Consider the following 143,206-nt stretch of genomic DNA (forward strand, 5'->3'; position numbering starts at 1 on the left):
TAAATTTGTATGGATGGGCAAAAACCAAGAATAAAATTAAAAATAATGCAGGATACAAGGGAAAGGGGGTCTTAAAATGTCTAATTTAAAATTGTATTATGAAGCAGTTGTCTTATCATTAATTACTGATTGGATTAATTTAACTGAGGAAAGAGTTTTGAATATAGAAGGTTATGGTTTGTTATATGGGTGGCATGCCTATTTATTATATGATAAGAAAGTAGATAAAATATTTAAAAATAATATAATTAGAAATGCATTATTGAGGGTTTGGAGGAAATATCAATATAAATTAGATGGAAAGATTCCAATATGGGCAATCCGAGACACATGATAGAAAATATAAATATATATCAAAAGATGGAGGTAGTTACCTATAAAGAACTTCTTTGTATGGAAAAGGGGGAATTACAATTAAAATCTAGAGAAAAGATGGGGGAAGAAGGGAAAAATTATACATGGTTCCAATATGGACAATTACAAGCTAGATGGAAATTAGATCAAAAAATAGGTGTTAAGCAAATTGAGGATAATTTGTTAAAACAAATGAGAGATCAAGGCCAACAGCATATTAAGAGGTTGTATAATGTATTAGTAGAAATAGACTCAGAGACTGAATTGGTTAAGGATTGTATGATTAAGTGGGCACAAAATTTTCAGCAACCAATAATGTTGGAAACTTGGGAAAGAATTTGGGTGAGGAATGTTAAATTTACACAAGCGCAAAATATGAGAGAAAATTTTTATAAGATGTTTTATAGATGGCATTTAGACCCAAAAAATTTGTCATGTATGTATCCTAATGTACAGGCTAAATGTTGGAGATGCGATTGTGAAGATGCCACTTATTACCATATATGGTGGACTTGTAAAAAAGTTAAAGCATTTTGGATTAAAGTATGGTGGATCATGCAGAATATTTTGAAAAGAAGATTAAGTTTACTCCGCAGTTCTTTTACTAGGAATAATTATGGATTGTACAGCTATAGAGACTAAATTGATTTTGAACTTAATAACAGCCATAAGACTTTTGATTGCTCAATATTGGAAGAAAGAAGAATTACCTACAATTGAAGAATGGACACTTAAAGTATCAAATCTGGCAGAAATGGCAAAAATCTCTGCTTATTTGAAAGACTATACACAAGAAAAATATATTTTAGAATGGAAAATGTGGATTGATTATATTCAAAATAAGTATCAGATAAAAAAATATCGAATAGCATATGAGTAAATTTAGGAAATATTTTGTATTAGATATATTTCTGAAGGAGAGGGGAATTGAGAGTGTGATTAAGTGTGGAGAGACTAGAGATTATAATTTAGGAATTATTTTAGATTATGATTGTTAGTTTTGATACCCTGCATTTTGTTCTGGGAAGTCGGGGTGGGGAGGGGGTATGGGGAGGGAATTGGGGGTTGAGGCTAGAGATGGAGTGATGGTGAATGTACAGGGATTATTGAAGATGTATAAATATAATTAATGTAGGGTCGGGTCTGCCCAGTTACCATTTCAGAACAGTGGGGAGGGAGAAAAGAGAGAGTAGGAGGTAGGAAAGAGGAGAAGAGAAAGGAAGAGGGGTAGAAGAGGGAGAAGGAAGGTGTAGGGTGGAGGGAGGAGAGGATGTAGATAAGAGAAGGAGAGGAAGGTTTGGATAGTAAAAGAAGGTAGAAGAGGGGAGTGTTAAAAAGGGGGATGGTGACTGGGCAGGCCCGACTAAATGTATATAACTGTACATTGAATGAATTGTTTGACATGATTGTAAAAAAAAATGACCAAGTCTAAACCATTAATTCTTGGATACTTATTGGCCCACTGAAGGTTTTATCTGTTGGAGTATACCTGCCATCTCAATTACTCTATTCTTCTCAGGTTGGACAGGGAATTATAAGTGAAGTTTAGAATCCTCAAATCCTATCTGGATGATTTCATTGCTTTATTTGTCAAATTTCATGCTACCATTTTATAGTTCCTACTACACTGATTGCTAATCTTAATCCCTTCTCTCTTTTGCAGCATATTAGAGCACTCTGTTTTTAATATTGTTTCTTTTTGTGCATTTCTCCTAACTATTCTGAAATTGTTGATTCAGCTTCAGATATTTGCATATTGTTTTTCTTTTTGCTGATTAAGGACCAAGTCTTTGTGTGGGGAAAAAAGAGAGCAGGAGGAAACAGGGATGAGAGAAAAGAGAGAAAAACAAGTAATTCAAAAATTACAGAGAGAAAGCGATGGATGGGGCTGGTTAAAAAGCTAATTAAGTAAAATCCACATTTTAGCTTGCTCTCTGCTATACCCAGCTAATCTTTTGTGGTTTCCATTGGCTTTTCAACACAACGTTATCTTCTTCAACACAAATAATAATACATGAGGCAAGAGTCCATCCCAATACATGCATACAAAAGCCAACTTTTTAAGGATGCCTAACAGTTCAGTTCCTAATAGTGACATATTTTTGGACACTTCAGTGGATAGAATGCCACACACAGTGTTTTGAAAGGCTCTGTCTTGTAAAGACTTATTTTCATGTATTAATGTAAAGTCATGATTTTGGTACACTTGGCAAATCTCACAATGTCAGCCATCAAGTAGCCTTAGTGTCAAAACTGGAGGTCAGCCAAGAATCCTTCAGCTGTTTGGAAGTGTACTCCTACCAATTTACAGATATTTTATTCCCAAGCTACCACAAAACAGGGATCAAAATCCAGCTCATATCTTCCCTGTGTGGGCACAGCAGCAGTAGCAACAATAATATGGAATGATTCAGAATATCACTGTGTGTTCTTTATGTAAAGAGGCATTTCATGGAGAGCCAAAGAGGTTTAATTTCATTGGATGCCCCCTTTGTTGGAAGTAATGCCTTTTACAATATTTGAACACTGCATAGACACTTTAACAGCTAAAGGAATAAATAGAATAGTAATGTCTGTAACTTACATAGGCCACACTAGAACGATGGATAATAACTGTCTATTTTTTTCTTGCCTCTTTGTCATATAGTTAACTATATGGCATCTATTTTGGAACTACATCAAAATCATGAGACAAATAATATTTGTCCAACTTTCCAAAATAAACACTGTGCCTGCTGACTACTAGGTAAACAGAGTGTAAACTTGCCATACAGTATTAACACGATATTTAAGTATACATTTTCCACTAAGGAGAACAGTACAGTTACACATTTTATTATCTCAATGAACTTAGTTATGATTGTTCAAAGATAGCCAAGAAATTTCTGAACTAGTTCTTGATTTCAGAAAAATAATAATCCTATCCTCTTATCTTACACTGGCTCTAGAACAACGGAATAGTAACAGAAAACTGTCATAGACAAAAATGGCTGTCTAAAAGAGGGGGTGGGATCCTAAATAATTAAAACTTGGCAAGATTTGCTCTGAGTATATATTTCAATGTCACAGATGTTATTCATGATTTGCCTTTGATAATCAAAGAAATGTTTTAAGAAAATTGAGGTTAAGATAAGTTTGTCAATTATCTAACATCCAAAAACATTTTATACATAAGATACCATTTCCATCTTTATGTTTCTGTAGGAAAACTACATGAAACAATTTCTTGGCAGCAAGCAAATATCTTAGAGTTTAGTTCCAGTTTACTAGCAGAAGGCAGTCTTTCTATATGTAATGAAAACACAATATAAACCATTGCTTACTTTGTCTCTGATCTTTGCATGTTATCTAAATCTCTAAAACAAACTCCCTAGAGTGAAAGCAACCAAAAATGTTTATTTCATGAGGAATGCTGGCAGATTCCATTGTAGAAGGCACCTGACTAAGACTTGGTTTTAGGTCCCTCTTGAATAGCTGGAGACTTATACTATAATGAAGAGGACAGTGGCTTCAGGAATTCAAAGCAAAGGCATAGGTCAACCAAAGAATGTTCCCACATTTTACTACTTATTTTATATGTACAGGGCATCCAGTAATGTGAGAAATATATTCTAGATCATTCATCTGAAATAGGAGAGGAAGTGTTTGTCTGCTAACCCTATCTAATTGGGGTATAATTTCATTTACTTTAGCCCTATTCAAACATTCATCCTCATCATTTAGATGATCACATTTCCCAAATCTAGACCCTCAGTTGCATTCATACTGACTGGACCTACTGTCTTTCATTTCCAGGGTAGAGCAAGGAATTGCAAATATTCACCATCATATGGAAACAACGATATCCCTTCCACCATATGCTATCACTGGGGCTGACCCAGTGGTGGGATTCAGCTAGTTCACACCACTTTGGGAGAACCGCTTGTTAACTTTCTCAGCAATTTGGTGAACTGGTTGTTGGAAGAAATCATTAGGGCAGAGAACCGGTTAAATTATTTGAATCCCAGCACTGGGCTGACCTGCTACCATTTAGGGACTACTCATTCCAAGTCTCTGCCGTGTTATGGTTAAAGTAGAAGTAAAGATAGAAGTAGAGGTAGAGAGAGGTTGAGGTAGAGATAGAGAGAAAGAGAGAGGGAGATGGGGAGAGAGGAGGGAATAGAGAGGCGGTATAAAGAGACAGAGGGAGATTTTGTTGCTTAATGACATTTTAGTTTGTTTCCTCTTTTTATCTCTTAAAAGCATTTTAATGAGGTTATAAATTTGAAAGTAATTAGAATAAACCTGTACTGTAAATATATGTCATCATGATATACTTGCACTGTAAATATATGCCGTCATGATATAATTGACAATATTATTGTCAAGTTCAAACATTTATATAACCTAAATGTAAAAAAGGATACAATTATGAAGTCAAATTAATTTAACTATGTTCTCAACCATGTGCTAAATTCTTCAATTTAAATCAGCTGAGCCTAATCATATTCTGGTTTTTTATGAGACTGAATCCTTAAAAATGAATGTACATATTTATTATTTAAAGCGTTTCCTGTTCTATTTCTTGAAAAGAAGTAAGCACTGGAAATATGTTAAAAAGAAGTTCTGAGCAAGTAGGAAGACAAAGGACAAAAAAAATGTGTATAGCACAGCACAGTTGCATAGACTCCTTTTTAAATTCATTATTTTATTTTGAGAAAAAAAGTTTAAAATAGCATGTTCAGTTGATCTGAAAATGTTGTAAACTGGAGCCTGGGAAACAAGTCCCTAAGGAAATGCTGTGTTTTTAATAACATCTTTGTCAATGGAAAAACTGTAGATTACTTGATTCAATTTAAAATTTAAAATATTTATAATGCAATCTATATTTTTTTTTAAAAAATCAGAGTAGCCCCATAGATATAATGAAAATGAAGGGGAAGGGAGGGGAGGGGAGGGGAGGAGAGGACTACTATTATTTCTCCTTCTCTCCCCTACTGCTCATTCTGCTTTTCCCTCTTTCCTCCCATCCTGCACAAGCTTATTTCTTCCTCTTTCTTACAACTTTCTAAAAAGTGAAAATGGTAGTAGGGATAGTGCTATACAGCACCTTCATTTCTTCAAAGTGTGTCTAGGAGAAGGAACAGGAATGGATATTTTGTGGGGGGCCAAAGGGGGAAATGATGTGACTTGCGTACATGTGTCCACTGTTGTGGTGTAACTATAAAATTGTGCCATTTGCAAGAATGTATCACAACACCTGTGTTTTTCTTTGAAATGATAATGCCTTATTATGAATGCCAAAGAGTACAACACAGGGCTTTTGCTACTATTATTATTATAAATATGGCCATGAACCTGGGAGGACTGGACTGATGCCTGATGGCCAAAATCTAGCATCACTGCTGCACATAGACATATATTTCACATGCTTAAATTCCCAGGATTCAAAAGAAATGACTTGGAATGAAGTAATAGAGAGAAGGTCAATCCTTAGAAGATAGCAAGTTAGCTTGCTTTAAACTCTGTAGACCAAGCCAATAATCCAATACTTATAGCAGCATCAGAAGAGGACAGTATGGGAGACCACCACAACATATCAGAATGATAAATTAGGAAGTTGAAAAAAAGACATCATGGAAGAAATTAATGGCAAGCCAAGAATATATTCATCTAGTCACCAGGATTTGAACTTTCCACATAGATGGAATTCCAATCTCTTTTAAAAATTAACTTTTTGGAAATAATCCAAAAATGACCTGCCTTTTGAAAATTCCAATGTCTTTGCTGTGTCTACCACTGCGTAGTTTGCTTCTCAGGGTTTACCAGGCTCAAATTATTCTACTTTAGATAGAATAGAATAGAATAGAATAGAATAGAATAGAATAGAATAGAATAGAATAGAATAGAATAGAATAGAATAGAATAGAATAGAATAGAATTTTTATTGGCCAAGTGTGATTGGACACACAAGGAATTTGTCTTGGTGCATATGCTCTCAGTGTACATAAAAGAAAAGATACGTTCATCAAGGTACAACATTTACAACACAATTGATGGTCAATATATCAATATAAATCATAAGGATTGCCAGCAACAAGTTATAGTCATACAGTCATAAATGGAAAGAGATTGGTGATGGGAACTATAAGAAGATTAATAGTAGTGCAGATTCAGTAAATAGTTTGACAGTGTTGATGGAATTATTTGTTTAGCAGAGTGATGGCCTTTGGGGAAAAACTGTTCTTGTGTCTAGTTGTTCTGGTGTGCAGTGCTCTATAGCGTCGTTTTGAGGGTAGGAGTTGAAACAGTTTATGTCCAGGATGCGAGGGGTCTGTAAATATTTTCACAGCCCTCTTCTTGATTCGTGCAGTATACAGGTCCTCAATGGAAGGCAGGTTGGTAGCAATTATTTTTTCTGCAGTTCTAATTATCCTCTGAAGTCTGTGTTTTTCTTGTTGGGTTGCAGAACCGAACCAGACAGTTATAGAGGTGCAAATGACAGACTCAATAATTCCTCTGTAGAACTGAATCAGCAGCTCCTTGGGCAGTTTGAGCTTACTGAGTTGGCGCAGAAAGAACATTCTTTGTTGTCCTTTTTTAATGATGTTTTTGATGTTAGCTGTCCATTTTAGATCTTGCGATATGATAGAACCTAGAAATTTGAAGGTTTCTACTGTTGATACTGTGTTGTCTAGTATTGTGAGAGGTGGAAGTATGGAAGGGTTTCTCCTAAAGTCTACCACCATTTCTATGGTTTTGAGTGTGTTCAGTTCCAGATTGTTTTGGTTGCACCACAAGGCTAGTCGTTCGACCTCTCGTCTATATGCGGATTCATCATTGTCTCGAATGAGACCAATCACTGTTGTGTCATCTGTGAACTTCAGTAGCCTAACAGATGGATCATTGGAGATGCACTCATTGGTATACAGAGAGAAGAGAAGTGGGGAGAGCACACAGCCTTGGGGGGCCCCTGTGCTAATTGTACATTATCTGAAGATCCAGCTCCCTAAAGAAGGCTTTAATGTTGAGAAAGGTAGAATAGAATAGAATAGAATTTTTATTGGCCAAGTGTGATTGGACACACAAGGAATTTGTCTTGGTGCATATGCTCTCAGTGCACATAAAAGAAAAGATACGTTCATCAAGGTAAAGATACGATACGAGGTAGAAGGAAAGAGAGAAGATAACCAGCAGCAAAGTGAATAGGTTCAGGTACAGTAGTAATAAGTACACCATTGGAGACCTGAAAGACAAGATTAGGGATAGATGCATTCACTTTCATGGTATAGTTGGAGAAACTGATGGTGATATCAGTTCAAAGCACTGTGAATAGTATAATGGACAGTTTAGCAGACTATGCAGTGCTGATTCAATCCCACGTTTCACCCAAGAAAATATTTGTAAGGGAATGTTGCTATACCTTTCTTCTGATAACAAAGCATTAAGCTTGGGAACAGTAACAGAATCTCCATTCCGAGTGGAGATAATGTTATATAAATACTTAAGAGCAGATAAAGGCCTGTTCCAAAGGCCAAAATTACAGTGATCAGAAATTCTGTTCCTGTTTTTTCTACTAAGATACATTGCTTACTCTCTTGTAAGGCCCTCTCTAGTGTTCCAGTCATTGAACTGAAAATCTACAATAGATCAAGGATGTAGTAATGCTTCTTTTCCTATGAGTCAAATTCATAGACAAGGATTAACTGTGATGGAGATCAATATGAAATAAATAAATTTACTTAATACTTCAATTGGAAAATCCCCATGCAGGTTTCTACTGATATGCAACATAGCTCTAGCCTTAAGCTTACATTTGACATGCAGCAAGGGACATGCAATATTGCTCTTAGAACTTGAATTGAATTACTTCCAATTTTTCACAACTTTATAGGCACAAATTTATGTGACATAAACATTAGGCTTAGTACTTTGGCTCTGAAAAGTATGGTTGCAGTGGGAATATAATTATTCCCATGACGGTTGACAAATCAAGTTTTATTTTGAATAAATTGTGTTACAAAGTGGAAAACATGCAGACCGATCAATTACTGTTCTTTTAAATTTGTTTTGTTTTTCAAAAAGCAGCTAAAAACTGTAAAGGAAAGCTCCTTAAAACTGTTTATTGCAGTTCAGTGAAAAGGTCATGTGTGGATAAACGATGTCCTGGATATACAGCCTGCTCACTATCAACATTCTTTTCTCTGCATAGGTTGCAGAATGGATAGGTTGGAGTGTACATACACTCAGAATATGCTCATACAATGTGGTTGATCAGCACATGTACAGACATCACTAACACGATAAATTTAATGACTGTTATCTATTAGAATAGAATAGAATAGAATAGAATAGAATAGAATAGAATAGAATAGAATAGAATAGAATAGAATAGAATAGAATTTTTATTGGCCAAGTGTGATTGGACACACAAGGAATTTGTCTTGGTGCATATGCTCTCAGTGTACATAAAAGAAAAGATACCTTCATCAAGATACAACATTTACAACACAATTGATGGTCAATATATCAATATAAATCATAAGGATTGCCAGCAACAAGTTATAGTCATACAGTCATAAATGGAAAGAGATTGGTGATGGGAACTATAAGAAGATTAATAGTAGTACAGATTCAGTAAATAGTTTGACAGTGTTGAGGGAATTAATTGTTTAGCAGACTGATGGCCTTCAGGAAAAAACTGTTCTTGTGTCTAGTTGTTCTGGTGTGCAGTGCTCTATAGAGTCGTTTTGAGGGTAGGAGTTGAAACAGTTTATGTTCTGGATGTGAGGGATCTGTAAATATTTTCACGGCCCTCTTCTTGATTCGTGCAGTATACAGGTCCTCAATGGAAGGCAGGTTGGTAGCAATTATTTTTTCTGCAGTTCTAATTATCCTCTGAAGTCTGTGTCTTTCTTGTTGGGTTGCAGAACCGAACCAGACAGTTATAGAGGTGCAAATGACAGACTCAATAATTCCTCTGTAGAACTGAATCAGCAGCTCCTTGGGCAGTTTGAGCTTACTGAGTTGGCGCAGAAAGAACATTCTTTGTTGTCCTTTTTTGATGATGTTTTTGATGTTAGCTGTCCATTTTAGATCTTGCAATATGATAGAACCTAGAAATTTAAAGGTTTCTACAGTTGATACTGTGTTGTCAAGTATTGTGAGAGGTGGAAGTATGGAAGGGTTTCTCCTAAAGTCTACCACCATTTCTACGGTTTTGAGCGTGTTCAGTTCCAGATTGTTTTGGTTGCACCACAAGGCTAGTCATTCGACCTCTCATCTATATGCAGATTCGTCATTATCTTGAATGAGACCAATCACTGTTGTGTCATCTGCGAATTTCAGTAGCTTGACAGATGGATCGTTGGAGATGAAGTCATTGGTATACAGAGAGAAGAGAAGTGGGGAGAGCACACAGCCTTGGGGGGCCCCTGTGCTAATTGTACAGGTATCTGACATGATCCTTAGTTAGAAGAGTGTTTGGAATGATGGTATTGAATGCTGAACTAAAGTCTACATTTATATATATATATATATATATATATGTGTGTGTGTGTGTGTGTGTGTGTGTGTGTGTGTGTGTGTGTGTGTATATATATAGATATAGATATAGATATAGATAGATATAGATAGATAGATAGATAGATAGATAGATAGATAGATAGATAGATAGATAGATAGATAGGTCTTTGGTTGTTCGGGTTTTCTCCCGTGTAAAATTGGAAGTGTCTTGGCGACGTTTCGACGAAGTCTCATTCGTCATCTTCAGGCTTCAGCTTCGTGCTTCTGGGAGCAATGTGTGATCGCAGCTGTTTCTTCCTTTTAACTGCTAGTGGGGGTTTGAACTAGTGGGGGTTTGAACCCGTGAAAACCACAAACAAATATATATATATATATATATATATATATATATATATATATATATATATATATATATATATATATATATATATATATATATATATATATATAGGTCTTTGGTTGTTCGGGTTTTCTCCCGTGTAAAATTGGAAGTGTCTTGGCGACGTTTCGACGAAGTCTCATTCGTCATCTTCAGGCTTCAGCTTCGTGCTTCTGGGAGCAATGTGCGATTGCAGCTGTTTTTTCCTTTTTAACTGCTAGAGGGGGTTTGAACTGATTGGGTGGGAGCTTGGCTGTGCTCTGATTGGATGGGGTTTTTTGTGCTCTGATTGGCTGGGGGTGTGTCCTGTTTGGGTGGGGGCTTGGTTGTGCTCAGATTAGTCTGAGTTGCAGGGGGATTTGAGCTGGTGAGCTGCATTGCTGTTGTTTGGCTTCGTGTTTCTGGTCGTGCTGCATCTTCATAGTGGGTGTCAGTTTGCTGCATGTATGGATTGGAGGGGTTTGAAATGGCTAATGTTGCAGCTGCGGTCTGGCTTCTGGTCCTTGGTCGTGCTTCATGATCAGTGTGGGTCTGGGTGGATGTGTGGTGGTGACATCTTGTGTGGACCTCATGAGTGTGGGTCTGGTGTCATTCCTCGTGTTAGGGACTCGTTTGTCAATAAGGGCGGGTTTCCAAATGGCTGGTAGGTGGGAGGTATCATCTCGTTTGTTCATGCTGTGTGGGCGTTTTTCTATCTCGATGGCTTCTCTGATTATTCTGTTGTTAAAGTGTTCAGTTTTGGCGATAGTTCTGGTCTTTTTAAAGTCAATATCGTGTCCTGTGGCTTTAAGATGTTGGACCAGGGAAGAAGTTGGTTCCTCTTTTTTGACTGAGTTCTTGTGTTCTTCAATGCATGCACTTATTCTTCTGTTGGTTTGTCCAATGTATGTGGTGGGGCAGGCGGTGCATGGGATTTCATATACTCCTTGATTTTCTAACTCAATTTTGTCTTTGGGGTTTCTTAGGATGGTGGATATTTTTCGGTTTGTGCAGAATGCTGTCTTGATTTTGTGTTTGTGGAGGATTCTGATTCTGTCTGTAGTGCCTTTTATATATGGGAGGAGGGCTGTGCCATCTTCTTGTTCTCTGTCTTGGATTTTAGTGGGGGGTTCTTTTTGGATTAGTTTGGTAATCTTATTTCTCTGGAATCCATTGGATGTTAGTACATTAGTGAGAGCATGTAGTTCGGTTTTTAGGTGTTGTTCGTCAGCTAAGCATTTTGTTCTGGAGATGAGTGTCTTGGCTACGGAGTTGATCGGTGCTGGGTGGTGGTGTGAGAGTGCGTGCAGATAGCGGTTTGTGTGTGTTTTCTTCTGGTAGATGGTGTGTCCTAGAGAGCCATTGGGTTTCCTGTAGACTAGGACATCTAGGAAGGGAAGTTGGTTGTTAACTTCTGTTTCCATGGTGAACTGTATTTTGGGGTGTAGGCTATTGAGGTGTATGAGGAAGTTGTCCAGTTTTTCTTTCCCATGTGGCCAGATTATGAAGGTGTCGTCTGAGCCAGAGTCTGGGTTTGTGGTCAGATTTTTCTAGAGCTTGGGTTTCAAAGTGTTCCATGTAGAGGTTTGCAATGACAGGTGAGAGGGGTGATCCCATGGGTGCTCCTTCTGTTTGTTTGTATTTTTTTCCGTTACAGATGAAATATGTGTTGGATAGGCAGTGATTGGTTAGATCTAGGATGTGCTTGGGGGGGTTATATTTGTTTTGGATGGCTGTTAAGGCTTCTTTGATTGGCACTTGGGTGAAGAGGGATATGACATTGAAGCTCATGAGTAGCTCGCTGGGCTGTAAGTTTTGTTTCTTTAAGATCTCTATGAACTGGAATGAGTTTTTTTACATATGAGGTGATGGATTCTGCATAGAGCTGTAGTTGTTTGGCAAAAAAATTGGCTAGGTTTTGGCTAGGTTTTGGTGGGGCGGCTCTCAATTTTATGTGGGAGACAACCCGAATAACCAAAGACCTACATACAACCAAGCCCCCCCAAAATAGAACACATCCCCAGCCAATCAGAGCACAGCCAACCCCACCATCCAATCAGAGCACAACCAAACCCCCAACCAATCAGAACACACCTCCACCCAATCAGAACACAGCCAAGCTCCCAACCAATCAGTTCAAATCCCCACTAGCAGTTAAAAGGAAGAAACAGCTGCGATCACACATTGCTCCTAGAAGCAGGAAGCTGTAAACACCAGCCTGAAGATGACGAATGAGACTTCGTCGAAACGTCGCCAAGACATTTCCAATTTTACACGGGAGAAAACCCGAACAACCAAAGACCTACATATATATATATCCCTGGTCCAACACTTTAAAGTCACAGGACATGATATTGACTTTAAAAAGACCAGAACTATCGCCAAAACTGAACACTTTAACAACAGAATAATCAGAGAAGCCATTGAGATAGAAAAACGCCCACACAGCATGAACAAACGAGATGACACCTCCCACCTACCAGCAATTTGGAAACCCGCCCTTATTGACAAACGAGTCCCTAACATGAGGAATGACACCAGACCTACACTCACAAGGTCCACACAGGATGTCACCACCGCACATCCACCCAGAAAGCAGACCCAAACCCACACTGATCATGAAGCACGACCAAGGACCAGAAGCCAGACCGCAGCTGCAACATTAGCCATTTCAAACCCCTCCAATCCATTCATGCAGCAGACTGACACCCACTATGAAGATGTAGCACGACCACAAAGCCAAACAACAGCTATGCAGCTCACCAGCTCAAATCCCCCTGCAGCACAGACTAGACTGAGCACAACCAAGCCCCCACCAACACAGGACACACCCCCAGCCAATCAGAGCACAGAAAAAACCCCATCCAATCAGAGCACAGCCAAGCTCCCACCCAATTAGTTCAAACCCCACTAGCAGTTAAAAGGAAGAAACAGCTGCGATCACACATTGCTCCCAGAAGCACGGTTGAAGCCTGAAGATGATGAATGAGACTTCGTCAAACGTCGCCAAGACACTTCCAATTTTACGGGAGAAAACCGAACAACCAAAGATATATATATATATATATATATATATATATATATATATATATATATATATATATATATATATATATATATATATATATATATATACATATACACATTACATATGTACATGTGTAAATGTATATACCTGGTACTACATATGCCTATGGTAGTACATATACATACTGTATACACATGGTTTGGTTATGTTTCTGCAAACCAAAACTGTGAATTCATTAGCCATTTGTGTGAACACAATCTCCATCTATTGGTGGGGCGGGGTGTGTGTGTAAATATGTGTGTCCTAGATCCTTTTCTGAGAATTCTCTGTAGAATTTAGTATCAGATAAGCAGCCATTCCACTGGCATTTCCTACCAAAAATTACTGCATGTAATTTTTGCCTTTGCCTCAAGCATGCTAATAAAACAAAATAAAAGGCACACTGAAGTGAAAAAAAAAAAAGAACCCGATAGAAATTTTAATAGAGAAAATAAGTCAGAAGAAGGTCATAAACCTTACTCCTACAAACCACAGCTCTAATCAGTTTTGCTGTCTTAAGCCACAGTTAATTTCTCCAAGAGAAACAAGCCTGAGAAAGAGTGTACAGTAAATCCTGTCAGAAATATTCATTCTCCTGAGGAATAATCATAATAGGAACTTATGCCTCCAGTCCATATGTAAGCAGCTAAGATAAAAAATAAGGCAATAATCGTTATGCTGATTGATAAAGAGTTTTTAAAAAGAGGAACCCTAACATGTAACTTGTTAAGTTCATTTGTTATCGATGGGGAAAGAGATTTTTTTGTATTATTGTCAACAAGTAGATATGGCTACTGGCTACAAAACAGGGTGGTTTTCAGCATATCCTACCTTGAGCGAAGGCAAGATGGGGCTGGGTGTTTTCTTTCAAACAATGCATCTTCATTGGATGGCTCTTAACTGCTTTGTCACCTTTGACAAAGTAGCAAAAACTGATCGCTCTTCAGCTTTCTTTTAACGGGAGGAGGAATGTGAGTGTTGAAGTACTTTGTTTAAGGATCCAAATATATAGCACTAATTTATTTATTGGCATTTAAATGATTCATATAGCTCCTTACCTCACAAAAGCGATTCAGTATTTACTATATTGTTCATGGAAAAATGCAGAAATATCTAACTTCCTTCTCATTGGCTGGTCACAAATCAGCTACTCTGGGTTGCTTATAGGGGGTTAAACAATTTGTTGGAAACCTACATTAAAAACAGCCATGCTTGGAACAAATCAGATGCATTGTAGCATTGCTGGTATATAGTGGGACCCCATAGGAATATCACTTGAAGCCTGCAGGATTGCCCAAGATTGAGCAAGAAAAGACACCTAGCATCCTCTTGAAACATGTGATTAATTTGTAAGGGTACATGACCATAAAATTGTCTTAGCTGGAAACCTGTTTATTTCACTCAGTTAGGCATACCTATTTTTATATAAATCTGGCCTATAATGTACCTAACCATGTGAGTAGGGAAGCATTACTGAAGTCAAGCTTTCATGCATACTCACACAGACACACTACTTCGTTTCCCAATGTAACCTCAGGAATTACCATAACACAATACATAACACAAGTGCTATCACACCATCAGTCAAGCCAAAAGTTCCACATCGATAAAGCTTCCCTGCAACACTGGAACACTGTGGCTTTGCATGTTATTGCAAAGACTTGCTGGGAAGGACAAAAGAAACCATACCCATATGCCACAAAAGCAGGATAGTCAAAGGGAATTTGTAGAGTTATAACACATCTGGACGACATCAACTTGGGGGACTGCATTACATTGTAACATGGCAGGGGGTACAAGTCTAGTCTCCTTCTAGCAATAAAACTAACTCTAGGAGAAATGGTTGTAGCTGTTCCTTCCATGTGGAATAGGAAATAAAACTAATTTTCTATTTTGAATTCAGTTTACCAGTACTGAACAATCCCCTCCACAGAACAAGCTCTCTGAGGAATCATATATCAGTTGCAGATATTACCTAATTTACAGATTTTCTGTAAAGATAAATGGGAAATTCCCTGTCTTCAGCCCCTGATTTAAGTGTAAGACCACACAGAGAGCTGGGAGTGGTGAGATCAGTTTCACATAATGATAAGCTTCTAAAGTTCCCATGGCTATCACAACCAGTTTGTTACACCTGGCCTTTGCAGAAATCCTGGGAGATAGTGATCTGTTTTGCTGATGTTGGCTGATATTGGTTAGTTTGTTTCTTATCTAATGAATAGAATAATTTGTCCACCGCACAAGGAATTGTGTGTGTGGAGGGGGTGTTCCACATCTGAACAGCTGTAAGATGAGTTCAGTGGAGCAAATGGGTAACAGAGATTAGAAATTGGCACATTGGTTCTACACATTTGTGCATAGCTGTGTGATTTTTAAAAATGGTGACTGTTCCTCTTCAGGTTGCTTTTTTCTAAACAATCCTCTTCAGGCACTGAAGTCAGAAAAAGGTGAATATGCTTTAATGAATAACTGAGAGGTGCTATGCTTACATGAAGTGTGAAACCCTTTTTTTAAAAAGAAATCAGAATAGCTTTCTTTCAAAATATAGTCAAGATTATTAACTTAACTATAAGAGACAAATCAGTGGAGGAAATAGTCTTATCAAAGATTACTACTCATGATAAATCTAGCCACAAGTAACTTACACTTTCCCAAGCCCACATTCTGAGCCATTTATGCATCTGGAAATCTCACACTTCTCTAACCAGCATGTAATAACAAATGCTATACATCTTCTTTGTCTCTGGGTGACTGGTATAATAATGTTAGAGGATTAGGAACAGCAATATGCAATGAGAGAAATGAAGCTACTGGTTTACAAGATGCAGTTTTACTTCTTAGCAGTTTTTGTGAAAGAAAAATTCTCTCCCAGTTTTGTAATCCAATCAGTAGAAGGATTTGATTTTTATCCAGAATGCACTTGTAATGAAGAACCTTTATGATATTAAGAGATCACTTTTTTCCTTGTCTTCAATGGTGTCCAATTATCAGACACTGAGTCTTCTTCCTAGGACTGATAGAAAGTGACAGGTCCAAGGTCATGCTGCTGGCTTTGTGTTTAAGGCAGGACTACAACTCATAGCCACCTGGTTTTTAGCCTGATCCCTTAATGTCTACACCAAACTGGCCCTCTAAGAGAAACCACTAGATGGCATCAAAGAAAACAGAACCCTTTCCTTCCATGTAAGGGGTCTACATTTTTTCAATCCAAATATGGTAACACAAGCCAGCTCTTCCTTATTACAGCCATTCTGTAAGAGAAGATTTCAACATTCCAAGTGTTCCTTCTGATGCCCCTCAAAATTGCTTACTGCTTTTTTAATTATAATTATTATTAAATTTCTTCAACAATACAAATGACAACAAATAATACAAAAAGGATACATTTCATTTTAACCATACAAAAGTCAAATATTTTTTAAAATAGGAAAAAGCCAAACATTAAAAACTTTTAAATGAGAATAAAATGGAGAAACAGACACAAAAGAAGAAGAAACAATAAAAGAAACAGATAATACTGGGGAGGGAGAGATGGAATTGTCTATAATAGAGAAAGGTCAACCATCTTTCAAACCTGGGAGTACAGCCAAGTTCTCAACAATTTTCTAAACATCATCAGGACAAGAGCTATATCCTTGAAGAGAATGTTGTTCTAGAGAGCAGCTACTGTAATAGGAAAGGCACATTTTCTTCATCCCAATAATAACACTGTTTAATCTAATGAACCTGATTAAACCTGAAGAGATCCATTGATATATCCAAAGTGTTTCATTGACATTCAGATTTGGGGAATCTAATTTAACACTATGTTAATATTTTAAAGTTTACCTTCCTCCCAAGAATACTGCTGTAATAATAACTAACCATAAAAGAATTCCCAATAGAAATAACTTATAATTTAACAACCGGTTCTCTGCCCTAATGATTTCTTCCAACAACCAGTTCACTAAACTGCTCAGAAAGTTAACAACCGGTTCTCCCAAAGTGGTGCAAACTGGCTGAATCCCACCACTGATTAATGTCCCTTCAGATTTGTTACAACTCCAACTTTAGGAAAGATTCAGCCATTTTTAAATATCTGCAATATACTCAAATAAGTTTTTGTTTATTTGATTAACGTAATTTTTACATCCCCAAAAATGTATTTAATGTTCCTTAAAATTTGAGAACATTGCCATTGTTATATAGATTATAACAATTCACTGTTCTAAATTTCTTGCATATTATCCAGAGAGATAGATAGTACTGAATTGTAAATTTAGCTCCTACAAAAACTTATGTAATACATTCAAAGGTACCAGAGTTTCAGATTCTGCAACAGCATCTGGGCCAAACAAATATTTTATCTGATATATATCTATTCAGCTATTTGGGGGAAATTATATTCTTTTTAATGTTTTTCACAGATTTCCATTGTCTCAATACTTACTAATTAAGAGTAACCATATCCTTTTCACCTCATGTTTTATTTTTGTTTGTTTTGCAACAAACAAAATAGAAGTAAAATAGAAGTAAAGTAAGTTATTTACTTATATTTTTAAATTATTCCAATGTGCCATTTTCTCATAATAATTAATATCAAATTTTAATTTGTTTTCCAATAAAACCCAAATATGTCAAACTGCCTTAAGGTCTGCTGAAAGACCTCTGGAGTTCTTATTAAAAAGTGGAACCAAACACTTGCCAGCATTTCAAGAATGTCAAATGTAATTCTCAAGTTAGTCCCACAGTAGTATATATTTAATATCATTTTCATTCTAATATGTTATTGAAGTTACCAGCCTTGTTCAATGATATACTTCAAAATCAAAAAAACTAATAGCTTATCAATAGCTTATCAATTTACTTAAAATATTTAAGGGAAACCAACATAGGAACAATTCGCAAAATAATGTATCAATTTTGAAGCCTTATTCATTTTCATTATATTTATTCTTCCTCACAAACTCATGGTTCTTTCATCCATCAAGCAAGACCCTTTTTATCAGGGTAATACAGTCTGAAATATTAACTAAACATTTACTTTCTGTTTAATTTTCACTAAACATTTACTTTTACTTTTTATTAAACTTGCCAAATTCTCCAACCCCAAATTAAGTATTAAAGTATTAAAGATCCTCCTTGGTGCAAATTTCAGTAGAAGAGTTGTCATATAATCCAGGGAAGGATAATGTTTTCCTGGTCTTTATTTTGTTTCCAGTCTTAGAGTTTATTTATTTAGTTAGTTAAAACATTTATATAATCGCCCATCTTCTAACCAACTCTGGGCGGCTCCCAATCAATTAGATGTTATATGACCATTTGGATTATTTTGGTTTGCATATTCTGTTCCCTCCACTGAAGGCATAGAGAATATAAATTGTTTTGTAGCTGTAAGTATAAATAGGAGTTACGCTATTTCCATCTTAAATGCTTTTAACTCCATCTTAAATGCTTTTATTGTGAGTTTGGGGAAAAGAGACTACTGAAGAGCAATTCTAATGCTGATTCAACTGTATGGTCTGTACAGTTCCCAGCTCCCTCTTCTGGGTAAATTCTCGCTCCTACAAGCAGCCAAATACCATGTAATTTGTCACAGCACTGAAAACTATGTCATGCATTACAGCATGCCAATATTTTTATTCTCATATTTTTGGTTTAGTCAGCTAGCAAACAGGGAGTTTCATAGTACATAGCAAGTTAACATCAGGGATTATCTTATCTCTAAACATTTTTTCTACTATCGTCTAGAGAAGTAATAGGTGGATGAACAAGGATTTTTTTAAAATCCTCAAAAACTTTTTTTAAAGAAAAATAAAGCAGGAGGCAAAAAAAAAAAAGGCCCAAAGAGACACTGCCATTCATCGCAGCAAATGTTGCACATGAGTGTTACACTGATTCTTCAATGTGCATTTAGAAATAAACCTCACTCAAGGCTTCGAAGTGGGATAGGACAAGTGGAAAAGCTAGACACAATCCATTTCCAGCTACCATCATAATAAATTTTTAAATCTAGCTCATACTAAATCAGACCGACCCTCAAATCCCATTGCAAAGCATTGGTGCATTTCTTTCCAATTAGTTTAATGCACTTCATTGTATAATTTCTCCTTCTTGTCCCAATGCACTGCAAGTATTGTGTATGGGAAAGGTACTCTCCAAATCTGGAGACTTCAAGCTTACAGAAGATCCTGAATAAACTGGGACAAAGGCAGAAATATTGTTGTCAATAATTCCCAGTGTCTGGTTATAGGAAGAAAGATAAATTCACAGAAAGATTATCTTCTGTTATTTTGCTACACTAGTCCTCAGGTCTATAACTTCTAGTTGCAGAGCCACAGTCTGCATGCGGACAAGGATCTCTACATTGTCGGTTGAAGAAACCACAATTAATTCAACATAAGTGTGTGTTGAAATAATTTTGATATATTGAGATGCCTATAACTTTGGGCCATTTTTAGAACTGTCTTTTCAAATACATAAATAAGTACCAGTGGCCAGAGAGAATGGCAACTCCTAACAAATCTTTGCTGATCTTGAAAATGGCTTGTCCGCATGTGCCCTCACTGTGGCACAAACGTGTGTTGCTAACCATTCTTTAAGAACATGTGTTCATGATGTAGTCTTTGTCTCATATCCAGCCCACATATGAGCCTCTTGCCTAATTCTATATGAAGCTGATTAAATGTCAAAGTGGCATTTTCTATCCAGACACATGCTTTGCTGTATGCTCACTTTACAGTGCTTTGGTGGTGTCCATGGTGATGATGTAGTCATGGACTGGGATCTGCCCAGCTTCTGTGGCTGCTTTCAACTGCAGCATAGACAGTGACACTTTTCAGGTCCAGCCTGCAGGGTTTAATCTTAGGAAAGAAAGAATAGGGCCCTGTGCAAAATCATCTCTTCACCCGTGTTAAATGCTTCCGTGAAACAGCTTACTGGTTATAGGCGGCCCACATGAACCTAGAATAATAGAAACCTTCCCACTTTTCAAAATTCTTTTTTTTAAAAAGTGAGTATTGCTGCTGAATGCTATTCTGGCAGCAGAAGTGGTGGAAAAGAAGTTACAATGATGGAGCTAGGGAGATGGCAGAAGTAGCAGGGAGTCTATCTTCCAGTGGCTATTAAGAGTCCACCCATCGGCCATATTTAAAAGAATGAGCAAAAAACAAGCCAATGAGAAGTGTGCAACAGAAGAATCAAGACAGACCAAGTAGGAAACCAAGATCAAGCTAGAAAGAGATAAAAAGCAAAATAGGTAATTTGCAGATAACCTAGACTAGAGGATGAATGTTTGCTGTAGCACTTGATCTGTGTATGAAAGGGAGACTTCCTCAAAAAGCGGGAGAGACCCATGAGCCTAGACTTATGTAAAACTCATATTTTACACCAGCATCTCTACATCTTAGGTAGGAAGACTGACAGATCTTTTCTCTACTGGCGGGAAATCAAGCAAATTACTTTCTTAATGGCCCACATGGATGTTGCAGCACTGTACTGCCTTGTTTCTGAGGGAGCAGTGGCTTCTGGGATGTGGAGTGTTGTGATGCCCCTTTGAACATGCATGCAACATCAGTACATATATAGAAAGTCTACATCATGATGCCACTTCAGCCATCTTACTCATTTTCACACATACACAGATGTCACTGTCAAGCAAATTAGTATTTAGTTGTCAGGACAGAGCAAATTATACTGGCATATTTTAGTTCCCCATCCTTTACAGATGGGAAGGAAGCACATTAAAATGGCTGCCAGTACGAGGCCCTACCTGAATTCACCAGGAAGAAACTGAGCTCAATTATTGACAATAATTAAACTTTTGTGCTGTCAATGGCTGGGTCTTTATCTTATCAAGACGAGATTTTGAAAAGTTTTAAGAGATTGAAGCTCTTCCAAGCACTTCTTCTCAATTAAAACAAAGTGCAAGGACCTCCCTTCAAAAAAAAAGAAAATAATTACTTCATCCTGACTTGCTTTCTTCTGCACTAGTTTTATTAGTATTTTTAAGCAGGGTAGTTTTTAAAAAGCGCATTTCCTCCCAGCACTCCATACCCCATACACATTTGCATCCAGGAATGGTGGAGTTGAAATGTATGAATCTACCACCTTCAGGTTCAGGTGTATACACTTGTCCTTTCTAAAGGATAGAAGACATTTGCCCTCTGCACCTGCTCGAAAGCTCTTGAAGGGCTTTCGAGCAGCCCTCTTCGAAAGCAGGGCTTTCGGGAGAGTGTAGAGAGCCCCGGGGTCCCGAAACCCCTCTCTCGTCCGCCTTTTCCCATACCTGCCCGCCTCTTTGGCTCAGCAGGACAAAGGCGAGTTAGCCGGACAGGCGGGAGCAAAGCCCCGCCCACTTCCCACCTCTCCATCCGAGCGCGCCGCTTCTCCGCGGCAGCTGCAGGTGCGGGAAGGGCGGGGCCGGAGTGACTGTCATTCAGCGGGAGCCGGCTGGTTACCCTCAGCCGTGCGGCAAGCGGGAGGTCCTCGCAGAAGCTCGCATGGGGCGACGGGCTGGAGAGATACACCTGGCGCGCCAAGGAGCTTCCAACCCTTCCACGCCCGCTGCCGTCACCGTCAACAGCACCACCACCACCATCAGCCCCGCCGCTTTTGCTCAGGCACTTTTGAACAGCCGCTGGGCGTTCTCCTCGCGCGGAGCCTCCGCCGGGAGAGAGCTCTGTTCATTCCTGTCATAAAGTCGCTTTAGGCTGCCTCTCTGCACAGCTCCCCCTCGCAGATGCAGATCTTTGCCACCCTGGAAGAGGGCTCCACTTCCCTTCCCAAACCAGGAGTCCGCCTCCCTCCCTCCGTCCGATTCATCCCACAGCGTACAATTCATCACTTCTCCGGAGGATGCCTTCAAACAGCTTAGCGGGGCTGTGGTTTTGGCTTTTCTTTGAAATACAGGTTAAGGTACGTTCGCCCAGAGAGCAACTGGGCTGAAGCCTTTGCCTCCCGCATTTTTTTCACCCTACCCCGACTCGGTTCCCTTACCGCCGCATTAATGACGTCAACGCGAATGGCTCGGGGATGTTCTCTGAAACAATTGTAAAAGTTTTTTGTGGGGTGTTTTTTTTTTTGGTGCTTGTTTGTAAAATGTGACTGCATTCCCTGAGCCTTTGCAAAATATTGAGGGTGGGGAAAAGATTGTTGGTCTCTGCCTCTCTTTGAAATGTGCTTGGTTTCTTGTATTTTTTTTTAATTATTATTTCATAGGGATGCGTGGGTCAAACAGGTGAAGGAAGCCAAGATCTCCGGTTTTCCTCTTTGCATTCAGAGTTGCTGCACTTCACAGATAATAGTGGTAAGTTAACAGAGCTTGGAGTACTTGTCAGGGCACCTGAATTTTACTAATTTCCTAACTGCTCAAATTATGTACCAAATAATTGCATTACTGTATGTAAAGTGAATGATACCTGAAGACAACCTTTTGACTTCCTTTTATAATCTTTTGCCAATGCACCAACTTTTCACTGATAGCACCCATCTCCAGAGTATAAATGCAGTTCATGTTTACTTGGAAGTGAATGCCATAGTGTTCAGTAGTGAGTGTGGTTATAAGGACTGCAGTTTTAATGTGCTGTACTATTTTGTATGAACTTTCAGAGAAGTTAACTGAGATTTTGTACATTAATGTGATCCTATGAACAGTCCAAAAGCTCCTGTTTCAGAGCTAGAAAAACTGTAAAACTGGGGTTGTTTACATTGTTTAATCTTAAGCATGTTTGGAAATATATCCCACTGTAATCACAGAGGGAAGTACACTTTCTTGGAATTTAGCCCCAACAAAATAATGGGACTAGCTGTCAATTAAACTAGTTGTCAATTAAACTTGCATAATGTTGGCTGTATCATTCTGCGGGGATTCAGATAAGAATAAATTAAACATTTAAAGCATAAACAATTAACCTGTTAAATCTAATTTATCCAGTTGTAAACCCACATGGGAGTAAATGATATTGAATTTTGAGAGGCTAATTCCAAATAAAATGCTTACAAGTAGGCTATTAAGAAATCTTGCTGCTTTTTATAGGTGCCAAGTTCTGTGTTTTATTAGTAAGACTGAATTATTTAATTTATCTGCTGATATTTGGCATGGTAATAATTGTGAAATGTGGGCTATATTTGATGTGTTTCATTACTCTGTGTCAAAGGATTGAACATGACTTTCTTAAATTAAACTGATATATTTGTTACTGGCTTTCTTCCAGTCTAGAATTGCTGCCCTGCAACTTAAAACCTAACAATAATAACTTAATGGATGAGGAAATAACACCCACACACATTCAAGCTAATGAATAACTGTTGCTCTCGGTGAGGTCTTATCACATAGCAATAGGAACCTAATAAAGATCAGAACCAATCAGTGGCTTGCTCTGTTTGCCCTGCAAATATTTCAGAATAAGTGAGCAACTGTCCTGTGTGAGAACACAAACATATGCACCCTTTTCTCACAACCAGGTTATCAGGTAGTCCAGCTTTTATTAAAATCATAAAACAACCACACAAATAAAACCCAATGATAAAACTATCCCAATAATAACAGTAAATAACAGTAAATATAGTAACAAATATTAATATTTTTAAATATTTAGTTAATATTAATATTAATGGATAGTAATATTTTGACTACTCATCTAGCCACTTTAAGTGCCAAGGAGTATTAATCCAATGAGTTAACATACTTCCAAAGGGGAGATTGATGCTTGGCCCCTCTTCTACTGAATATGCAAGAGAAGATCTGTGTCGCGTTGGGATGTTCTGTCCTCCTCCAGCAAGTCATTTTTAGAGTAGACAGAGAAGAGTAGAATCTTCGTCTTCCCTGATTGGCGTAAATACCTAAAGCATTTATCTGTTGATGGCACATAATATATCTAATGTTATCTGGCTGTGTTTTTATACTGACCTGCAAAGTTAAAGTCCTGGCAACACACAGTATAAGTATGCATTACATCTGACAATGAAACAATGCTTCAAAAAAGAAAATTCACTCAATCTGTGAACTATGTTTGCCAGTTTGTGGAAGGTCAATAAAGAAGGAGCAAGCAAGTCTCCAGAGTAAGGAGTTCAAGAGTGTGAGGCTAACCACAGAGAGGATTACTTTGGGGCCCATGTGTCTTACCCCTCTTGAACCTTATTCATGCAGGGATGGAAGCCGCAGCAGCCCCTCCCTGCTTCAAGGATGACCTCATCCAGAGCTAACAATGGAATTGTTGTGAACTGGGGTGCCTCTGGACCAATAGCTACAATATATTTTGAGATTTGTTCTGAGCTTATTTCTACCTATCCAGATCCTTACAATTCTAGGCAGAGTTAAGCTGTCACAATTACTAGAGCCTAGCTTGAGGAGATGATGCACAAATGAGGATCATCAGCAAACCAATAATTCCTCAACCAGAGCTGGTGGAAGAGCTTCCCCAACAGTTCCATGTGGATATTAAAATGTAATAGGAAGTATACTAAGCCTGTAGTATCCACATTAGAGCACTCACTGGTTCAGTTGCTTTTCCCCTTCATATGGAACCACCACAGGGTAGCATCTCCAACACCAGTAGCCAATCCAGCAACATAACATGGTCAATGATAATAAAAACCACTGAAAGTTCTAACAGAAAAAAATGGGTCATACTCACATCATCGAGATCTGAATATAGTTTATTTATTTGGTTTGGTTTGGTTTGGTTTTATCCTGCCTTTGTTATTGTTTATCAACAAGTCAAGGCAGCAAACATACCTAATATTCTTTCCCCCTAATGCTTTCCCCACAACAACAATCCTGTGAGGTGGATTGGGCTGAGAGAGTGTGATTATCCAAAGTCACCCAGCTGGTATCCATAAGAGTAATCAATACTGTTTCTATCGTCATCTGAAACCTGGTAAAAGCCCAAATGAATCATTTTCATCTAGAGTCTTCTATAACTAAGGCACTGCAACTTTTTCAGCAACATTCACCAAAGGAGGTATTGGAAACCACATATATCGAGATATGGCTTCTTTGAAAACACACTTTTTTCAAGGCTGATGACATCACATCCCCCCACAGCGCAAAAAAAAAAATCAATTATCTCTTGAATTCAGGCATGCATGTCTTCCAGATGCCTGAAGAGCCAGGAAGATGTGGGTCTAAAAACATGTTGGTTCATGCTGCAGAGGATCCTATCCACTGCTCAGTCTCCACAAACTCAAATGAGTCCTATGAGACAGTGGAAGACATGATTCATATTAGATTCTATCCATGTACCATTTAATTGCCAATGAATATGAGTGATCCTGTTTTCAGAAAACCTTGTCTTCATTTTAATTAATTCATTCATTCATTGCCTTCAAGGCTGTTGCCAATGCCTTCACCAAAGGCAAAGCACCCAATTGGCTTAATCTCAGGCACTCTTGTTCTTCTGTTATGGGAGCCACCAAACATCTGATCCTTCTTTATTAAGCTACCTCAGTGCTTACTAGTGTTATGGTACATATAAATTCCCCTAACTGGGGAGAGTACATCTGTCTGGGCAGACAGTACATAAACACATCTTGAGGACATCAGTCTTAAAAATATAGGACAGGAGGGAAGATCAGAACCATGAATCATGGCATTAGTATGTTACATCAACATAGCAAGAATTGGGGTTCTGCTAAGGATCCTTAATGTGAAACGTCTCCAAGAGGGAAATGTCTCTTTTTCTTGGCTACTTATCTGTTCAGCATTTGTGTTAAATATAAAACAAGGCTTCACAACAACTTTAAGAGGTGAGACTTTAACTCCCAGAATTACCCAGCCTGGGTTGGGAATATAAATGCACTCATCTTAAAGTTGCTGAGATTGAGAAACACTAATGAAAACGTCTTTCATAACTGATGATAAAAGGATAATGCCTTCTGCATCTCTACTCTTCCTGTGTGCTTGGCATGAAAAGCAAATAAGCTGGTGAAAGAGGCAGGAATACTTGATTTTTTGCCTGAAAAAAGAATGTTAACTTGTCACTGCTTTATAAGAGTTTCTGGAAAATAGGATGAAGTCCCTGGTAAAAGGAAAAGGCAGACCAGTGAAAAAAGACTGCAGTCCTTTGGGTGATAATTTACTAGGGTGTGTTAAAGGAAAATATATACAAATGGAGAAGAAATGAACACTAGAGGGTGCTAAGTGTGAATTTGGGTTAATATAAAAGAGAAAAGGGAATGACATTGCCATACATACATACCACTGTCATACTACAGACCACTCAACCAGAGGAAATCGAAGACCTTTTTGCTAATCAGTTAGCTGAGGAGTGCAGGATGCATACTATAATAGCAATGGGGGACTTTAACAATTCTGAGATGTAAACCATGTGGAATTAACCGGGACATCCTCTAACATAACACTGCCTAAGATTATAGCCTAAATATAAATGTCATACTATTTCTTCTATTATTTGTTGTTCAGAATGAGATCTTGGCCTCTTTTGTCTGACATTTTTTGGGTTACAGCATTATACTGATTGGTCAAGTTGTATTTCAGTAAATGGAAGCTGAAATTATTTCAAATACTAAAATAATCTATCAGGAGTAGCATTGTCTATTTGGTAAAAGATCACCTGGGAAACTTATTTGCACTCACTTTATTCATTTCAATCTTTGGATCAAGAGGCATTTGATTAGTCAACAAATTGCTTTCAATTATTAAGTCATTGGGCACAAGTTTGGACATACATTCTCTTCCACCATCTGTGATTCTGTGATTTTTGTTGAACCATACTTTTTTTCATGTTCTTTCATATAGCATGCTACATACCAGTGATGGCTAACCTTTTTGCCATCGCGTGCCAAAAATGGGGGAAGTGAAGGGGGGTCGCGCATGTGCCCACACCCATAATTAAATGTGCCCCACCTGTCCCCACGCATGTGCGTGTGACCCCCCCCCCGTGCTCCCTCCCCTTTTGGCATGCAATGGCACAGTGGGCCCAGTAGGCCTGTTTTTTGCTCTCCCCAGGGTCCAAGGGCCTGGGGAGGGCAAAAACAGCCTTCCCTGCCCCCCCAGAAGCCCTCCGGAGGCAGGAAACAGCCCGTTTCCCGACTTCCAGTGGGCCCAGAATGCCCGAAAATCAGCTGGCCGGTGCGCGCATGTGCACTGGAGCTTAGCTAGGGCAATGCTCGTGTGCCCACAGATATGGCTCTGTGTGCCACCTGTGGCACCTGTGCCATAGGTTCGCCATCACGGCTATATACAATCAGTATAACATACGGTAGAAAATGTTTCACCCATTATGCAGAATTTTGTTTTTCAATTTTTCATCCAAAATGTTCATCCAGTTCTGCTGAAAATGTCTCAGCTGCAGGTAATTGCCTATTTTCTAGATTATAACCTCTGGTTGCACATCTAAGTGAATTTCAACAAAAGTTTAATAAAATCTTTTTGCCTTTGAATTTTGAACCTTGAATATTAGCAAGATAACACACCTCTATTAAGTTCAAACAGCTCCTTTAGGAAAACAGAATATAATTCTGGGAGTTCTGAATTAGAATTATCTCTGTATGAAATGGAATGAATAAATAATGAACCTGAAGATACCCCTATGCACAGTGGTGGGATTCAGCCAGTTTGCACCACTTCGGGAGAACCGGTTGTTAACTTACTGAGCAGTTTGGCAAACTGGTTGTTGGAAGAAATTATTAGGGCAGAGAATCGGTTGTTAAATTACTTGAATTCCACCGCTGCCTATGCACCTAGTGAAAAATAGTTTTTAATATATCGCACACAGTTCTTTTGAAACCCAAGTTAGTATATGATTGATTTTTAATATCTCCTACTTTGGGATGAATGTTTTTCAATATAAATAATATAACACAAGATCCTATTGCCTTTAAATATTTACACTAATGGTATATATTAACTAATATATAACATTATTTAAACCAATTTGTTGTGGGTTAATACTTTTGTCCTCTATATTTCAATATAGGGTACATTCCAAATGAAAATTTTCTTGAAGATCTGCATTGCTGCTTGCAGCTGAATGAAAGAGCTGCATGAAGCACTCAGTTGGCCTCACAGCCTTAAGCAAGTCACTCTTTCATCTTTAGCCCTTACATCTTATTATCACTGTCTTCTCGTGGATATATTAATGATAGTTATCTGGAGTTTAAATTTAGTTTTAATTTAGTTAAGGAGCTTAATTATATTTGTAGATGCTTGGAACTGTGTCTGCATTTTGGGCCTGCCATTTGCAATCTGATTCTATACCTTGACTGATTACAGAATATGACATTGTGACAGCATATGAAGTAGATCAAAATGGAGATTATATAAGCCATGCAATTGCACACCATGAAAGAAGGAAGCGATCAACTTCAGGAAGATCAACTGATTCATTGCATCTCCATCTCCAAGGATTTGGCCATGACTTCCAACTTGATCTTAAGACCTCCAATTTTCTTGTGGCACCTGGATTTACAGTACAAACTCTGGGCAAGGGGAGAACCAAGACAATACAGACATTCCCATCTGAAGACTTTTGTTTTTATCAAGGCATTTTGCGATTGCACAAAAACTCAACTGTAGCACTTTCAACATGTGGAGGCTTGGTAAGTAGAGATGTGCCAAATGCTACAATTTAAGTTATGTGGAAGTCAAATTGGAAATAAAATGTTCCATATAGGTAAAATATTTGTGAGCATTTTGGTAGCAAATCATACATATAATCATTTGTGATAAATTAAGAACTCTGCTGTCTTGGGTGTGCATCCAACTGGACAAAGAAGGATTTGGATTGTGAAATGGAATAGAGTAATATTGAATAGATCTTCATTTACCAAAAATAGTAATGAATCCTCTGTGAAACTCTGCATTTTAGAGTTGGCAACAAGACTGGATCCACTTAGATAAGCTCATCATCATCCACCCAAAAGAAAAAAAAACAACAACCCAAGAATTGAAATTGAAAATTAACTCTGTTTAAAAAGTCATGTTACAAGCCTTCATTTAGGTAGGGTTTTTTTATATCCTTGCCCACCCTAGCAGGTGGACTGTTTGGTGCCATCTTTGAGCAAGCTGGCTCATTTCCATTTTATCTATGTTTTGACAATAATCAGATTTGTTCATCCCTTGCTTTTTACTGACAGTATGAGAACTAGCTCACAACAGCTCTGACTTCCTGTGAAGAATGATCCTGTGATAACCATGGCAATACATTGGGGGCAGGAAGGTTTAACATAACATAACATAACATCAGAGTTGGAAGGGACCTTGGAGGCCTTCTAGTCCAACCCCCTGCCCAGGCAGGAAACCCTACACCATCTCAGTCAGATGGTTATCCAACATTTTCTTAAAAATTTCCAGTGTTGGAGCATTCACAACTTCTGAAGGCAAGTCGTTCCACTTATTAATTGTTCTAACTGTCAGGAAATTTCTCCTTAGTTCTAAGTTGCTTCTTTCTTTGACCAGTTTCCACCCATTGCTTCTTGTTCTATCCTCAGGTGCTTTGGTGAACAGCCTGACTCCGTCTTCTTTGTGGCAGCCCCTAAGATATTGGAACACAGCTATCATGTCTCCCTAGTCCTTCTTTTGTTAAACTAGACATACCCAGTTCCTGCAACCGTTCTTCATATGTTTTATCCTCCAGTCCCCTAATCATCTTTGTTGCTCTTCTCTGCACTCTTTCTAGAGTCTCAACATCTTTTTTACATCGTGGCGACCAAAACTGGATGCAATATTCCAAGTGTGGCCTTACCAAGGCATTATAAAGTGGTACTAACACTTCACGTGATCTTGATTCTATCCTCTGTTTATGCAGCCCAGAACTGTGTTGGCTTTTTTAACAGCTGCTGCACACTGCTGGCTCATATCTAAATGGTTATCCACTAGGACTCCAAGATCCCTCTCACAGGTACTACTATTGAGCAAGGTACCACATATACGGTACTGGTGCATTTTGTTTTTTTGGCCTAAATGTAGAACCTTACTTTTTTCACTGTTGAATTTCATTTTGTTAGATAGCGCCCAATGTTCAAGTCTGTCAAGATCTTTCTGTAACTTGAGCCTATCTTCTGGAGTGTTGGCTATTCCTGCCAGCTTGGTGTCATCTGCAAATTTGATGAGTTCCCCATCTATCCCCTCGTCCAAGTCATTGATGAAGATGTTGAAGAGTACTGGGCCTAAAACAGAGCCTTGGGGTACTCCACTGCATACTTCTCTCCATGTGGATGTAGTTCCGTTGAGGACTACACGTTGAGTGCGGTTGGTCAGCCAGTTACGAATCCATCTGGTGGTGGTGCTGTCTAACCCACATTTTTCTACTTTATCTAGTAGTAGGTTATGGTCTACTTTATCAAATGCTTTACTGAAGTCCAAGTAAATTATATCAACAGCATTCCTCTGGTCTACTAATTTTGTCATTTTGTCAAAGAATGCGATAAGATTAGTCTGGCATGATCTGTTTTTGACAAACCCATGTTGGCTTTTGGTTATTACTTTGTTTGCTTCTAGGTGTTCGGTGATTCGTTGCTTGATTATCTTTTCCAGAATCTTCCCCAGTATTGAGGTCAGGCTGATAGGTCTGTAGTTTCCTGGATTTGTTTTTCCTTTTTGAAGATGGGAACTACATCAGCTCTTTTCCAGTCCTCTGGCAGCTCCCTGTGCTCCAGGATCTTTGAAAGATATAGTTCAGTGGTTCTGAGATCACGCCTGCCACTTCCTTCAGAACCTTGGGGTGTACTCCATCCGGTCCTGGTGATTTGAACTCGTCTAGGGTAGACAGGTGTTCACTTACCATTTTCTTCCCTATTTTAACTTATGTTTCTAATCTGTTTTTTGTAGTGCTGTTTTTGATAGTTTGGATTGTTTTTAGGTTTGTGTAAAGATAGATGCAAAATATGAGTTAAGTAGATCTGCTTTCTCCCTTTTGCTTGTCACCTTCTTGCCACTTTCTCCCAGCAATGGGCCAATTGTTTCCTTGACTTTTTCTTGTTTTTAACATGTTGGAAGAAGCTTTTTTTATTTTTTACTTTTGTCGCTAGCCTTTGTTCATTGTGAGCCTTAGCTTTCCTCACTTCATCTTTACAGGCTCGGGCTATTTGCTGATATTCTGCCTTAGTTATTTGCCCCTCTTTCCACTTTTTATATTTGTCCTTTTTGTCTTTCAATTTGTCAGATAGTTCTTTATGCATCCATGCTGGTTTCTTTTGAGATCTACTATTTTCTTCTTCATTGGTATTGTGTTAGACTGTGCTTTTATAATCTCACTTTTCAAAATTTCCCAAGCTTCTTGAGTTGTTTTCCCCCTGAGGATTCTCATCCATTGAATCCTTCTCAAGCTCTCTCTAAGTTTATTGAAATTAGCTCTCTTAAAGTCCAAGACTCTAGTTTGACTTTGTTCTACTACTTGTATTTGCTTAATGTCGAATTCCAATATTGCGTGGTCACTTGCCCCAAGGTTCCTGTAGCTTCAACACCTTCTATCATTTCATCTCTGTTAGTGAGAATTAAGTCCAATATGGCTGATCCTTGTCGCCTTCTCTATTTTTGGGAAACAAAGTTGTCTGCTAGGTTTGTTAGGAACCTGTTGGATCTTCCACTTGGTGCAGAGTTTGTTTCCCAGTTGATGTCAGGGTAGTTAAAATCCCCATTACTACTGTGATGTGCTTCCTACATACCTTAGTTAGCTGACTAGCAAAAGTTCATCTACTTCCTCTGTTTGGTTGGGTGGCCTATAGTATAGACCTATGGCAATATCGTTTTCACCCTTTTATATTGACCCAAATACATTCAAGATGATTTTCATCATTGTTGTGCTCTATTTCTGTAGAGATGTAGTTATTTCTTATATATAGTGCAACTCCACCTCCTCTTTTATTTGGTCTATTTCTTTTAAATAATTTATATCCTCTAGCTGTATGTTCCATTTGTCAGTTTCATCCCACCAAGTTTCCGTAATGGCAACAATATCATATTTACCCTCATTTACTTGGATTTCTAATTCACCCTGTTTATTCCTCATACTCTGTGCATTGGTGTATAGACATTTGAGTCCATTTGGATTGATCTTGTGTTTACTGTCTACATAACCTGTGTTGACTGCCCTACTTTCTTGCCACCTGTTGGTTTAGTGCACATGGTATGGCACTCACTGTTAAATGCTTGGTTTTGCTTGATAGCATGGTTGATAGTCTTACCCATACAGACATCTATGTTACATGCACTGATAACCCTTTTAGTTTTCGATTGCTGGGGACAGAAATTTTCTATATCAGTTAATTCTCTGTCCCCACTGTTCAGTTTAAATGTTTATCCAGAAAATCTGTGAATGTATTGCTAAGTAACTCAGTCCTTTCTTTGATGGATGCAATCCATCTCTTTGTACAATTTTTCATTGGACCAGTTGCAGACATCATGACTAATAAAACCAAAGCCTTCCTTTTACACCACTCCTTTAGCCACACATTAAACTCCACTACACGCTGGCCTTTACCTTTTGTTCCTTATGTACTGGTAAAACCTCTGAAAAGTTAAGCCTACAACCTATGCTATTAAGTTCATACCCTAAGCTCTGGAAATCATTCTGCACAGAAAGCACATCCTTTTGGGACAGATCATTTGTGCCAAGATGTATAATAGCATCAACATCAGAATCCTTACTGGCATTCTTGACTATCTTAAGAATACGCCTCTTGTCTCTGCTGGCAGTAGCACCAGGTAGACACCTGACGTCTTTCAAAACCTCCATATCCTTTCCTAAATTTACATCCCTTACAATTGAATCACCAATCAGAAGGTGGCTTCTCTTTTTGGATACTGTGCTCTTCTTGTGTGACCGATCTGTAATACTTGATACACACTTTTCCAAAGTAGGTTCACACTTTTCCAAAGTAAGTTCTTCATCTTGAACCATAATCCCTTGATTGTTTGAGTTATCAGTATCACAACTACCTTGATCTGTCACTTTAGTGTTCCTATTTAGGTCAGCAAGGGCACTATATCTGTTATACTGGGACACTGTAAAAGCTTTGTGTTTATGGTTCACAGCTCTCACCCTGCCAGATCCCACGGTTGTCCATACAGCCCTTTTCCTGCAGGATCTTTGTGGTTTGATTAGGTATAACACCATACTAGGAAGTAAAAGAAGGGAAAGTATTGGATTTGTTGCTCAGTGGTGACTCAGATCAGAGCATACTTTGTCATCAGACTATCATTCATTCATTCATTCATTCATTCACCCATTCATTCACCTTATGTGGGAAGGAGAACAAAGATCTTAGAGACTGAAAGAAATACTCAGTTTTATCAGTCATTCCATCTTATTGTTACCCAGTCTCCCATCCTGAGCCCTTCTGTATTGTTAGCCATCTGATGTGACTGATTTGTTTTATGGAAAAGACAAGTGTGTTAAGTTCCTATTCCAGCTTTACTATGGAACCATGAATTTCAGATAATTTCTCATAAAAAATATTTGACCACCCAGAAAACGTATAAATAAACAGAAACGTTCTGTAAACAATCTAGCTTTCATAACTTCTTATTTAGGGTTATTAACTCCCACTGAGACCAGTCCTGGAGATTTTATTCCTCCAATTAAAGTGTGTATATGACATACTTGTATTGAGCTATGCATATACACCCTTACACTTGCCAGAATCCATGGTCCCAAAAAAGACAGGGCCAGTACAAAATATTAAATTACTATGAATTGTACTAATCACTGTCAGTTAAGATTAATTGTAAAATATAGCATTCCATTTATAAAATTAATTTAGCCCCATTTTCATATCTACAATCATTCATTCACAGAAAAGTTATCCCCTCAATGGCAAGTATAAATATTCTCAGAGGGATTGTAGAAATTAGAGTTCAGGAAAGCAAACAAATCTACATATGCTTACTCTTTGTTAAGTTATATTGACTTCAGTGGCCTTTATTCCCATTTAAGTATGGAAAGAGTTCTACTATATTGGCTGCCAATCTCTTTAAGCTAATGAAAACTGGGGGAGAAATCAGGGGTGTTTTGTTACAGTTTACTCCCCCATCCCAAAATAAATAAGGTCAAAAGAGGCATTGTGGTGGGCTTTCCCAATGCTGGATTATGAACAATCTAATTTTAATTTTTCCAGTTCCCACTCTGTATCATGTGTTGAGTTAGAAGGGAATATCTCTAACATAACCTGGGCCAAATATGGCCCACTATTTAGGTTTGGTTAGTCATAGCAATTACTTAGACGAAGTTCTATATTGACTAGTGTGCTAAGAGACTCCTATACACCATGAATGCATAACTCCTTATTTTGCTTTTTTACCCATATCATGTGATACATTCTATCTACAATACTGATTGAAGAACAATACATTCTCATTGAAGATTATGGCTATATTCTTGATCCCAGTATATTGATCCTAAATGGAGCTAATTCTTGAAGTTTCTTTAAGGCAATTTCCATCATTGAGTATCTTAGATACAGGTTACAGAGTTAGAAGGGACCTTGTAGATCATCTAATCCAACCCCCCACCCAAGCAGACCTTACACTGTTTTTAACAGATGGCAGTCAAGTCTCCTCTTGAAAGCTTCCAGTGATGAAGCTCCTACAACTTCTGAAGGCAAGCTGTTCTATTGGTTGATTGCTCTCACTGTCAGAAAATTTATCCTTATTTTCAGGTTGAATCTCTCCTTGTGCAGTTTCTATCCATTATTCCTTGTCTGCCTTCAAGTCCTTCAGAAAATAGCTTGATCCCTTCCTTTCTGTGGCAGCTCCTCAAATATTGGAACACAACTATCATGTCTCCCCTGGTCCTTCTCTTCATTAGACTAGCTATGCCCAGTTCCTGCAACCTTTCATCGTATGTTTTAGCTTCCAGTCCCCTAATCAGCTTGGTTTTTCTGCTCTGCACTCTTTCTAGAGTCTCAACATATTTTTTTATAGAGTGGTGACCAAAACTGGATCGATTGCAGAAAATACGACTTCAGCACAGAGTGGTCAATGCCTGGAATGCACTACCTGACTCTATTGTTACATCCTCAACCCCTCATAACTTTAATCTTAAACTGTCTGCAGTTGACCTCACCCCATTCCTAAGAGGTCTGTAAGGGGCGTGCATAAGCACACCAGCGTTGCTTCCCTCCCTGTCCTACTGTCCCCATTTATTCATACCCATTTCCTGTATTAATATCCACGTTTATACTTATTCCTGTTATCTCGTACATGTTTGACAAACTAAATAAATAAATAAGTATTCTAGGTATAGTCTTACTAAGGCTTTATAGAGTGGTATTAGTACCTCACTTGATCTTGATTGTAAATCCCCTAAATCAATAGTGAAAGAAGTAATTCTTCTATCTGTTTGCAGAATAATCATTCAAATGAGTAAGTAATCAAGTGTGATAAGAAAGATGGCAGGCCTTGCCAGCTTTCTCTTCACTGTGCATAATTTTGTTAGTAGTATTGTTAGGGTTGCACTTGTCTATACAGTGGACTTGTCTATATGGTTACAATTGTCTATACGGTGGATTTCAGACATGCATTTTCATTATTTGATGACCGGAGGCATCCAAGAACCAAGCTGTGGTTATCACTATGCAGTTTAAGGCCTTGATTGATTGCCTGGCACTTTTTAACATCACATGAATATAAAAGGGAGAAGATGTAATCATGGCCACCATCCTACATGTAGATGATGACTAGAGCATCAAACAAATATGATGTAATTTCACAGACTAAGTAAATAGTGCATCCTAGTGGGAACTCAGCTGATACATTTGATTAGCGAGTAATGAAAAATTAACTGAATGATATAATGTTTTGAATATTGTGTTCATATTTTATTTGATACTTTGATATATGGTTATTGAAGATGTTGGGTAAAGTATTCATGCACATCCATTTTTCACTGTATGGCCAGCATACTTAGTAAGCTTCTGTTGATGCGTTTTCAACCTATTTGAAATTTAATTGAAATTCTCCATTTCATAAAAATAATATTCTCATTCTTCTGCGGAGATGGAAATTTCAGAAAAAATATGCGAGTAGGGAAAATCTGCGTGTTCTTTAATAATTATATTATGATAATTATGAATTCATTTTAAAACCAAAAGTGTTGTCCCCTTTCAATCTCCTTGCACTGCATGTGTTTCCTGGAATTCTGGTGGAAAATATAACATCAATTGACTCCATGGCAGCCAAGGAAAAAAGTTACTTCTATTGTAAGTTTAAAAAAAAAACATTAAGCTTTTTTTCTTTGCTAAGTCATCTTATTTTTAGAATGCTCAAGGAATAGCTTTATAAAATGGCCAATGCAAGAAGCATAGATGAGAAGAGATTCTGAAATTATCCACATTGTGTAAAAAACTAACTCTTCATATTAATACATGTCATTCTTCAGTGTATTTATGAACTGCTGTAAGTATCTGTATATTAATATTAAAAACTTGTGAAGTGGATTTAATGTTCTGTAGGGAGATGACTTCACTTAATTACAGATATATTTTGTCATGAGATAACATGATGTCTCTTTATTAGAATGCCAGGATTATGCTATTTATTTTTACCAAAATCCCTTACTCCCACCCATAGGTTCCACCCAGGAAAGAAAGTCTAATTTATATTCAGAAGTGCTTAAGTTTTAGCTTATTATTTATTGAAACATAATGTTCAAGGTGATTTGAGACTTTTTCCACTTTCAAAGTATAAAAACAATGATACGCGATAAAGGGGCAATCAATTAATTAGCCACCCCTTCATACGCTTGGAGATTTGTTTAACAAGTGTTTCCTCTTCTTGGGTGACTATAAAACAGCAAAATAATTTCGTGCTCCCAGGATTTATATTCTCAGTTTGACTACTTATACATCTCAAGTTGTATTAATTATAAAACTAACAACCAAGAACGGACTTATGTTTAGTTGTACATGTTTCACAGCTTAGTAAATGAGTGTCTCCATTTTGGATAGAAAAAAAAATCTGTCTGTAAATCTGTGATGAAACATCCACATAATGTAGTAATCAGTATTTTATCAGTAATAAGGATTTTGTAGCTTATATGAAAAATACAGATAGTGAAGTACATCATTTACAACCATATTTGGAGCTAGAAAAATCATCATTAAGCAGTGTGGTCATCATGTTACCTCACCTGATTTTACAGCCTTTTTTGCAGGGGTGAAATGCTACCGGTTTGGGAGAACCGGTAGTAAAAAAAGCTACCGATTCATCCAAACTGCTATTTCCAAAGATCAGCTGTGCTGCGTGGTTTATATTTGCTAGAAAGCAGGAAATCCTACATTCTAGCGAATCTAAATCATGCGGCACAGTTGTTCTCCCCCTGCTGTTCTACTTACCTTGTCAAGCCTTCTTTTTCTGTGCGAAGCGTGCGTTTGGTGTGCACTGCACATGCACATGCAGCATGCATTTGGTGCACACTGCACATGTGTGTGCAGCGTGCATTTGGCACACACTGCGCATACATGCATAGCATGCATTTGGCTGCACTGTGCATGTGCTTGTACAGCGTGCATTTGGGTGCACTGTGCATGCACAGAGTGTTTTTGATGCTCACTGCGCATGCACACACACAGTGCGCATTTGACACGCACCATGCATGCGTGGCCAGTGAACCAGTGGAAATCCTCAGAGGATTTCCCCACTGCTTTTTTGCCCCAGTTATTAAGCAAATTATCCTGGTCTTTAAGGAAGATATCACATTCCCTGATGACTTTCCAGTGAATAAAGGCAAACATACATGTACCAAGATAATGTTGCAAGATCCAATCTCGGTCGGTCACTGGGACCAGAGGTTTTGTCTTCTGAGTTTTCAGACTCATGCTGGAGCCTCCAGGAACTTCTCTCTCTCTACCAGAGTATAGCGGACAGCTCAGAAGAGCTGTCTAATTCCTCTAATTCCAGTGACCGACTCTGATTGGATCTTACTTCCCAATGACTTTACTTATCAGAAACCAACTGGGAAGGTTACAAATGGCACTCATGTCACGTCATGACACTGCAATTGTCACAAATGCAGAGCCCAAACAATGAGCAAAACATGTCATTATAAGGAATTACAAGTGAGACATATAGAGCAGAAAAAGCTTCTGAGTTCCATAGAAGTCTTCTTCCTTAAGATGGGCAATGAACAAAAACAGGAGGAAGAGGAGAAAAGGACAGGAAGGAGTTTCAAGACTAACAATTTGGGTTTTCAGCAAAAAAAAAATGTAAAGAAGCGATGAATTTGAAATTATTTAGATCATCTCTAGCACTATCAGAAAGTAAATTCCTTTGTAAATCTAGCACCTTAATGTTCTAAAATGTCCTTTAAAAATCTGAGAAACTGTTTTTATTATTTACATGAACCAATCCTATGTCCAGGTAATCTTGTTCTTGGGTTAATTTATAATAGGTCTATAGACATATTTGTATACCAATCCCATCTTGTCATTATTACTTTTAATGCTGTAAAAAGTGAATTCCTCAAATTTTGGACAAATATTTATGTATATGACATATAAGCCTAGAAATATCTGAGCTATCTCACATCTTGTCAGAAGAACTAATCTTTGGTTCCATTTGAAACATATTTTGTCAATCTGGATTTCAGGTTCAAATATCTTTTTCTCCCTAGTCATAACTTTCCCTGAATATGGAACTTTCACTTAGAGTTCCCACACCATCATCAGGTGTATACTAATAATGCAGCATATTGAGGTACATGGTGTTTTGTAAGTTGTTATGGCAACACAATAACAAGTAGGAGTCTTTCCTGATAAAGCTTGAAAACTATAAAAACTACTACAGGTTTGACCCAGAAGACAAAAGAACACTTGATCTTATTATTATGAAATATAAAGTCATAGTGGTCAGTGGTGCAAAAGACCTATTAGCTGATTCATTCTTCCATTATCATATTTTCCTTTGATAGGGTTATTAAAGTGTCATTTTGGAATTTCCAAATGACAAGATTTCTACACTTTTTCCACTCTTTAAATAGTCCTGTGCAGTGCTTCATATTTAATTCCTAAACAATCCTTTGCACCATACAGGGGCACAAGAAGAGTGTTTATCTGCTATACTTTAAAGCAGTTGTATTTTTTTTCTAGACCATATGGCAGTGCATAGCTGCTTTAAGAATTATAGACAGGTGGTACATTTGGGCCCCCACTCATTCTGGAAAGCCTCTTGGCAATCAAATCTCAATGGTTGCATAACCCCAACATTACAGAGGTGGATGCCTTGATAATATGAGGAAAATTCCTGCCACTACGATTTTGGGAAAAATTAAATAACATTTTGCAGTAAATCTTACCTGCTCGTTGCTCTGCAGTGCTTGATAATGTAAGTATGACCTACATGCCTGAAAAAGATAGTGTTCCTTTTCCTCACTATCAACAGGCATTGATATGGAATGAAGATAGAGAAAACTTTTAATTCTGGAGAAAATGTTATAGTCAGTGTGTAACTGGTGAGTTCTACACAATGAGTCTTATTCTGAAACTGTTCTGACTGCAAGTTAAAACCCAAGAAATACTACTCTGGAATGTTCTCAGATTTTTATGATTTGCTTAATTCAGAACACTATAAGAACAGAAATTTAAGGCAGCCTTCACTTTGGTTTTTTCTACATTGTGGCCTTTCCCTGTATATGCTATGGGGATGTTTTCTTCTTCTCCTACAATTTCTGAAGCTGCGTTTCAGTTCCTTTGCAATCTGGAATATAATTGCTGGAAGGTAGTTGTGGGCTTTACCTGAGGATGGAGGTAGGGTTACCTTTCATCATCACCAAAGAATATCTTCATCATTACCAAAGAACATCACCCAGGAACTTGTATTTTAGAACACTGTAAGAAACTAAAAGCTTACAAGAATCCTACCTTGCCAGACAGCTAAGAATCAGTGGGCAAACTTTTGATATACTGTAAATCCACTTTGGGGGAGACTTACTGTATTTTTCAGAGTATAAAACACACCAGAGTATAAGACACAGCTTAGTTTTTGGGGAGGAAAATAGGAAAAATAATCTGCCTACCAGATATTCATCTGGCTAGCGTCTTTAGTCTGGTCAATTTCAATACATTAGTTTGCTGGTTTTGAGCATGCACACGTGTTTGGGGATAAAAAACAGCTTCTAAAGCACAACTGATCTTTGGAAAGAGGAGGAGGAGCAATGAGAAAAGCAGGAAAGCACGAGATCATTTCACTTGTTAGTGTCTCATTAGGGCTGAAAAAAAGCTTCTAAAGCACAGCTGATAGTCGGAGGGAGCAGGCAAAGCATGGAAGATCACTTCACACTTCACTCATTAGCGATTCATTAGGGCTAAAAAAAGCTTCAAAAAAGCTACATTCAGAGTATAAGACGCACCCAAATTTTCAGCCTCTTTTGGGGGGGGGGAGTGTGTCTTATACTCTGAAAAATACAGTAGTTCTTGGGATAGAACATATTAGAGAGAGGCTAATATCACTTTAGAAATCATAGAAGTCTCTCCGAGTATCTGAAAAAGGCTTACCAATGTTCACGTGCAGGCCATGCCTTCAGCATGACTTGAAGGGAGATTTGTAAGTGCCCTGTTGAACAATGTTTCTGTCCCTGTGGTGCCAGTCAAGTGGAATATATTAATCACTACATCCTCCATTCTCCTATTTACAATAAGATTAGGCACCAATTATTCATGGTAGGTGAATGCTTTGTCTCTGATCTTCACTTATTCAAAAAAATGGCCCAGTGAGAGCTTACAGTTGTTTGGCACAAGCAAGACTTCCTGTCCCATGGAAACCTATAACTGCATTCAGGTAAATACAGATAGACTTCTCTCAGAACTTTATCCTCAAAGTGCAAAAATCAATGACTGAACTGGAATTTGGGGCTTAAATGATGCTCCAGATACCTTACATACATTATTAAAGCTTGTTAAATCTAACCCCTGTACAGAGCTACTGAAACCTACGTTGGTATAAATTGTGGTTAGCATTGGAATAATGATACTTAGTTGTTGTCGTAAGGTAGTGAGAAAAAGTATCTTAGAGAGGAGGCAATATTCACCCCTAGGCTTTCTGCTTTGAAAATACTGGTTTGCATATAACCACCATGAGATTTAGGCAATTTGTAAAAGCGGCATCTGAAAGCTGAGCATGGGAAAATAATTGAAGGGACCTTTCTCTAGAATAGTTAGCAGCCACTGCCCTTGTTTCTAACTGTTTTTTTTTTTCTTTTTCTAGTCAGGCTTGATCAGGACGCAGGAAGCGGATTACTTTTTGAAACCACTACCTCCAAATATTGCACTTAAACATAACATTTCTGTTTCTGGTGGTCACCATTCTCATGTACTATATAAAAGATCAATCGAACCTAAACTAGTAATGGATAATAATGAGGTAATTGGAACTGATGAGAGTCAGCAAGAGGCTCACAATTATGTCTTTCAAGATAGCCAACCATCTCGCAATTCTGAGTGGCGTCAAAAACAGCACTTTTGTGGAAGGCGTAAAAAATGTATGTAAAGATGTCTCTTCCTCTGTTTATTACTTGATGTATTTTTAAGACTGCTAATTTGACATTCAGTTCTGCTTTTCCCAGCAAATAAACGTTTTCACACATAAGATGTAATCAAGAAATGAAGTTCAATTGAACATACTACTTTGCATAATGTAATGTGTGAGAGGTTGCTCTAATGTAATTCCATATCAAATATACAAACAAATTGACATCACAGTGTTTGTAGTGTAAATTTATTATCATGTTAGGCTTCACTGTTCAAAATTCTTTTTTCCTAATGCTTTAACTCCTTAACTGGGAACAATCAATCAATGATGTGCTGTATTTAATGCTTTCTTCTATTTTTTTCATTATTATTAGGGCGCTGAAATTTATGTTCGCTTTTGAATATATCTGCATATTTTCCCTTTTTTAATCTTAGAAGGAAATAACCTGATAGGAAAGATGTTTTGGATGGGGTCCAAATCCCAGCCAATGGGCAGAAGACATAGTTTAAATCACCTTAAACAAAATCAGACTATCAAATTATACTTATCTTTGGCCCCACTCAGACAAATGAAGCACTCTTAAGCTGCATTGATTTAATCAGGGAAAATTAATGCACAATTAATGGTGCAGGTAATCCCCAGGTTACGAGCGCTCCCTTAGAGAACGTTCAAAGTTGGGCAACAAGCACCCCCCACACACAGAACTTAAGAACAAGTCCTGAAACTAAAAACCTTGTAGCACCATGGCTGTTGTTCGCTCTTACAAACAACGGCAGAGGCTCTGCAACATTCATCCTGCATGTTGCAGGTCAAAATGGAGCTTCAGAGGGGCGGATCCACTCCTTGGAAGCTCCGTTTGGGCCTCCATGGGCTCTCCCTGGCACATTGCAAGCTGAAATGGAGGTTCCGAGGGGAAGAATTAAGACAAATGGCATGTACTTAACAATGCTTGTAGCATCCCCAGGTCATGTGATTGTCAGTTGCAACCTTCCCAGCCAGCTTCCAACAAGCAAAGTCAATGGGGGAGAATGGATTTGCTTAATGACTGTATGATTCATTTAATAGCTGTAGTAATTCACTTAACAACCATGGATAAAAAGGTTGTAAAAGTTTGGTATGACTTAAGAATGCTTAGCAATGGAAATTCTGGACCGAATTATGGTCGTACGTTGAGGAGAACCTATAATAGGAGGAAGTATCATGTTAAAAATTATAAGTTAGTGCAGCCTCAAATGTGGGAGTACATGTAGATCTCCATATTATGACACTGGAAATCATAATATCTTTGATTTTTATTCTTGCTTATTTTCAGTTTGCTGGTTTGGTTTGATTTTATCATTCACGTGAACCTATATAAATGAGTGTTATTTGAACATTTTTTGTCTTGTTACAGATATGCCTCAGCCTCCAGGGGGAGACACCTATATCTTGCCAGATGAATATAACCTTCTGCTGAGAAACAAGCGGTCGCTTCTGAAAGCCCATAAGACCAAAGAGTTCAATGTTGAGACTTTGGTGGTGGTTGACAAAAAGATGATGCAAAATCATGGCTATGAGAATATTACTACTTATGTTCTAACTGTACTTAATATGGTACGGATGTTCCTTTCAGTTGATTACTGAACATTTATACAGAATCCATATTATAATTGTCTAAGACTCCTCCAACAAGAATGTATCTCCCCTTGCTCCCAGACAAAAGTTTATTCTGCTTACGATACTGAAAACATTTGATTTCTATGATGACTTTAATAGAGTCCAACGTAATAGAGACGTAACAACATTCACATCTTGGATATGAGTAACATTTAGCAAGTATGTTAACATACCACATCTTTGCTTGAACACATAACCCCATACCAGGGGCGAAATCCAGCAGGTTCTGGAGAACCTGCAGTGGAAATTTTGAGCAGTTTGGAGAACCGGCAAATACCACCTCTGCTGGCCCCAGAGTGGGGTGGGAATGGAGGTTTTGCAGTACCCTTCCCCCAGGAGTGGGGAGGGAATGAGAATTTTGCAGCATTCTTCCACTGCCATGACCACCAAGCCATGCCCACAGAACCTGTAGTAAAAAAAAATGGATTTCACCACTGCCCCACACTGATGCCTCACCTGTTCCTCACTTATTGCTCATGGCACAATAAGATTCTTGCAATGACTCTTCTTAAACCTGAGCTCCCCTCCTATTTTTCCCTTTGACAAAAGCAAGAAATGAGCATAGCCACTTCAAACCACTGGAAATCCTCAAAGCAGAACCTGCAGGGTCACTCTGACCAAAAGAAGGCGTCATGTCTCTAGGACCTTCATAACATTAATGGGCAGAAACGAGTAATCAGAAAAAAGGAGGAACTTAGGTTTCTCATCTGTAGCTATTATTCAGCTGGAAAGACACAGCTTGTTTCCCATTGCTGACCTCAGTGCAAATGTGCTTCTCTGTTTGCCTGTATGGGCAGGTGGACGGACACAAGCACATGCAGGCATATTCTCAAATACCTTTCAATGCATAGAAACATGTAGATTATGTATGGATAATTACCATGAACCTTTTTCACTAAAATTGCTGTGTAAAACTTTATAAATACACATGTTTAAGAAACAAATAACAGACAATATATACTATCACACACCCACCCATATCTTGTATGAATTTTTTTTCTCTTTTTCTGTGCTATTTAAATAAAGACAAAAATAGGAGACTGCATCATAGCTATGGATGAAAATCAAACATTGTACAGGTAGTTCTCAATTTATGACCATAATTGAGCCCAAAATTTATGTTCATAAATGAGACATTTGTTAAGTGAGTTTTGCCCCATTTTACAAACTTTTACAGTCTTTCTAGCCACAGTTATTAAATGAATCATTGCAGTTGTTAAGTTAGTAACATAGTTGTTAAGTGAATCTGGTTTCCCCATTGACTTTGCTTGCTAAAAGTTCACAAAGGATTATCACATGACCTCAGGACACTGCAACCGTCACAAATATGAACCAGTTGCCAAGCATCTGGATTTAGATCATATGATCATGGGAATACTGTAATAGACGTAAGTGTGAAAAATGGTGGTCATAAGTCACTTTTTTCAGTGCCGTTGTAACTTTTAATGGTCAAGAAATGAACGGTTGTAAGTTGAGAACTACCTATATTTTCATCATAGTTTACTTATGGCACTCATTTAACAAAGTCTAATTGCTCCATGATTCCTTTAAAATATGTTTCAGGTTTCTGCTTTGTTCAGAGATGGAACAATTGGAGGTAATATCAACATCGCAGTTGTTGGCTTGATACTTTTGGAAGAAGAGCAGGTAGAGTATATTCAATATTTTAAAGTAGAATAATTAATCTTGATTTTTAATCTTGCTCCTGGATTCAGTTCTTGACATCTCAGCACAGAAGTATCTTAGTAGCATTATAAGAATAAAACAATCTTTCCTTAGCTTGGTGCCTGCTAGATGTGTCAAATCACAATTTCTAGAAATGTGTGCTGTATGGCAGCTTCAGAGAAATTACCTTTTATCATCGTAGCATTTGTACACGGTTGAATTTATCTTTATGCAAATGTAAGTTTAAAGAGAATAAACATATGAAACAGAATGTTCAGGATTGAGCTTGTTGATTTAATGCCCCAATTATGTTGTATAATTAATCTCTATGTTTCAAACTACTCATTCCCAACATAAGAACTTGTCTTCTTTTTTTATAAATGTACATCCTGAATATTTGGTATTGAAACTTGGCCCTAGTTCTCAGAGACACTGCAAGCTCAATGCCTTATCCTCTGTCCTAATTGAGGCTAAATGTAATCTTCTCAGACCAGATGCAGAGTATGCGGTATGGTATGGACATAGCTTCTAATTCTTTGGCTACACTAGAGCAATGGACAATTGCAAAGGAAGAGGCCTGGATCCTAGAGCACCAGGCTTGTCACTTAAAAAACTATTTTTAAGTGCTTTCAGGGTAAAGGAGTCCCATTATGACAGACCAAATTAAGCTGCTTGGCTCTTCTCTCATAGAAGTCTGGAACTATAAGCAAAATTGCTTAATGATGTTCAAAGGATCTGGGCCAGACCACAGCATCACATATTGGCTGCTTCACAGAAGTGTTTAGCCAGAATATTTTTAACCACAGGTCAACAAATAATTAGGGGCTGATTCACACCTCTGGCTAAACTACAATGTGTGATATTTGCACATCCAGTCAAGCCAAGAACAAACAAACCTCAGTATGGCTTTGTGTCTTATATGAAGAGCCATTCTCTCAGGAGTTCACCCAGGTCAGATTCTATGTAGCCAAAGTTCAGAGAGAACTAGATCTCAGTCCAGTGAGGCCAGAGGTGAATAGGGCAGCCCACAGCAAAAAGAAGAGTTAATTTGTGTAAGCAATAACAGGCAAGCAAAGTATCAAGTGTCAAAAGCTGCAGCTGAAATTCAGCATAGCTAGAGGGAAACAGAGAATGCCAGGGCAGGGGTCAAGTTCCAAAGGAGCGATAATTTGGAGAAAGGGAATGTGCATTTCACCAGGTGAGACTGTTTCTTTGACAAGACAAAAAAATTGCACATTTAGGTTGGAATATTGTAGTGTTGATAGAATTGTGTTATGATTTAGAATTGGTTCAGTCTGAATGGTTCAGACTGTTAGGCTTCTCTGGCAGAAATTCTGCATGATTCAAGACTTCTAGATCAATTCCCTCATATTTCCTCCTCATTTCAAGGACCATTCTGGCCTCTTTCATACTCAGTTATGAGAGATTGCCACTTCTGGACTGGTTTGAACCAGAATTGTTAACCATGTTCTATAGTTGTCAGGAAACATTATGAACCATGGTAGCATCACAAGCATGAAGGAATTTCAAATTTATTACAACCCTGAGGCCAGGAAACATGAAGGAAAAATCTGCATATTAATGAGGAAATAATACGTTTATGCCTACCACTCAAGGATTATATATGCATAGCCCTTTCAAGAGATGTGTTTTATAGTAAAAGAAAAGCCAGAGCTTTTTATCTTCTTCCAATGTCTTTAATGAATATTTTTATTCTTGAGTGCATTTCTGGAGTATCCAATGAAATACTTGAAGGCACTTAAATGTGTTTAGTTTGAGGTATCATCCTTTCCTTCTTAATCTATGAAAGAAAAATTTTAGATTATCATCTCTCCAGTTGTTACAACTATGTTGATGGTATATTTTCTACTTTCCCATCAATTACTTCCCTCCATCCTTTTTTTGTTTAGCTTTTGAATTGATTCCAAACTCCTGTGCAATAGAAAACTCTACTAGCAATGTAATGCTTCATTTTATGTGCTGAGCGATCAGGGCTCCTAACGTGACAGCTTAATTACACTGAATGTTTAGATTTTCATGCTTGGACCATGTCCAAGCTGAAAGAGTAGGAAGAATAATCTTTTGATCTTACACCTGTGACATAATTTTCCTTTATATCTCTGGCTTGGAAGTGCTACTCCTCTAAATCTTTTGCTTGCTATTCTGTTGCCTTTGAGATTATCCATAACCACATATGTGTGCTATAGATCATATAAAAAGAGCATAAAGGAGCTAAAAATTAGCTAGCAAACGGGGGAAAAGTTAATTTAAACCTAACTATATTTTACAGTTTACAGTTTAGTTTTGAATTGATTAATCACTTGGAATTGTACATACTGTAGGAAAATGCCTTTGGCAGATCTTTCCCATTGTTTTTCCCTAATTTGTCCCTACACGTTATTCTAAGAGAAAGTAATACTATTGGACAGACATAATATGATAATCTCTTCAGAGATTTGCCTATCTCCCTCCCTGTAAAGACATTAAAGATTTTTTGACGTTCTTTTTTAAAGTGAGCTGTGTCTTCTGGATTAATTTATTATTCAGTATCCATGCTTAAGTCTAATGCTCAGAAACCATACATTTTGGATGTGATGTTTTGGTAGTTGACATATTTAGGAAACAACTGATTTTGCTGTATAAATTCCATTATGCTAATATTGTGGACAAGATCCAGCAGTAGCTATGGCCAACTTTTAGGAGCTGATAGCGACTGAAACAGACATATATCGTCATGTTCCTCAAAAGGCGTATTTCATATGTAGCAAGGGCTTGAATGGGTACAAAAATATCAATAAAGTGTCCATTCATGTCAATCTGTCTTATTTGAATTCTAACCTTTAAAGTTAATTAACTCTTCATAAACTCTTTTCTTTCTTATAACTTTTTCATAAGTGCAGACATTAACCCCATTTATGCAATAATGCTTTCCAAGATATTTGAACAAAATTCCTAGATAAAACAAAGTTCACTTCACCTCTTCTCCAATTAGCCAGGCATCTTGCGTCAGTTTTAGAGAAGAAGATGAAAATGGCTTCATATATCCTCTTTGTGTTCAACACTCTTCTCTCCTGATCACAGATATTTTAGGTATTTAGGTATACAGAACAGCAGCAAAGATAAAAGAGAAAATATTAAACCCAGTATGTTTTTCTTCCAGAGTTTTTGGAGTGAAAGTTGAATGGCTTTAGTTACCATAGTCAGCCATCACCTATGAAGGGTGATATCATAGACAAATGGAAGTACCTGATTTCTTTACATAGTTTTTGAGAACTATTTTAGAAACCTGAGCCATGAATACAAGCAATTAGTACCACCCTGTCTAATCTCAACGTTTCTATGCCACCCAGCCATATCAAGAATACTGAGTTACTCCATTTTTCAGAATATGGTTCCTTCTCCACTACTATAAAAATTATAGGCAACTATTGGAAATTCCTTATTGATCAAAAATGTATTACTTAGACTTCCAAGGACAAAGCAAAGAGTCCATTGCAATCCAGATAAACTGTACATATCACAAACCTCACTATGCATATACAACTAACTAATGAAGAATTAAAATCTGATGGAGTCTGGTAATTCCAAAGAGGAAATTATGGCTTTGGAAAGTCAAAAGGTTTTCTGGAGGAAGTTTCTGGAAAAGATCTGAAAATGGTGGAACAGCTTTTTTTAAATTAAGGAAAGTGAAGATTTGCCACTAATCTTGTAAAAATAATAAAAATTCTAGAATTTTGTATCTATTATCTCTTGTAATCATACTTTTCATAATCTTTATTTGCATTGGGTGACATAATGTCTCAGTGGTTAAGATACTGGGCTTGTCAGCTGGAAAACTGACAGCACAGGTTCAAGACCCGAGAGTTGTGCAATGGAGTGAGCGCTCGTCTTTGCCTAGCTCCTGCCCACCTACCAGTTTGAAAGCATGCAAAAGCGAGTAGATAAATAGTTACTACTTTGATAGAGAGGAAACCACACTCCATCTCATGCTGACCACATTACCACAGAAACATCTTTGCTCAACACTGGCTCAATGGCCTTGAAAAGGAGATGAGTGCCACCTCCTAAAATCAGCAATAATCAGTGGAGTAAAATCTGCAAGGACTCCTTTCCTTTTCCTTTCCTTATTAGCACTACATCATTTGGTGAAGTAAATAGCTGAGATTTAAAAACAGTACTCTAAAATTTTGTTTCTCTGTTTCTAGTGGGAAACACTGTTGCTAACTTGCAATTTCAGAAAGAGAAAACAACAAATACAATTTTCTGTGTTCCAACGTGCCATATCAACCCATTGGATAAGCCACAAAAGAAAGTTAATGAATCAGCTGAAGAGAGTTTGTGCAATAATAACCGATGCTCATAATTTATTGATCACTTGGCAGGATGCAAACCAGGCCTACCAATCTGGGTGCATCCAAGCCATATATTTTTGCTAGGCAAGTCTGGTCCTTTGCTAAGGGCTTGATAAATATATTGGCTTTCCAGTTCCAGAAAGAACTTCTGTATGAAGGCTCTGATGGATTACCTGGCCTTGGCTGGTGAGTTGCATTAGGCAATACAATCCTTTCTAATGAGTTTACATTAACAATAGGTCTTTGAAGTTCCTAAAAATGTCAAGTTGATTTTGCAAAGTAGACCAAAACATCAATTTATTTTGTCTAAGCTGCTTTCGTAGAAGAAAAATATTGGTGTTCTGTTGATTCTCAAATCTTGCCCCAAAGTGCTGGTCTGTTTTTATTCAGTTGCAAACTCTATTTTTAAAAAAATCCTTGCTCATTTTTTACTTTCCAATTTAAAAAAAAAACCTGAGCAGAGGTGTTCTTTTGTTTGACTTGTCTGCAGCCAGGCCTTGTGATTAATCACCATGCTGACCATACCCTGAGTAGCTTTTGTCAGTGGCAGTCTGGGCTGATGGGAAAGGATGGCAGCCGCCACGACCATGCAATTTTACTGACTGGCTTTGACATCTGTTCCTGGAAAAATGAGCCTTGTGATACTTTAGGTAAGTCTTTGCATGCAATGGGCCACAAATGCACCAAGGAGCCATTAGCAAGACTGGTATCTTCAAATGCAGGTGCTAAATACCTGAAATCAGGTATTCTTCAGTTTCAATAACAATAACACAAGAGCTACCAACAGATTTAAACTCAATGTCAACCGCTCCAGTTTAGATTGCAGAAAACACGATTTCTGTAACAGAATTATATATGCTTGGAATGCATTACCTGACTCTGTGGTTTCTTCTCATAACCCCAAAAGCTTTACTCAAAATCTATCCATGGTTGACCTCACCACATTCCTAAGAGGACTCTAAGGGGCATGCATAAGAGCACAAACGTGCCTACCGTTCCTGTCCTATTGTTTCTTCCCCTATATATATATATGTTTATATTACCTTGTTGTACCTTGATGAACGCATCTTTTCTTTTATGTACACTGAGAGCATATGCACCAAGACAAATTCCTTGTGTGTCCAATCACACGGCCAATAAAAAATTCTATTCTATTCTATTCTATTCTCCTCATATATATGTTTATATATTATATAATCCTTTATGTAATGCTTGTATATATTGTTACGACAAATAAATAAATAAAATAAAAATAAAATCATCTAAGTCCCAATGCTTAGATGATGAGAAAAGCAGCATTCCCATTATTTAAAATGTTTGTACAATGATATCCAGTGATTGCCATTGCAAACAGAGACTAAATAATATTAAGTACATAGAGATTTATCCATTTTCTCCTTGTTAATGCTTCTGGGAGTAGGAAAGTAGGAGTCGGAAAGGACACCAATCTTATTAATGAATGAGAATATTCTGTGCCACCATCTTTCTACTCAAAGACAAATCCGGTTTCTAATGCATCCACGGGACTTGTAATGCATCTCAGTTGAAGCTTCTAGGGATTGCAGGAAATAAATATGTGACTCAGGCACAATAACTATATGCTATCAACTTTTACCACTTTTTTTGTGATTAAAAAAGGGAGACATCTCTTCTTTAATTGTTTAATCCCATTTTTTTTGTAAGGCATACTGTTCATCTTCTTTTTTCATTTAAACACTCCAGGATTTGCACCAATAAGTGGCATGTGCAGTAAATACCGCAGCTGCACTATTAATGAAGATACTGGACTTGGACTTGCTTTTACTATTGCACATGAATCTGGACATAAGTAAGTTTCTCAATCTGTTTTTGGAACAGCAAAAGAGTTTTAAACTTAAAATCCTTCCTGCCAAAAAACGACCAATAGATGATTATTTTAGATATCCAACCATGCTGTGTGATTTCCGCTAAGTAGGGTTACTACTTACATTTTAATCACAGTTTGATATTTAAGTATAAAAGGAAACATATTGGAGCTGCTGATCTACCCCGTGTTCCATCTTCTTAACATTTAGACTCCCAGGATTGTCTTTAGAGTGGCTGCAGTGGCTATAACTAAAATATTAAAAATCCTATTTAAACTGTAGGTTCTGGCTCACAATGACATCTATTGTAAACACCTCAGTAACATATCTTAAAATTTTATACTGAATAAATATATACATATATACATATATATATATATATATATATATATATATATATATATATATATATATATATATTCAATTGTTATACTTTATCAATATGTAAAATCTCTTTTACACCCACAAATTTATTGCAGAACAAAGCAAAAAAGTATGACAATTTGTAGTTGTATGCACAGTACCTGTGCCGTTGTATTTGTGCTAATAAAAAAGAAAGTGTTTAAAACCATAATCTGGCCTGTTAATGTATTTTACTATCACCACCAGTTAACCCTCACTGAGTACACCATTGGATATCAGTTTTTAGGATCCAATGCATATTATTAAACAAATTAGGCCAGCCCAGTTTAGTGCAGGTTACAGTTGTGCAGGGGCAAATAAATCATTTTGCTTTTATCAATCTGCTTATCTACCTAAATTCTTTCCTGCCTAAAATTATTTATAGCCTGTAAAAAACAGAAACATTGATAAGCATGTGTTAAGCTATGTAGTCTAAGCTCTACGTTTATGCTGAATAAAATTATTTAGATAGAATGTTTAAAGGGCCCCTTGAAATGTATTGGAAAATCATTGTTTCAAAAGTATAACCAGATTAAGATTATGCACAATACTGAAAACAGTAGTTGAGATTCCTCTTCTGCTCAGTTTAAAATCTGGCATTATGAGACAGTATTTGTAAAGGTAAAAAAGTTAACATTTTGCCTCTTACAGCTTTGGAATGGTCCATGATGGAGAAGGAAATATTTGCAAAAAGTCTGAAGGTAATATTATGTCACCCACACTAGCAGGACACAATGGAGTCTTTTCCTGGTCAGCTTGTAGTCGTCAATATCTCTACACATTTCTAAGGTACATGTGCTAAGTGAGTGATTTCAGTGAGGAAAAAGCATAAACTCTGAGAAAATTGCTTTTGTCCCTTAAAATGGGAAAGTTTCATTACAGAATGAATAAATGCCAAAGCCCACTGCAACTACATCGCAAAAAAGGCTCTAAAAGTAGTAAACCTAATTTTACGCAGCTTCTTTTCCAAAAACTCTACCCTACTAACTAGAGCATACAAAACATTTGCCAGACCTATTCTTTAATACAGCTCATCAGTCTGGAACCCATACCACATCTGTGACATAAATACAATAGAACGCGTCCAGAAATATTTTACTAGAAGAATTCTTCGCTCCTCCGAAAACAACAAAATACCTTATACTACCAGGCTTGAAATCCTGGGATTAGAAAATTTACAACTCCGCCGACTTCGACATGACCTGTGTTTAACACACAAAATCATCTATTGCAATATCCTTCCTGTAAATGACTACTTCAGCTTCAATCGCAATATTACAAGAGCAAAAAATAGATTCAAGCTTAATGTCAACCGCTTCAAACTTGATTGCAGAAAATATGACTTCTGCAACGGAATTGTTAATGCTTGGAACTCACTACCTGACTCCATAGTCTCTACTCAAAATCCCAAAATCTTCAACCAAAAACTGTCTACTTTTGACCTCACCCCATTCCTAAGAGGACTATAAGGGGCGTGCCCTTTATTATATCAAATTAATATAGCTGATGCATATTCTTTATATATATATATTTGTTTTCTGAGGTTTTCACGGGTGTTTGTATATAGGTCTTTGGTTGTTCGGGTTTTCTCCCATGTAAAATTGGAAGTGTCTTGGCGACGTTTCGACGAAGTCTCATTTGTCATCTTCAGGCTTCAGCTTCGTGCTTCTGGGAGCAATGTGTGATCGCAGCTGTTTCTTCCTTTTAACTGCTAGTGGGGGTTTGAACTGATTGGGTGGGAGCTTGGCTGTGCTCTGATTGGATGGGGGTTTTTTTGTGCTCTGATTGGATGGGGGTGTGTCCTGTTTGGGTGGGGGCTTGGTTGTGCTCAGTTTAGTCTGTGTTGCAGGGGGATTTGAGCTGGTGAGCTGCATAGCTGTTGTTTGGCTTTGTGGTCGTGCTACATCTTCATAGTGGGTGTCAGTCTGCTGCATGTATGGATTGGAGGGGTTTGAAATGGCTAATGTTGCAGCTGCGGTCTGGCTTCTGGTCCTTGGTCGTGCTTCATGATCAGTGTGGGTTTGGGTCTGCTTTCTGGGTGGATGTGCGGTGGTGACATCCTGTGTGGACCTCGTGAGTGTGGGTCTGGTGTCATTCCTCGTGTTAGGGACTCGTTTGTCAATAAGGGCGGGTTTCCAAATGGCTGGTAGGCAGGAGGTATCATCTCGTTTGTTCATGCTGTGTGGGCGTTTTTCTATCTCAATGGCTTCTCTGATTATTCTGTTGTTAAAGTGTTCAGTTTTGGCGATAGTTCTGGTCTTTTTAAAGTCAATATCATGTCCTGTGGCTTTAAGGTGTTGGATCAGGGAAGAAGTTGGTTCCTCTTTTTTGAATGAGTTCTTGTGTTCTTCAATGCGTGCACTTATTCTTCTGTTGGTTTGTCCAATGTATGTGGTGGGGCAGGCGGTGCATGGGATTTCATATACTCCTTGATTTTCTAACTCAATTTTGTCTTTGGGGTTTCTTAGGATGGTGGATATTTTTCTGTTTGTGCAGAATGCTGTCTTGATGTTGTGTTTGTGGAGGATCTTGCTGATTCTGTCTGTGGTGCCTTTTATATATGGGAGGAGGGCTGTGCCGTTTTCTTGTTCTCTGTCTTGGATTTTAGTGGGGGGTTCTTTTTGGATTAGCTTGGTAATCTTATTTGTTTGGAATCCATTGGATGTTAGTACGTTAGTGAGAGTGTCTAGTTCGGGTTTTAGGTGTTGTTCATCAGCTAAGCATTTTGTTCTGGAGATGAGTGTCTTGGCTACAAAGTTGATCTGTGCTGGGTGGTGGTGTGAGAGTGCGTGCAGATAGCGGTTTGTGTGTGTTTTCTTCTGGTAGATGGTGTGTCACAGGACATGATAAAGTCACAGGACATGATATTGACTTTAAAAAGACCAGAACTATCGCCAAAACTGAACACTTTAACAACAGAATAATCAGAGAAGCCATTGAGATAGAAAAACGCCCACACAGCATGAACAAATGAGATGACACCTCCCGCCTACCAGCCATTTGGAAACCCGCCCTTATTGACAAACGAGTCCCTAACACGAGGAATGACACCAGACCCACACTCACGAGGTCCACACAGGATGTCACCACCGCACATCCACCCAGAAAGCAGACCCAAACCCACACTGATCATGAAGCACGACCAAGGACCAGAAGCCAGACCGCAGCTGCAACATTAGCCATTTCAAACCCCTCCAATCCATACATGCAGCAGACTGACACCCACTATGAAGATGTAGCATGACCACAAAGCCAAACAACAGCTATGCAGCTCACCAGCTCAAATCCCCCTGCAACACAGACTAAACTGAGCACAACCAAGCCCCCACCAACACAGGACACACCCCCATCCAATCAGAGCACAAAAAAACCCCATCCAATCAGAGCACAGCCAAGCTCCCACCCAATCAGTTCAAACCCCCACTAGCAGTTAAAAGGAAGAAACAGCTGCGATCACACATTGCTCCCAGAAGCACGAAGCTGAAGCCTGAAGATGACGAATGAGACTTCGTCGAAACGTCGCCAAGACACTTCCAATTTTACACGGGAGAAAACCCGAACAACCAAAGACCTATATATATATGTGTGTGTGTGTGTGTGTGTGTGTGTGTGTGTGTGTATTCTTCATGATATGTTTTTTTACTTATGACAATGTTTGTGTATACTGTTGTGACAAAATGAAATAAAAAAAAAAAGAAAGAAAGTTGTACATATACATGCAGTGAGATCTGGTGAGTTTCAGGCTCAGCGTTTCAGATTACACATGGTGATAAATCTAGTATGATTCTATATGGTTCATAAAATAGCTGTTGATGGATTACATTTCCTCAGTTTATTTTTTGGGAGAAAAGAACATATTGCAGGAATTTGATTAATGCATTCAAGGAACATATGAGGGAGGAGACTGCATGCCTCCATTCTTTCCCGGGAACTCTCCAAATGAGTTGAAATAAAATTGTAAATGGAGAAGATGCCTATTTCTTATGTATAAATAAATATATTTTAGCACCATGTTAATGCCAACTGTAAGTGTGAGTTTTATAATAATTGCAAAAAACTAAGAAGTCTAAATCAAAGTTCTAGCTTCTCTTTCTCCTATTTAGAAAATTCCATCATTGATCTGAATCATTTAGCAGAAAAACATCCATCTTCTACATATCCCAAGCTTGGCTGCCTGCTTCTGTCCATTTAATGGACATATGTAGAAAGCAGAGGAAATGTCCTTTAAGGACAAGGCAATGGTTAGATAAAAGGGGCCTGAGCTTGAACCAAGAAGGTAACATGAGTAAATGTCTAGACAAGCCCCTCCCTAGTTTTCACAAGATAAAAGATTAAAGAGGAAAGCACACTCAGACTTGCAAGATTCTCTTACTGTAGCTGTACAATAAAAGTAGTATTGATCCATATGTCATTGGTTTCCTGGACTAGTCTATCTTGGAAAGCCGATATCATATTATACAGAGTTTCTATGAGATTTGTGATCTAAAACTGTCCTCTTTCAGAAATGAGTAGCTATTACAAAGGTCAATTTTAAATCTGAATTCGATATACCCAAAGATGTCTTGTTTGGATCTCTTTAGCTCTCCTCAGTCCTTGTGTCTTGCTGATCAACCTAAGCCTGTGCAGGAATACAAGTATCCAGAGCAGCTTCCAGGGGAGCTTTATGATGCAACTATTCAGTGCAAATGGCAGTTCGGAGAAAAAGCTAAGCTATGCATGATGGATTTTAAAAAGGTTTAAAAAATATTTTATTCAATCTAGTTTTAATCTAGATTAAATTTAGTAAATTATTGAATCTAGGGGCTCTAAATTAACGTATGTATATTATTATATCTTCTTCCTCATTTTATTCCTATAAAAAAGTGTGAGATGCGTTAATTTGAAAATAGTGACTCTCCTAATTCTCATGAACTATTATTCCACCTAGATTAGAAGTTAATTAAATTGATTTTGATTTAAATAACTTCTTATTTATTTATATATTTATTTGCATATATAAATCCTTATGACTTCCCTATTCGAACTAATTTTCAGAACAGCTTAGAATAGGGCAATAAAAGAGCTGATAGAGAAAATAAAAGCTACCTAACAGCATGAAAATTTCAAAGTATTCGTTTGTGCTGGAAAAGATCTTGGAATGAGAGGTGTCTGGGAAAGAGCAATCCAAAGTTTGATTGACATCCCTGGAGAAACCCCTTTCCTAATAGCTTTGTGGATAGAAATCCAGAAAAGAATCTCTTGGTTTGATGTGAAACATTTGTATTGATCCTATATACATATTTGGATAGAAAACTCAATTACAGGTAATCCTCAATTTACAACCACAATTGAGCCCAAAATTAATGTAGCTAAGCAAGGCAGTTGTTAAATGAGTCTTGGCCCATTTTATGACCTTTCTTGCCACCATTGTTAAGTGAACACTGCAGTTGTTAAGTTACTAATATGGTTATTAAGTGAATCTGGCTTCCACATTGACTTTAATTGTTAGAACGTCGCAAAAGATGATCACATGGCCCCGGAACACTATAACTGCCACAAATATGAGTCAGTTGCCAAGCATCTAAATTTTGATCACATGGTCATAGAGATGCTTCAGTGGTCATAAGCATGAAAAACAATCATAAGTCACTTTTTCCAGTGCTGTTGTAACTTCAAATGGTCACTAGATGAACTGTTGTAAGTCAAGGACCACCTGTATTTCAGTAACATTTCTTGTCATACCATGGAATTCCATGGATGTTCAACATGCAGAAGTTCTGTCATTGCCGTTGTTACCCCTCCATGTAGTTTTTGTTCTATTCTAAGATAGGCAAGAAAAAACCAAGCCAACTCTGTAGGCAGATATTGTATGATATGTAGCTACTAAGAGAACAACTTTGCTTTCTTTCTATAAGCTATTTTTTGTTCTAACTATAGACACATTTGGAAATAAATCATTCTTAATGCAGTACTTCCCTTATTGCTATTTTTCCATCCAGGATATCTGTAAAGCATTGTGGTGCCATCGAGTTGGCAGAAAATGTGAAACCAAATTTATGCCAGCTGCAGAAGGTTCAATCTGTGGTTATGATATGGTAAGAAAATATTTGATAGATGTTATTTATATAAATGGGGGTACAAGTGGGAACTATGAAGAAAGTGAGTTGAAATGAGAAATAAAGTGCATTGCATCGCTTTTTGAGTTGAACTGAACTGAACTGAACTGAATCAAATACTTTGTTTTGCCAACAGTGCTTAGATATACAGACATTCAGTATCTGTTAATCACTTTTAGTACATCTGAATCATTTGAATTTAGATATAAGTTTGTTCCTTTCCTTATCTAGAGTTTTTCATATTATCCTATGCATAATAAGTATTCTTTTGATTATTTGATGTATTGAAGAGCCACACTTGCATCCTCTTTTGCCAGTATTAAAAATGTAATGCTGGTCAGGCTTTCCCACAGCTGATAGAAAGTTTGATCATCCCCAAAAGATAGACTAGGTTGCATGGGAAATCATTTTATTAGAATCACTGCACACTTGGGATCAAGTTATGGTCCTGAATGTCCTCATGTGATCTTGGAAGTCACATAGGAAGAAAGTTTAAATATCCTCTTAACTCCGTAAGCTCTAGTTGGCTTCCTGTCATTTTTGGTGATGGTTGTACCAGGAAAGGCACATTTATGAATATCATATCACTGATTAATCCTAGGCCATGTGGAACAAAGAATAGTTTTTGAAAGAGAAACTGCATGAGTAGAAGTCTGGAATAAACAAATAATAAAGTTTCTGTTTTTATTTAAACCTTTTATATTCTGCTCAATCCATCAAAAGTTCACCCAGAAATATAAATGGCTTTCCAGGCTGATTGCAAAAGTGGGCAGATGGAGAAGCTGCATAGGGTTTTATAGGACAGTACTTTGAGTTGCACTTGCTAGGAACCAGCATAACACCTGCAATGGAAATGTAATGCTGGTGAAAAAGCTTTCATCTCTCCGTGTAAAATCTATGCATGAAAGCAGCAATTGGTCACCCTTTTTTATATAGTTCTGTTGGACTCATTTTCTTTACTTCCTTGCTATGTCCTGCTTCTGCTGTCCTGCTTCTGCTGCCTTGTTTTCCTTCTATTCCCACATTTATTTAAGAAAAAATTCTTCAGATCACTGAAGATTATTTTTTATATGTTGTTTATTCAAGAAGGCTATGCCACAATAATATCAGTAAGAAGCCGTCTTTCTTTCTTTCCATTTAACAATTCTTCCCCTCTTTAATCCCTTCAGTATTAGTATTCAGTCTTCCAATTTATCCCCATAAATACCTTTTCCTCTACAGGCACTTTTGTCTTCTTTTGGCACCATTACAGATCTCTCTGAAGTTATTTAGCCATTAATTCACTCTATCTTTCCCTAACCTATCTGCATCTAATTTTGCACCCTATGTCCTCCTTCTTTTCCACAGACCCTTAAATCCCACAAACTCCATATCCTCCTTCTCTTGCTTTACCATAGAGACTCTTTGCAATCCCATCTCTCAGCTTTTCCTTCCTCTTGCCTGTCTGTCTTCCTTCTGTATGCCTGTCTCAAATGGTTTCTTCTAATCCTAGTTAAATGTAGCAGCATTCTCCCAGTAGTTCTCAGTAATTCAGCATCAAATCTCAGATGTAAGTAGTTCAACCCAGGTTTGACCCAGATAATTAAGGGGAATTGACAGAGGCTTGGAGGAGTCTTACACCTGCAATTTATTCCAGAAGAAGTTTCTGTTTACACATGTGGAAGTTTTCATCCTAATACGTGCGGAGCTGATTTGTACCAAGATTACAGCAGAGAACAAAAATTAAAAACTTCCCATCATGGCATTACAAAATCATTGCAGAATTATTATTTATATGAATTAAATAATATTGAGTTTGAGCTTCAAACACAGGCAGAATTATGCTGTGTAACTGCAACAAGCTGCAAACGTTGTCTCTCTGAACACACAAATGAAAAAAAATTAAAATTGTGAGGCGTAAACATCATTACAAATAGTGGGATAGGAAGGTTTTTTGCCCTTCGGATGTTGCTGGACATAAGCTACCCATTATCTGCAACCAGCATGGTCAATGAGCAGCAGTGATGCAAGCTGTAGTTCATTATCACATGAAGAGTAACAGGTTGCCTATCTCAAAGCAGCCAATCATTTTCATTATGATTATTTTTAGCTTCAGTTCTTAGAAGAAGAAATATCATACCGGGCTCTTTTTCCAAACAAAACTGTTGAGTCATTTGACTCCAGACAAGATTTCAAGGATATATCATAAACAAGGCACATGTCAAGTTGAATGCAGACAGACTCAGTTTAAATTTTCACATCAAAGCCAGTGTGTACTTTTAGGTTAAATGGGGTGTAATCCTGACTGACAGTCCCAAGAGAAGTGCTGTGTGTGAGTGTGTGTGTTTGTCCAAGAATAACACACAGGAATAATCAATCTCAAACAAATGACTTCATTTATAAATCAGATAGCAAGTACAATCTCTTTGCTTTCTTTACTATGTGCACATTTACTATTTTTAACATGACACTTGCTGTAAATCATTCTCATAAATATAAGGGGATACAATCTAGAACAATAACATAAAATCTGACAAAATGACTGTAGATAGTCTCTTTGAAATATAAGATTCTAAACACAGTCCCCTGGTCCAAGTGGAGGAGAAAAGCCATGAAACTAATATGGAAGCAGGCTGCTGTATTCACCTAAATGCACACCCAAATACAGAAGTTGCCTATCAAAACTATACTCTTTTCAGAAAGCATCCTTTTGAATATGCAACAAAACAAACACTGAACATAACAAATAGCACCCATTCAGGTATGCATCACATTCAAATTCAATCTGATACATATGCAAAATCATGCTTCTCCGCATGGTTTATTATCTCTATTCAGGATCAGAAATATTCCTAACAATGGTTAAATTAAAAAAAAAACATGACTTATTTTTGTGAATGAAAAGTGTATTTTCCAGCAAGGTGAATAAAATAGACTCAGGGTCCACCACCAGCTCCTTCTTCTGTTCAGTTATCTCACATATATATATATTGTTTGATGTCTAAACATATAAGATTAAAAAGATCTTCGTGGTTTAGCTGATATGTGTTGATGGTATCCACTTCATCTGGTGCATGGAAAAATCTCAGATTGTACCGTGAAGCTTATGGGATAGAATTTGAGATATGGAGCTGCTTCAGACCTAAGTGCTTGACAGCCAGCTTCAAACGGGCAAATGAAACTCACTCTCAGCCATAAACCATTAATTTCTAGTGCAACTTTAACACTTTACCTTCTTAAACTATCAAGATGTACAATGCAAAAAGCATACTTGTCCATATTCACTCTTTCCTTTGGTGTAAGGGAGAGCCTTTTTTTCCCCCATTTCACATATAAATTGGTTCATTTCATGGGTAAGAGGCAGAAAGCATTCAGTCTACATTCACTGTATATCTGGAAATAAAAGATTCTTATCCTTTCAGTGCCTAGGAATTATTATTACAAGTAATGGATGAAGATAGGAACATATTGGTTGGTCCAAATCTGGTTGAGGCAGTTATATCAATATAATTTATCAATGTCAATGTGAGTTATATGTCAAGAAACAGAACATTCAGCAATTATTATTATATAGAAACATTTTCATAATGTATACATTTTATATTCCAAATGTACATATTTTTGCAACTATACACAATTTTATATACACTGCATACACTGTTCCTAAGTTATAATCATTATGTAATTTTTATATTTTATCTATAATTTTAACTCTTTAATTTTTGTATATTGTTTTATATTTTTCTATTTTATTGTACATCACCCACAGTTCCTCTTCGAGGGAGATGGGCCATTTAGAAATGTGAAATATAAATCAATCAATAAAATAAAAAAGCTCTTTTTATCTTTTTACATTTGTTGAATTACGTTTACAGTATAGCTATGATTGTTCCAGCACTAAACCCAGGTTCTTCTCTCACATAATTAATTGGATTACATACCTATGCATATTGCAGTGTTTGCCCAGCTAGTATGTTACAAAGATTTAGATAAGCTAGAAGCACGAGAGAAGCACAAGAGGATAGAGACCATATTGTTCAAATTTATATATTAATGGACCATTCATTCATTAATATGACAAAATTGCAGGTGGCAAGGCAAACTTAAACAGAAAATAATGGGCTAATAGCAATCAACTCTAGCCAACATCTGACTGGAATGAATGATTGCAGCCCTTTCAATCTGGTAATCTACAGATGTGTTGAGACTTCAATTCCCCAAATTCTCAACCAACTGTATGAGACATAGATATTTTCTAAGAATAGATATTTAGATAGACATAGATATTTTCTTCTCTTTTATCATTGCCTACTAAAATATCTTTCTAAAAGGAAAGTGAAATATAGATATTGACAGTAACACCAAGACCCTTTTTTAAATTGTGACCTAAAGCCTGAAATATTTAAACTGAAATAACTCTTCAAATATTTAACAAGAGCACTGAATAGTCAAAAATCATAAAAAATGAATGTACATTTGAAGTGTTTTCCCAATTGTTGTTTTCCTTCTTTTGATGCACTTATTTCTGTTTTAAAAAATGTTTATTTATTTTTCTACATTCGTAGGGAAAGTTAAATACTATAAGTTAGAAGTTAGATAATATACAATAAGTTAGATAATATATAGTAAGATAAAATTAGATAATATACATTAAAAACATTTATGTGTTTCTGCTTATTAAGGTATTTGTCTTCAAGAAAAATAATGTGGAGTAACAATGATTGCATTTTACTAGTAGTGATATATACAGGTGTACTACTTTTCAATGCTCACTTCCCAGAATTGACATACTGGGCATTAAGTTTAAGAATAACAATAAAGCATACAGAAATTAAAATCAACATTGACCACTGTAGTCATCTATTTTTACACCAAGCATGATTAAAGTTGAGACAATGGCAGTATCATCCCAACTGAAGGTGTGGATATAGTGAAAAGAAATGAATTTTTTATTGTTTTGTCCCCTGGACAAGCTGTGTGACCTTGGACATGCTGTAGTTTATCACAAAGACCAGGTGTCTCAGAGGAAAACATAAATCTTCTTGGAAAAATGAACTCAACTAAACCCCAAGCATCTCATGCTTTAGTTATAGCTCAGCTGAAGCAGGAATTCTGAATTGTAATAAATCAGTTTAAATTAACTCTAGCTTTTCAAAACCTTTTAAATTAGAAATTGGGTATGGAACTTTTAATTTTTTTGAATGTTGATTAGAAGTACTTTCTCAACATAGACATATCACCAATCATGATGCATATATTAGGACTATGTTTAGCAGCAACATTTGTATTAATATTTGCTGTTTCTTATGTTTACATGTAAAGTAAACCTTTCCTTGAGAGAAACATGACATATAAAAGAAATAAATAAATAACAAAATAAATAAATTAAATAAATAAATAAATAAATAAGCCTTTTTCATATTCTATCACAAATGCATGAAGAGGAAGAAAAGTGGTAGAACTTTCATTCTAGTCTACTTATCTTTTGTCTTCAACATGCCTTCAGGCCTGTTTGTGGACATACTAGGAAGAGACTGGCACAAGTTGCTCTAAAGCTTTCAGCTCCTTCCTCATCCAAATAATGCCTAGTTGAGAAGCCATTTTGAAAAGTTATCCTAGAAGCAATTTCCACAAGTAAAATAATGGCTGAAAATTAACAAAACAATTATATAAAATATGTCCTATAATTGACTGAGGGTTTTGTTCTTCTTAGGAAACTGATTTAAGAATAAAGCCATTCCCCCCCCCCATTTGCAAACATGTATGAGAACTACTTCATAGCAAGAAGTGAATAATCTGTATTAGAAATAGGTTTAAAAAATTTTTTATCTATCTTTTTAATAATTGCATGGCTAGAAGACTTTTTCATATGTGATGTACTTTTGTATATACCAAAAATGAAAGTTAGGGATGTGGTGGCTCAGTGGCTAAGTCGCTGAGCTTGTCGATCGAAAGGTCGGCAGTTCACCAATTCGAAACCCTAGTGCCGCATAATGGGGTGAACTCCCGTTACTTGTCCCAGCTTCTGCCAACCTAGCAGTTCGAAAGCACGTAAAAAATGCAAGTAGAAAAATAGGGACCACCTTTGGTGGGAAGGTAACAGCGTTCCTTGTACCTTTGGCCTTGAGTCATGCTGGCCACAGAGACATCTTCGGACAGTGCTGGCTCTTTGGCTTTGAAACGGAGATGAGCACCGCCCCCTAGAGTCGGGAAAGACTAGCACATATGTGTGAGGGGAACCTTTACCTTTAAAATGAAAGTTACCATGTATGAGAAACTATTATCTTTTGAAAAGAAAATTCTGTGTTTTCACTTAGTCCCCTTCCTACTACTTCATCATGGCATCAATCATATGAAAGCCGTTCATTAAAGGCCATTGAAACAATGTGCATTAGGACTTCCAGGAGACTTACGGTGTTTCACAACAATGGCTGGGCTTCTGTAAACCATCCAAATGTAATTTATTTGGTTCCTGACTTCTCTAATAATAAGTACATTGTTATTTATTCCCACTAATTGTAGACAGAAGGAGCAGTGTAGAAATTTGTCTTTGATAGACAGGCTTACGGAAAAATTAAATTATATTTGATTGGCTTGTTGCAGGTTTATTATTAAGATCTCTGCTGGATCTAAGCAAAACTTGGACTTACGTCAAGTAGAAAGCCTTAGATTGTGATATGCAGAGGAATAGAACTGATACTCTATTCATTAAAATTAGTCATGCATCTTAATACCCTCTAATTGTTTTACAACATTTGTATGCCTTCAAATAAAGAGTCTTTACACTCCATATATTAATGCTTCACCCTCAGGGTTGTCAACGGGGAGTTTTATTTAACATCCCCTGCCAAGTTCTTTATATATATATGTATATATATATATATTTGTTTTCTGAGGTTTTCACGGGTGTTTGTATGTAGGTCTTTGGTTGTTCGGGTTTTCTCCCGTGTAAAATTGGAAATGTCTTGGCAACGTTTCGACGAAGTCTCATTCGTCATCTTCAGGCTTCAGCTTCGTGCTTCTGGAAGCAATGTGTGATCGCAGCTGTTTCTTCCTTTTAACTGCTAGTGGGGGTTTGAAAATATATATATATATTGAATATATATATTTTCAGTCACTGAAATTGAATCTGTAATATATTCCCTCTTGAACTGCTACATATTCTTGGTGATCATAGTTAATATCCCCTCTAACTGTATTATCTCCATATTATCTAATTTAGTTGTTACTAAATTTATCAGTACTCCAAAATTTGTACAAAAATTTCAAATTTTTACTATAGTAATTGCTGGGATCTAAACAAAGTGATGTTACTGTATGCTTAGTTTTTAGTTTTTGCTATGAACTGTTGTTTTTTTTAATGTTAGATACTTAATATTGGAGAGTTTTGCGTATGGTTGTACAGAGATAACATTAACAATTCAAATGCTGTAAAACTAGCGTAGACTAGATTGCAGGCTTTCCAAATAAGATAGTTTTACTGTTAAGACCCTTGTTCTTTGAAAAGTCCCCTCATTGCAGAAATCCAATGAGTGGGGGAAAGGTGTATGAAAATAATTGCATCCTAACTGTATGTTTATTAGAGATGTAGAATTACCCTACTTGCATGTTGATTGTAACTTAAAAATAAACTCTTCGTTAAATTAATCTTAACTCCTGATTTCAGGAACAGGGTTCATTAATATTCTTGGTAACCGCCCGGAAGTGATTTGCCAATCTAGTCTTACCATTGACAAATTTCACCAGACCTAACCTTGTCTGGCTTCTGAGCACAAATAAAGTTGGCTGGGTTCTTCTATCTGATGATTATAAATTGGGTTATAAACTGGGTTTATTTTATATATATTGTGTATATATATTTTATATCAGGGGTGAAATCTAAAATTTTTTGCTACCTGTTCTGTGGGTGTGGCTTGGTAGGTGGGTGTGTCCTGTGACTGAGTGGGTGTGGCCAACTCAATGTCACTCACAGCCACGCCCACTCAGTCACAACCTCCCCACCGAGCCACGCCCACAGAACCCAGTAGGGGAAAAAATTAGTTTCTATTCTGCCTTTTCCCTTTTTGCGAGATGCCTGCAGCTGCAGCCTCTCTGCCTGCTTGCCACCCACTTGCCACCTGTTTTTTCACCTTGGGTCGGGGGCCAGGGCCCAGGGATGTGCTATTCCCGGAGGCCCCAGAGCCACCACCTGCCTCAACCAGGTCAGGGAATTCACCATTCCCCACTCCGGCCTTTCTCCGGAGCTGCCGCCCACTCACCACTTGCTCGCCACCTGCTCGCCCTTCACCTTTGGTCAGGGCCCAGGGACGCCCCATTCCCTGAGGCCCTGGAGTTGCCCCTGCTTGCCACCTCCTCAACCAGGTCGGGGAATGCACCATTCCCCGACACCAGCCTTGTCCCGGAGCTGCCGCCCGCTCTTCCTTCACCACGCAGCATATACTTACTTTCCTCCAGTGGCTGGCTGCCAGAAAAGGCAAGCATCCAAAAATTATTGGAGTTGCTCTCCTTGAATATGCCGCCTTGTTCTATGCACCGGCTGCGCAAGCACACACCCAACCTGCCGCTGATAAATAAATAAAATAAACGGTGAGTGCTTGCGCATCCGGTGCATGGAACAAACAGCAATGGCAGCGGCATATTCAAGGAGAAGGACTCCAGTAACTTTTGGACGCTTGCCTTTCCTAGCAGCCAGCTGCTGGAACAAAGTAAGTATACGCTGCATGGCAAAGGAAGAGTGGGCGGCGGCTCCGGGACAAGGCTGGTGTCGGGGAATGGTGCATTCCCTGACCCGGTTGAGGCAGGCGGCGAGCAGGGGGTGGCTCCGGGGTCTCAGGGGAATGAGGTATCCCTGGGCCCTGACCAAAGGCGAAGGGCGAACAGGCAGCTAGTGGGCAGCAAGTGGGAGAAGGAAGACCCAGGCGGCGGCTCCGGGGAAAGGCCGGAGTCGGGAAATGGTGCATTCCCTGACCCGGTTGGGGCAGGCGGTGGCTCCAGGGCCTCGGGGAATGGGCCCCGGCCCCTGACCTAAGGGCGAGCAGGTGGTGAGCTGCCTTCCCGGTATCCCGGTGTCCAGCTTGCGAAGGCTGGACTGTGGGCCGTGGACTGGTTCGGGGGTGTGGCCAGCCAGCGATTGCTACTGGATCGGCAAACCAGAACCAATCTCCACTACCTACTCATCCAATTCCGGTCTGATCCGGTAGAATTTCACCCCTGTTTTATATATACCGTCTTTCCCAAAAATAAGACCCTGTCTTATATCTTTTTGAACCCTGAAATATATGTTCAAAAGCCCGATTGGTCTTATTATCAGGGAATGTCTTGTTTTGGGGAAAACAGGGTAAATTTTTATTATTATTTTTAATATAATACGTACCATAGATATTTTGTGGACATTGTATTGACTGGGTCAAATCTTTTTTAAACATTGCTAACAATAATAATAAAAATAAGTTTGCATAGTCCTGATCTTCCAACTTCAACAGTACCATTCTCTCTTTATAATTCTTTATCATTTTTTCCATTAATTCATTTAAACATAAATAACATTTCTTTGTGCCATATATTTGTTATCTCCTACTAAGTTACTAATATTTAATATTTTGAAAATTACTCATTATTCCACCATAATTTCAATATCTCAAATGTCTAGGACTACTAATAAGACCAAATATTAACAAAATTTAATCAATCCCAGGAATAGATCTCAAAATCCCCACAATTTCAAGTCCTTAAAAGTTTAAGTTCACAATATACTTTAACACACTATTAATATTAATAATACAATTATATTACCTAATCCTAAACTTCCACCTACTAGGCTTAGTTTATTTTTAATATAATACACACTATACATATTTTGTAGACAGTATATTGACTGGGTCAAATCTTTTAAACAATGCTAACAGTAATTATACAAATAAGTATGCATATAAGGATAATAAGGACAACAAATAAGGACAACAAAGAATGTTCTTTCTGCGCCAACTCAGTAAGCTCAAACTGGCCAAGGAGCTGCTGATTCAGTTCTACAGAGGAATTATTGAGTCTGTCATTTGCACCTCTATAACTGTCTGGTTCTTTTCTGCAACCCAACAAGAAAGACACAGACTTCAGAGGATAATTAGAACTGCAGAAAAAATAATTGCTACCAACCTGCCTTCCATTGAGGACCTGTATCCTGCACAAATCAAGAAGAGGGCCGTGAAAATATTTACAGATCCCTCACATCCAGGACATAAACTGTTTCAACTCCTACCCTCAAAACAAGCACTGCACAACAGAACAACTAGACACAAGAACAGTTTTTTTCCCGAAGGCCATCACTCTGCTAAACAAATAATTCCCTCAAAACTGTCAAACTATTTACTAAATCTGCACTACTATTAATCTTCTCATAGTTCCCATCACCAATCTCTTTCCACTTATGACTGTATGACTGTAACTTTGTTGCTGGCAATCCTTATGATTTATATTGATATATTGACCATCAATTGTGTTGTAAATGTTGTACCTTGATGAACGTATCTTTTCTTTTATGTACACTGAAAGCATATGCACCAAGACAAATTCCTTGTGTGTCCAATCACACTTGGCCAATAAAAATTCTATTCTATAATCCTGATCTTCCAACTTCAACAGTACCATTCTCTCATTGTAATTCTCTACCATTTTTTTCATTAATTCGTTTAAACATAAATAACATTTCTTTGTGCCATGTATTTGTTATCCCCTACTAAGTTACTAATATTTAATATTTTGAAAATTACTCATTATTCCACCATAATTTCAATATCCTAAATGTATAGGACTACTGATAAGGCCAAATATTAACAAAATTTAATCAAACCCAGGAATATCTCAAAATCTCCACAATTTCTAATTCTTAAAAGTTTAAGTTCACAATATACTTTAATATACTATTCATATTAATAATACAATTAGATTATGTAATCCTAAACTTCCACCTAGTAAGCTTAGCTTATTTTTAATTATAATAGATTCTATTATCTGTTAATATGTATGCTACTATTTTCCCTATTTGTATTTTCTATTTTTTCTTTTTATTAATATATTTTATCATTATTCATCATCACTTAACCTTTTTGGAGTTCCATCATTTATTGACTTTTTAATCACCCTTTTATTTCTCTCTCAGAGTTTTATAACTCTTTTTGATATTTTTATACTTATTGAACATTCCTTCGGGTTGCCCTTTGTCTCTTTCTGCTGTATTATTTAAACAGCCATCGGTAAGACTTTCTTTTTTTTAAAGAGATTTTTTTTCTCTAAATCTTTCTTGCTTTTTTGAACAGATTTTCCTTTTTTTTCCTCTGTTCTATTATAAGCTTTTAAGGAATTGTCTGATTGATTCCTACTTATTAATCCTTTCTCTTCATTATCTTTATCTTCTTGCATCTCGTTTTGATTTTTTCCATTCACTGCTTCTTCTAATTTCTCATCTGTTTCCTGAATACCATGTCCATCTTCTCCCCCCCCAATTGTCGAGTGGCTTCTACACTTCTTTCTTTATCTTTAGACAATTCCCTTGTCTTCTTATTGTTCTTTATAGTTTCATGCATGTTTTTGAGCATCAAAATTATTTCTTCATTTGCCTCTATTATCATGTGTAGATCCATTTTGTAACAATTTAATAAAGATTGCTCAGTATACTTCTTTGGTTCCAACATCTCAATATTTAAAAACTCCAACTTAATAAAATTCAATCAATCCCATAGTTATGCCTCCAAATCCTCTAAATTCATAATCTTTAAAAGTCTTTAGTGGTTTACAGCCTTGTGATTTTCCAATTGCATATCTTCCAATTTTCCAAATTTTAAAGTCTTATTTAACTTTTCTTCTTTTCTCTTTTCTTCTATCACCTTTCTTCTTTTGCCTCACAGAATGTTCTGTCAAATAGCCTTAATAATCCAAATCCAAATTAATCCATTAGGTTTCTCCAATCTTTCAAGTCCATAATCCAATAGCCAGTTTCAATGAAGTTTAGTTATTTGCAATTTAGTTCATCTTAGAAAACTTCAAGAGGAAAAAGAAACTCATTAGATATTTTCAAAATATCCAAGTTTTCTTCTAGAATAGAGTCAAGATCAGGCCGCCTTCCAGGTGTTATTTACTTTCTTCTATTTTGTCTATTAGACTTTATATGTATTGGATCTCACTTTCGCTAAGAGTACTGATGCTGTACTGCTGTAGTGCTACATTTCTTCCAGTAGATGGCTCTTCTGCTTCCAAGTCCAACATTAAACAGTATATCAAAAACAGCTGATTATCCAATAAGTCCAGAGGGTTTAAAAATACAAATTAGCAAGACCGTTTCTCCCAAAAATCACCTTTCAAATTGTTCAAGCTTTTTTCCAGGCTTTCTGTATTTTAAAGCTTCCCTTGGGCATTTCTTTTGCCTCTTAATTTTCAGTCTTTAATCTTCCCTATGTGTCTAATCACCGCTTCCTTAATGCTTGGAGATTATCTTTTAAAATTCTTGTAGTTAAATTAAATCTTTGGAGTAAGAGTTGGAAGTTATCTCACCCAGTTTCAGTGCTCTTTCCATGGACTGCTCCAGCACAAATCTTATGGTCCTGGTTGTCCCAGCTTGTGACTGGCAGAAATGGCTGTCGTCCCTGCTGCTGTTCGGGAGAGCTTGCTTTGGACCTAACAAGGAAATTGGGAGTTCTTCGTGGTCCACGAAGCGACTGTTCTTTCTTTGCCATTCCTACAAGGTGGCTTTTACCCTGTAGGGCCTTACCGGCTGGATTTTGCAGGACTCGATGGAGTCCGCTATTTTCCAAGCCGTTCTCACCACGATGTCAACCAGAAGTTCAGTAAACTGGGTTTATTGTAGTTCTTTCACATAGATGTATTACATAGCCAAAACTACTTAATGTGCTTTAAGTTGGGCCATTTCAAAAACATTCAAAATCTGCAGTTATTCCTCAATGTAGTAACCAGTCTGCTATCAAGTCCTTATGCGGTATTATTCCATTACTTTTCAGTGTCAGAGGCCCCCATTTTGTTTCCAAGATAATACAAAGTACTGCCAAGCTCTATATTATTTGAATTCGCAATCTATTAATAATTGCTTATACTTAACACAAACAAACTTGTTGTACATTACAGTGGTGCCGTGGTGGCCAATGTGTGAAATATGGTGATGAAGGACCAAAACCAATCCATGGACATTGGTCTGAGTGGTCCAGCTGGTCATCCTGTTCTAGAACCTGTGGAGGAGGTATATCTCATCGAGAACGAAACTGTTCTAATCCAAGGTGACTGAGTGTTTCCTTGTTTTAGGTCTGAGCACTTTGAGATGCAATCTAAATTGTTAAAGCTCATCATAACTATTTATGGTATGAACAATTGTTTTTAAGAGTAGCCCAGGATTAGGATACAATGCTGGACTTCCAAAAGATGCACTGGATCTATTTCTTTGTTGAACTAATAGTTTATGAATCTGGCCATGGATCCTCTTGTGCAGAAGAGAGTGTTTTACTTGAAGGCTTGTAAAGGTAGACTCTTTAATATGAAGTAATCCTGTTTTGTTCAAAAATAAAAAGCTGAAGGGAAATTGAGGGACTTGAAGTTAATATCTGAGAAGATGACTAAGCAGGCATACAAATCATTGCTGCACTGGATTACACATGTATTGTTGGTGCTTGATTCTAAATTTTAAATTCTTGTGTTGAAAATCTACTCAAATGCATCCCTGTTATATCTCCCTATAATTTTAAATATAAGTTTCTATCCTTAGTTAAGCACCCAGCACTGTCCATTGCTTTGCTCATGCATTGTTACTTGTGAACAAGTATTAGATTCAGAGGTGCTAGTAGAATTAAGAGGCACTCACACATATTCAGAATTAAGATGCTCAGAACAATCTCTGAAATGAAAAGTCTTTAAATGCCAAAGTAGGTTCCACAAACAGTTATTTAAAAGCTGCATTTCTATTTGCATTTCCAAGGGATGCATTCTGATCCATTATTTCAGAAGTCTGCTTTGTTTTGCCACATTGATAATGCTAAGGACACAACTGACAATAGGGAGGGGAAAATGCTTGCATTTTAGTTGAAGGTGGTACACTTAGGATATAAAACACAATCCACTTTACTAAGCTTCTCATTTGGCTTTCCTTGGCCCAAGGAGAATTAGTTGAAGAATATTTAGCACCTTCTACCTCTCATCATGATATATACTTAACTGGAGAATATACATAGTCTTAATTTCAAAAATAATGTTTCTGGGTTTTTCAAGTTTTCAAAATAGCATTACACATTTTAGTAAAAGTGCACCGAGCATAGAAAAGCTAGCTAGAGTGGTAATAGATCAGTTAATGTCGCAACCAGTGCTCAGGAATAAATTTTTGCATATCATTTTTCCTTGAATTGTATGGGTCTCCATATCATAGAAAAAGAATCAATTCATGATGGAAAGAGAAATTCTCTATGTAGTGCAACATCGACATCACCTCTTAAAAAAATGAAAATTATGGACAGTTTTTAAAAAATTGTATTCTAGTCCTTCTCAGAGGTTTTCTGGCAAGGAAAAATGACTGTAGCAAGTATTCTGTCATTGCACCACTTGAAGGTGCTAATTTCACAACTGTCAGCAGCCTGTGAATTGGGTGACAAATTAGGGGCAATCATTTTGGCCTATTTCTAGATTAAGCATGCTCATATGGAAAGCGGTGAGCAGAATGTGAGTAAATGGGGAACTGTCCTGTATCTCACACTGAACCTTGTGGCTTTATGCAGAGAGCAACTACTTTGTAAAACTGTTTTTTTTAATCATAATTATATGCATATTAGGCTGATGAGATAAGAACATTTCAGTCATAAGCTTCTGTATGAATGTCTCATGTATTTTCTACTGTTTGTTGGGTTATTAATTAATAAGCGATTTGAGGTAGCTTTTCCATTAATGTTGTAGACCTTCGCATCGAGGGAAATTCTGTGAAGGTTCTTCTCGGATGTTGAAGCTTTGTAACATTCAGGAGTGTCCCCTAAACAGCATTAGCTTTAGAGCTGCTCAGTGTGCAGAATTCAACAGCAAGAGGTTCAGAGGATGGCACTACAAGTGGAAACCATACACTCAAGTAGAAGGTGAATTTAAATATGTTTGAAAGTGTCAGAAGAATGAAATTGCATATGTGATAGGACCAGTCCCACCCCCCACCTCAAGAAATCAGATCAGCTGCATTCAGCCATACGGCTTCAGATTGTATACATTTCTGTTTTAAATTGTGAAATGGTTCATTTTGCAAATGTAATTGTTAAACATCAAAAGAATATATTCTATAAAGATGGCCTCTAATATTAAGCATTCTATTTAGAGAGTGTTTGGGATGTCTTGGAATGCACCACCACAAGGAAAAGCATAGAAGGAAGATCACAATCTAGGGACATTAAACTTGTTGCCTTCCAGGAATCTCAATAAGGGAAAAATATCTCTCTCTCTCTTCCCCCCCTCCCTTCCTGCTTTATTTATTTAATTAAAAAAATGAAATGAAAAAGAAGAGAATAGCCTAGGAGGAGAAAAAAAAGAATAAAAGAAAGCAATGCAACAGCATAAACTTTATTAATGTATATATAAGAAACATGTTTTAATTCTTCCCCCAAAAGAACATGGAACGAATTTGCATAATTTTCTTGGTTAATGCCATTGCAATGGTTTGCCCTTTTCCCAACAGCTTTAAAATTACAAATGCATTTTAAAATCAACACTTCCATGTATCCTTATTTAAATGTATATTCCATTTAAATAGCACTGAAAGCAGGATAAAAGCACTTTTTCATTCATTTAGAACTTAATTCAGACAAATGTAAGGATTTCTTTAGCAAACTTATTTCATCTGGAGAATATGCACGATGTGAAATCTCTCATCTTTTAAGTTAATAAACACTCAGCTTTTAATTGCACCAGGGCTTTGATTTATACATTTTCCTTCTTCTGTTTAGAGTTATGTTGATTTTTAAAAATCACAAATGTAAATAATCAATAAAGTAGAAAGATACAATTTATTTCAGTTACCAGGTTTACAATTACTAATAAATGAAACACTTGTGAAAATTGCCCCATTGGATCCCTTGCAGTCTTTAGCTGACTTTAGGTTTATTCATATTTTACTTCCAGTTCTAGCGATGTAGAAAAAAATAAAAGAAGGCTTCTTGTTCTCTTTCCATTTCAGAACAATATTTGTGCAAACTATACTGTATTGCAGAAGGCTTTGATTTCTTCTTTTCCTTATCAAACAAAGTAAAAGATGGGACGCCCTGTTTGGAGGATAGCCGCAATGTTTGTATTGATGGTATTTGTGAGGTAATGATGAATTCAGGTACTTTTCTTTGCTGATAATATGCATTTCATATCTCTAGTTACTATTTACAGAGCCAGTTTGGTGTAGTGGTTTAGGCACCAGGGTAGAAACAGAGAAATTGTGAGTTTTAGTCCTGCTTTAGGCTTAAAGCAGATCTTTGGTCAATCTTTTTCTCTCAGCCCAAAATGTCTGGCCCAAAGTCTCTGGTTCTAAAAATAACATTGATGATGAAAATCCACATTTTTCAATCTTGCATTATGTCTTTGAGTTTTTCTATGGACTACCTGGTGTCAGTTTTCATAGTGTCCAGCCATTGGATTCTTTGGTAGCCTGGTTTCCTTTTATCGCTAACTCTTCCAAACAGAATTGTTTTCTCCGGTGAATTCCACCACATGATCTAGCCAAAATAAGCGAGATACCGTTTTGTTATTTTGCCTTCTAGTGGCATGTCTATACTTGCTTGTTAGTCACCTCTGCTGCTTGTTAGTCATTTCTGCTATCCAAGAAATACACAGAAGCTTCTCCGGCACCACAGTTCAGAAGAGTCAATTTTCTTCTTGTCTTGCTTTTTTAAAGTCCAACTTTCACAACCATAGGTAGCCACGCACAATAAAGTGGACCAACCTAGAGGTGGTTGCCAGGCTGATGTCCTGGCTTTTCCATATTTGGTTCATGTTTATCATTGCTGTGCGACCCAGTGCAATCTGACGTTGTATTTCTGGGCTGCATAAAAATAACATTACAAAACAAAAATAGAGTCAAATCACAAAAGAAACCAGAAGCCCACAAATGTAAAGCTGGAATTAGGAAATCAAAAATATTAAAATGAACTGAAGTTGGTGAAGGACACGGAGAATAACAAAACTGCTTTCCACCAATATTTTCAAAATAAAAGGAAATGGCAAGAATCTATATATGCTTAGTGAAGAAGACAAAATGCTAAAAGATTACAAAGAAAAGGCAAAACTGTTTAACTCCTACATTGCTTCAGTTGTCTCCAAGAAAAAAATACGTCTTTCGCTAGAAAATTATGAAGATCAGGAGGAAGAGCAGGAATGAAGCTTGAGATGGATAGAAATATGGTTAGGCAATATCTTTTTACTTTGAAAGAGCTCAAATCTCCATGATCAGATGAAGTTTTTCAGTTAAATGAAATACATAGGGAATACCAGGAATAAGTTCTTGGAATATTAATTGCCTCAAACTGAGAATATGAGTCAGTAGTGCAATAGATGCAAAAAAGGCAAATGTAATTTTAGGTTGTATCAACAGAGTTATAATTTCCAATTCTTGGGAACTAATCATTCACTTTACAGTTAGTCCTTGGCTTATGACCAGCAATTTAGTGATGGTTCAAAGTTATGACATATCTCCAAAAGCTATCTACAGCCCAGTTTCAGAGTTCCAATGGCTGCACACACCCTGCAGTCACACAACCACATTTAAGGCACAGTTTCTGGTCTTTTCGGCTGGTTTCTAGCAAAAAAAAAAAAAAAAAAAACCACACCCACATCAAAACACTGATTTGCTTAAAAATTGTGGCATTTGCTTTACAACTGCTATTCATTTAATAGCTGTAGCATTTACTTAGTAACCACCACAATCATAGTTATAAAATCAGGTCCAATCAAGTAAGTGCAGTAGTGGACTGCAACTGGTTTAACAACTGGTTCTGTGAGTGTGTTCTTTGTGTGCACATACCCCTAACATGCTTGCATGGGGCATTCAAAATATAGCAATTTGAAGCTCAGCTACTTACCTTCTAAGGCAGCCCCGGTAAGTAGCACAGAGGAGGTGCAGAAATAAGCTGTGCCGTGCGAATCAGCTGAACCAGAAAGAAGGAAATATAGGACAGGATAGAGCAGGGGTGGGTGGGCAGGGCCAGCTGATCATTGGAACTACCGGTTTGCCTGAACCGGTCTGAACTGGCAGCAGCCCTCCACTGAGTAAATGCCTCAATTTATGAGCTTGTGGTTTATGACAGAAATTCCAGGTTCCATTATGGTGATAAGTCAAACACTACCTGTAAACTGCTTTGGGTTTTAAGTATCACAACTGAAGAACAATTCTAAGAAACTGCAACAGGCTCAGAGGACAACAATGATATTGAGGAGTCTATAAACTAAGTCTTGTGAAGAAAGATTGAAGGAGCACGGTATTGAAGGCATGTAATTGCATTCATCACATACCTGAAAGATGTCATAGAAGGTCAAGACCTATTCTGTCTCATGCGGAGTGCAGGACTCAGAATGATGGATTTTCTTCATTGGATAAGTTCAAGGAAAATCTAGACAACTGCTTTCCTGGGATGCTTTAATTTGAATTTACTTTCCAAGATTTTTAATTTATCTGCTTTTTAATTGCTTTGCTCATCAGTTTTGAAATTGTGTTGATCCCTTAATGTTGTTATATGCATTTGTATTTTTGTTGTTCTTAAGTTATATCATAAATGTAAAACAATTAAAAATTGATTCCTGCAATGGCAAGGAATTGAATTTAAGTGGCCCTTACTAGCACTAAAGACTCTCTGGGTATGTAGAGGGCCAAATTTGTAGTTCTATGAATGAACAGAGAATTCACCTTTCAAATTAATGATTATTCCCATTTATTTCACAAAAACTGCTGCTTTTATAACTAATTCAAAGTTCAATTCAATTTGAAAGAATTTCAGAACACCTACCATAAAATATTACATAGAAACAGTCAGCAGTCAGCAGTGAAACTACTACATTTTTAATAGTAGGGGCTATTTAGGAAACAGCTAAGCTCTTTCCTAAATGTCCAAAATCCTGCTCCAAACCTTTGCATAGAAGAAGATAAAAATAAAAAATGCAAGCGTGAAGCCTCCATTCCTTCTATCAATAACATTTCCGCAAACCCTTTTCCTCAAATATTTTTCTCCAATTTATTTATGATAGAGTTATGATAGAGGAAAAAATACTCAAGAGAAATACTCATGTAGTGTGAGGTCCTTTGGGATGAGCAGGGAATGGTGAAGGTATTAGCTATTTCTCTATTAAATGGTAAATAAAATTCTTGGCACTGTGTTATTTTTTTATTTTTTCTTCACATTTGAACAGCCTGAAATGGCAAGAAGGGCCAGGTAAACATTTTGAAAAGACTCACAATATATGCAAGAGGGAGAAGCCATGTTTTAGATTTATCACAAATGAAGATAGTTTTGTATTAATAAAATATAAACAAATATGTAAACAATGGACATAATACATACACATAATGCAAAAATCTGTCAACAAAAGATGCAGCCTTTTTCTCTATAAGGCTACACCAAAATGTCCAGCAAAATGAAATGTTTTGATTCTTGTTTGTAAACCTTTAGATTAAACTACTGTATGTTATTTAAGTTTGCATGTATCAAGGAAATCTTTCATTTCCAGGTGGTTGGCTGTGATCATGTCTTAGGCTCCAGTGCTGTAGAAGATGCTTGTGGGGTATGCAAAGGAGATAATTCAAGTTGCAGAATTTATAAAGGGCAATACACAAAACAACACTCTACAAATCGTAAGAACTTAAAAGTATTTTCAATATAATACGTCATTAAAATTATCTGCAGGAAATTATTAGAGGAAAAATATTTCTTTGCTTATTTGCAGAAAAAGACATACATGCCTATATAAATAAGAATGATAGAAACAAATTAAATGAGCAGTTTTATGACGTATCATCACATATGATTTACTTCTATACGACTGACAATAAAGCTGCTTTCTAAACATTTTTGGCCTTTCTTCTCTGAAGGCTAGAAAACTACATTTAATGTGTGTCTGTGATTAAAGGTAATGACTTGTAAAAGATCTCATCAGAGACCCACCACCCAACTGGATAAAGACATTAATGAGTCTACTGAGGAATAGAGATGTGGATGGGGCTCAGCGTTTTCAGTTTACTTTCTTGCAAATTGGTCCTAATGATCATATCCTTGTAGCAGCCAATTGTACAAGCCAAATTTCTGCTTTTTGCAGAAATTCCACAATATGCTTTCAAAAACATCAAATGAATCTCCTACCCTATGAGGTAGATCCCATGTCATGCTGTAATCTCCCTACTGTATTTCTCATCTTGACTCCAAATTTCTTTTATCTCCAGATAATTCATGTTCAAATGACATGATGCTTAGCGCTCCTGGAAGTCAGTCCTTTATCATGTTCTTACCCTTCTTCCCTGCAGAATAAGAGGCAAGAACATGGTTAATGTAACATTCTGCTCAAGGCTCAACATCATTGCTCGGTATTATATCTACCTCTTAGGTGAAAGTAGGCTATGAGCTTATCTATTCGTTTCAGTCTTTAAGATAGTAAGAAAGACTTGCTATTGTTTTTCAAGTCTCTCCAAGGCCCAGCATCCTTTTAAGAAAAGGCTGCATCCTTCAGGTATAGAAACAGTATGGGAATTCTTCCCAAATGTTTCGTCTGTAGCTTATGTGCCCAGCAAGATGATGACTTTACAGTACTGTTATTTGAAACTTCAGAAGTAGATGGCGTGTTATCCTATTCAGAACATCACAGTTTCAAAACACAGAAAAATCTAGGTCAGGCTGGCCTCAACTGAAACGACATGTTTCAGTGTTGAATAAACAAAGGGCAGGCTTTTATCCCACTGTAACATAATTGGTGTTGCTTATATCCCATTGTTAGTGCTTATCTACTTGAGATAACAGCCTATGTTCAAGGAGGCTTTCAAGGAGGCGTATTTTTCCCAAGAAATGTGGCACTTCTTTCTAGTTTCTGCTTTCCAATGTTTAATTTTTTTTAAAAAAAGGATTTAATATGCATGCCTGTGCCCTTATTTCAGAGCCTGACATCAGGATGGCAGGATCAGGAGTGAGAGGAAATTTGGCCAAGACTTCAGAAATAGACTTCTCAGGGTTTATTTTATTAGATTCTTTATCCTCATGTAAGCTCTGCATCTCCTTGGAAAGGAATTTATCTGGAGGACTGTAACCATTTTTCACAAGAATCAATGTCAATGTCCTATGCTTAAAGATGCCTGAATTCATACAGTAGAAATGCTAAAGAAATGACTTTGGAGAAACTATGTAGCAACAGTTACAAAAAACTACTTTAAGCCTGGGAAATGAAGAAAGCATTGTGAAGAAATTTAAACTAGCTCTGACCTAAATCCTTGGGATATAAGAGGGAGGGAATGGAAAACATTTCTCTAGGGTCAACAGTTTTGGCCCTCTGCGTGACCTGGCTATTGCATTATGAAGTGTCTCTGTTCTTCCTTTATCTAGAGTACTACACACTAGTCACAATCCCTGCTGGAGCAAGAAGCATTAATGTGTATGAGATGAATGTATCCAACTCCTATATTGCTGTTCGTACTTCCAGTAAAAAGTACCACCTCAATGGTTATTGGACTGTTGACTGGCCTGGGAAATACAAATTTGCTGGGACACTGTTTGTCTATCAAAGACCATATAACCACCCAGAGACATTAAGTGCTTCTGGACCTACAAATGAGAGTATTATAATAGAGGTAAGTGATATTGTCATGGAATGTTGCTCACTGTATCAAAGTAATTAGAATTCCTGAAGGACTCATATTATTTTATCATGTCGACCGAAAAGTCCAATACATGGATAATGCAGGTTAACAAAACCTGATCTCTAGCCTCTCCGTTGTGACTCACCCTGGAACAGTCATAATACAATAGTGGAAAATAACATGTTGAATAAGGAGCACTTGTGGGCCATCTCAAGTCCACAGAGTTTCATAGAGCCAGTTTACTAGCCAGTTCTTCATCTGCTCCAATTGTTGGGACCACTTTTCATAGAGTGGACTTCAGTTTGCTATTTCTTATCAAGAAGTCCAAAATTAAAGAGTACTTCTCAAAAAGTTTTATAAGTAGTTATTCTTTCTTCAACATAATGAAAACTTTGACTGGGTCTGGAGTGGCAATAATCTGAAATATTTCACATGTGTATCTATTTATAGTGTATGTATTTATCTATAATGTATTTAAGGTGTATCTATTTATCTACAAATCTGTTTAACTGGAGCAAAATTTTGAGTTTCGGATAGGTCGAAACTAGACTTTTTTTATTCTTCAAAAGACAGTAATTTTCTTTTTGGCATTGTTTTATGTTACTGAAGAAGGAAATTAAAGGACACTGTTTTGCTTAAGGTATAATAATGCAAAAGAGGAGGGGCTTGGACAGGCTGAGAACTAGATGCTAAAATCAGAGGCTCAAAATGACCCCTGAAATAGTTAGCAGCTTTCCTCTGTTCTAGAGTAATATTCCCCAAATTATTGCCTTTCAGATGTATTAGTTTACAACTCGTGTCATTGCTTTGTGGACTGAGATGAAGGGAGATAGATCTAATCTGAAAATAGGGTGGGAAAATCCCCATGAAGATACATGCTTATATTATCCATTTGAGATGCTGTCACCTAGACTAGTCTGGGTAGCTACCAAAGATTGATAAGATGAACATTACATTGTTAGAGGCCAGAATCTGCATCTGAGCTGTCTATTTATGGGGCAATAATCTGCTACTGCTTGTTCTGTGTAAATATCTGCCACCTGGAGAAGGAAGAGGTGATGTCATGTAAAAGGTAAAAGTCAAAATGACTGTAATCCTTAAAAACTGAAGCTGATTGTTGTCTCAGCACCTTCAATACAGATATTTCTGCTTTTGACCTAAGAGAGCTATGCCTGTCAAACTGTAGCAGGATTTTAAAGTGTTCATTTGCTCTTCTTCAATCTTTCCTTTTAATCCTGTTTTAGATTTTTTAATGTATATGTATGTGTTTGTATCACCTGGATGGATTTATTAGTTAACCATTAATAAATTACATATTGCTAAGGCTGGAATTAAATGCTTAGTAGGCAGCATTCTTGCAGAAAATTTCTGCTGGAAGTATAAAAAGAAAAAAGAATGACAAAAAGCAAACAAGAAAGGGTTTCCTTCACCCTAAGCCCAATTTGTTTTGTGTTGTAATAAAAATCCCTTCCCCTTCCCTCCCTCAAAGCCAAGTAGGAAGTTGCAGTTGACAAATAATGGAATGGGATGAGTTATGTACACACATGCTTTTTCAGTGAAGAAGCACAGCTGGACACACTGGCAGCTGGATATTTATTGTTCCAAGTATTTTATCAGTTTGTTTTTTGTCAATTTTATCTTCCAGAGATCTACTCATTTCATTAAAATGTAGGTCCACTTATGCAATTCTGACCTTTGTAAATTGTAGCAATGTGCATAACTCAGTGCTAATCATTTTTAGATTGTTTGTTCATTCATCTCAATAATTGTACAGTGTTATAGTCAACACTTCAGACAGAATAGAGGTGGATAACCTTTTGCTGTCCAAGAGCTACACTTAATATTGTTTTCCTGACCAAGCATTATCTGATATTGTTTTCCCAGCCTCAGTGATACTTTGGGTGGAGAATGTGACAATTATATAAAAGTGAATGGGGCAGAATTTTCTAAAAAATAATCTTAGAATTATTTAAAATCAAAGCAGAGTATTTGATGTGCCTAAACAAGCATTGCGTGTAACTTTAACAAAGAAAAGTTACAGGTCATACAATGGCCTTGATAATTACTCCACTAGATTTAAAAATAGTCGTGGAAACAACCCTAGAGTCCAGATGCACTGATGAGTTACAACTTATGAGATGGAGCTTCATTTGAACATAGTCTCATCCTATATCGCATTTTAAAAATGATGATCCATATTTTATGATTTCAGGAGCCCTTTCTTCCCCTGAATGTTTGTACATAATTTGGGGGGTGGGTTAAATCTTCAAATCAGCCAGATAAGAGAATTCCCCTTTTTTTAAAATGGTTTGGAGGGTTTTAAATAAATGAATGAAAGTCCTTAATCTGATATCTGTTTTGTAGATAATCAATCCATTTTTTCCATTCAATTAAATATCTTTCCTGCGTATTGTCTTTTAAAAACGCTGAGATTTTAGCCATCTCAGCCAAATTAATAACTTTCAATATCCATTCTTCTATTGTAGGTATCTCTTCTTTCTTCCAGTATTGTCCAATCAACAGTCTTGCTGCTGTTATTAAATTCAGAATCAATTTAGTCTCAATCCCTGTACAATCCGTTATAATTCCCAAAAGGAAAAATTGTGGCAGGAACTTTATCTTCTTCTTCAGTACATTTTGAATAATCCACCAAATTCTTATCCAAAAGACCTTAATTTTCTTGCAAGTCCACCAAATATGAAAATATGTAGCATCATCACAATCACACCTCCAACATTTCGCTTGGATATTAGGATACATACATGATAATTTTTGGGGATCTAAGTGCCATCTATAAAACATCTTATAAAAATTTTCCCTTAAATTCTGTGCTTGTGTAAACTTAACATTTCTAACCCAAATTTTCTCCCATGTTTCCAACATTATTGGTTCCTGAATATTCTGTGCCCATTTTATCATACAATTCTTTACCAAATCCTTTTCCGAATCTATTTCAGGCAACACATTATACAATCTCTTTATATGCTCCTGGGTCTGATTTCTAATTTGCTTCATTAAATTTTCCTCCCTTTGCATTATACCAATTTTTTGATCTTCTTTCCATCTAGCACTTATTTGCCCATATTGAAACCAAGTATAATTCCTCCCTTCTTCATTTAATACCTGTAATGATTTTAATTGCAATCTACCTCCTTCAGCATACAAAAGTTCTTTATAAGTAATCATTTCCTGTTTCTGTTCTATATTTATATTCTCTATTGCATGCCTAGGGCTCGCCCATATAGGAATCTTGTATTCTAATTTATAGGAATATTTTTTCCAGACCCGCAAAAGAGCACTTCTCAAAACATGATTCTTAAAAGCCCTATCCACTTTTTTTTCATAAAATAAGTACGCATGCCATCCATATAACAAGTCATAACCTTCTATATTCAAAATTCTTTCCTCTGTTAAGTTAAACCAGTCACTTATTACTGAAAGGGCTACTGCTTCATAATATAATTTAAAGTTAGGCATTCTTAAACCACCTCTTTCCCGTGAGTCCTGTATTATTTTCATTTTAACCCTCGCCTTTCAATAAATTCAGCCAATGCTTCTGATATAATTTTTCTTAAGTCTTCTCCTCGCTCTTCTTGCATACCACGAATTCTAAGAGCTCCTTCCATAAGTTTATATTGTAATATCACAACCTGATCTTCATTTTGATCCACTTTTTTCTGAACACCTTTCATTTTGTCTTCTAAATGCTTATTTGACTGAGAGATCTGTTGCATTTCCACTTCCAATCCTTCAATTTTTTTACTCAGTCCTTGAACTGCCATAAGAATATCTTCTCTTATTTTTGCATTAAAATTCTCCATCATCTCTTTTTGCCTATCTTCAGAAAGTTTTAATTGTTCTTTCAATATTTCCTCAAGACTTGGTTCAGATCCCCTTCTTCCAGAGGGCTTTAAAGGTTTAGCTGCCATTCTGTCTTCAAAAGAATCAGGAATTCAAACTTAATAACTCTCCTTCCCTCCTTTCAGTATAAAAAAACTCCGTTTGTAACAATCCACAAATAATGCTACTTCATCGTACTAAAAATTTTTACTTTCACTTTCAGACGCCATTTTAAAAGTCAATTAATCAAAGACAAAGAAAGGTTTCAAGTTTCAAAAAGGGAGTCGGTACTTGCCGTGCTGATTCTACATCAAAGATCGAACGCTTGTGAAATTCCCGTCTGCTTAGAATATCAATCAATTTAATAAGTCCTTTAGAGCAGAAGCGACATTCCCATTCCTTTTTCCTGATAAAAACAGGAGCGTGCTGAAGTTGGAGGGAGTGGAATTCGGTGGGGTCATAAATCCAGGAAAATTCGCTCTTGAGAGCAAACCCCCTGTCAGACCTGCCACTTTCCCACAACTCTGATAACCTCTTTCACCCAGAGGTTATGCTAAGCTCAGTGAACAGTGATTTTTTTTCTGTTTCACTGACTTTTACAATCTTCTAACACGGAGTGCTCTGTTAGAGCACCCAGCAGGAGGGTGACGTCACTGGAGCCCTCCTCCCCTGAATGTTTGTACATAATTTGGGGGGTGGGTTAAATCTTCAAATCAGCCAGATAAAAGAATTCCCCTTTTTTTAAAATGGTTTGGAGGGTTTTAAATAAATGAATGAAAGCACTGAAGGAGAAAAGGAGGTATAATTAAAAGAATAATTGAGGGAGAGGGGGAACAATAAAGTAAGAAGCGAAAGTCCAAGGATTCTTCACAATGTTGTTTCCCACCTTTTTCTCCATTCCTGTATGATTTGAACCATTATGGCAAGGGTGTCAAACTTATGTCATCACGGCGGCGTCAACTAACATATTGGGACTTTTTTTCCCTATGCTAAACCGGACGGGGTGGGGCCAGCATGTGATGCATCCAGCCCGTGGCCCATGGGTTTGACACCCCTGCACTATGGAAATTGCCACTTAAATGTGACCTTATTTGAAATTTGTAACTAACCTGGCAGTGTCATCCCAGACTAATTTCAAATATCTTGAGAGTTACCTTGAGGTAAAATGGGCAATCTATAAATTTTATAAATAAATAAATAAAATAATCAGTTAATTAATGAATAAAAAGTAAGGTTTTTTAAATTGCAAAATGCATCACTTACTACCTTCCAATACTTACTCTAAATACTAGGCTGCATCCTTGCAACTATGGGAAAGAAAAATTGTGGTTTCAACATACCATCCGTATTTTAAATAATGTATCTATTGCAGTTGAAAATCAGACAACTGAGAAGACAATAAATCAAATACTTTTATTACGATTATAGATCATATAAATTGGATCAGCGACTCCCATTTTCAAGACATAGGAGGCTTGTTTAATCAAACTTTTTAAGATTCTCTTTATACCTTAATGCCAAAGAATTAAGAATGTGTGTACCTTTAACAGATGTGCAGAATTCATCCTTGCTGAAATTCTTTTGCCAAAAAAGTCAGTGTGGCCCTAGACTGCATCAACAGAGGGATAGTATCAAGATCACATGAAGTATCAGTAATACTTTATACTGCTTTGGAAGACCACACTTAGAATATGGTATCAGTTTTGGTCACTGTGATACAAAAAATAAGTTGAGGCTCTAGTACAGGGGTATTAAATTCAATGCCCAGGGCCCAGATCCAGCCCATGGGGTACATAGATTTGGCCCACAGGGCCACCCTGGAAACAACGAACGGCCGGTCCACAGTGCCTCTGCCAATGAAAACAGAGCTTGGGAGGGCCACACATTGCCTGGCCAGGCTCCGTTTTCAGCCATGACAGCCTCCTTCACCTCTCTGCCAATGAAAATGGAGCTTGAGGAGACCTCACATGGCCCGCCCAGGCTCAGTTTTCAGCTGCGACAGCCTCTTGCAACCCTCTGCCAGTGAAAATGGAGCCCAGGCAAGCTGCACGCGGCCTCCTTGAGCTCGGTTTTTGCTGGCAGAGGGCTGCAGGAGACTGTTGCAGCCAAAAATGGAGCCTTGGTGAGTGATGTCGAGCTGGCCGTGCCCTCCTGCCCCCAGGCCACGCCCCCTTGGCCCCCCGAGGTCAAACACAACCTTGATGCAGCCCTCAATGAAATTGAGTTTGACACCCCTGCTCTAGAAAGACTGCACAAAAGAGCAACAGAAATGATTAGGGGACTAGAGACTAAAACATGTGATGAACAATTGCAGGAAATGATTATGCCTAGTTTCTAATAATAATAATAATAATAATAATAATAATAATAATAATAATAATAATAATAATAATAATAATAATAATAATAATAATAATATTTTAATTTGTATACCGCCCTTCTCCCGAAGGACTCAGGGCGGTTTACAGCCACAGTAAAATACAAAAACATCACATACAATGCTAAAAACAAACATTAAAAAACTTATTCAATTGGCCCCATTTAAAATACAATATCAACCCTATAAAACTAATAAAATTTAAAACCCATAAAATCAATTAAAAATTTTAAAAATTCAAGCCAGTCCAGCAAGACGAAATAAATAAGTTTTAAGTTCGCGGCGAAAGGTCTGAAGGTCAGGTAATTGTCGAAGTCCAGGGGGAAGTTCGTTCCACAGGGTAGGAGCCCCCACAGAGAAGGCCCTCCCCCTGGGGGCCGCCAGTCGACATTGCTTGGCTGACGGCACCCTAAGGAGTCCCTCTCTGTGAGAACGCACCGGTCGCTGGGAGATAAAAGATGGCAGTAGACGGTCCCGTAAATATCCCGGTCCTAAGCCATGGAGCGCTTTGAAGGTAGTCACCAATACCTTGAAGCGCACCCGGAAGACAACAGGCAGCCAGTGCAGTCTGCGCAGGATGGGTGTTACATGGGAGCTCCGAACTGCTCCCTCTATCATCCGCGCAGCTGCATTCTGGACTAACTGGAGTCTCCGGGTGCTCTTCAAGGGGAGCCCCATGTAGAGAGCATTGCAATAGTCCAAGCGAGAGGTAACGAGAGCATGAGTGACCGTGCATAGGGCATCCCGGTCCAGGAAGGGATGCAACTGGCGGATCAGGCGAACCTGATAAAAAGCTCTCCTGGAGACAGTTGTCAAATGGTCTTCGAAAGACAACCGCCCATCCAGGAGAACGCCCAAGTTGCGCACCCTTTCCATCGGGGCCAATGACTCGCCCCCAACAGTCAGCCGCAGCTGCAGCTGACTGTACCGGGGTGCCGGCATCCACAGCCACTCCGTCTTGGAGGGATTAAGCTTGAGCCTGTTCCTCCCCATCCAGACCCGTACGGCTTCCAGACACCAGGACAGTACTTCGATAGCTTCGTTGGGGTGGCCTGGGGTGGAAAAGTACAGCTGCGTATCATCAGCGTACAGTTGGTATCTCACCCCAAAACCACTGATGATCTCGCCCAATGGCTTCATATAGATGTTGAACAGGAGAGGCGAGAGAATCGATCCCTGTGGCACCCCACACATGAGGCGCCTCGGGGTCGATCTCTGCCCCCCTGTCAACACCGTCTGTGTCCGGTCAGAGAGGTAGGAGTAGAACCACCGATAAACGGTGCCTCCCACTCCCAAACCCTCCAACCGGCACAGCAGGATACCATGGTCGATGGTATCGAAAGCCGCTGAGAGGTCTAATAGGACCAGGGCAGAGGAGTAACCCTTATCCCTGGCCCTCCAGAGATCATCCACCAACGCGACCAAAGCCGTCTCCGTACTGTATCCGGGCCGGAAGCCGGACTGGAACGGGTCTAGATAGATGGTTTCATCCAGGTACTGGGGTAATTGACGTGCCACTGCACTCTCTACAACCTTCACCGTAAAACGAAGGTTGGAGACTAGACTGTAATTTCCTAAAACAGCTGGGTCCAGGGAAGGCTTTTTGAGGAGGGGTCTCACCACCGCCTCTTTCAAGGCAGCGGGAAAGACCCCGTCCCGCAAAGAAGCATTTGTAATCCCCAGGAGCCAGCCTCGTGTCACTTCCTGCATGGCCAGCACCAACAAGGAGGGGCACGGGTCCAGTAAACATGTGGTGGCATTCAACCTTCCCAGCAACCTGGTCCATGTCCTCGGGAGTCACAGGGTCAAAACTATCCCAAACAGTCTCAAACTGATATCATGTCAGTCCTAGTGCTTCTAGCAAAGAGAAGCACTAGGACTGACATGATATCAGTCTTCCAATATCTGAGGGGCTGAAGGAGGAAAGCTATTCTCCAAAACACCTCATGGTGGGACAAAAATTAAGGTATGAAAGTTTATTAAAGAGAGACCCAGTGACAGTGAGAACAATTAATCAGTGGAAAGGCTTGCTTCCAGAAGTTGTAGTTGCTCCATCCCTGGAGGGTTTTAACAAGAGATTGGACAGCCATTTGTCTGGAATTGCTTAAGCAGGAAGTTGGACTTGGAGACTTCCTAGGTCCCTTCCAACTCTATTATTCTGTTTCTGGTCATCTTCAGTAACATTTGAATAGTTACTTTATGTAACTAGTTACTTTATGTAATTAGCAGCATAACTAAAAAATGCATGTCTATCTGAAATAAACCTTGAGCTTTGTATTCAGTGCTATTATTATAAGTAAGGAAGTGTCAGTTTTGAAGCAATAAGGTACAGTTGCACTGATAAAGCACTAGGCTACTATTAGGTTTCACAGAGCTTTTATAAGTATAAATAAAAACTAATTGGAAACTTTTTGAATAGCAGTAATTATTTATATTACTGTTAAATACTGTTATTTGCCTTCTCAGTCCAGAAGACTAATGAGCAGAGCCAGTGTGAGCTTGGAGTCTGATTTATTTGACAAACTAAATTGTTGCTGTTGCCTTTTTCCCAAATGTTTGCTTCTCAGGGCAATTCAGAGTCACTCACCTTGCTGGGAAGATGACATGCTGCCAGCTATTTTCTGAGCTTCTTGTTAGTCATTGCACAGACAGCATGTGATGGGCAGGTCCATAAAATGCATGACTAAGTCGTCTGGACATCTGGCAAGGCATATATTATGTAACTATCAAAAATAGCAGAGTCTGCACTGGGAGACTACATTGGGAAAGAGGCTGATAATAGAACTAAAATAAATTGTAGAATAGAATCCTCCCATCTCTGAATGTTAAATAACCACCATTGCCTCACTCACTACTTTGTATTAGTAGATTGATACAAATTTATATCAGTCATGCAAAATGTTATGAAATAAAAAAGTGCATACCCAAAGAAATCTCTAAAGAAGAAGATAAATTTACGCTAAAAGAAATGTTCATAGAAGAGATGAAGGAATGGATGAAAACCCCACAATAGGAGAGAAGTAGACGATAAAAGCTGAGGAGAGTAAGAGTAAGCCTGCCACATGGATTGCCATACCCACCTTAGTACTCCGAGGTGGTTCCCTTCAGGCAAAGTCTCCCTAGTAGCTATTTTCTAAATGCCCTCTTACTATTGAGACAGGTTTGGAGGATAAAAAACAGGGGACTATGAGTGTTTATGTTTAGAGAGGACTTGAACTCAGTGGAGAAGGCACCAAATAATGACAATTGAGTTTCTTCCAGCTGAAGAAGTCAAATACGTTGAGACCTGCTCCGTCCCATCCTTTCTTTATAGAGCATCAGTGGATTCTGTAACTATAATATGGTCATTCCATGCAGTGGGAATCCTTAAAAGACTAAAGACAAGTTTGAGCTGTAGAAGTTGAGTAAGATGGGGAAGTGGAATGGTAATAAATCTTCCCCCCAGCCGATCATCTATTCTATCTCATCCTGAGGCTGTTTACATAAACTTTGTCAAACTATATATAGTGGAATGTAAGTTTAAACACCTTAGTGAAATGGGTCAAACATTCCTTCAGACTAGCAGTGTATGTCAGACCAAACTGCATTTTGCTTTTACAAATTTTATGAGGGTTGATCACTATGTAAACTCTCCTTATATTCTAAGGCATAAAAAATGTACACAGATTTGCAAAAAAAAAAAAAAAACACCTCTAAATTAGAGTCACATCTTCACAGAACAATAAAGCAGTTGCCTACACTGAGCTAAATGCACAAGCTGCCTGAATTAAAACAATGAAACATTTGGTTTAGACAAATAGATAATTTCTATTTGCAAACTTTCTAATCAGATACTCTAAACTTTTATCTAATTCAAATGTAGTCAACAAACTGTTCTCATAATATAAGATCTATCTACTTGAATTCTGCATACTACATTTTGATAGTTAGCTGATTTATAAATTTTTCATTTTATTGCCTTTTTGTGAGTTTGTTGTCTTTTCATCCTTCGGCATTACTTTCCGATATACTTGAGAATTGGCATATGCTCAGATTATCAGTTTCCAATTCATTTTTTCCTTTAAAGTTATCAGAATCATTGATAAAACATCAGCCATTATCAAATCACAAAATCTGTTTTAATTAGTGCTTGTATGTAGATATATGTATTGATGATGTATAAGAATAGGATGAAAAATGTAAACTGAGAGCTGTAATGAACTGCACACATTGTCTGAAAATAAAATTTAAAAACAGAGTAATGGATTAATATGAAACAATCCAGAAATAAAATCAAAACATTTGAATTGGGAGAACTTTCTAAATAATCCCCTTGTTTCCTTTCTCTAAAGACATTGGTCTGAATTATACATCCCTGGGACTGAAAAAGGAAGCTGCACCCCTCTTCTGCTAATATAGAACTAACAACAAGCTAGCTTGTGTAGACACAACTGAGTTTACGTTTTAGTCAAGAAACGTGGATGGAAAAAAGAAAAGGCTGCAGAAAAGAAAGACAACTTTGGAGCAGCAATTAGGAGCAAATGGTATATCATAGTCCCCAGAATTGTTTGTCAAATAGTATGAAATTAGTGAATGCTTAAGGCACAAAGCATTTCTTTGACCTGGGAAATAAAACCATGGGAAGTAGTCATATAAGTGTCCTTATTGTTTGTGTAGGATTGTGTAAGATGGACACAGTGGCTTTAGATAATCAAGAGATGGTTTTTCAAATGTAAGCAGTTGTTCATGATTTTGCGCTTGCCATTTGTGCTGTGTTATATGCAGGTCAAATGGTGACAAAAGAAACTTGCTACAAAGATTTTCAAGTACAAGTCGATGCTTCTTTATGTGACCCCAAGAGCCGACCAGCTACTGGAACTATCCCTTGCAAAATGCCAGCTTGTTTTCCCAGGTAATAAAATGCACAACAAAGTGTGTATTTTCTTAAAAGTATGTGGCATTGCATGTATCCATTCAATGAACTCTGTTCGGAATGTATTTGTAATATGAACTGGCTTCCAGTTTGTTTGCAGGCATGGTTCAAGTCCTGCTCATTACTTATAAGGCTTTCACAAGTGAAGGAATATATGCACTTCTTGGTGTGATAAACTTTGGGAAATCTAGGCTGGAATATATTACCAATAGCAAAACATTTTCTAAATCTTTGGACTGAGCATTCATGCCAAAGCTGGCCATGAAGAGCCTCCATGGCACAGTATTGCAGGCAAAGTCTGCCCAAGCCTGGAGTTCGATCCTGACCAGCTGTTCTGACCTAGGCTTCCTGAGACAGTAAAAAGCACACTATTAGTCCCAAAAACCCTCTTTTTATTTCAAATGTGAATTATGTTCATTCGCAGCCTGTAATGAGTCACAAATAGTTTGTAAAGAATCCAACAGAAGTCGGCCACAGTCCTTTGGGATAAGGCTGATAAGCACCTATCTTTATTTCCCTTGACTCACTGCCAAAGATATAATTGACAATTAGCTTTGCAAGGCCACACGGAGCACAGAGTTAAAACAGGACTTCAAAATTAAAATTGACCAGAACAAAGTTGCTTCCTGCAAAGGCTCACATGCCTTTGCTCCTCCTTTATGTCTTATGGGAGAGGCCAATCATCTCCAAGCCCTACTCCCAAGTTGTCTCTTTTGTCTTAACTGTTCTTGCCTTCTGGCAGCTCTGTGCATGCACGTACTGGGAACAGGCTCCCCCTGTTCCTCTGCCTCACTGATGTCCAACTCTGAAGGCTCTGGAGGCAGCACATAACTTCCAGATGGCTCTGGCCTCCCTCTCTGCCTCTGACACAGAGCCCTCATCCGAGCCTTCCCCAGACTCCAGGACTGGCCCATGTTCCTCCCCAACCTCCTCACTGTCTGACTCTGCTACCAGCTCTGCAGGCCGCCAGTGGACCACAACACCAGCTCAAGTTTGACTCAGTCTTCTATCCTTCTGAGATTGGTAAAATGAGGACCCAGATTGTTGGGGGTAATATGCAAAATAAGTTACCCAAAGAGTGCTGTATGGGGTGGTATTTCTATTTGCTTTCCTGCTTAGGCTGGAACAAACTATTCCTGACTCTGCTGTGGTGCTGTGTGTCCTTTCTGTCTTCTTCCTGCTTGTTGTGTAGTTTCATTTTCTATTATTTGTTTCTGACTGGTGTTTGTTCCCTGAGTCTTAACAACTTGTCCCTCGGCTCTGACCTCAAGTTCAGCTTCGAGTTCCCCATCTTCTCAATCAGCTGATTGCCAATAAGTTGGATAGAACCTTTTCACTTAGGTCACCTAAGCTGTGAGTGAAAACTTAATTGCCCCTTCCCCTGAAGACCCGTTTGCTCTCACTGTTAGCATTTAAATCTGCTATGGGTAACAAATTAGGTTCCAACCTATCTTAAATTTTACTTAGCTCATTAACTCATCTATTGCTATGGTGTCTTATAGCTTTGCATTGCAATTGATGTTATTTATTGATTCTACTGATTAATGCATTTGTTTTCAGTTAACACTCTCTACCTTCTTGCAGTCCCATGCAAGAGTATAATGGTAAAAAATAATTTAGAAGTTAGCGAGGGTGCAGGGGTTGTTCTTTCCCAACTGGATGGATTTTGTAACTCAAACTTTTAATAAAGATTACCGATCATTAATAACCTAATCATCCATGAATAACAAGCAAAGCTGGCTGAGGAACTCTGAGAGTTGAAGTCCACAATTCTTAAAGGGACCAAGGTTGGAGACCCCTGGACTAAAAGTAGGTCATATAGTATAAATGATCCCAGTCATATCATAAACTGGGTGATTTCTCTTGTGTACACTAGGATGGAGGCAGGTACCAAGCCATTCAAGGACATACTATTTCTGATACAGTGTATTATATAATATGCTATGTATCAAATGAAATAGTGGTTTCAGTAAAATCAAATATCAGTTTCTTATGCTTAATTCTCCTGTCCATACAGTCTGATAGATTTGACATCATTCTTTTTTTTTTTTTTTTTTTTGGCAGAGGGGATGGTTTCCACCTCTCCTTTTCTTTGGTAATGAATTAGTCTGGATATAGATTGTTTACCTGCATCCCCTTATAGGAATTGTCTCCTCATTAACTCAATGTAGATCAAGAAATGCCACAGAATTCAAACCAATGAACTAACAGCTATGGAGTGCCAGTTCAAAACTCATGTTAATTTTGGCATTTTGTTGAGAATCTCTAAAGTTATTGTTCCTAAGTTTTATCCTTCTTTCCAAGGTACTATCTAAAATAAGGAAATAATACTTATACTTGTAATGAGGACTGGCACCAGTTTTGGTGCTTCAACAGCCTCCTGTCTTTAGAGGTACCTTGGTTGTACTCCAATAGTGGCAACCAAAGGGTGTTGGTGGTGGAGGGAGGGAAGGAGGGAGGGAATGAGAATCCATGTATAGGTCTTTCTACCTTGTCTTGTGATGCTGAGCATGTATCTTTCCATGGCTCTTTGCACCACTCGTAGTTTTTGTATTGATTGTGAGGTTAATTTCCATGTTTCACTGGCATATGTTAGAATTCCATTCATTTTTTTTAAAAGTCACATCAAGTAGCAACACCTAACCAGTTTTTGCTGATCACAAAAAATAAAATAAAAAAGTATTGTTGAACCTTGAATGGAGGTTCCATCAAGAAATTCTAAGAACGTGAATAAGATTAGGAAATTGAAAGCAAAATAATCCAGAACGAAACTAAAGGCAAGCTATTTTAAGACTACTTGCAAAAAAGGAACACCCCTTTAAGAGGACTTTGTCTTTATAACATATACTAGCTATAATTTGAGCTCCTGTAAGATAAAATGCAGAGTCAGGATTAAGTGTTTTGGTGTAGCATTTTCTCAGACATACAGTTTGGCTCCCTCAGTTCTGGGATTAAAGAAAACTATTAAAATTCTGGTTAACCTTTGGGCTGATGTATCATAAATCTGTTCCCTCTGTTGGTTTAACAGAGTTAACAAGTTAACAAGTTTCTTCTACTTGTTGCATAAGAAGACTTGCTATTTTATTCTTGCTTGTTATTGGTTTTTTATTGTATGTATGTGTGTATAACAGCTCTGAGTAAGAATTTATATACATTCATACATATATATATACATACATATTATACAAATACAAATTTATTTGTGTGTGTGTGTGTGTGTGTGTGTGTGTGTGTGTGTGTGTGTGTAAAACAAATAAACAATTCCAGCTCAGAGCTGTTAGAATTCCTATTTAAGTAACATGTGTCTGTTTAATTTTCAGGCACTCAGACTAGTTGTGAAGACCTTTCTATTTCATTGAGCCTGAATCATCATAGTAAAACAGCTATTTAGTTGCAACACATTCCAGAAATACACAAGCAGTTATTTTATGGTTCCTTATGCAGATATAGTGGGTTACCTCATTTATGTGCTGTCTGTCAAGTTAAAAGAGACATTGCTATACTGTCTGGAACCTCCAGACATCATTTCTATGTTGTGCATAAGATATTTTAGAATTCATGGCCACAAGTTCCCAAGTTGGCTGTTATCCCAGTTTTGAGCATTTAAACTAACTGAGCTAACACATTAAATATTAGATTTACACTAGCTAGGCTTAACCCAGTTATTTAGTTATTGAGCATGCCCCAAAAATGTCTACCATAAACATTTATGTTATGTTCTCCTCATATAATATTACAAGCTGAAGATAGAGTTCCAATTAAATCCATTAATACTGCTGCTGCTGCTGCTGCTGCTGCATGATTGACAGCTCCAAAAACATGCATTCATTCCAGAGCTTTCTTGGGTCACTTCTGTGTTGCCCAGTGTATATTTTGTAGCCTAATTTTAACTATGTTCTTTTAAAAAGTTCAACTTTCTCCTGCCCCCTACTCCACAGGTTGAGGCAAGATTTCATCATGTCTAATTCTTCCTGAGAACTTTCTTTCTTACCGACAGTTATCACCATAGAATCCATCACAGGAAGAGGAACTACTAGAACATCACTCTATCCTAGCTGGACCTGGCTTCAGTGAGGAACTCCTCCATTTCTATTACATGAGGGATTGTAGTAGAAAAGGATGGGAAAACCTTGTTCTGAATGTGTGCATTATAATACATTGCTAATTTTTTAGAAAGTATTTTAATATTTTAGTATTTTAATATCAGCCTTCCATCCTTTATAAGGTAGGTAAAATGAGGACCCAGATTGTTGGGGGCAATAAGTTGACTTTGTATATAATATACAAATGGATGAAGACTATTGCTTGACATAGTGTAAGCCGCCCTGAGTCTTCGGAGAAGGGCGGGATATAAATGCAAATAAAAAAATAAAAAAAATATTGCTCTTCATCTCACAGCAGAAGAGAATTAACTTAATTTAAACGTGTAAAAATGAACTTAATAAATCCATATGCAGCAGTAAAAAGCAAATATGAATACTGTAATAATTAAAACTTTTCAAATGCTTAGCCAAACAAAGTTGAACCCCCCCTCAAAAAATCCAATAAAATGTCAATGCTGGTTGTACCTCAGTAAGGTGGGCAATATGGCAATCGGAGTTTACAATCAAAGCTTCACTGCACTGGCATCACACCCTGTATCAAAGTGGCAGGCCTTAATCATAATGTCACAACCACAATTTTTCCTCTTTTGCCTACCTTCCACCCCTGGTGGGTACTGTTGGGTGAGTTCAATTCCTGGTTCATTAAAAAAACATGCCTGTTCTGATTTCTTGGTGGGGGTGGTTTGTCATTGTGCCTTCTAAGTTGTTTGGAATACCTAGTAGTCTAACCTACTGTCCTGACTATCTCTGATCTTTGAAGAAAAGCTTTCCCTGATTATTTTGAATCTGAGAAAGGCTGAAAGAGAAGAGCTCCTTCAGAAATGTGGAACTTAAGTTATTTAAGGCAATGACAATATGTGGCATGCATCAGCTTCTCTAATTAGAATGTTGTGAGAACATAAATAATTGGGGTCAAACTATATCACTTCTTTAGCAAACTAAGCTAAACCGATGGAAGTCATTCCTAGCCACCAAGGCTACTAAGGTCTCAAATGGCAAAACTAAATCGAGGTATTCTGGGAAAGTTCATCTGCATCTAGAATAGGTTGAAGTCCAAATCTAGATATAAGAATCTCTAATTCAGACAACCCTTATCAGGATTCAGCATTAGTTCATTGTCTGAATTTAGACCATTAAATCTAGCCACTGGTGGGACACCAATGATCAACATATCTGATTTAGAAAAAAGATGAAAATAATTTTCTCAACTTCTTTTCAATGTCCCAATCCTTTAATTCTTTTATCATCTAGCAATTCAGCCAGTTTCTTCATTCTGCAATTTTGTTAATTGAGATTTTTTTAAAAAAAAACTGATCTTAAAATGGTATTACCCTATGTATTTCAGAGTTCTTTTTCTGTATCTTTTATTGCAACCTTGCATTTCTTTTGTTATTAGAGAAGCTTTTCTCTAATAAGTTCCTTGAAGCTGATGACTCTTTTGGATATTTTTCTTGTTGTATACTAGCTGAATATCTATTACTGTGTTTTTCAACAGAGAGAGAGAGACAGACAGAGAGACAGAGACAGAGACAGAGACAGAGAGAGACACACAGAGAGAGAGGGAGAGAGGGAGAGGGAGAGAGGGTGGGAGAGAGAGGGAGGGAGAAAAATTTCTAAAAATGTCTAATTTATCAGGTTGTTTGGCTCTAAGCCAAAATAAACATGTTTTAATTTACTGATACTCCATAGACTTCATAGACGGAAGGAATATCCAAGTATTCCATTGCATTCTCCAGGCCCAGACAGAGCATGGTGCTTTTTCTCTGACTGAATAGAATAGAATAGAATTTTTATTGGCCAAGTGTGATTGGACACACAAGGAATTTGTCTTGGTGCATATGCTCTCAGTGTACATAAAAGAAAAGATACGTTCATCAAGGTACAACATCTACAACACAATTGATGGTCAATATATCAATATAAATCATAAGGATTGCCAGCAACAAGTTATAGTCATACAGTCATAAGTGGAAAGAGATTGGTGATGCTCCATGTTTCTTCCACCACATCAATCTATTCACAGGCTAATCTTAGGATTTCATTAAAAACTAAATAAAATCATGTAGATCCTATTAATTTCAATTCATTTTCTTTCTTTTTTTTAGTAAATATGCACATGGGTTTAGACTTATCATAAAGTCTTATAATTAGAAACTGTTATTAATATAGATCCTAAAAATCACTTACATACAGCACCCTTTTTCCTCTATGTTCAGCATACAGATGTCTCATAGCTTGAATGGCAATTTTTAAGTGAGCATTATTATAATGCTTCTGAAGATTGATGCTAATATTCTGATTGCATGTTAGTATATTCACATACAGTGTATTTAAAACATAGCATTGTGTTTGAATCTTCCTCTATTGAAGAATTTACTAGCATTCCCAAATCGTGTTTTTAAAAAGGATAAAGATGTTGAGATTAATGAAATGAAACAGACAGCCCAGACCTATGGTTTGGATGAAAATACAGATAGCTTTGACTTACAACCATCAGTGAGCCCAAAATTTCTGTTGCTAAATTATTTGTTAAGTGACCATCTTTCTTGCCGTAGTTGCTAAGTGAATCACTGCAGTGTTTAAGTTAGTAACACAGTGGTTAAATGACTCTGGCTTCCCCATTGGCTTTGCTTGTCAGATCACAAAAGGTGATCACATGACCCTGGGACACTGTAACCATCATAAATATGTGTCAGTTGTCAAGGATTTGAATTTTGATCATATGACCATGGGGATGCTGCAATGGTTGTAAATATGAAAAACAGTAATAAGTTATTTTTTCAGTGCCATTGTAGCTTTGAATGGTCACTAAACAAACTGTTGTAATTCGGGGTCTATCTGTGAGGTTTTCTATAGCAACACAAACCCCTTTCTAATGACCTCTTTGATTTAGACCCTCAGTGGAAAACTGTACAATCTGAGGTCACAAGACTGCATGTGAGCCACCAAAGCTGTGACTCCTCAGAGACCCCCAAATATTTTTTTTTAGCAAACTGTAGCTTTAACTACTCTAAAAAAGGGGAAACACTCAATGCATAACTGGTAAGTAATCATGGTGTCGTATTTAGTTTTTATTCTGGCATCAAGCCAAGTATAGGTCTTGAAAGAGAAGCATGCTCCCTTCTCATGTCATGGCTTCTTCTCTACGTAGATAATTTATTTATTTTATTTATTTATTTAATTTTGTCATAACAATATACACAAGCATAACAAGCATAACACAAAAGATTATATAATATATAAACATATATATGAGGAGAAACAAGGTAGTATAAGCATATATATATATAGGGGAAGAAACAATAGGACAGGAACAGTAGGCACATTTGTGCTCTTATGCACGCCCCTTAGAGTCTTCTTAGGAATGTGGTGAGGTCAACAGTGGATAGATTTTTAATAAAACTTTTGGGATTATGAGAAGAGACCATAAAGTCAGGTAATGCATTCCAAGCATAGATAATTCTGTTACAGAAATCGTGTTTTCTGCAATCTAAACTGGTGCGGTTGACATTAAGTTTAAATCTGTTGGTAGCTCTTGTGTTATTGTAGTTGAAACTGAAGTAGTCATTGGCAGGAAGGACATTATAACGGATGATTCTATAAGCTAAAGCCAGGTCCTGTCGAAGGCGACGAAGTTCCAAGTTTTCTAGATCCAGGATATCAAGTCTGGTGGAATAAGGTATTTTATTGGTTACGGAGGAGTGGAGAACTCTTCTCGTAAAATACCTTTGGACATGCTCAACTGTATTGATATCAGATGTATGGTATGGGTTCCAGGCAGGCGAGCAGTAATCAAGAATTGGCCTAGCAAAAGTTTTATATGCTCTGGTCAGTAGTGATATTTAATTGGTGATAAGAATAAGAATTCCTTATGTTGTCCTCATAAATTGCAAGATGTTGTGTGTCTCAACATTTCCCAACATTTTCTAGTCAGTATTAAAGGTAAAAGTGAAGGTTCCCCTCGCATATATGTGCTAGTCGTTCCCGACTCTAGGGGGTGGTGCTCATCTCCATTTCAAAGCCAGAAGAGCCAGCGCTGTCCGAAGACGTCTCCATGGTCATGTGGCCAGATGACTAAATGCCAAAGGTGCACAGAATGCTGTTACCTTCCCACCAAAGGTGGTCCCTATTTTTCTACTTGCATTTTTATGTGCTTTCGAATTGCTAGGTTGGCAGAAGCTGGGACAAGTAAGGGGAGCACACCCCGTTACGTGGCACTAGGGATTCAAACTGTTGAACTGCCGACGTTTCGATCGACCAGTTCAGCATCTTAGCTGCTGAGCCACCGTATCCCCATTAGAAGTCCACTGTTAGAAGGTGGGGGGGAATGCAGGAGTCACATAAAGCTGTATCTAACAGTCCCCATTCTCATCTGAATGTTCCATCAACAATCATTTTAAAAGCATATTTAAAGTGTAATCAAAGATGGATGGGTGGAACAAGGAGAGGGAGTAAGGAAGGATAGCTTTTTTCTTCTGTCTGATATCTATAAATTCTAACAGGTCCAATCCTAGGGTTTAGTTTATTATTGTAGTCCACAAAATACAATGTGTTGATAGGAATTAATAGAGCCTTCACCTGCTTTATCAAGTGCACAGGCAGTTACCCATTAAAGGGTACAAATGAAATAAACTGTTAAAATTAAAAAGGAACTGTGAAGAATCCAAAACTGTTGATGGGAATGTTTTAGATCACTAATTGAGGGCTTGGGTTACTGTTCCAGGAGTCTATCTTTCCATGCTCTTTGCCAATCACCTGTCATCAACCCCCATCTTTTCTATGCCAAGGTTTGATATTGGGCAGTAACTTGGGAAAAGAGCATTCTGGGGATTCTGAAACCTACCCCTAAGGTCAGTAAGTTAAACATCTGTTCAAACAGAAGAACTGGGGAAAATGTGACAGAAATGTATCTTCTATTTTTTTCCGCAATTCATTCTTTTATATAGCAGCAAAAGCAGAATATGAGATGAGACTATTATCGGTAGCAAAGTAAGTCTGAATCCTGGTAAATTTACTTATCAATATATGATGAAAGCCCTGTCAACAGGGTAGTCCTCAACTTACAACAGTTCATTTTGTGACCATTCAAAGTTACAACAGCACTGAAAAAAGTGACTTATGACCGTTTTTCACACTTACAACCGTTGCAGCATCCCCATGGTCATGTGATCAAAATTTGGATGCTTGGCAACTGGCTCATATTTATGATGGTTGCAGTGTCCCTGGGTCATGTGATCACCTTTTGCAACATTTTGATAAGCAAAGTAAATGGGGAAGCCAGATTCACTTAAACGTGTTACTAATTTAGCAACTGCAGTGATTCACTTAATAATTGTGGCAAGAATGGTCATAAAATGGGACAAAACTCACTTAACAAACATCTTCCTTAGCAAAAGAAATGTTGTGCTCAATTGTGGTCATCTGTATTTCTCCTGTAGCAAGATTAGGATGAGGCATAAAGAATATAATCTGTATTTTGTTTCTACGATATTATATTTGAAATCACTAACAGAAAAGCAACAACGTTTCATATTTTAAGAAATATTAAAGGTGCGGGGAAGAAAAATGCCTTGGGTTGTTTTCAGTTAGGAGATGCAATCCCCTTAAAGTCAAGCCTGGCTCTGGAAGGGTGAATGGACACTTTCTTCTGGTTTTCTTGAAAACGATAGAGAAGGGTTTTGCTATTGTCTTTTCTGGAATTGTCTTTTCAAACTCCCAGTGTAACCTATACATACTTTGCATTTTCTGGTCGCCTTCCTCTCACATACTTACCAGGTCCAACCCTGCTTAGCTTTCAGATTAGGCCAGGTTAGCCATTTACTGCCATCTGCTGAGGCATCCTTTCAGTTACTGCACTGCATATAATTATCCAGTGAGCTCATATATAAGAAGAAACTGGTTCAAGGAGGTGTGGCTCTCAGATCATGCTCTTAATTATGTACACGTTGTCATTCGTTGTGGCAAAGTATCTGAACATATTGTGATTGCTGTTATACTATAATTATTGTCAAAAATTTTCCTGCTTGCCCAAAAAGTCTAAATTAAAAAATTGGTGGGGACAAAATGAATGGTTTAAATACATTGATTTCCCTTTGTAGAATCATTGCCATATATTAATTTACAAAATGCATTTCAGAATATCAGATTTATGTTTAGAAAAGTGACAGATTTCCATCATTAAAGAGTAATAATCTGTATCTGCTGTATTCTTTTCTTCTTTTTCGTTCTTCTTTTCCCCCACTCTCCAAATTATATGATGTGCGTATTAAAACAATGGAAATTTAAACACAATCTGAAATAACATTTCAGGTTTCATGAATTTATGGAATATATTGAAAGTGGGTGTCTTTTCCTTACTCTCTTATCATAAGGAAAAAATAAAATACAGGTAGTCCTTGACTTACAATAGTTTGTTTAGTGACCATTCAGTTACAACAGCACTGAAAAAGGTGACTTATCACTGCAACCGTTGCAACATCCCCATGATTATGTGATCAAAATTTGGATGCTGGTATGTATTTATGACAGCTGCAGCAGTACCCCAGGGTCATGTGATCATCTTTTGCAACCTTCTGATCAGCAAAATCAATGGGAAAGCCAGATTCACTTAACAACTCTATTACTAACTTAACAACTGCAGTGAGTCACTGTGGCAAGAAAGGTTCAAAACTCACTTAACAAGTCCCTTGCTTAGAGAGAGAGAAATGTTGGGCTCAATTGCGGTCATAAATCAAGCTCTTAAATGTTTGGAGAAAAGCTGTGGTACAAGTGTGATCCCTACGAATAAATCAAATACTGGGTTAGACAAACTAGTCAGATCTGCAAGTGCAAACTGTGTGTGTGTTTTCTTTAACCCTCTTCTAGCTGGTCTGTTGGGAACTGGAGTGGGTGCAGCTTGACTTGTGGAGGAGGAGAGAGGTTTCGGGATGTTCACTGCATGCAGAGAATTCAATACGAACCAGAAAGGGTATCAGACTCCCTTTGTCAAATCCCTGCCCCAGTCACCAGGGAGCTATGTAACACTCAAAGATGTCCACCAACGTGGAGCACCGGGCCATGGTCTGAGGTACATTAAATTCGCACTTGTATACTTCAGAATTACAGCCAACGGATGAATAAATAACTACATGTATTCCAGGGTAACTTTGATTTCTTGAATAGAATTTGTAATAGACCTTCTGAAACTCATTTTTATCATAATTAATAAGCAGTCACACTTTGGTAGAGTTGACTATCTGTTGTGTCTTGTCCGCTCTCACCGCAGCCGGGGTCTGCTTATCTGCTCCCGAACACGGAGGAATGTATGCCTCCCGGCCCCAGTCCTGGCTCCATGCCCAGACAAGCTGCAGAGGAGGGGGCACCTCCCGGTCCCAGCCCTGGCTCCATGCCCAAGCAGGCTGCAGAGGAGGGAGCATCCCCCGGCCCCAGCCCTGGCTCCATGCCCAGGCAAACGGAGCAGCTAGACCCCTCCCCCTCCTCCACAGCATGTGAGCCTGAGGAAAGTTTACTTCCAACAGCTGATTGGAGTGACCCTCGCATCAGAAGATTGGATAGGCGGAGGCAACAGAAGGAAGGGAGGGGCAGGCCTTAATGAGTGCTGATCATGGAGCCACACCCCATGGCCTATATAAAGGATCTGCTTTCTGGCAGGCTCTGAGTCAGGCAAAGTCGAACTTATCTTGCTGAAGTCACTTTCTGGTCTCCTGCCTGCTCTGAGGACTTTGCTAGGACTTTGGGCAGAGCTGCAGAGGCAAGCCTGATTCGGATTTCCCTGACCCGGCCGTCAGCAGAGGAGTGGGACACGACACTATCAATCTACTCGAAGTGGTTAAAGAGGGGTCTTTTTCCCCCACCGGTATGAGAGAGACAGTTCAGGGAAAGTTATATCAGAAATCATTACTGGAAATGAAGTTTGTCATCAGATATTACACACATCTAAGCCACCTGAAACTTTTAACAGCAATTAAAATATAATACACTTTAGATAAAAATGCACCTATACTCTGCTATGGATTTAATTCCAGTATGTTTTTACTTAAAGTAAGCATTTTTCCAGTTTAAAAGAAATCAGACTAAGAAATAAGAATTAGTTATCATTTATATTTATATACTGTAATATAAATTTAGAAATAATGCAGAAAGGTTCATTGTCCTGATGCCATGCTTGCCCACTTTCCTTCCATATGATGCTGCTGGACTAAACGGGCATTTGATTCTTCTTCAATTCTATTCTACATATTCTGAGGATGTAAGAGTATTCTGCTGGAAAAAGCAAAGTATATAAGATACCCTAAACTGCTACATATTTTATTTACTTCAAATTCTTTTCTCTTATTTTTGAGAAACATTTTGCTATCATGTTCGTTGTCCATTCTACACTCCCAGTGCTCTCGAACTTGTGGTAAAGGCTGGAGGAAAAGAACCATTCTGTGCAAAAGCTTCTCTTCCTCTCGCTGGAATCAAATTCTACCCGACGTTGCTTGTGCCGCAGAACTGAAACCAAAGATGCAAGAAACTTGCCTCCTGAAACGATGCTATAAAAATAAGAAACTTCAGTGGTTTGTGTCCACATGGACAGAGGTGAGAAAACTTTTTTAGAAAAAAAAATACAAATATACAATCTCTTCCATTCATGAGAACATAACTATGGAGTCCTTGGTGCTCTTGAACTTGGTTGTTTCTTGCAGAAATTTCATTACCCAAATAGGTAACAGTTCAGTCCTGAGGTATGCATATTCTCTTCTATTAGAACAGGAATGTATTTTTTGTCTCATATTTGTTTAATTTTTACATCCTGAAAACCCTGTCCAAGGGAGAGGTTTACCCATTAATGCTAAACAACACTCCTATTTCCATCTCTCTATGTGTCAACGTTGCTTGAATCTTTTCATTAACTTTCAGTGAAGCTTGCTTGCAACATTTTGCTGCAATGAAAAAAAGATAAAAATATTCCAAACCAAACTTGTCCTGTATACCCAGCATCGTGCAAACTGCCATTATAACTGGAACATCAATAGCAAGTAAATGCAACAGCCTAAGGCAGGAGGCCTCAACCCCCAAGCTGCAGCCCACTACCAGACTGTTTGAGTGGCTGGCTGGCACATGCGTGCACATGCGCAGTTTGACTTGAGTAAATGGTGGGCCAACACATATGTGCACAGCTCAACTTGCACGAACGGTGGGCCAGTTCCCTTTCCCCCTCAATGGGCTGCCAAGCCATAAAGCTTGGGGACTGCTGGTCTAGGGTATTTAAACACAGCATGTCCGCAGGTTAAGAATGCCCTGGTTTAAAATGACCCAGTTAGGAACAGAGAGTATTGTAGCAAAATTTGCTAAATAAACAATAGTTCAAGCTGATTACACAATACTTACATAATCTTGTGCTATAAAACTGTTCCCTGCTTATATACAAATTCAATTTAAGGAGAGACTTGGGAATGGATCTCATTCTTAAACTGGGGACTAGCTGTACTTAGGAATCTACTTTGCCCACTGCATGAAGATATTAAGAATATGCCCATTCAATCCATGTCCAGAAGTCTTCAAATACAACAATAAATTTCACCAGATGTAATAGTAGCAGTTTGCTGCTGGCTACTGCCAAACTGTTTAGAACAAAGGGCTGAGCCTCCTATTATATGGAGCCCAACTCTGCCTCTAAAAAGAGATGAACTCTGGAAATGATACAATCCAAAGTTTTGAAAATCTTGCTCTATTATCCTTCTCTGTTTGGAACTTGATTTTAGTTTTACTGAGACTCACATGAGAAAGAAAAAGTGCCAGTTACTATGGCCCATATATAATGGTTGTGGAATTGAAAAAGAAAAATGGATGAACAGCTGGAATGGAGTATATTAGAAGAGGATGTGTTGTTTGGAACAAGTAATTCCAAATCCTGTTAAGTGAATTGAAATGTAACCTATTGAGTTTGGAATCACTCTGAGGTTACCCATATGTCTGATCAAAGTCAAAATAAAATCAAGTTTATATTGACTTGAAAAGGTGAAATGATTCACATGGAATGAAACAAGGGACTACCTTGCTTTGCACTAATTGTTGTTATTAAATTCTCTTTTCAGTGCTCTGTGACATGTGGAAAGGGAATACAGAGGAGAACACTGAACTGTGCTGAAAAATATCTTACTGGAAAGTATCGAGAACTTGCCCCTAAAAAATGTTCCTATCTTCAGAAACCAAACATAGAGATGGAAAAAGTTTGCATCCTACATCCTTGTTACAAGCACTCTGTATATTTATCAATAAATCAAGGCAGCTGGTTTTCCTCCTCTTGGTCTCAGGTAAAGGACATAGGTAACTCTGAAATATTTTAAGTTTCATGCTAAGTCTCATTATCATTTTTTCTTTCAATGGTTCCAATGTCCTAGATTCACACCTGTAACACAAATATATTCTTCATAAATTTATACTCCTTCATAATCATATAGTTCAAATGAAATGGAGCATGGGCAGAAGTAGGCAAAAGTCCACAACATCCACAATTCATGAAATAGAAGTTTACTAAAAACCATTGGCAATGATGTATAATTTCCAAATTCAGAGTCAGGGTATATACGTAAATAACAACAACAAAGATGACGATAATGCATCTGCCACATAACACTGCAGACTTAACAACTGTCGATAAGAAAGACAAAAAAAAGTTTGCATAATAGATGTGGCAGTGCCTGGAGACAGCAGGAGAGGGAGTCAAACTATTCTTCAAAACACCTGAGGGTAGAACAAGAAGCAATGGGTGGAAACTAATCAAGGAGAGAAGCAACTTAGAACTAAGGAGAAATTTCCTGACAATTAGAACAATTAATCAGTGGAACAACTTGCCTGCAGAAGTTGTGATTGCTCCAACACTGGAAATTTTTAAGAAAATGTTGGATAACCATTTGTCTGAAGTGGTGTAGGGTTTCCTGCCTGGGCAGGGGATTGGACTAGAAGACCTCCAAGGTCCCTTCCAACTCTGTTGTTATTATTATTATTACTTTACTGTTCTTTATTATATACCCCCTTTCTCAGTAACCCCTTTTCTACAGGTTGATTTGGCTAAAAAGTAAAATTCTAATAAAAAATTTCCCCATCAGTTTTTCCACATGCCTAAAACTATAGTAGAAGATTTGTTCAGTTGCTACTTTTTCTTGAACTGGGCTGAAGGGAGAAATTCTTGGTAGAAGGGATAAGAAGTCTGCAGCCAGGCAGTAAAGAATATGTTCAAAGGTTTAGCCTGATGGGATAGCCTCCTGCAAATACCTTAGAAGAATTGTTTCCAGTGAAATTTCAAGTCAACCCTTCTTGGTCTTTTCACTACTCACTTTGGTACCATATGGAGTCATCAGCATGCCACCTGGAACCCTGATATAGGGCTTGCCACCAGTAATGTCCAGGCTGAAAAGTGGAGGTCAACCATAAACGGTCAACCATTTCTTAATAAATTCTAAATAAAATCAACACAGGCAGCTTAACTGAATTAACTACTTGCTATTTGCTTGCAAGGGCACTTGAATTGTAACATTCGTCCTAAACTTACTGCAGAAAAATAGTTGAACAGGGAATATTTGGGCCTTTATTTTGGATGCTGTTAGGTAATTTTGTGCTGCTGCAACATTTGAGGAAGTCTGTTGCTTCTTCAGATTAAGTATATTATTATTATAGTTTGTCACACAGTCGACCAGATGTTTACACTAGATTTGGCATTTTTATCTACCTAGAGATTCTTTATCAAGGACCTGGGATAGGCAGATATTGCTTGAGTCTGTTAAAGGTATTATTGCAAGTAAGCAAGTAAAGCTGCCTTTTGCAATTGACTGGTGATTTTGTCAATGTGGATGGGGTTCAAGTGGTGCTCCAGATGCTTTGGGATTGCAACCAAGGAACCTATCACTTGTGGGTCTTTCTTGGCTTTTTTTTGCACAGCCATTTAAAACATAAAGCATTGGAGTCTAACATATAACAATAACATTGTAGAGATACCATTAACTATGTAGCACCATCTTTCCCACTGAGCTATGTGTAGAGAAGAAACTTGCTCAAACTGAATTTACTCTGGATTCAACTCAAGCTGCAGCTATTAGAGGTTGTTAAGGTGCAGAGATAAGGGGTAGAGTAAGGAGGATGAATGATCTCTGTCTCCCTAGATTTTATTCCTTGCATAGAGGAGAAAAACTAATCAAAAACGTTATTGGTTAAAAATAGCCACAAGTATTCCAGCAGGATAATGTTGCTAGTTGGGCCTAAAAGTAGGAGTGGGGTAATTTCCTGGGGATATTTTGGTATTTCCAGAAGCCAAAACAGAAATGGCCATGCGGGCAGATGGAAGGAATAGTCCTCCCACAAACCAGTTGGAGTTGTGCTGGTCACCAGTCTGTGAATCCCAATGTTTGCATAGAAGACGGCATTGTGTTTTCTAACTTGGATCCCTACGATTTAGCTTCAGGCTGCCTGAGGGGCAGGCTAGCACTGAGAGGGAGGCATAGCCTGGTGATGGCTGTTATCCACTGGAGGGAGCTCATTTGTTCAGTTACAGATATTCAGTGCTAGAGTGCAGATCAAAATCTAATAAATGTCTCTTTTCCCCAGAACTGTCATCACTTTCATTCCCCATTTTTTCAAGTTTTTTTTATATGGAATAGAAAAAGATGCAACAGCAATCCTTTCCTATCTGGTGTAGGCAAAACGCTGATAAGGCTTCTGGAGAATCCTGTGCCTTTAAGTGAAACATTTTGCATGGATCTCATTTATGGGATTGATTAGTGAATTTTTTTTTTTAAATAGCTAATGATCCAAATCATTTTTTTCAATATTATGATGTATAGCATTTGTCTTTTTAAGTTAAGGTAAGACATATTTACTTTCAAGCTAGAATTGGCAGCTATTTAAACTATTGGGCTTCAAAGCTGCCAAGCATCAAGCAAAGAATCATTTCATTCATAGGAAGGCTATTCAAATGTTCAAATTACTATGGGATGCTCAAATTTCATTTAAACTACTGTCAGATATAAGAGGGAAACTGCAATTTTGGCTTTCCCTCAGTAGGCCAAGTGTTTCATTGGGCTTCATTCTTGTTTGCAATAAAGGACCTAGTCATATTCATAAGATATCTGCCAAGTATTAGAGAATATTGAGTCTTATTCCAGTATTCTTTAAAAGAAAAAATAAGAATAGTACATAGAAGATAGTTACATTTGTTTTGTTATTTTTAGGTTGTCTTTCAGGAGTAAGTTCTGATTCCAAGATTCAGTTTGGGATTCATTTGCACTTTGGGGGGAAAAACCAATTTAATTTAGGATTGAATCAAGGTCAACACATGAATTAAAGCAGGCTGAGACCACCAGAAATTACTCTAATCTCTTCTTTTTTTGTGGAGGGGGTGCGTATCAAACTATAGGATCTCCTTTATAGGAGCAATAGACAATTCTGGAGGATAAAGAGTATCCAGTATCAAGGCAACAGGTGCGATATTAAAACCAGATTCTTTTAAATTCTGTTTTGGTTATACTATCCTGGACAAGTAGTTCTTGACTTATAACCACAATTGGAATCAGAATTCGGTACAGTCATAAATGTCATCACATGACCAAACTCTATTTTATGTTTATTTTTATGGCAGTCACAAAGCAAATCACCTCAGTCATTAAGCACTCACGTGCTCATAAAGCAAATCCAGCTTCCTAATGGATTTTTTTAAAGGTTGCAAATGCCTTCGCATGCCTCTGCAACCATTTGTAAATGCAATCTTGAGTGCCAAGCACTAGAATAGAATAGAATAGAATAGAATAGAATAGAATAGAATAGAATAGAATAGAATAGAATAGAATAGAATAGAATAGAATTTTTTATTGGCCAAGTGTGATTGGACACACAAGGAATTTGTCTTGGTGCATATGCTCTCAGTGTACATAAAAGAAAAGATACCTTCATCAAGGTACAACACTTACAACACTTAATGATAGTCATAGGGATAGTCATAGGGTCAAATTTAACACTTAATGATACAACACTTAATGAAAGTCATAGGCTACAATTAAGCAATCAGGAAACTCTAATTAGGAAGCCCCTGTTGAACAATTGTTCATTATTAAAAAATAAAAACTGTCAGTCGTTTGACTGTATCTTTCTCCCTTCCTTTACTTCCCAATCTTAGAGTTATTTTTTTTAAAAAAAATGTAGTTGGCTATTTATCAACTCAACAGATGGCTTTCTAAAAAACTGAATCATCCCCCAACCTCTTGACTTTGGGCTGATATGAGATTCAGCTTCACCTCATACAATGACAGGTTTGGCTCAAATCTGCTGAGTTTTATCTTGTTATTCAGGGCTCATAGGAATTGTTGCACTCCATGCTTTTACTGCATGTTTTCTTGAAAGTGGTTGCTGTAGAATGAGCAAATTTAAAATTAAATAATTCCCCTTCTCTATGAAATAGTAGGTTATTTGATCTAAAAAATTCTCCTTGACGCAGTTCACAGAGAAATCACTGTTCCCCTAGACTGGATCAGTAAGAAACTGTAAATCTGTCTGAGGCTGCAAACATTTCCCTTTTATTGCCCAGGAGTAAATTTACACAAGTAAGCATTACAAAAAAATCCTGCCGTGGAGAAGAGCATGCAGGTTAACTTAATATTATATTAAAACAATGCAATTAAGCAGTACTGAAAGTCCTTGTGTGGAAATACTTAAGGCAGCTTGTATCTGTTTGGGAAGGGCAACATCTGTGCCTTGACTAATATAATTTAATAACACTTCTGACTTCCCCCTTTCACTTTCTGCCAATGCATTATCCTCATCACCTTTATTCCCTTAAAGATGGTAATTTTAGACTAGACATATATTGTGCGATTCTCCTGTTTCATTTACAGAATTTCTCAAAATGCTTAGCCATGATATAGCCTTCCCATTTTCCCTTTGTGTCCCACATTGTGTGTGTTGTAAAATAATACAGCAGAAGGGGGATATGGAATAGCTGGCTTGGTAATACTAGAAGAGGAAGCACCTGTGTGCAGCAGAGCACTGTGCTTGTGGTTACTATGTATAGGTGGAGAATGGATACAGGAAAACTGGATAAATGTTTCTCTCAATTGCAACCATCAGATTTCACAGGAGAAAGGAGGCTCAATTTTGGGGGGATCCCTGCAGTCTACATTTTGAGGTTTCATGATATATCTGTTTGGAAGGGCATGATAAGTAAGCATATGGGGGGGGGGAAACTAGCATTATTTGAACTATGTAATATCAAGAAAAATCAATTTAACCTAAGGAGGTTCTAGGTTTAGTCATACAGTATATTTCCATGCAAATATACCAAGGTAACAATTGTCAATGATTGACAAGTTAGAAATTCTGGAAAAGGCATCTCTTTTTTCTTTTAACACAACAAGAATCTTTTTTTCTAAGACAGATGGATGCATTTGCTTCAATGAATATTTCTTTTTCCTCAGGATTCTTTTAGACGTGTGCTAATTTGTAGATATTTAATTCTTTTAAACCCATGTGATTAGTTGTTCAATATTTGTTTTATTAAGTGACAGCTTAATAGGTTTATAAATATTAATAACTGAAATTGAACAATGCAGGTACTTTTGAAGACTGGCACTCAACCAGTAATTATGTATACAGGACCTATCTGCCTCTCTGTGTGATAACATACATTAGATTGAGCTTCTTTTGAAAACGTTTTATTGGGAATAAATACTTGAATACTGTCCAGAATCTCTTGCTGAAAATGCATTGGTGAAATCAGCAGAGATTTATGATCCTGTACTGTATGTTCCCCTTCCATATGGAGATCTTCATAAGACTTTCTGCCCAGTTGTAGTTAGTCATATTGATTTTGTTTTACCCTGCAGTGCACAGTGACCTGTGGAGGTGGCATGCAAGTGAGGTCTGTTCAGTGCCTAGCAAATGGGAGATCAGCTACCGGATGCCTCTTGCATCAGAAGCCCATTGCATCACAAGCCTGTAATATAAACTTCTGTCCTCTTCCAGAAGCAAAAGGTAGAGTCAAACAGTTTTCTCTTCTAGACCTTCATTTTTGTCTTTAAAGGAGCCCTTCTCAATATGGTATCTTTTGAATGTAACTCGGGAATCCCAACACATATGAAAAGGGTCAGATTGAGGAGGGCTGCTTAAAATTTGGTTCTAGAGATTTTGCTGAACCAATATTAAAGATATTGTGAGTATTCCACCAGGACTGCTTGGGAAATAGCATTTAAAGACTTCAAGTACAATCACAACCTTCAAATTTCAAAATCCAAAACCGGAAAGAATCTCAGATACTGAAAAAGTGGAAAGAGTAGGTTATGTACGTAATTAGTTGCAGAACTATTTAGTTTAAAAGAAAGGGAATTAGAGAACATCTTTCTATTATTTGAAGAAAGATGGAGATGATTTTGAGATGAGCTCCCCAACAGGAAAAAAAAAGCCTGAGTTTCTCCATTCTTCAAGAACATATTTCAAATTGTGAAGATCAGTCTAAAATTACTTCACTTGTCAAATGGATGAACTTCTGCACAGAACAAAGTAAACAGCATCTCAAGTATATTCAGGGAGAAAGAGAAATTCATGTGTGTGAACACATTAAACTTTTCCATCAAGAGATGGACATATAAGAACTGGGGCATACATACACACATGTACACAGATATACTTATACAATACATATATATACACAACACACACACACAAATGCCGACACAGTATGTCATGAGTTACATATGACTCACCTTCAACTACATCACAGGTCTTGAAGCTGAGTGATCTTATATGGTTGTCTAAGTGTACAGTTTTGTGGTTTTCAACAATTCTTTAGCAACATTTTTATTAAACTTATGTAATGTTGTATCAGTACATATAGGCCTTGTTTTCTTACTTTCATAACCCATTTAACTAAAAACATTGGTCGATGAATTAAAATGTCCTATCTTCCAAGCTTCAAGTAAATCAAGTCTTTTTTTTTACTTTTAAATGCTGCATTTACATTTATTCAATATACTCGGAAAGCCAAGCTCTTCATTTAATGTATTTGACTAAATTCACTATGTCTTTTCTGTCCATATTTCTAGATATCTTCTGTAAGGATTATTTTAACTGGTGCCACTTGGTTCCCCAGCACGGTGTTTGTAGTCATAGTTTCTATGGGAAGCAATGCTGCAGGTCTTGTATCAATTCTAATTTGTGAGCATCGCCTCTAAAATATAAGGCATAGCTCTGAATGCAAAATGAGCTTCACTTCTTAACTGGCATCTGAATATACAAGAGAATCTCAAGGGCGACTGGGACGCTCTGAAGCATCCTTCTCGGCAAGCAATATGACTCCAGGTTAAAAAAAAACACACCACAAAGCCAAGAACTACCTGCATGGAAGAGGCCACATCCCATATCCTTTTCAGTATTCCAATGTGACCCGAGTGGATACCTTGTTCTTAAAATAAATCAAAAAGGTGCTTTTAATGTAAACAGGGCATGGTTTATTCCCCCCCCCAAACAAGTCTGAATATTATAGGAAGGAAGCTGATCCTTGAAAATATAACCAATTTTTTTGAGGAGCTGATGAGAGAAGAACATCTACGAACAATAACAGAGCTACTGGTAGAGACTGAGAGTTGAGTTTTCTTTATACCTCAGTTTCTCCTGCTAAATAAATACTTTGGGAACCATCCACCAGCAATTTTTTCTGACACGAGTCCTATGGAAATTAGCAAGAGCTATTCCAAGTACACTGTTGTAGAGGAGTATATTAGTGGGGCTCCCACAAAAGTCCACAATATTATTGGTCTTGTACCAGCCACTTTGTTGGAACCTTGAGCTAGACTGCATGATTCATCTGCAGGTTCCTGCCTACAAAGATCCTATAAGAATAAATACTGTAACAGATTGCAGCAACTGAAATGTGCTTGAGGCACTATTGCTAATAAATAAAAATTAACTGAAGCTTTTGTTGAATATGCAGGATGCAGAGAAAAACAGGCAAAGCCTAACGATTCCTTTCACTTTTTCAGTGTGTGTTGGATAATAAGATCTTTTACATGCATCACTGTCAAATGAGAAATCATATTTAAATGTCCTTATTTTATGCTTTACTCTTTAAGTATAAAAAGAGTGTTCTGCTATCAGTGTTACAGAAATGGCTGATTATATCAAAAGTATGTGGTTTGTATTTAAACACAAGGTACTGTCATGTTAGATTTCAGCACCAGAATAGCATCCATGAATTTTTTTCCCTCTTCTTTTCTGGTTATTATGGCTGTTCAGCATAACCAGAAATTATTTGCAAATTTAGAACTACACAGAACATCAATGTTAGAAAGCAGGTGTCTTGCAATTTGAAAGAAAATGTTAACATACAGAATACTAGTTACAGCACTGAGAACTTTAGTTTTCACTAAGCAAAGCAAGTTTCTGGTCCTCATGACTGTAAAGGAATATTCAAATGCACATGTGCAATCCATTTGCACAATCTTAAACACCCAATGGCTGGTGAAATAGAATAAAATGTGTCTTTAATTTTCAACCCCATTATAGAAATTAACAAAAGCTGAATACAATTGACAGACTTTTTAAAAAAAATACAAATATGGACTACTTAGTATAACATAAGCAAAATCAACTTTTGTTTATCCAAAATTATTGATGCTTTTCTCTGTCCAGAATTATTGGTGCTTTTCTTTGTCCAGATTTATTGGTGCTGTTCTCAGATTTTTTAAAAACTTTTTTTCTTTTTGGTGCTGCCAATGAAAATGGGAATTTGAAAATTTATATTACCTGATATTTAATAAAAAAAATTCTGTATTATCTCATTATTTATTTCATTGATCATATTGAAAAATTCATTTGGAAGTATATATTTTACCATTTTATTTCTGATACTATGGTTGCATTATTGTATTTTGCTGCCTCATTTATTATTTATGAACATCAAATCCCATCAGATATGTACATAACACAGTCCCACTTCCAGAATCCATAGCAGAATAATACAGACATAGAGGCAAATTGAAACACGTTGCTCAGTAATTATCATGGGGCAAAATAAACTGAAGTCCTAGGGAAGGGCTCATCCTTTACCTATTGGCATCTGTGTATGTATGTAGATGTAAATTCCTGTAGACTCATTTCCTTTAATAAGTACATATTAATATATTTCTTCCTGAAATATTCAGTTTCTACTCACAATTCCTCAAAGTTTGGATTTTGAAGACTATCTGCTGTAATCTTGCTTTCTTGCTTGTGCAGTGCATTCAGAGAAACATCACCCCACCAAAACTGATATATGTTAATAAATATCCGTTACCCTGAATCCCACACAAAAGGGAGCTAAAATAAATAGTAGCTTCCCATCCCATCCACATAATTACTTCTAATTGTGTTAATCTGTTTTGCTAACCAGAAATAAAATCCTAGTGGTTCCTGTGAGGGAGAGCTGAAAAGACCTCAGGCCACCCTACCATTTGAAAGATCTGAAAGGTCAGGTGGACTGAAAGGATATGTTAGAAATTATAGCAAATGGAGAAACAGACCTACTCGGCCTTAGGAAAACTAACTCTAGCTTTATTCTGGTTTCAAATATACTGCAACTGAGCCGGAAATAAATCGGCCCATCTCTCAAATGCACCGTCAATGTTGTGGGATTACCAAGGTCTGGAACAGCACACTTATATATGAGAAAGTTTGTCAATCATTTAAAAAAGGTATGTGAAAATCTATATTAAAGTCCATCTATCACCTGAGCCTTATTACATATTACATCAAATATGTGGCTTGGGTTTTGGACACAGACAGGAATGTATACTTTTATGCTGTAGTTTGTTTCTTTACTTTATCCATATTATAGAAGCTTTTCTACTGAGGGTAGGGTTGAGGATTTTTTTTTTAAAGGCAGGGTTTGCAACTGCTTAAAGTTAAAAGATTAAACTAACAAAGCAACAAAATATAGCTGAACATCTCAAATCTTCTTTTTAACAGAAAATTCAGTTAAAATCATTGTGAAGACAATTTTGCATTTCAGTTTTCATCAATACCCAGCCTCAAAAGAAAATAAACTTTCAGTAGTCATGACCAGAGGAGATTTAGAAGGCTGCAAAAAGAAAAGTTGTTACCTATCCCTTAGGTTACGTTTCAACACCTTGCTTAGAATATATCATATAAAAGCCGACAGAAAGTGCAGACAAAACTGATGAACCAAACAAACAGAGAATGCATAATTCATAAACTAGTCATAAGTAGAATTATAAATATTAAAGCCACATTCAGCTAAATATAACAACAAATTGGCTTTCCATAGCACATACACTGCAAAATGTGTCAGAAAATCTATTAAACAATGGAAGATACAGGAAGGATCCACCCATTCATCAAAACTTTATTTCAGCCATTGATCGGAAATCCAGTATAATAAAAATCTAATACATAATAAAACATTCAATAATTTTCATATGCAAGCAAGGTTACCTCTGCAGATAGTTATTTGGTCTGATAGTATATCTGAATCGTTAAGTAGCAAGCATATTGCCTTTCTTGCTTTACAGATAGTTCTCGACTTACAACCACAATTGAGCTTAAAATTTCTGTTGCTAAATAAGACATTTGTTAAGTGAGTTTTGTCCCAGTTTATGACTTTTACGACTTTTCTTCCCACAGTTAAGTGAATCATTGCGGTTGTTAAGTTAGTAACATAGTTGTTCAGTGAAACTGGCTTTCCCATTGACTTAGTTCTCAGAAGGTCACCAAAAAAATGCGCATATGACTCCAGGACTTGGCAATCGTCATAAATATGAACCATTTATCAAACATCCTATTTTTAATCACACAACCAAGGGTTGCTGCAATGGACATTAAGTATGAAAACCGGTCATAAATCACTTTTTTCAGTGTAACTTTGAATGGTCATTAAACTGTTGTAAACTGAGGATTATCTATGTTGCTTCTTAGAAACAACCACCACCACCTACTACTAAAATTCAGCCAAGTTTTTCATCATTGATTCAGAGGCAATTCTTGTTTGATAGGAAGGCTAGAACAGAAGCAGTGTAGGAATAATGTTGTTTTTTTTAAATCCATTTTTTTTATTACAAAGATCTATAGCAGATGGGAACATTCATATAACTGGGCATTTGTGACAGGGGCTAAGAGATCCAGTCCATTTTATATTTTTATATAGCAGCTTTATAACAGGAAAGGCGAATATATGTGTCCCAGGAAAGATAGCTTTATATTTTTAAGATGCTAAAAATAAAGTTCCCATTTCCCATTGCTTAACAAATATATATCTTTATTGTTCTTAATTTTTACTGTTGCACATGTTCAGTGTTTCCAAGTGGTAGAAACTGATCCTTGCATGCAGCTATTTGCTCATATGGTTTTCCATGTAGGCGGCTTCCCAGTCTTCTCATTTTGTGCCATGACAAATTTCTAATCAAATTTATAAACTCAACAAAAAATTGTAGAGAGTCTGTCAGGAATCCCATATCCTCCCCCTCTATTTTTTCCTTTATTTCCTTTGTCCTCTGTTCTAATTCCCTAACTCAGTCCATTCTATTCTGCCTAGCAACTGTCTCCTAGCATTATTTGCTGGACGTTTTCTACTGCTCAACATTTCACACTTTTGAAACTCTATTATGTAATATCCCTTATTCCTGCTAAGCTATCCTGCCATGAGAAGGGGGTTTCATTTTTTAAATTAAATAAACAATGCAGTGTGGGAAAGAACACTTAATTCTTTTCCAGTGATAATGTTTTTCCAAAACTGTACCACATAGGCATGCACATGTACCCTGAAGTTACTGTTAAGTCACATTGGCATAAACATTGCAGACAGAATCCAGATTTCTTAATTTTTCCATACTATGAATCCAGTAGCATATTAGAAGAAGGTTACATGCATCTGGAAAAAGGGCTAAGACACTGTCTTAATGTTGCTTCTCTAAATTGAAACTAAAGTACATACACTGAACTTCTGGGCAAATTGGTAGCATCTCTCTCCCCCCCTCCCTCCCTTAAAAAATCCATCTTCTCTTTAAAATATAAGATATTCTGTAGGTATTTGTGTCTATGCATATACACATTCGGGGGACGTGGTGGCTCAGGGCCAGGACGTTGAGCTTGTCAATCGAAAGGTCGGCAGCTCAGCGGTTCAAATCCCTAGTGCTGCTGTGTAACGGGATGAGCTCCCGTTACTTGTCCCAGCTTCTGCCAACCTAGCAGTTTCGAAAGCACGTAAAAATGCAAGTAGAAAAAATAGGGACCACCTTGGTGGGAAGGTAACAGCGTGCGTCTTTGGCGTTGAGTCATGCCGGCCACATGACCATGGAGTCTTCTTCTGACAGCGCTGGCTCTTCGGCTTTGAAACGGAGATGAGCACCGCCCCCTAGAGTCGACAACGACAAGCACATATGTGCGAGGGGAACCTTTACCTTTACTTATATACACATACATACCACACACACACATACTTATGCAGATACATACATACTAGCCTGTACACTAGTATTCTGTTTGCATGTATGCACTCCAGGTTCTGATACCTGACTGTAAGACCAGAACCCAGTCCATCCCTGCTGAAGCGATTGTCGATTGTGGTAGGGAGATCACTTTGCCTCTGATGATGCCAGCCACAGTTGCCGGTGAAATGTCAAGAAACTCTGAAGCCCAATAAGTAGTTAAGGGGAAAATTCCCCATGACTAACATTGATGAGTGGAGATCACACAATCTGTTTGAGCCAACTTGATTGAACTGGACAATAGATACTCCACACAATCTAGAGGAATAATGCTGAGTAGTAATTACACTGATATGTCAATCATAATTTCGATGGCATGTGTTACATTTTATGCTTACAATGAGAATATATAGTTAGTAAAGCAAAGCCCTGCAAGTCTGCACCTGTACTTAAGTTACTTCCTGTTTTCCCATCAAAAATTGTTCCAGTACTATTTTGATATAATTCATGAGCCAACCTCTGCAACTGTCTGAGCAAGAGAGGATAGTTTGAATTCAGACACCTTGCTGGTTTGCAGGTATTGGTTCAATATTTATATTACTCATTCAGCAGTAGTACTATACTTAATCCATGACGACTTTGTCCTCCACCAAATTGATCCATCAGTTACTAGCCAGCATTTCATGAATATTGGGTTCTCATCCCAGTGGTGCTCATGGATTTAAATTTGTTATAGGGAAAGTGGCAGCGGCCAGAGAGAAATTACAAGACTGCCAAATAACTGCCAAGAATGTATATTGCTAAGAGGAAATTATTTTCGCTTTTATAATTTCTATACCATTGGGTTCCCTGCTGTTGATTTTGGAGCAAGCCATTTAAGCCAAATTTTACAAAATTTGCATCCCCTCGTGTCATTTGGGAGACAAGGGACATTGCTTACTGGACATCTCAGACGCAATGACAGTTGCAGGAGCAGTAAATTCTTAGAGAGCAGTTACCGCGTTCAAGTTGAACAAAAAGTCATTTTAACCGCAGCCAGCTGAAATCCAGCTAGCTTGCATTTCTGACTCTATTCCTATGTAAACATCTGACTCATCCACCCCCAGGTTTCAGGATTTGGCAGGGAATACCTTTCTGTAGTTGAGGAATTCTGCTGCTCTCATCATTTTGTGGTCATTTCAGGTCCTGTCCCTAGTTATTCTCTTGGAAATGTTGGAATCCTGCAATAGCTAAATGATGGCTAAGGTCAGGAGGGGAAAGTGGAAAGCATAGATTTACTCATTCCGTTCTTTGCACTGAATAAATCTTTCCACTTCTCTCCAAACACAGATAATTACCTATTACTAAGTTTTCAAAACTTGTTTTCATTCAAAAAAAGAAAAATATTTTGCAGTAGTCATGACACACAGAGGAACTATTCCTCAGTTAGAGAGGCAACTTTTAGCAACCTTTACAATTAGAGACAGCCCTTCCATGCAGACCTTCTTCAGCCAACACTGCTAGGGACAAGGTAGAGAAATGACACTAGAAACAGGTACCTTAATAATTCAGCAAAATATCAAGCATTGGTTCAGAGTAGCAAAACGTGCAGCCTAGGAGCAAGGCCTGTTTAATAAGTTTAAGAATTCAATTCAATAGCAGTCTTGCACAGATATTCTCTCTCTCTCTCTCTCTTTCTCTCTCTCTCCCTCCTTCCCTCCCTGCCCCTCTCCCTCTCTCACACACACACACAAACATAGAATGGCCTAGATCCGTGATGGCGAACCTATGGCACGCGTGCCACAGGTGGCAGGCACAGCCCTCTCTGCAGGCACACCAGCCATTGCCCCAGCCCAGCTCTACCACGCATGCACGTGCACCTCCCGTCAGTCAGCTGGTCTTGGGGTCCCTGCCACGCATGGATGGGGTGGCAGGGCACATATTGGTGCAGCTTGGTGCAGAAGGTTTTCCAGGCCCAAAACCTCACCCCTGCGCCCCGTTTTGGGCCTGGAAAGCCTCTTGCACCAACCTGGAAGCCAAAACAGTGCCGGGGAGCACATGTGCGGGGGGAATGGCACATGTGCGGGGAACACACATGTGCAGAGAGACACATGCATGGGGGCAAGGCACATACACGGGGGTATGCTCGCATTGCATTTTTGGGGGGGTTGGGCATGCGGGCGTGCATTCGCACACGCGCTTTGGACACTTGGCACCAAAAAGGTTAACCATCACTGGCCTAGATTATTATTACAGATGGATTTTTGCAAAACAAGATAGAGAAAATGAAGGAGGACAAGAAGAAAACATGCTGTAGAAGAATCAGCTTTTATGATCTGGAGCAAAACAGCATAACTCAGCCTGCTGTAAAGGTCCTTCTGAGGATATTGTGGCCTGATCTACACACTGATTTGTACAGAGCTCTGCTAGGAAGAGCTGCTCCCTGCCTGAATCCTTTTTGCAGCCCCCAGAGCCTCCTAGGGCAATGCAGTCAGAAAATGGGCATTTGGGGGTAATTAAAGGGATGAGACACTTGAGCTTTGCTGAAACTTTAGACATCACTATCGCCTCCAAATTTACCCATATCTTCAAGATGGATTTTGGCCTTATCCACTTTGACTGTATGATCCTTGTTGTGCTGCACCAACTTAGTGTATATGTGATATGTGTGTGCATGCGCACGCACATATACACACATTCACATACATGCACATATGCATACAAGAATCATACACCTAAAGTGGATAAGGCCAAAATCCATCTTGAGGATATTTGATCTTCTGTGTATATGAGTGTTTGTGTGTGAGAGAGAGAGAGAAGGGGGAGGGAGGGAGGGGAGGAGAGATTAAATCTTATTAAAACCTTCATTTGAGGTCATGATTGAATTGAGTACTGGTACCACAATGTGTTTTACATTTTCACTGACTCTGACTTAGTGTCTCCATACCTATTGGTTCCTATCTGTCCATAACAGACTTAATTAGACTATCTGTCTGGAAAGAACGTTATGTCAAAAAGAAAGAAAATACCACGTTCACACTGGAGCACACTAAACTTACACAACAGGCTAGGGATGAAAGGAAAGCACCGTAAGGATGATTATAAAGGTGTCCGGGTGCTATGATAAGTAGGAAATGAGGATGAGGTCTTAATCTCTCATTATAGAAGATACTGAATGGTCCTTGGTGCTCTCCAAGCTTGCTTGCTTTCTTGCAAATGTTTTATTACCCCAACTAGGTAACATCATCAGGACTAGCACTGATGATGTTATATAGTTTGGTAACAAAATGTCTGCAAGAAAACAATCAGGCTGCCGCTCAGAGAGCACCAAGGATCCCTCATTTCAACCCTACAAATATTCTCCTTTGCAGAAGATATTGTGTGACAACACTGATCATCCTCCCAAGGTAATGAATTATAGGAATAACCCCCAGAGTTGTAAATGTGACCTTTGATGTGAAATTGCCAACAGTCAGACATGGCTAAATGCTTAAAAATAATAATAATGATAGACATAGATGGATAGACAGACAGGCTACCGGTCTGATGCTTTACAATATCTCATCTTATATTATTGATGTTGAGTAGAATACCTTACTGTCCTACCTAGTGTTGTTGCCAGTTTTTGGAGAACAACTGTCTAAAAAGCTGGAGATCATGCAACAAGAAAAACATGGGATTTAGGAATTTAATATCTGTACAAAATTAGGATCTCTGCAAATGTATATTATCAGCAAAGGGGCAGGAATTGAAATAGCTTATCTTGAACAATAGTAACAGATGCAGGGATCTCCCTCCTCCCCATATCTCTAATTATTTCATCTTGTGTTCATTTAAAAATAATTACATGAGTCAATGTTTACTCTTTCAGAGTTCTTATTTTGATTTGCTTTCTTCTAACTTCCATCATCTCAAACAGAACAGGTGATTAGAATAATAGAGTCATCAAAGTTATCCTACGCAGGTAATTTTATACTTCATACATCCATTTATCCCTGCAGTTCATTAAAAGTTATCTTAGAGCAAATCTAAGAACATTTCAGGCATATTTCCAAAAATTTACCCCATCAAATGTACTAATACATTTTTATTTCATTACATGAAACATGTAATGAAACAAGTACCATGTGGTGGTTTGTTTTTTTTTTGAGATTTTGATTAATTGAATGGAGCTGCCAGTTTTTTCAGTTATTGCTGTGAAGTGTGCCACATTCACTCTGTCTGATTCCTAATTGCAAGATTCATACCCTATTTCCAGTTCTGTGATACTTATGGCTGCTGCTGCTTACATGAACCTGCTATGTCCCTGCATGTCCCTGCATCATTAACTCTACTGAATATAAATAATGCTTCAGTGCTTTGATTCATTAGTTCACCACATTTCATGGCAGTACAGTTACTATGACTAAAAAAACATCATCAGATTTTAATATCATTAATAAATCATTTGATTTATATCCTTTCATATTTGTAGATTTAGGTTTATAACAGGAAGAGATTATAAAATTTGCCGGGTTCAAAATGAAATTCAAATATCAGAATTCATCTCCCATGCTGTTTTCACTTTCAATATTGCCCCATACTTTTTGGCAGGAGGAAGGAAGGAAGGAAGGAAAGCAGGCAGGCAGGCAGGCAGGCTGGCTGGCTTTAAGGTAGATTACTCTTCAAAATTTGAAAAACAGATATTAATTTATCAATTTTGTTTGAACCCCCATACTTGTCTGGATCCTTAATATTATGTGATATTTATTTAGATCATTAAGATATGACCTATAAATGCTGCAATATAAAATTAAGGAGAATTAGAATGGGCACCAAGCCTAAATGGATGAAAAATCTCTTTAATATTGATTACTGAATTATCAGGACTTCTTTATAAGCATTATTTTGCCTTCTTGATGTGTTTCTAGACTGACTAGAAAAATCCACATAAAGTCATAATATACATTATTAGAAAAATAAATTCAACCCAGTTATTTTTCTACTTCCAACAATCTTAAACAAGACATATCTTCAGGGTTATAGAAAATAAGGAAATGACTTTCCCCTATGTCAAGACAAGTACAAACTTAACAACTTTAGCTTGGTTTTATGAAAGGTCATAAAATGGGACAAGATTCACTTAGCAGCAGAAATTTTGGGTTCAATTCTGATCATGGGTGGCTAGAAAAATCTGGGAGCTGAAGTTTACAAATCTTAAAGTTGCTAAGGTTGGACACTCCTGCCTTAGAAGGACTGAAGAAAAAGTCAATATGGGTTTTCTTTAGGGACACCTGTGCATCAACCTAGAAATTCTACAACTGGTTGAAATAACATTGTCCAAAAGGCATAATTTCTCTGCATAAACTGATACGCTGTATATCTGCTTGAGAGATATTGGCTTTTCTGTAAAAATCATTTATACAAAAATCAAGCTATTGCCAGTTTTCTATTTATTTTTGATAGGACACTGTTTTAATTTTACTACAACACATTCTGCTTTATAGGGAAAGAAATCCAGCAGAATTAAGTATATGACTTGCATCTATCACCTCTTAACTTTTGAGCTTTGGCCATGAAGACAGAATAAACTTTCAAACCCAACATTCTGATGTTATTCTTTCCCTAGCAATAAATGAAATGTCTTATAATTTATTTATTTCAATTGAGGCATTTTATCACAGAGTCAGACTCATAAATTCAGTGGTAGGCATTCTGCTTATAGAAGTAAAATACTGTGGTTTCTTAAAAGCCAATCCATTACAATTTCAAGATATTTAATAAACACTGTTATGATCATACATTTTCAAATATCATAAATCTTTTAAACACTAGAATAGACTCTGTGAAAAAGAGACAGTAATGCAGGCTCTAGTTTCCCCCATCCAGGGCCTTCCAGATGTCTTGGACTTAATCTATCATTTCCAAGCCAGGACATTCTTCATCTTTTGCTAGAATAGATAATCAACATATATGGAGGGTCCCAGGTTGAAGAAGGCTGGGTAGCAAGAAAGTCAGAAATTCTGAACATAAGCAAAATCACATGACACATAAATACTAAGTGGCATAAAATTTCACACTTTGTAAATCTGGTGCAGGAGAACTAGAGAAAAGTGAATTAATCTAGAAACTCATCATCTTTATATGGGTTAACTCCAGTGGTGGAATTCAATTTTTTTTACTACCGGCTCTGAGGGCGTGGTTTCATGGGCATGGGATGGCTTGGTGGGCGTGGCTTGGTGGGCATGGCAGGGGAAGGTTATTGCGAAATCCCCATTCCCACCCCACTCTGGGGCCAGCCAGAGGTGGTATTTGCCGGTTCTCCAAACTACTCAAAATTTCTGCTATGGATTCTCCAGAATCTGTCAGAACCTGCTGAGTAGCATTACATGTACTATGGCTTTAATCTCCATCTATAGGTTAACTCCATGTACTACATTGCTGTGTGAGCTACACAGCTTCTTAATGTATTCCGTTTGGTAATGTGTGGGCAGCTGTATAATGGAGAAGGAAGTACAGTTTCCAGACTTTTTTCAGAACAGAATAGGAGCCATGATTTCATGTGCTTCACACTTTCCTTTCTATGGCAGGTGAATCTCTTGTTTTCAATAGAACAGCTATAGGGATCTATAAGGAGGGCTAATATTAATTCACGGTATCATGAATGGATCAATGGGCAGCTCAGCAGAACATGAGTCATTGATTAAATATCCTCCATGTAGGATCTCATTCTGTCCTGGAAGAGAAAGTTGTTCTACTTCTCTTCTAGAACCCTTGATAAGTGTCAATATAATATCATTCTTTCTTTTCTATAGCAATTGTGCTTTCTGGCCTGACCTCTGGGCTTGGAAACTTTCTAGAACAGGGGTCTCCAATACTGGCAACTTTAAGACTTGTGGACTTCAATTCCCAGAGTTCCTCAGCCAGCTTCGCTGTAGGCAGGTCTGATGGGTATATGAAGATATGCCTCTGTGAGGTCTATGGAGGTCATATACCCTGTCATATACTCCTCAGGATTGATTGGATTGACTGCATTTTGAAGCATTTGTACTCCAGACACCTGTTCAGATTTTTGAGGTCTAGAATAGCTCTGGACACCCACCCACCTGCCCCCTGAGCTCTTTTGCATCAAAAACAGTATTGAATAAAAGCCCTGTCCCTGTTCCTCCTGAGGAACAGGTTGAATTGCTTGGATCTCCAGCAGGTGTTGAATCGCTGAGTCCATCAGGCTTTCTTTGGCTGCATCCCTGAATACAGGGCAGCCGATAAAAAACTTGGGGGGGGGAGAGAAATTCCAGAGCCAAACCTGATTGCACTGTGCTGAGTACCCACTTGTTTGATGTAGTGGCCTCCCATTGATGGTAATGGAGGCTGAGCCAACAGCCTAGATGCGGAACAGCCCTGCAGTCATTTGGAACAACGATGGGGTGACTTCCAGCTGCTTCTAGCTTGTCCTGAAACTGCTGGCATCCCCGGAACTCAGACATCTGTCTGTCCTGCCTGCCAGTATATGGCCTCTGGGAGTGTTGGTATTCGTCTCCCGACTCAAGAACAAAATGATTGCCTCCGAAAATAAGGTGAGTATCTTCTGTGAGCCCTCCAGTAAAGGATAGGCATGGTGTTGCCCCTGCCCTTGGTCTCCACCAGGATGGGTTCAAGGGCTTCCCCAAACAAGTTGTTGCCCATGAAAGGGGCTGAAGCCAACTTCCATTTGTTTTTATTGTCAGCCTGCCAATGCTTTAGCCATAACTTAATTAATTAATTAATTGTTACTGAAGAGGCTAGTGATTTGGATGTGAACGTGGCCACATTCAAGGTGGCATCTGCAAATAAAGATCACGTGCTCAGTCTCCATGCAGAAGATATAGAGCTACTACCCATTCCTGGATGCTCTTGATCCAGTTCTAGGGAGAATTAAGAGTTGCCTAGAGCCATGGGATGGATGGCAAATAAAACTAAATACTGATAGTAATGATGAAATAATGAATTAAAATATTAGCATAATTATCCTGTCAACTCTGAAGCTAGTCTGACTGAGGCCATCTTGGAGGCTTCAATGTTGCCACAACGGTGCTGAGGGATAGGGAGGAGGGAATAGAGATAGCTTGGGTTTGGTAGCCAAAACAAAATAGTTTCCCCTGAGAACCAAGGATATTCCCACAGGTAGCTGAAAAGAGGAGGAGTAAAGTTTCCAAGCAACCAGACAGCACATTGATTGGACCATGTGACTGACTGTTTGGGAATGGGGAGAAAACTTTTAATTAAGTGAAAACTGTGGGAACCTTCAGAGTCAGTTTTCACCAATGTGTGCCAATATGATATATCCAATAAACTTGTTCTTTCAGAAGACTGTTTGCCTCGGAGTTCTGTTTGCTAGGGGTGTATTACTTGGAACCCTAACATATGCTGTGTGGTGAAAGAGGGGAGACATTATGGTTAAGAGATAATACCAAATGTTGTCAGGATGTGGCAGAGAGGAAGAGGGATGAAGAAACAAAAAATGAAATGGCGTTACATCTCCAGAATCACAAGGAAAGATAGAGAAAGAGGAGACAAGAAAAGATAGCAGCCACATATATTTTCTCCAAGACTATCTGCCTCTAACCTTTCAGGTAAGGTGTAAGCAGTGGTGGGATTCAAGTAATTTAACAACCGGTTCTCTCACCTAATGATTTCTTCCAACAACCAGTTTGCCAAACTGCTCAGAAAGTTAACAACCGGTTCTCCCGAAGTGGTGCGAACTGGCTGAATCCCACCACTGGGTGTAAGTATGGCCATAGTAATTGAGCCATCCACTTAGCTGTTATTCATGCTTTTCTATTTCCTTCACCTTTCCCAGCATTAGCCCCTTTTTTCAAGAGCTAAGTCTTTGCATAAGGTGCCAAAGTATCATAATTTGAGCCTGCTCACTTGAACCTCAAGGGACAATTTTGTGTTGATTTGTTCAATGATCTGTTGGTTTGTTAAGTTTTGTTTACAATATGACTTTACATCAAAAACGAATAATCTGCTTTGATTAACATATAGATGTCGTCCTTACATACTAAGGATAATTAGAACCGAGAACTCTGTCACTAAGCAATCAGTCATATGGCACAACATCATATACCTATGTCAACTAACAATGGCAGCTGCAGCAATCCCAGTTGCCATCATTTGGTGAAATCCACATGATTTTCTGCAGTCTTATGGTTACCATTTGCAATCTCCTCCCAGTTCCCCCATTGTCTTTATTTGCTAGAAGCCAGCATTGAAGATTGCAGATAATGATGATGTGATTGCAGGACACTGGGAATGTTGTAATTGCTGCAATTAAGAAGACCTATCATAACTACTTCTCATTCAACACCATCATAACTTTTTCATAGTCACTGAATGACTGGATGTTGAACAAGGGCTACTTGTAAATATTACATGGAATGGGATTTTTAATGCAAGTATAATGGACAAAACTTTCATTTCTGTAGTTGGGAACAACTGACATCTCACATGTGACCAGCTATTATCAGATATTGGAAACCCACTTGATACTGACCATAAATAACAAGGTTCAGTTTCTCTTAGAAATATCCATGTGTCTCTGGTGCATAGTTGTATATCCATAGACTGTAGAAGTTTATGTGCTAATGAAGTTCAGTATTCTTATCTGTTATTTCAGTTGATAGTCCATAAATATCTATCATAGCTGGTATACTCCTTAGGAAAAGTAAAAAAAAAATCATTAATCAAACTTCTGAGACCTCTTTGAAAATTCCTATCATGATCTCATTATGAATTTTAGATCATTGCAAATTTTATTGCCAACGTTTTATTTGTGCTAATACTTTTGGAAAACTTGAAAGACCAGGTTAGGAACAGTTAGGTCATAATGGAGAAAATCTATGTGATTGCTAAAAGTTGACAATGACTTGACAACACATAATGAATCAACCAATCTATCAATCAATCAAATAAGAATTATTCCAGAATTGCTGTTCTGAAAAGCAAATATTAATCAAAAATAAATATGGAATCAAAAGAATTATAAAATTTAGGCAAAGGTAAGAAAGTTCACCTCTTTAAAAAGATGTGTTTGTGTGTGTGTGTGTGTATTAGAGTTTGCCTATTTCCAATAAAATGGTTTTATTTTATAATGTTTTAAGATTTATTCATTGTTTGCTTGACATATAGCAATTAATGATTAAAAGAAGTATCTTGATTTCTTGCTTAACACTAATTTCAAACAAATTCTTTGTTCTATTCCTGGAGCAGTCAGTTATATTGATTTACTACTTTAGGGAGTTAAAGTATTGTAAAACTCCTGCACTAAGCCAAAACCAAACAAATTCCATTATGGTTTGTGGCGTCTTCCCAATTGATTGTAAGGTAACTTACTGGGACATTTAAAGATTTTTGCAATGGAGGATATATTACAAATCTGGCACCCTCCTGAATACAAAAACTATATGCCATGAAAAAAAAACCCTAAAGAATCATCTTATTTCATCCTCAATCTATACCTGAAGTAACATAAAGTCATTTTATTTCATGTGTTTATATCCATCCTTTATTTTCACAAATAACTCAAGGCAGTGAACATATTTAAAACACCTTCCTCCTCCTATTTTCCTCACAACAATCCTGCGAGGTGGGTTGGGCTGAGAGAGAGTGACTGGCCCAAAGTCACCCTGTTGACTTTCATGGCTAAGGTGGGACTAGAACTCATGGTTCCCCGCTTTCTAGCTTGATGCCTTAACCACCAGATCAAACTGGCTCTAAAGTCATCCTTTGCAATTAGACAGTTCAAGTCCTCTTTTCCATTTTAGTACGACAAGCCACAGCCCATTTTGCTCTGGGTGCCATCAATTTCAGTAACTGTTTAGTCAGTGTCACAGTCATGGGATCCCTGGAAGATGCAATCAGTCTAGCATATACTCATTTAGACTGATGGGCACCTGCCATCTGTCCCCTGGTTCTTCTGCACTGTATTCCATGACCATTCTGTTCCAGGTAATGGGAAAATCCAGTTCTTCCCACCTGGGCTCTTCTCCTGTACTTGGTTCACCTAGAACTGTGCTCTCTTTGAAGGCATCCATGCTAAACACTTGCATAAAACCAGTTTTATTGGTTTTTAAGTTATTTAAGTTTTGACAGGCAACTCGTCTAAGCCTATCTCAAAGAGAGTGCCAGATCTTTTCTTGCTGGCTGATTGTGTTGGGGAGTCGGGAAATAAACCCTTAGGAACTGACCTTCAAGTATCCTGTAGCTCACGGGTGTCAACATGTCACATTGCCATCACGTGACGTTTCACAATGTTTTTCCCATTCGCAGAGCTTGAGTGGGCATGGTCGGCATGTGATTCATCCGGCATGCGGGCCACCAGTTTGACACCTCTTAGAAAGGAAGCACCTGTGACAGGATAAAGACCACTAATGAGGGCAATAAACTTTATTTTTATAGTTCACTGCAAGGACTGGTAGATAGAATTTTAATTCAAGTGTAAGAAAGAACCTAAGTATCACAACTGGTAACCATTGATAGTAAGTAGCTGTCACTGAAAATTGTATCCTTCATGGTGTTTATGGTAAAAGGCAATTGGACCTGTAAAATGCCTATAGGAATTCCTGCATGGGAAGCTCACATGAATCCTTAGAAATAAAGATGATGGCAAGAGATGGTGGCATCTAGGGACATAAAAATAAAAAAGCACATGCAAGGAATTGACGCTGATTTTTTCCTTAATGTCATATTAAGCCTATCCACTTTTTACTTCTTACAATTGGGTATTACCAGTATGTCACTTACACAGAGTGACATAATTGTTAAAATAGTTTTAGTATCTCCTGAGAAACTAATTTTGTTTGTGAAATGTCCTGGGGGAATAAGAGCAATTTGCTCTGATTATGAGTCATAGTTTGAAAGCAAGAGAAGGCTCTTATGTATCACTCATATGGGATTACTGAATTACCAAACTGATAGATTCAAAACGGACTATTATTGTATAACAATGTGAGACAGATCATCTCACAAAAGGGATATTGTTCCAGTATACATTATAACATAATCTATGAAGTGTTTGCTTAGACCAGGCTGAAGAGCCATCTTCCAGTACATTTCTCAACACAATCAGACCTCTTGAAGAAGTTCAAAGTCGAGAATAAAGGCATTTTCTCCTACCATATGCCCTCACATTCACAGGTACACTACTTCTGAACATAGATGATCCATTTAGTTATTACAGCTAGTAGACCTCTCAACAAATATGAATAGATAACAGATCTCTAAAAAATTATTCATTTTTCGAGAACTCAGCAGACCTTAGCCAACAAAGCCAAAATGAGGCTTTGTTGTACAATTATTGTGCCCCAATGAAAAAATTCAAATAGGGCAGTCGAAATTACATCATTTTCTCTTATAACTTTCCCATATTTTACCATGTTCCTATCTAATTCCACTGGAAAAGAAAAGAAAAATAGCTGTTCAAAATACTTCTTTTACTAGTAGTACTAAAAAGTCCTGTATCTGGAAATACTTTCAGGCATATTTCCTTCCTTCTGATAAATAGAAATAAATACTGGGCTATTTTTATGTCTTGAACAAACTGATTACCAAATTCCTTATTGGTCTTATTACAAATTTACATTCATTTTGTTTTCCTCGTTAGGCAAAGCTTTTCTAAAAAACTAACATGTTTTTTTCCTGGCAGCTATTTAGCTAAAGTAGCATTTATTCAGCTTGTTCATACCTTGGTTTTTGAATCAGAATAGAGCTGGAAAAGGACTTGGAGGTCTTCTAGTCCAGCCCTCTGGTCAAGGAGGAGAAATCATACTATTTCAGATAAGTAACTGTCCAATCTGGTTGGTTGGTTGATTGAGTCTGTCAACAGTTGATTGAGTCTATCATTTGCACCTCTATAACTGTCTGGTTCGGTTCTGCAACCCAACAAGAAAGACACAGACTTCAGAGGATAATTAGAACTGCAGAAAAAATAATTGCTACCAACCTGCCTTCCATTGAGGACCTGTATACTGCACGAATCAAGAAGAGAGCTGTGAAAATATTTACAGATCCCTCACATCCTGGACATAAACTGTTTCAACTCCTACCCTCAAAATGACGCTATAGAGCACTGCACACCAGAACAACTAGACACAAGAACAGTTTTTTCCCTAAGGCCATCACTCTGCCAAACAAATAATTCCCTCAACACTGTCAAACTATTTACTAAATCTGCACTACTATTAATCTTCTCATCATTCCCATCACCAAACTCTTTCCACTTATGACTGTATGACTATAACTTTGTTGCTTGGTAATCCTTATGATTTATATTGATATACTGACCATCATTTGTGTTGTAAATGTTGTACCTTGAAGAAAGTATCTTTTCTTTTATGTACACTGAGAGCATATTCACTAAGACAAATTCCTTGTGTGTCCAATCACACTTGGCCAATAAAAAATTCTATTCTATTCTATTCTATTCTATTCTATTCTATTCTATTCTATTCTATTCTATTCTATTCTATTCTAATCTCTTCTTAAAAACTTCCAGTGATGAAGCACCCACAACATCTGAAGGCAAGCTGTTCCACTGATTAATTGTCCTTACTGTTAGGAAGTTTCTCCTCAATTCCAAGTTGCTTCTCTCCTTGATTAGTTACCAACCATTGTTTCTTGTCCTGCTCTCTGGTGCTTTGGAAAATAAATTGATCCCCTCCTCTTTGTGGCAACCTCTCAAATGCAGGAATACTGCTATTCCATCCCACCAGTCCTTCTTTTTTCTCGACTAGTCAAACCCAAATCCTGCAACCGTTCTTCATCTTTTAGTTTCCTGACTTTTAATCATCTTAGTTGCACTTCTTTGCACTTTTTCCAGAGTCTCAACATCTTTTTTGAAATGTGGTGACCAAGACTGGATGCAATATTCCAGGTGTGGTCTTACTAAGCCTTTATAAAGCGGTACTAATACTTCAAGTGATGTTGATTATATGTTTCTGTTTATACAACCAAGGATTGTATTAGTTTTTTTGGCTGCTGCCGCACATTGCTGACTCAGATTTAAGTGATTGTCCACTAGGACTATTAACAGACTAGTAACTTACAGCATCTATAGAGCATCATCCAGCCATTACAATGATATAGTTTCATTACCATTACTTTAGCACAAATATGGTTGTATGATTCTATAACACGGGTGTCAAACTCACAGTATCATGCTGCTGTCACATGATGTTTTGCAACATTTTTCCCTTCACAGAGCTGGGCAGGCATGGCCTGCGCATGGCGCATCTGGCCTGTGGGCCACCAGTTTGACACCCCTGTTCTAGAAGATGCTATACGTTCCCATTGAAGAAATGATGTCTTTCTAATAAGTAAAATATATGCTAGGACTAGGCTACTGTGTGACGATATAGGTAGACATCCAAATCCAGCAGCACATAAAGCAGCTGCAAAACTGTGAATCAACTTAGGCAACTCCATTTGGGTGAGCAACGGGTGCGCATGCCTGATGCTCACACACAACCATCCTCCCTCCTCCCACCTCCCCAGGCCGGTCTGCAAATGTTGGAGAAATGTTCCTGCCATAAAATAATCCTGGCCACAACTCTGTATTAAGTTCTTCTGTGTCATCAATTCAACAATACTTCAACTTTTTTCTCTTTTCGCTACTTCCAAATTTAGGACTGTAAATCCATTTTAATGTGGTCTTTGATTCAGAGAACAATAGTAAGTCTCCAGGACTATATTTCTATAACATTCAGTTAGCGTGATTCTGTCAGTGAATAGGTTCTTCCTGTCATTTTAGTTTATTAAACTCAGTAGTTTCTTTCAGACACAGAACAACATGGCAGTAAATTACCATTTATTATCAATAACATAAATGCTTACACTTGGAAGGAGATATTTGCCAGACTACCATCAGATATAGTTACTCAGTCTTGTTAATGGTTCTTTCCTTGCTTTCTTTCCCCCCCTTTTTTTTCCATTTAAAAGGTCTTTATGAAACAGGTTTACCATCAGCATCATTTTTCTTCCATGCTAGTTAATCAGTGAATGCTTCAAATTTCCCTGCTTTAAGGGCATATGATAAAGTTATTATGATAACACTGACAGAGATAATAATGTACAATTCTCTCTAAATACAGATTTATGAGATGAAGTGGACTGATAGGAGAATCATTATTGGACTGGAATTTCCTCTATTACAGTTATCAGGTTGCCCCAACATTTTCTTCATCTGCTACTTCAACAATGCTATTATAATACTGAATAGGAGCTCTGGTGCAATCTTTGGTGCCATCTGCAGTATGTTGTCTGGAATGTCAAACTTTTCTTGAATAAAAATAAAAACCCATTGATTAAAAGTTCTTTGTGTTTTCTTACTTTATCTGTTTCATTGGTCTCCCACCAAAAATGCTTAAAAAAATCCAAAAGTTTACAATTTCAATTTTTGAATACAGTTTTCTATTTACTAATAATTTTTCCATCTTGAAACAGACATGCAGAACTTGCAAATGGTTTAATGAACATAAAAGTAATGCCCCATGAGTGCTTTCAAGTGTTAAGAAACTACATCATTGTTTTCTTGCCATTATGATGCCACTGCCTGTGGAAAACCATAGAGCAATAGCCTAGGTATCAAACTAGCCCCTAGCACCACTTTCTTTTCTTTCTTTTTTTTATATATAAAAAATTTTGTTTCCATTTTCCAACATCATATTTATGTACAGTCTGTTGTCCATCATTAATCATTAATTTTTATTTATTGCTGATTCAGGCCTGCCCGACTGCCACTTCCTTTCTTTACCACCTCTCTCTACCCTCTACTACTTTCCCCTCCTTCATCTCCTTCACTTTACTACTTCCTCTCCTCCTTCTCCACTCCTCCCTTCTTCCACCCTTTCTAACCTTCTTATTCCCCTCCTCCTTCTCAACTCTTTCCTACCTACTTTCTTCCCTCCTTCTACTCCTCTCTCCCTTTCTTTCTGAAATGGCAGTCAGGCAGCCCCAATATCACTTCAAATTTTAATTTTATATCTTCAATCATTACTGTACATTAATAACCAATCCATTTTCCCCCTTCCTTCCCCTCCTCCCCCTTCCCCGGATTTCCCAGAGCAAATACTGGGTATTATGGCCAACAATCACAAGCTAAAGTATACAAAATATGAATAAACTCCCACCCCTCTCTAAAACTTTAAATCCCCTCACAATAAGAATAAAGAGATACGTGTGAGGGGATTTAAAGTTTTAGAGAGGGGTGGGATTAATGTAGGGTCGGGTCTGCCCACCTACCGTTTTAGAATGGTGGGGAGGGAGAAAAGAGGAGAGAGTAGGAGGTAGGAAAGAGGAGAAGAGGGGGAGAAGAGGGAGAAGAGGAAGGAAGAGGGGTAGAAGAGGGAGAAGGAAGGTATAGGGTGGAGGGAGAAGAGGATGTAGATAAGAGAAGGGGAGGAAGGTCTGGAAAGTAGAAGAAGGTAGATGAGGGAAGAGATTTAAAAGGAGGGGGTGGTGACTGGGCAAGCCCAACTAATTGTATATGACTGTACATTGGATGAGTTGTTGCTTATGAATGTAAAAATAAAACTTTTTTATAAAAAAAAATAAGAATAAAGAGATAAGAAAGAATAAGAAAAAAGAAAAAAGAAAAAGAACAATACCAATACAATCTTCCCTTTGCATATTGCTTCTTCTTACAGTCCATTTTTAAAATTAGTCCATCTTCTCAAATTCAAATTTTCTCCACTTGTATATTCCTTCAAATTTCATAAGTCCATTTCTTAAATTATAGTCCATCTTCTCGAGCTCAAATTTTCATCACTTATATATTTCTTCAATTGTCATAACATTTATTGTCCGATCTTCCAATATTACTCCATCAGTCAAATATCATTTCAAATAAAGTCTCTCAGATACAATATTTCCAACTTAACTTCATAACTTTTACTGTCTATAAACGTATCAATTAAAACAAATAATCATTTAAGTTACATCCCCAATATAACAGTAAACAATTAACATCATTACATCCACAACATTATCTAAATTCATAAATTTTGCTTTCCATCCTTCACAATTAAATAGTATCATCCCATAGGTTTATACCTTACAAATAACAAATAACAAAAATCCTATAATTTATATCCTAAACAAATCAATTCTAGAAATTAACCATAATCATCATATTCACATCTTAAACATTCCCCCCCTCTCCTATTCTATTTTCCATCATCTCCAAATCAGTTAACTTAGCATCTAACAACAAAGGATTCCCACTCTTTAAAACATTAATATAGAAATGTCTTGCTTTCATAACTGTACTAAGAAAATACTTTCTACCTCTAAAATTCACTGACAAACCCATTGGAACTTCCCATCTAAAATATATCTGATGTTTCTTAAACTCATCCACTAAAAAAGCAAATTCTCTTCTCTTTTTTAACATTTTAGGAGGAATTTCCTTCATCATTTTTATATCTTGTCCCAATATTTGAAATTTATTTTTATAAAAGGCTTGCAAGATTTCATACCTAAACTTTTTAGTTGTAAAATAAATAACCACATCCCTCGGTAATCTATTTTGTCTTGCCCACCAAGAATTAACATGATAAATTCTTTCAATATTAATCTCAAAATCTTCTGGCTCCACACCCTTTATCTGAGCAAAAGCTTGCGTAAAAATCTCTTTTAAATTTTCCTTCCTACTTTCCTTCAACCCCCTCACTTTTATAGCATATTCCATTAATCTATATTGTAATATTACTCTTTCTTCATCTGCCCTATCTACCTTTGCCTGTATATCTTCCATCCTATTATCTAAGTTTCAATTGTTTTGATTCTTTTGAATTTCCTCTATTTTCCTTTGCAACTCTAAATTAGCTTTATTAACTTCTTCAAAACTATCCTCTATCTGAATACAAGACCTTAATATTTGCGGAATTGCATCCTTTATCATTTTCATTTCCCTCTTCTACTCTTCCACCACTTCCTTAAAATCCAACATCTCTTTCTCTATTTCAAATTTTTGATCTATTTCTGAAAAACGAGTCTCCAGAAACTCCTGTAAAAAATTTCTTAATTCTTCTTTAATTTCTTCTTTTAATTTTCATATCTGAACTGAAGAAATTTCAAAGTTTTTAGTGGCTTTTAATACTATTTGCTTCCCCTAGCACCACTTTCTGAATGTGGCCAAATAGAAAGGAACAGACACAAATTTAAACAGTGTTCCTGGGTCCTATCCGCCAGACATTCTAAATGCAAACTATTGTGATGTCAAAGCATGCTGAGCGGTCCTGGAAAATTAGTAGGATACTTGTTTGTATTATTTTTTTTTACTATGAGTAATGTGTTGCTTCTGATTGGAAACTGGAATGTCAAAGAAATAACCTTGAGAAGGAAAATGTAGTTGTACTGCATAGCCTAGGAAATTGAAATGAAGCAGGAGAACAGCTTACACATTTCTATTAATTCTATTATTTCTATATTGCTAACAGTTTCTCAACAATCAAAAAGATGCCTGTATACATGGATAAACACAGAACTCAAACTGACTATATTAATGGTACGAGGAAGTATTCAATTATAACAGCAAAGATGGAGGCAGGGGCTAATTGTACAACAGATTGTGGACTGGTCATATGCAAGTCCTAGATTAAGCTACAATGGAAGAAGAAAGACAACCCTTTTCCATATTACGATGTTGGGCACATTTATATACTACTGAAACACTTATGTCTATTTGTAACTTTCAATTGTGTGAAATAATGCATCATAGGGTCACAAGTTTTGAATGAACGTATCTCAAATGAACTAAATTACAAAATACCACCAAATCCAGGACTCCTGTGGAAATGAAATCTGGGAAGTTGTGACCACTTCAGCACCACTGCGCTGCTGTTGCTTCAGTATCGCCATTCTGTCACAGTCAACCATAATCACATCATCCTCATTTCCAACAATCCCCAACAGCTTCTCCCAAGGCAATGAAGAAGCCAGCAATGAAGGTCACAAGTTGCTCAGGTGAGTCTCCCCCAACTGCAATTTTCACACCCTGCCACACCCCCAGACACTCTTGTCAACCTGCACTGCACCCCAGGGCACTCTTGCCAACCTGCATAGCACCCACTCATGCAACCCTGTACGTTTCTGACTTGTACTACACTCCTATGTGCCCTTCAACTCACACAACACTCCTGCATGCTCTCCCCAACCTACACAGCTTCTCATGCACTACACAAAGCTTTCCTAACCTACAATTCACCATTGCACGCCTTTCCCAATCATTCCTTGCCTGACCCATGTAACACCTATTGTATACACTTCCCAAACCACAGCCACTCTGTGCCCTTTTTGATCCCCATGGCATATTTCATGCACTCCCACTCTCTTTCCAATCCTCTTAACTTCACATGTTTTCCCTAATCAATGTGGTGCCCATTTTTTTAATTAAGTTAATAGGAAAATGGGAGGGAGGGAGGGAGGGAGGGAGGGAGGGAGGAAGGAAGGAAGGATTTCTGACACTGCCTGCCAGTTTCCCACAAGGAATGCGATGTGCAGACTCTATTAATGAAAGTCAAGGAGCACTCTGAAACAAAAGTGGGATTAAGATAAATATAAAGATGACCAAATTAATGACAGAGACAGGAACCAGCCTTAGAATTGACAGTGAAGATATTGGAGTGGCAGATAGCTTCTGGAATCAGCAGTCAAGAAACACACGACAAATAGTAGCCATGAAGGCCTTGGATAACATATTCAAATGCCAAGATGCATTAATACCTCCCCAGATCAGAACTCTTGGACCCCGAAGAAACAGGATACAAAGATTATTTTTGAAACTTAAAAAAACTCTGGGTAAGCAAGAAAACAAATGGCTCACTGAATAAATCAAAACATAGCTCTCGATTGAGACACAAATTACCATGCTTAAACTATTATATTTGGGATATACTGTGAAAAAATTTGATGCTGAGAAAGGTGAAATAACAGAGAAGAGGATGGCCAGCAACAATGTGGAGGGACTGAATTAGAGCAGCAATCAGTATACTATTGGAAAACTTAAAGGACCAGACTGAGAACAGATCATCATGGAGATGATTGCTAAAAGTCAACGCCAACTCAGTAACACTATGTGAATGTCACATTTAGTTTTTGAAAATTAAGCCATCCTATGGTTTATTGTATGTCAGATCTTACAAACAAATGCACACTATAGACATCTTAAGGAATCTTTAAGTGAAGGGTAAAAGGAGAGTGCAAAAATTGATCTACTATTCAATAGGAAAAAAAAGATTTGACAATCCTTGCAAAATTACATATATCAGATCATGAAGAGTTTGAAGTAGTTGGAAGTAGGCTGAGTAACAAACAATTTAATAATTTTTTGTAACAAAGCTTCAGTTTCCAAAATACATTGATTTTTCCCAATACTCCTAAACACCGCTCGAACCTTTGAATGGCTAGATTCACCTTTTGGTTAAGCATTTTATACTTATCAAGAAACCCAGTTATAAAGATATTGTAAAAAATTCTGAGGGATGTGCATTTTTTTCCATTCAGATCTTACATTCTGCTAAAGGCAAAATTTAAAGAAACAGACTGGGCAATAACCTGAAATTTTTTTAATTTAGCTTTTATCGTCTAATTTACCAGGCAGTCGAAATAGCAACAAATTTCTGTAACTGTTTCCAACCTATGGAGCATACTATGGGTCTTTGATCATTGAAAAGTTCAATGATATGAGACTTCCCAAAGTATATCTTGTATTATTTGGATCTCAGAATAGGCAAGAACCATGCTATGCCTGATTTCTAAAAGGGTGCAACATAGGAAAAAAACAAGGCACAGGTAGTCAGAAGGACACAATCACAATTCACTTCTCATGATTGCTAATTACTAACTCTGGTGAAAGAGGTAAGTACAAATGCTCAGAAAGATAAGGCTTAATTAGTCTGGGGGGGAAAAGCAGGTGCCAATCAAGGTAAGTACACTCTTCTCTTTTGATTCCAGCTGTTAATCATTATTCAACTAAGCAGTTTGCTATGAACTACTATAGTCTCAAAAACCAATGGAATATTTTTATCATGAAGACTATCATTTTTTTATTTTATTTAGTTTTATTGTAGCTTTCACATATAAGGTGGAATCATAGGCAATGAAGCTGAAAAAACAAGATGTTGTGGACTAAAATAAAAGCAGAGGATGCTACTCCTATTATTTATGGAATTCCTTTCAGATTTCCGGGAAGACTGGATTTGGAGATATTGGGTGTGAGTGTTAAGTCCTCGCCCTTACGACCTGTCTGCCGCAGCCAGGATAGAGGAAATGTTCTGATTGGCTGCGGCGCAGGCAACAAGAAAAGCGGGAAGTGGGAAGCGCGCCTATTGGTTCCTCCCTGACAGCCGGGTTCCTTTAGCTGTCAGTGCGAGCTCTTCTTGTCAGAAGTCTCTGGCAAGCTCGGGAGCTGTTTAGAGTTGTGTGTATTGCCAGTTAATAAAGGTTAGTTGTTTCAGCCTGGCGTCTGTCCATCTGTCGATCTCAGATCTTAATACTGGCGACGAAGGTGGGATCTGCCCATTGTTATAAGATCTGAGCGATTGGCAGAGGGCAAGAACGAGCCGTAGCTGTGGAAAAAAATTTTTTTTTCCTCACAACTTTGGGGATACAGCCGGCTGCCTGAAGATGGCCAACATGCTGCCCGTTTTCTCTCCATTCGTCCCATCATCCGATAAATGGGACGAATATATTCAGAGGTTTGAATGTTTCCTACACGCTAATGACCTAGCGGACATATCGGGCCCGAGAAAACGAGGCTATTTTTTAAGCTCATGTGGCAGCGAGGTTTTCAGTACCGCTCGAGCCCTCGCTGCCCCGCAACAAGTTTTTGACGTGACATGGGAATCCTTACTGGAGAAGCTGAGGGACCATTACTCTCCCGCCCCATCCCGAATCGCCCGACGCCGCGCATTCCGGAACTGCGTCCAAAGAGAAGGAGAGACCGTTAACGCATTCATGGCGTCCCTAAGAGTTGCCGCGCTGCAGTGCGAGTTTCAGGACCTAGATGACATGCTTCTGGACCAATTGGTCTGTGGACTCCGAGACTTGCGCCTTCAACGGCGCCTCCTTGCAAAGAAGGACGTAGATTTGGCCACTGCGATAGCTGAGGCGAGGGCAGCAGAAATGGCCGACGACTCGGCCGCTGTGCTCCAGAAGGGATCCCTGGCAACTGATCGGCCGCTAGGCGTCCACTATGAGGAAACCAGCCGAGACGACTCATCTACGGATGATGTGGACGTTCGCCGTCTAAATCTCCGTCAAGGGCGGCGGGACCTCCCTGACAAGCGCCCACCAACACTATGCGTGGGCTGTGGCGGAGACCACCCCCGAGGCGACTGTAGGTTCAAGACAGCTGTGTGCCGCCGCTGCGGTAAAAGGGGGCACTTAGCACGAGTCTGCAGGGCCGCCCTGCCGGCCTACGATGACACCCAAGAGCGAACCAAGGCACGGAAACCACCTGGGAGGCCTTTGCCACACCAACGGGACTGTTTCACTATCTCCCGTTTTAACGATGAAGCCGTCAGTTTCGCTACCACCGCGGCACCCGCCAACAAAATACACCTGACGGTGCGGCTTGAAGGAGCGCCGTGCGATATGGAAGTGGATACCGGATCGTCACGGTCGCTCATCGCCTGGTCCACCTTGAAGCGACTCCTGCCGCAGCTGCAACAAGAATGTCTTCAACCCTGCCCTGTCACCTTGCGAGATTATCAGGGCAGAATGATTCCCACCCTGGGTGTGGGCAGATTCAGGGTAGCCTACCATAAATTTGAAGGCAGCCTGCCACTGATTGTGGTCAGGAGTAACCTGCCATCCCTCCTGGGATTGGACTGGTTTGCTGCCCTGGGGTTAGATGTCATAGGGGTTCACGCCACTCACCTTGACAGAATGTCGGAATTAGCCAGCGAGTTCGCTGACGTGTTTGGAGACAACCTTGGTAAATATAACGGCACTCCGGTATCTCTTCAATTAGACCCCCAGGTGTTGCCTATTCGGCTGAAGCCACGGAGGGTGCCCCTAGCGCTCCGCCCGAGGGTAGATGAGCAATTAGACAAACTGATAGCCCAGGGAGTTTTAGTTCCCATAGACCATTCCAAGTGGGAAACCCCCATTGTAACCCCCCTTAAGCCGGACGGATCCGTACGGATCTGCGCTGACTATAAGGGGACTATTAATAAGGCCCTCCAAGCTAACCCATACCCTGTCCCGGTCGTGCAACATTTACTCCACTCCCTTGGGCAGGGGCGAATTTTTGCTAAGCTGGATTTAGCACAAGCCTATCAGCAGCTCCCGGTGGATGAGGAGACTGCGTTAGCGCAGACCATCGTCACCCATCGGGGGGCGTTTAAGTGCACCCGACTCCAGTTCGGAGTCTGCGTGGCACCGGGGATTTTCCAGGGGCTTATGGAACGCTTGCTCCATGGGCTCCCTGGAGTTGTCCCTTACTTTGATGACGTTCTGGTGTCCGGAAGCGACATGCCAGACCTAGTCTCCAAAGTAAGGGCAGTGCTAACCTGTCTCCGCAAAGCTGGATTGAGGCTTAGAAAGGACAAATGTCAGATAGGGGTACCCCAAGTTGAATTCTTGGGGTTCCTTGTGGATGCCAACGGCATCCATCCAACTCCCTCAAAGGTCGAAGCAATTCAAAATGCTCCAACGCCCACCACTAAATCTGACCTTCAAGCTTTCCTAGGTCTCCTCAACTTCTACGCTATCTTTCTCCCACACAAGGCGACGGTGGCTGAGCCACTACATCGCCTCCTAGACGCCGGTGCCCCCTGGAAATGGACTCAAACCGAAGCAGCTTCTTTTGAAGCTGTCAAACGGCTCCTCACATCTTCCGCCGTTTTAGTGCAGTATGACGAGAAGCTGCCCCTGTCACTCACCTGTGATGCCTCCCCATATGGGGTGGGGGCTGTCCTCAGCCACCTGCTCCCAAATGGGTCTGGGGCCCCCACAGCACTCTCCTCCCGTACTCTCTCCAACTGAACGAAATTATAGTCAGCTGGATAGGAGGCCCTTACAGTTGTGGCGGGAATCAAGCGATTCCACAACTACCTGTATGGCCGTTTCTTTTCCTTGGTCACTGACCATAAGCCTTTACTAGGCCTACTGGCTAGTGACCGCCCCACCCCTCAAATACTGTCACCGCGCATGTCGCGGTGGACGGAATTCCTTGCCGCGTATTCCTATCAACTTATACACAAACCCGGCAAGGAGATTAGACACGCTGATGCCCTTAGCCGTTGTCCCCTTCCAACTTCGTTAGAAGACCCTGCCCCTTCTCTGCCAGTGCTCCTGATAGAGGAAGCAAACTCCCCTATCACCGCACTGGACATCTGCAGGGAGTCCGCTAAGGACCCCATATTAGCGCAAATCCTTGATTGGACGCGCCGGGGCTGGCCCAGAGGACCCATAGGACCTGAATTTCTCCCTTATGCCCGCAGACAATGCGAATTGTCTGTCCAAAAAGGATGCTTACTCTGGGGAAACCGGGTGGTGGTTCCCCCAGCCCTCAGAACACCCGTATTAGAATGCCTCCACATGGCCCACCCAGGTATTGGGAGGATGAAGGCCCTGGGTCGCGGCTATGTCTGGTGGCCAAAGCTTGACCATGACATAGAGACCTGGGTTGGCCTATGCCAACTATGCCAAGGCTCCAGAGCAACACCTCCAGCGGCGCCAACCCTGGATTGGGAGACCCCACGAGGGCCATGGGCGCGAATCCATCTGGATCTCGCTGGGCCGTTCATGGGGCAAACATTTTTAGTGGTGGTGGACGCTTACTCTAAGTGGGTAGAGTTATTCCTAATGCAATCCACCACCTCGGACGCCGTAGTCAGGGTCCTAGACAAACTTTTCACAACGTTTGGACTTCCAGATGTGCTAGTGACGGATAATGGGCCCCAATTCACATCGGCCTCTTTCCTACAGTTCCTGGCATTACGGGGGATCCGGCATGCCCCCACGGCCCCCTTCCATCCGGCGGCTAATGGCCGTGCAGAAAGGGCCGTACGGTCAGCCAAGGAAGCCTTAGGCCGCCTGGGCACTTCACATTGGCAGCAGAAGGTAAACAGGTATCTACTAGCCCAACACACTACCCCGTGCCCGATATCCAAGGTAAGCCCCGCAGAATTACTAATGGGGCGACGATTAAGGACTGTGCTTGATCGATTGCACCCCACTTACATGCCAGAGAAGCCCCAAGAGCCCCGTAGCGGGGCCCGAGCATTGTTAATGGGGACCCTATATTCGCGCAAAACTTTGAAGGCGAACAAAGTGGCTACCAGTTCGTCATTCAATTGACTGGACCATACTCTTATAGGGTCCAGCTCACCGATGGAAGGATTTGGAGGCGACACATCAATCAACTAAGGCGCAGAGAAATAGGCGACGCAAACCAACAGCAACAACATCAGCTGCCTGCGCAGACCGATGAAATTCCACAAATCGAGCTGCCAACGGCGCAGGCTTCGCTTACACCAAACCCATGCGACTTCCCAAACCTCCCTGCCAACTGCCCGTCACCGCGCAACACCGGAGCGTTCTCGGCGGCTGACATACCTGATAATCCATCGGTTCCGGTTCCCGAGAGTCCAGCTCCTCCTCCATCCACGCCTCCTCCGGTAGTTCTTCAGAGCCTGCCTCCAGCTCCTCCCTCGAACGCCCCGACCTCAGGACTGAGGCGCTCGGGGCGGAGTCGACGACGCCCTGCGTATTTAGCCGACTACGCTTGCGCGGTCCGGGGGTTGAGGGGTGTTAAGTCCTCGCCCTTACGACCTGTCTGCCGCAGCCAGGATAGAGAAAATGTTCTGATTGGCTGCGGCGCAGGCAACAAGAAAAGCGGGAAGTGGGAAGCGCGCCTATTGGTTCCTCCCTGACAGCCGGGTTCCTTTAGCTGTCAGTGCGAGCTCTTCTTGTCAGAAGTCTCTGGCAAGCTCGGGAGCTGTTTAGAGTTGTGTGTATTGCCAGTTAATAAAGGTTAGTTGTTTCAGCCTGGCGTCTGTCCATCTGTCGATCTCAGATCTT

At 38.2% G+C, this 143,206-nt stretch overlaps 2 protein-coding genes across 2 annotated transcripts; both read left to right on the top strand.

The window, feature by feature from the left end:
* The first annotated feature begins 21,744 nt into the window (after positions 1-21,744).
* ADAMTS16 (ADAM metallopeptidase with thrombospondin type 1 motif 16) lies at positions 21,745-77,588 on the top strand. Its single transcript, XM_058178517.1, has 15 exons — positions 21,745-22,178; positions 22,482-22,569; positions 28,498-28,823; positions 41,422-41,695; positions 43,079-43,278; positions 44,905-44,988; positions 49,849-50,008; positions 51,081-51,186; positions 52,256-52,393; positions 56,185-56,338; positions 57,583-57,678; positions 70,810-70,958; positions 72,616-72,788; positions 73,874-74,004; positions 77,401-77,588. Exons 1-15 carry the CDS (start codon positions 22,119-22,121, stop codon positions 77,551-77,553), a joined length of 2,292 nt encoding a protein of 763 aa, XP_058034500.1. The 5' UTR covers positions 21,745-22,118; the 3' UTR covers positions 77,554-77,588.
* Positions 77,589-78,206: 618 nt separating this feature from the next.
* Positions 78,207-103,397, top strand: LOC131194980 (A disintegrin and metalloproteinase with thrombospondin motifs 16-like). The gene is made up of 5 exons (XM_058176609.1): positions 78,207-78,276; positions 79,257-79,541; positions 90,492-90,618; positions 101,607-101,808; positions 103,128-103,397. The coding sequence occupies exons 1-5, from the start codon at positions 78,207-78,209 to the stop codon at positions 103,338-103,340; spliced, it is 897 nt and encodes a 298-aa protein (XP_058032592.1). The 3' UTR covers positions 103,341-103,397.
* Positions 103,398-143,206: the final 39,809 nt, after the last annotated feature.

Source organism: Ahaetulla prasina, chromosome 3, assembly GCF_028640845.1.
Source record: "Ahaetulla prasina isolate Xishuangbanna chromosome 3, ASM2864084v1, whole genome shotgun sequence".
Classification (NCBI taxonomy): Eukaryota; Metazoa; Chordata; class Lepidosauria; order Squamata; family Colubridae; genus Ahaetulla; species Ahaetulla prasina.

Excerpts from the sequence above, each read along its gene's own strand:
- LOC131194980 (XM_058176609.1), top strand. The coding sequence starts at position 78,207 with ATGGTTAATGTAACATTCTGCTCAAGGCTCAACATCATTGCTCGGTAT. Across the intron at positions 78,277-79,256 it reads TATCTACCTCTTAGGTGAAA|AGTACTACACACTAGTCACA; the intron begins GTAGGCTATGAG and ends TCCTTTATCTAG. Across the intron at positions 90,619-101,606 it reads ATGCCAGCTTGTTTTCCCAG|CTGGTCTGTTGGGAACTGGA; the intron begins GTAATAAAATGC and ends ACCCTCTTCTAG.
- ADAMTS16 (XM_058178517.1), top strand. The coding sequence starts at position 22,119 with ATGCCTTCAAACAGCTTAGCGGGGCTGTGGTTTTGGCTTTTCTTTGAA. Across the intron at positions 28,824-41,421 it reads TTTCAACATGTGGAGGCTTG|TCAGGCTTGATCAGGACGCA; the intron begins GTAAGTAGAGAT and ends TTCTTTTTCTAG. Across the intron at positions 57,679-70,809 it reads CAATCTGTGGTTATGATATG|TGGTGCCGTGGTGGCCAATG; the intron begins GTAAGAAAATAT and ends TGTACATTACAG.